Source organism: Saccoglossus kowalevskii, chromosome 4 (genome assembly GCF_978046115.1).
Source record: "Saccoglossus kowalevskii chromosome 4, keSacKowa6.1, whole genome shotgun sequence".
Lineage (NCBI taxonomy): Eukaryota > Metazoa > Hemichordata > Enteropneusta > Harrimaniidae > Saccoglossus > Saccoglossus kowalevskii.
The window spans coordinates 1,741,955-1,886,133 of NC_140644.1; the positions used below are offsets into that span (position 1 = coordinate 1,741,955).

Consider the following 144,179-nt stretch of genomic DNA (forward strand, 5'->3'; position numbering starts at 1 on the left):
ATGGTAAATCTGTAAGTTTTGATAGTTGTGTTGTGTCGATCAACTGGTATATTCACTGGCATTATGCAAATCAGTTATTTAATGACTGATATACAAATCAAAATTAATTAAATACATCTTTGTTGTCTGATGTTAAAATCAGGTTGCCACGCAATGGTGGTGGATTATGGTGTATTGTTTTTTTTATTTTGAAAAGCACTTGAATTTTGTTCTGCTGTATTTATCAGTCAGAATTTTCTCCCTAACACTGTGAGCGAGGACATGTTTGCAAATATTTGCTTACCAATGGAATTAAATGCTGGGATAACCAAATTGTAGGTGCTGTGATTACAACTTTCCTCTCAATTTTCATAAAGTATAGTAACATATGCCAATTCTATTTACACAACACAAAGATTTATTTAACATTTAAATACTAGTTGCATACTTTTTATAATATTTTTACATTTGTTTGCACTTATTCTATGTAAATCTTTTTACACATGGGCAATAAAGTTTTTATTATTATATTATGTAATAATTACAGAAACCTGTGACCTCACCCTGATGTGGTCATATTTTATGACATCACTCATGAAAATAACTTCTGTACCCCACAAATGTCAGGGCAAGGCCTTTAAGGTTCTGTCATGTTATTTTATGCATTTGTAAGCAAAAACAGACAGTTATTAATATTTGTAGCATGTATTATCAATTTTAAGCAGGTTTGGGTTAATTGGTCCAAAACTTCTGAAAAATTTGTGAATCAATCACAAAAAAAGTACTGTATATTTTTTTTACTCTAATCAGATTCATGCTGTGAGTTGTATCAGAATAAAACATTGCTAGAGGAATGCGTTTAGACTCTGTAATGATGTAAATTTACATCATGATGAATTACTAGTTTTGATTACTGAGATACGTAGTAATTCAGAAAAACCATACCTGTGTTATTACAGTAAGATTATCCTGTCTTTAATCTTTCCAAATTAATTGAAATTAATAACATATTTAATATTTACAAATTATCATATTTAAATCTGCAAAGTTCAGGGTTATCTTAATAGTCTTATTAATCTATGATTTATATAAATTACTAAAGGTTCAAAATTTTTAATATTTTTAGTAAGGTAATTTATTGGTAGAAAGATTACAAGATTAACCCGAATTCTAGGAGTTTAATCTGGTATTAATCATCATTAGCAAATGATTTCCTGAATTATTTAGAGAATTGACTCTGTAGGATCTGTCATGCATTGATTGTATTACGCACACAGATAAACTAAATATTGAACATTGCATAATTTAGGATTTGAATGACAAATATTAGTCTTTCAACAGGAAATCTCTAGCTGTAATACTACACATGATTTTACAGCCATTGTAAAGTAAATACATCATAAATGCAGAATGCCACCTTTCAAATCCTTGAAAATCTTTCATAAAATAAAGCCCTTCTAATCAAAACTAACAGTAGGGCTATTCATATTACAGACTGTCCATTGTCTACATTTTCTACTCCTTTTTACTATTACTTCACCTGCTGGAAGCCTCTACAGATAGCCAAAATGAATGGGAGAAAATACCATCGTTTGCTGTATGGGTTTCATACTTACTACAAATTTACCTTGATTTGTTCATTTTGTGATAACTTCAACTCTTCTATTTTTATTAAGTGAAAATTTTTGGTAAAAAAAATGCTACTTTCAACCTCTTCTTGAAATGAATTTCTTGATTGCTTTGTTATTTTATATGTAGATACCTTGGGCGGAACACTGTTGGATTTTTTCATTTCATAATCATCAATTCTCCATTTTTTACAAATAGTTTAATATTTGTTGGTAATATCACTGATATGATGTCATTAAAATCTAGCTTGACAAAACAAGTCGTGACATTTTATATTTTCTGAAGTAGTTCATCTGAATATTTGCCAGCATTTCTTACTTCCTGTTTGTGTATTACCGACAAGATAATTACTAGACGCTCTAGTGTGTTAGGGGCAACACCTGATAACACAAGACTGTTTCATATGATTTGAAAAATAATATATATATTTGATATAAATATTCCATATATCCAATCAATGCATATGGTGCGTTTTAATGATAATACATCTCAAATTTAGTTTTATCAGATTTGTTCTCATTTCGAAATGCACATAAACTTAAAAATTTCATTTAATAATCATGTCAAATTATTAAAATATTCAGTGAATTATTTTGACCATAGACACACCTCCATCATTTACATCATGTACTGCAATAAAACATGCTAATATTTCTTACATTTATTGTGAATATCTTTTCCATACTCCATAAATTGTTGCCACTACAGAGGTTCGTGTTGGCACTGGTTCATAATTCACATATATGTCAGTTGTTCATAAATTAGTCTGAATACCATTTACAATTTCTCTGATGCTACCAAATAATAATTACTGCTTATATTTCACTTCCATGGTTTTTCACAGTCGCATGATTCTATGGGCGTTCCCCAAGCTTGCATATAATTAGCAGTCGCTGATTTTCTAACAAACGGTTGATTTTCCTGACATGCACAGTGATGAAGATTTGTAGTCAAGTAAGAGGAGAAAATGGAAATGCAGGTGCTCCCAACAAAAATGGAAAGATTTGGGAGGCATTATTGATGGAGGCTTAAGTTCGGGTTACTGGGTATCATTTGTTGCTTATACTGAATGTTGGGATACATGAGAATGAGCCAAATATAAGCTGCAGTTACAGACATGTTGCAATTGGCATATATAGTGAGAAAAAAACCTTTGCAGTATCCAGGCTATTCGTAATTGAGAGATATTTTATGCTAAACACATGTACTTTTGACACCCACTGTATATTGTCATGAGAATTTATGTCATAGACTAATATAGAAAACAAACATGATAAATATGAGCTTGTCAATGACTTTTATGAAACAAGAGAATAAATGCACTTACATTACATTTCCCTTGACGCAAACACCTTATGTTACATATAGAACACCTTGACATGTTTTCCTACAATAAACCATTTCCCGTTCACTGCGAGATCCAGTGTTATGCGTGAAATTGAACGTGAAAACAGGACAAACAAAGATCATAGCGTTGTAGTGGCGACAAACATCGAATGGGATTCGACAAATGCGAAAGTAATTTGGGGGATATTTCCATGCTTAACAAGCCATGCATGTTTATAGTAATATAGCTGGAATATAACCATGTCAAGAATATGATTTTTTAACATTAAAATGATTGACATTTGTATCTGATCGTCAAACAAGTACTTGTCCATATAAAGAGATATTGCTCTGGAACAGCATTCAAAATCATCCATTTTGAATACATGTATATATATAACATGATGTATAACGAATATATAAAATTTGAATATAATCAGTCAAAGCATTAAAGAGATATGGCTCTAGAACCCCAATCATTAAAGCAAAATGGCCGTCAGTCAGCCATTTTGAATCCAATCTGAAAAATATAATGACGTGCATCAGGAACCAATGTATGTACCAAGTTTGAATGAAATCCATCCATAAATGCCAGAAATGCTTGATATATAATGATTTTTTAGCACAAAAATGACCACCATTTGGGCATTTTGAATAGGATCGTCAAACCAATACCGGGGTATATCTGTTTATCTATGACATGATGTATAATGAATATTTAAAATTTGAATATAATCAGTCAAAACAAGTCAGAGATATGGGTCTAGAAGCCCATTCATTAAAACAAAATGGCCGCCAGACAGCCATTTTGAATCCGATCTGAAAAATAAATGATGTGCATTAGGAACCTGTAATGTCTAATATGTGTACTAAGTTTGAACGAAATCCATCCATAAATGCCAGAAATGCTTGATATTCATTAAAACAAAATGGCCACCAGTCAGCTATTTTGAATCTTTTCTGAAAAACAAAATTATTTGCATCAAGGTCCCATAACGTCTAATGTATATACCAAGTTTGAACAAAATCCATCTGTAAGCGGCCGAGAAATGCTTGATTTTTAGGATTTTTTTAGCACAAAAATGGCCGCCATTTGGCCATCTTGAATCAGATCGTGAAACAAATTGATGTGCATATGTATAATATCATGTATGATGTGTGTGTGAAGTTTGATTGTGATTGGTCCAGGCATTTCAAAGATACAGGTCCGGACGCAGGCACAAACGCACACACGCACGCACACAAACACGCATGCACATACACACAGAGGTCAAAACATAAGTCCCCGTTTTCGGACTGCTTCCGAACGGGGACTAATAATGTGCTGTACACATTTGATGATGGTCAATTTCGAAGAAGTAAGGGTATTCAAACGAAATATTCTGTCAAAGATGGGCTTTTCGATGTGAGCTACGAAATAAAGAAATTCAAGTTCAAAATCAAAACAGTTTGATTTTTGCGACAGACGTTCACTGTGCATCTTTCACGCAACTCGCGAGATCACCTATTGTATCTAGTTGTATCTGTCTTTAAACTAATCTAATCCTCATTGATTCAAATATCATTCAATTATGACATATCAATTACATCAAAGTGGATTATCTGTGAAGCAATTTGTCTGCATGCTCCCCATTGGTTGTCTGGCTTCAACACCTAAACATTTAGCCAACCAGGAAACATTGTATTTGTTTGATGGCTTTGACATCCTGTCTAGATGTGTCCTGTAACTCACACTGCATCTCAATGGAAAGAGATTGAAAAATTACATTTTTTTCTTTGAAAAAATTTCTTTATTATTAACCTGTTTTTTTGGCAAAAGAAAGACATTTTTCAGTGTAAAATATTTACCTTAAATCTATGCAATTTTGGAACACAATTCAACTGCATTAATGTTTATTTTGGAATATAGCAAACATGATGTGTTATTATTAGAGACAAACTAAGCTCTCACAAATGAATTTCACCAAAACTTCCAATTTTAGTAGATCATCAACTGATTTGCATTGAAACATTGAAAGTGAAATGACCATTTGTCACATGCCAATAAATCAATCTTTTGAGAGTCACTACCTAACATAAGTCTGTTTTATTGATTATTGATAAAATCAACAAATGCATCAATAACAAGCATTCATAGCTAAAATTAAAATAACCCCCCCCCCCCCAAAAAAAAACTTATGAGTAATATTTATTACTTTTTCCTCAAAACTATTACTCTGTTGTCATGGTGCACAATTAACCACTCTTATGATATGCTGAGAAAAATATTAAAATGCTTGCAACAAAAAAATACATTGCTGGTTGCCATGGCAACAACATCGTTATCACTTTCATTGCTGGTCTGAATTTTAATTAACCAATGTGTGCTTAATGTAATGTTTTCAGAGATTAATGTGTCACACGACATAAAAAAATTCAATAGCGTATCCCTGTCCCTCTCACTATTAAATGGTGTATAAAGGTCGCTATGTTTTATTTTGTGCAACGATTATCAACAACATTCAATCATAAATTGTTAGAAATATTTACTTTGTATGTTTCTGTCAAAATTAAATTTTATTTTTAGCCTGTGTAAAATTTTTGTTCTACTTATAGTTATAACCTTTGACATTCCCTGATCAATTCATTGGTTCTAACAGGAGATACACCATAACATATTTGTAGGTCTGTACTGATGTGAGAATATCTGTAATGTATCATAGAACTGAATAAAAACTGTTGTGCTTAATAAGGGATTGACCATATAGTAATTGGAAGGGGCTAGATCAAATAGATCGAATTGACCAAATCTTGGTTACATTGACTTGGCTCCCCTCCTAATTATAGTTTTTCCAGGGACAAACGTTTTATATTATAGCAATTCTGAAAAAATAAACTGTAGTCTGGCCTCCACCACTCTTTGCATGGCATGGTTGTTCTCATTTGTGACATAGCTCAGTTTGTATTGAATGAGTGATATTAATACTGGCGTACTGCTGAACATTTTTTATGAAACAAATATTTGCTGTCAGCTATAGAATTTGTAATGGTTCAGTTTTCTAAAAAATGAAATTTTCAGGTTCAGTAGATGTGTTTAGGTTTCTAAAATGAAATTCTAGGTTACGTAGATGTGTTTAGGTTTCTAAAATGAAATTCCAGGTTACGTAGATGTGTTTAGGTTTCTAAAATGAAATTCCAGGTTACGTAGATGTGTTTAGGTTTCTAAAATGAAATTCCAGCTTTAGTAGATGTGTTCAAAAAATGGTAATGTTTTTGGTCATGGCTCACATCATTAAAAATGAACAGTTTTTTTCACCAGAATTTTAGGAAACTGATCTAAATTTTATGGACTATTTTAAGATTAAAGTATAAACCCAGCATGTGAATGAATTTTGGAAAGCAAATTGACCAGAAATGTTTTTATGTTATTTGCATCAATTGCCAGTTTATGAAGAAAAATATCTTTTTCTTATCATTTCTGGTATCCACAATACTATGCAATAACTTAATGAGAAAGATCTAGATTTTTGAGAAAATAAAATAAAAAGGGCATTCCCTAAAAAAAAAAAAATCTTGTTGATTCAGTCTGGCTGAGTAGGAGTCATTTGCTACAAGTTAAGTAAATATACATGCTTTGTTACATTGTAGATACAACTGTAACCGTTTCACCTTGCACAAAAGTGGACACACCCTAGGTGGCTGAAATTAGACACACTGGACAAATACAAAACACATGTAGCTAGCTTTTATATGTAATAAAAACTATTATGTAATAAAATTAGTGGTGTGTCATTTTGTTATTTAGACAAACTTATCTGCCTCGTAATGAAACAAAAACATGGTTGCATTATTGACAAAAGAGTAATTTTTTATTCAGTGAAATAGAACTGGAGCGTTTGTTCAGTGGCATGGGCGGCTGTTTAGCCCATTTGTTTCATTATTAACTTATTTTGAAGTGGTGTGAATAGCTCCCTCATCTTGCTTAATATTTGGTTGATTGCCTTTACAAGGTGTGCCCAAGGTGTGCACTGTAGCTAAGTAGCCACAGTGATATTCAGCACTGAGCTAGGGAGTCACATGAGTGGCAAAGTTCAGAGTGAGAAGTGACAGCCTTGGCATTCTATGACCTGTATTTTGTGCTGTGGTTGGCGGTGTAGTGGTGATTCCACAAAAGAGTGTAACTTTGCAGTCATCAGATCTCTTCATTATTCACTGATTACCATTGAGTGGAAATGACATAGCTGTGTAGCTTCCTTGTGTAGGCTTAATACATGAACCAGTGAGTGGGCACACTTTCCACAGCAGTGTGTGTGTGTGTGTGTGAATCATACAGGGTAGCAAACGTTGCTGTGCTGTTGGAATCGGTATGATCAAACCACAGCTGGAGTGGATCTCTATGCTAGGGAAATATGGATTATGATCACAGCAAGCAAAATTAACAGGTGGTGGCGCTGAACACAGAACTTGGTTTATTTCAATCATCGTGTGCCTTAAACGTTTGTTTTAATCAACATACCAATTCTAATGGAATGAGTTTAATTACCAAGCTGCCATTGTTCACAATTGTAAAGTAGAACCCACTGATGTAAGTAAGACCAGTGCAACTTTTCATACCAGCATATATTTTATATACCACTGTATTCGTTCGTGTCAACGGCATTATTTGTTGAATGCATCCCGTAGTCACATCGGTGTCAATCTCTGGACGGTGTTTAAAATGTTGGAGTTTCCACTCACACGTCAGATATGTAAACATCAACTGGCATTTTTGTGTTTGATGACCCCACTGATATCAATGGATGACCTCAGCGTGAGTGAGGGACTGCTGCTAGCTATGTTGTGTGACGGTGATATCGAACAAAACCCAGGACCATTCAAGTCAAAGCATAAGAAATCTGCCTCGGCCGAAGAATTGAACTCGCTTTCTGTCAGTATGTCGAAAGTGGTTGAAATGCTGCACACTGCCAATGAGAATATCGCTGAATTAAACAATAAGTTAGATGGTCAGCAGATTGACTTTGGTCAAATGCAAGATATACAAAAAACCATAGAAGCAGAGGTGTACCAATTAAAAAAAGAAAACGGAGAGTTGAAAAAAATGGTAAACGGCCAATCGGAGGTGTTAGATAGTTTATCACGCTGCAATAACGTTAGGATATTTGGAATCAATGAAGACGATCAAGAAGACGAACCCAAAGTGGCTAGCATACTCAGCCATCACCTTGGTATGGTGATTGGACCGAAAACAATCGAGTGTGTATACCGAGTTGGCAAACCAAAAGATGGATACACACGAGCTGTTATTGTCAAGTTTCACTCCTGGAAAGATAAAATGTTTGTCCTGCACAACAAACTGCGCTTTAGGGATACACAGTATTTTCTGGTTGATGATATGAACAATAAGTATGGGGAGCACAAGAAGCTGCCACAAGCCAGGCGGAATCGTCCTCCCTCATGGGCTAAAGGTATTGTTATATAATGTTTCTGTTGTACACAGTTTCATATTTCGTTTAAACTCCTGACATACTACGACATTGTCCAATGCCTTGTGTTATTCAATTACTTGCCATTTCAAACTAAAGAATGTTTCACTGCTGAGCAGTTTTGCATGCCAATCAGAAACCCAACATTGCTATAGGGGCATGTTATTAATGCCCCAGTGGTAATTTACGGTTTAAAAATAAATAACTATTCAGTGAGGCTGTCTTATTTACTGTGGTTTTTTAGCCAGTACTAGTAACGCAGCATGAGTTGTGTTTATTGTCGTACACTTAATATACAGTGCGAGTGTGTCGGGAAAAGTTCGCTGTAATTTTGAATACCATCAATTGCTTTCTTTAGAAAGATGGGGTGAATATATCTCACGCTTGATTCATCACACACAGTGTGTATGTTTAGAAGACTAGAATTCCCAAGTAGGGATACTGGGTACAAGAGCATACTGTTAACTTATTTACACAGGCGTGTCAAGTTTTAGGTGTTCACTAGTTTATTGTGGTGCCATTAATTGTTAATTCTTAGGTGATTAATCATTGAAGTAAGGTGCAGACTGTTGGATGTATATATGCACCTTGACTTGTTAGCCTACTAACTGATTGTAATTATGGCGGCTCTTTGTGTAATGTTACCCTGTGAAAATGTACCTTGTACACAATCTCATATTGTTCCATTACATGAAACTCAAGGTCATCGCTCTTTGAATACAGGGGTCATTGATTCAGCAGCTGACGCTGACAAAGACTCTGGTGGTAAATATTTGTGAAATAAATCCCCCAATACCGCAGCAATCCGGTCACCAATACAGGAAAGGTCAAAATTGTTTTCTGTTGCTGACTGCATGAAAGTTTTTTTTAACACAGCCGTGCAAAGTAGCAATTTGTGTTAAGATACAAACAATTTAGCACAGCTAGTTCAAGTTCATGGATGGCTGAACTCCTCTTTGTTATTTTACTCCAATTTGTAATTTGTATAACATGGATTGAATAGAGTGTAAATAGATAACAGCAAGCTGGTTAGAATTTATGGCATTGACTTTGTAATTAATCTATTCAGTGGTACATCTGTTACAACCATGACTATGCCAGTTCAAAATTCTACTTTTCCTTAGATTTAAATTACAAATTTCTGTACGGTAACATTTTTTTCCTTTTCATTTGAACATTGTCAGTTCTTCTTAGTTTCACAGGTGGTTGGTTGGTTGGCTAGCATGATGATAGTATTATGTATCTGCAAAAGATGTTAGTCTAACAATCTGTATTTATTAAACATCCTTTACGTGTAGGTATGTGTTGGTGCATGAGACAAAAAATCAGTATTTCTAACCAAAATTTTTTAAGTTGATCCTGATTCCTGATCAATGGTATATTTTTAAGTTGATCCTGATTCCTGATCAATGGTATATTTTTTTCAGAAATTCTTGTATTTAATTGCGAGCAACTTCTGTGGAGGTGTAACATTACACGCTTTGCTATTTATGAAATCCTATACTAAAAATAAATTCTGTAATCATAAATGTTGACGGATGTGTTGTAAACTGTTTATAAATACCAACTGTGGTTAGAGTGGCAATACATGCTGATTCTTGTTGACAGTTGGGCCCCCAAATTGGTTTTAAATTGACATAATCAGCATGAAATACACACTAAATTTGAATTTTAAACTACTTCCGATAAGTAAATGGGAAAGTGTTGCTATTATGTATGTTAACTTGGTTTGGTTGGTTTTTAAAACAACTCTGCTATTTAAAGTAAATCAATAGTTGCAAATTTTGTCAACTACTACATCACTAGACGCTACGTGTTTATATCAGTGAAGTGACTGTTGAACAGCTCCTGTTGGACATACTTACATATAGAATGTGTTTATCGAGTTGCTAGACCTGTGTATCTACCTAACATAATTACATTTTTTTCCCCAAGATTTTTTTAATTATCTACCGGTATGTATTGAATGTTTTCTGTGGAATTTCAATTTTCTGTGTTGAAAAAAACAAATACACAGTACAGTGTTCTGTCAAATTCAACCAGGAAATCCAATGCAAATTTTAGAAATTACACCCTAGAGACAAATGTTTGTATGACAATTCATAATATATAGAAATACAATCCATCTGCATTTGCATTAATTATTATCCAGTTCCATTGCTTCAAGTGACTAATGCTTCGTCTTGCTGCTGGGAATCTAGTTTGTTGGAATATGAAAACTTTTAATGTATATGATAAGATAGATTGTAAATTTCAGGATTGTAATATTCCCACCCTATTTAAATTTCTTACGTCACTTTCACAAAATCGTTCTGTGTGATATCAGCTGCATAATAATTAACTTTTTATTGAAGTAGGCAAGGGGATCTCCCCAAATGAGTTGTACTCTTCAGTTATTACTAGAACATAATCATCAAGTTACATATTTGAAAATGACATCTAACTTAGTTTTGTGATAGATTGCTGATTACTTTTCTACATTAAGTCATTTACCACATAAAAGAAAATATTAAAATGAAATAAAAAATTACAGCTTTATAGAAAGACAATAGTTGAATAATTTTTAGGTAATTTACATAAAACTGTTTGATTTCTATCTGAGTATGTAGGTAGGATTACCAAAAATACAGGATTTATTTTATTTGGCCTTAGGAAAGTGCAAATACCATCTGCCTGCCATGATTATTCCAGCTGTAAGTGGTAATATATGGTTTCAAGTGTTGTGTTCTGGAATCACAACAAAGATATTATGTTTCATTCATATGGTCTCACACTAGACAGTTTCATTTCACTGCAAAAAATCTTTCTCATATTGTTAATCTTGAAAGAATTATGAAAGTGAAATTTTAGCATGCCAAGAATCATTCCTCAAGTATGTATAAATGTTATATTTAAAATCTGTGAGGGTTTTACTGTCTACACAAAGATGTGTGTGCACGCTATAGTGTTTGATGTTCGTGACGTAGCTTCATCATCAAAACATCTGACATGTACTTCTGTATATCAACACGCTCTGACATGTATAGAAATGAATGTTGTCAAATATTTTTTTGTATATTTCAATTATTCTAAATAGGAAAAGGTTAAAAAACGTCTTAACTCTGGATTGCTTTCCACTCATCATCTGTCGCATGGTGACGTATTTGACAATTTTGATATGTCAGGCAACTATTTATTATTTAATAATTGTTCTATTAATTTCAGTCATTAATGAAAGACAAAATGATTGTTTTAAAATTAAAATGGTTATGCTACTAAAAAACTGTGAAAATTTAACTTCCATTTTAAGAAATACTGTAAACCATTTAAATTTCACTGCTGTAGTTTTCAGTATTCATGTCATTTGTGAAAGCAAAATTTCGCAAAAGTCACTGACAACACATGTCAAGAGACTCAGACATTTTCACTCCTACAAAATTTTGCAGTTTTCACTGACTGAAGATTTGTTTTTTGCGAAAAGTGGTTTACAGTATATTAAACATAAATTTAAGTTGAATAAAAAAAAATGGGATCGTGAATGTGGGAGAATTCATTAGCGGAGTAGATAGCTGCTGTGACATGTGGCCTATTTAGGAATTTTAATTATATAGGATGTAGTTAATTTAGTGGATGAATTAAAAGTTGACCTTATAGTGCGAGTTCACGAAACACTGTTGAATGTTGTCTATTGTCAGAGTGTTGGTGCTGGTAATCCATTGATGTATGTATATGTATGCTAGAATTATAGCAGGGCTTCATCACAGTATTGTCTGTCTGTTCGGGCTGGCTATTGAGTGACCATAGTTTCTATGAGTTGTACTTTTATTTATATCTCCTTGGAGGGTGTGGTATACTGATGAAAAACCCATTCACTGTGCTGTCAATGTTTGCCATAAGTATGTATTATGCATATTACCCTAGCCCAATTTCCTATATACAGGGTACTGCTGCAAGTCCAATCAAAATATACAGAATTTTGATACAAAATCTGCCATTAAAATTGTTTATGTTTACTCTTTAATTAACATGCTAGTAAAATGTTATAAATTAATGGTAAATATATTTTTTTTCAAGATGTTTTTTAATTGAACTTTTTCTAGTATAGATTTCAATCTAATCAGAGGTTTTTTTTTAGAATTGTTTGCGTTGTTGATGAAAAAAAAACATCTGTTGAATGCGTATATTTATAGAAGATTGAGTTTTCAGCCAAAAAAATGTATTTAATATTATTAATACCATATGGCAGGGTATTTATTTTATCGTCTACAAATACAGCATACTTGGCTTGGATTTGTCAAATAGTTTATGTTACCCTGTTCTCTTATATCAACACATCTTGTATTTGCTGTTTTAGTAGTGTATGTGCTTACATAATATAGTCAAGATAATTAAAGTCATATGTAAATGATACAATTTTTAGTTTATGTACATGTTTGAAAGAGAGAATTCTCTTGGAGAATAAAGTATTGAGTGTTTAGTTGAGTCATTGCTGAGTACATTTAAAAGTACTCACCTGGAAAGTTTCCGATATGCACTATAAGAAATATTGGTACTCTCATTATTAGTGCTGGTCTCTACGGAATTCTTCATGCTATTTAAACATTTTTGTTGCATGTTCAATATTTTATTAGGAGAAGAAGAAAAAAAAAAGTGAGTACCCTCAGCAAGTTCTCATTGACCTTTGACATTTTGTGCTACCGATGTGAGTCATCAGCTTCGAGCAGATGCAGTATGGCTTGGGGAGTTCTTCATGCCTGAAATCACACGTATTCACGGCACTTCATTTAGGTGAACATGCAAAACTAATGTTTTACGAGTCATCACCATGATAATTTCTAAACGCAGATTTACTGCTCTTATTTCCAATGCAAATATTGCCTGGAATCAGTAGCTTCAACTCAAGCAATCAGAGTCAGTTATTTAAACAATACAGTGTTGTACTAACGGTGAACTTAAATTGGTGCATATGAACTTGATCTGCAATGATGCAGTTATGTAGTGGTTGAATTTCATGGAGACATCAACAGCAACTGTCTAGCTGCTCTACTACTTTACCTTAGTAGCCTTCCAGAATACAGATACCGATACTCCCTATAATATTCCTATGTTCCTAAATTTTTTTTACAAAATTTGAACTAAAACCTGGGTGGCCTCTCAACTCCCTGGTTGTGATGATGGTTTGGAAGTATGATGGAAATTTGTCAATTTATTTCAGTTGTTAATACATATTTAAATCGATTTCACTGATTTCATTATAAAACAAGATTGGCTTTAATGACGGAAAAGTTTTTTTCAAATGTGACACATGGTAATAAAAATATACAGAGATGGTTTTGTCTTTGCCATTTTTCTCTAATAGTAGGATGTGTGCTTCTATAATGTCATTTTGTCTTTGAGAACACTTTGTAAATTGTGTGAAATAAATTTTACATTGACATTGGCTAGGAAGGAAAATAAAGTTTGTCACGTGCATTTTTCATGAAATAAACCCACATAGTGTTTTTGCAGATTTTGTTAATCAGAAAATGTTGCCAAGACCTCCATCAGTTTGAAAAGTACTTTTGTTTTCCACTGAGTCTCTGACAAATATTGAATAATTGATTAATATTGATTGATCTGATAAGTAAAGCTTGCGGTGTGTATTGGACTTTTGGCTTCTCATTTTGCGATCACCTTTGGGATTTGAATCTTTAAAACATCTGATGACATCTTTTCCTACCCATGTTCTAATACAGTGGGATGATATATCATGTCTGTAGACTAATTTTGAGTTCAAATGAAAGCTCATTCCTGTAGAGTTTACTCATAACTACATCATTTCAGTAGTAAAGAAAATGCATGATGTGTGACAATTTATAGTTTGTGGTTTTTTCCCAGTTGTTTTATGGATATGCAATCTTTCTGTAGTTACTGTTTAATATATGTAGTCTGTGGGAAATATACAATCAATGTTTGTATTTCAATGCTTTTCAGCAAGTTCAAACACTGGTCATTATTTCAACCTCCAATTTACTTGTGTGTTCAAACTTTATTTGCCAATTTTTTCCATCCATGTTCCAATGTGTGTGGGTTCACAATGATTTGTTTCTGCTCCAAATTACTTATTGGTCTCAGTATAAATGCAAAAAGAGGTAGAGCCACAATCTACTTTGGAATGTCTGCAGTTGAACTAAAGCAAATCACTCAGTCATGTAGATTAGTTAACCATTCGTTATGAATATTCATTATTTCAGACATCATGTGGTAAAATGGCTGCACAATGTGAGAAAGTAACATTTTGTACAAAAATGTAGCATCAACATTTAAGTGGCAAACCATGGGATGGGCTGAACTAATCTAATATCTAAATATAACAATGATGTAATCTTAATATTTCTATTGTAAACCATACATGTGTGAGTTCCAACAATATATCTTACTGAATCCTCATTTTGAATCACACAACTTCAAACATCTAATAATTCTCATCTAAGTCACAAGACCCTATTAAATGGTTTCAGACTAACTTTTTAAGGGCCTCATTGAAATTCATTATTATTTCATGATTCTTGGCTTCAATTTTGTGTTTAAAGTTAAATAGCATGTAATATTCATTCATACCATAAGATTTTATGTTAATCCAGACGGTATATTGACAATGTCTAAATTAGATAGACATTAAAGGTAGACGAATGATATCTTCCTACTCCTAGTGGCTTCATCTATACTTCCATCCAAATTTATTTTTCTCCATGTTTTATATGGTTTATAAAAAGCAGCGTCTTCAAAACTTAGAGTAAGCCCTTTTTGTTGATAAAGTTTTTTTGATTGTTCTATTGACAGATGATTCACTGTCAAAAAGTGCAGCCTATCCTGTTTTACAAATCTAACATCATGCCTCAATACCCACCCCAGCACCTCCCATTATGCTTTTCATATCTCACTAGACTTATCACAGCACTAAATTTTCCAAATCAGCTTAAAAATGAACATCACTTTTATGATAGAATATGATTGTTCCATCATGCATGTCAGGCAACATAAATCTCCCTTCTTGCTTTAAATCTCCCATCATGCTTCAAATTTCCCATCATGCTTTAAATCTCCCATCATGCTTTTACCTTCTCGACCATGGCAGTTTTAATAGTGTACACAGTCATTTCACAGCCTACAAAAAAAAAATGCTAGCATTAACAAATTACTGGATACACCCATGCATAGATATTGGGTGTAACAGCCATTCATGTGTTCTTAAACTAAGGTAGAAAAAAGTTGTGAACAAAATTTGGATCAATATTCAAAACCTCCAAATCTATTTTACCTCTCGACATCCTGCAGTCTGCACTGTTGTTCCTCATCCAGGAAGAAATTAGGAATTCATATAGTACCTGCTGTAGAATGTATTGTAAATTGAGGAGATGCAGTATATCACATTACATTAGTTGAAGTAGAGAGTAATTATGAAGTATAGATCCCCAGAGATGATAAAACATTAAGCATTCATTGTAGCCATGTTCCCAGTTATTACTAATTGCATTATTCACTGTCTATGCATTGATTCACTAACATGGAAATGTTTTCATTAAGTTATTAGCATTTCTGCTCACTTAATTTCCGCATGGAGAAAATAAAATTTTCTTATTTCTATATTCTTACTCTTCTTCAATCCTCTATTGATGATTTTGTATTTGTTTAGAATATTGTAAGTAATACCTTCTTAATAATGCCACAGGCATAAGTCTTGGTGCTTACAGTGCATCATTGATGAGTATATTAACTCAAGAATTTTGAGAAAATGATAATCTAATCTCTAAAATGTATTTCTGGTTCTCACTGATAGAATTTGGTTGAACTTTGGTTGTTACTAGTTAAGGCATTTGATATGGATTTCATGAAACTTATTCAACTCAGGTGGAATTTGGACATGAAATAAAAGGTTTTTACAGATTTAACAGATGTATTTAACAGATATTAAAATTAACAAAATTGTTAAAAATTATACCAGTGAAAATTAAAACAGTTTATATAGTCAGTCTTATTTCAATGATTTATATGCGCTGCCATTAGAAATGTACTACTAATAGAGCGAACAAATAAAGTTTGACTTCTTCTGTATACAAATTCCGGAAGTTGAGTATATTTGCAAAATGCACAAATAATGTAATTGCGTTGAGGAGCAATGAGTTCAATAATGCATAGCAGTTTCCTTTCACTAATGCGGATTTGGTATAGACTCAACAAAAATTCTGATGTTATAGAATAGATGTAGAAATAAATTAAGGAGTTGTTAATTGACAAGAGCACAAAAATTACCACTTGTTATTAAATAAAGATGTATGAGGTCATTCACAACGATGAAATTTTATGAAAGTTATTATTAGTCATATTTAGAAAATGCTTACTACCGGTACTACAAAATTTCCCCCTGTGATTCTTCCGGACTTGTACAATATAGAAACATCTGACCATAAACACACCTGAAGCCACTGAAACTCAATTTATGTCATCTGTGTATCTGTGTATGAATTGTCTGTGAAACTTAGCAGTAATGCCATCCATATGGCTATCATATAATCAGTATATAAAGGCTATTGCTCTCGAGCGTTATTAAATACTGTGCAAATTCTGAGACGGTAATCAACTAATGTACTGTCTCTTGATATGCTTCTACTGTTTACGTAATTTGAAATGATGGAGACGCATGTCGTCAATCGTGTTAGTTAATCGTGGTCATGTGACAGCTGCGGCATGCAAACCACAAAGTTCTAATCGTTCATTGTGACGTAAGCACCATGTAACCATGGTTACTGATTACTAAGATTGTCGTGAATGATCCAGGTCTAGACTGTAAACCCAGTGAACATTAACAATTTTCGAATTTTGAAAAATTGTCTGAAATGACGTACTTTGTCTTTGTCAATACATTTATTCTGTGACTATAATAACAGCTGTTCAAGATATAGGCATCTGTTTTTTGACAGCCTTTTGAATACAAAATTTAAAATATACTAGTACAAGAAAAATATTGTTGAAGATGCATGTATATTTAGTTTATATTTATTTAGTTCATTTATTTAGTAGTAATTCCTGTGTATTTTAACATGGCACAATAATATACCAGTAGTGTAATTAAGCAACTTTGCTTTTTCTGCTGTATTGGAAATGACTTAATGGTGAGGCCAAATAGAATAAATTCTGTGTTTCTGGTAAGACCTGCCTACCCATTTGGAGGGGGGGGGTCTACAGTTTTTTTTATGCAAATGACCTCAAGATTGTTCATTTTTATGCAAATTAGCACAGGGCATTTTATCAATGTTTTATTTTTGTATTTCATGTAACTACTCAATATACATAGTGAAAGACTAGCACATAGTTGTATTACAGAAATATATTCTAAAAAATTTATTTTTCACTTCTGTAGTTAAACCATGATTATGTTTTCATGAAAAAGGAAAACTTGAAAACAGGAAAAAATATCATTAAAAGATAAAATCCATGTTGTATTTGTTTTATATTCTTACCCGGAAATATCTGATTTGTTTTCTTTGGCCTGAGGCGGTTTGTACATGTTGTCTGCACATTTGTTCAATAGTGTATGCAGGTGTTGTCTGTTCATTCTCATCATGGACAATCACACAGATTCAGTTTATCAAAGTGTTAACCATGTTGAAATATATATTATTTTACTTGAAAGTTTGAAAGTAATCAAATCTAAGCTGTAACTTGTATCATCCAAGCTGAATTTTGTGTGTGTGTAGCAGACTCAAAGTGTAATGCATGTAACATTCAAATGCATGCTAAATTGTTTCCACCATACAAAATTTAATTATATGACATTCTTACAAATGTAAAATCTATTGAATATCTTACATGTGTTGTGTAAAAAATGCCATGTGTGCTTATTTTTGTTTCATGAGACGCCTGTTATGACACAGAATGGAACTTCATTATGACAAAGTATTGGTTTGTACATTCACATATAATGCCATGAGAAGCCATCCATTTTACAACCCAAACAACTAATTCCTCGCATGGGTTACTTGTCCGCATAATAGAGACACAGTTCATTGATCTAAGAGAGAAACTTTTGAAACTTTCTTGGCTTTATGTCAAAATACTTTGAAAACAAACAGTGGTTCAAGAAGTAGGACTTTCTGTGTTGTTGTTTTATCATCATCTGTTATCGTTAAAGTCTAACTGCCTTTTATACTGTACAGGTTTATTGTCCATTTTTAGTGAACTGCTGAAGAGTGAAATTCGTAATTTATTACCTTACTGAGTTGTGTTAGGTAAAACTGAACTTGCAATGCCTGTAGAACTACCTAGAACTCTCTTGTTTTTAGCTCCGCTGTCGACTTTGTCGAGCGGAGCTTATCATATGAGTGATTGTCCGTCGTCGTCGTCGTCCGTGTCAATGTTTTACTTTTTCGACTTCTTCTTGAAAACTACAAGCCTGAATGCTTTGATACTTGGTGTATATGTACCTTGGGTAGACCTCTCTCAGATTTGTTCATTTCATGATGATATCTTCAATTCTCTAATGTTGGTGAATATTTTTGTCATTTTTAGTAAAAAGTGATATTTTCAACTTCTTGTTGAAAACCGCAAGTCCAATTGCTTTGATATTACATATATAGGTACTACATGTGGACCTCTCTCAGATTTGTTCATTTTGTAATGATATCTTTAATTCTCTAATTTTGGTGAATATTTTTGTCATTTTTGGTAAAAAGTGATATTTTCGACTTCTTGTTGAAAACCGCAAGTCCAATTGCTTTGATATTACATATATAGGTACTACATGTGGACTTCTCTCAGATTTGTTTATTTTGTAATGATATCTTTAATTCTCTAATTTTGGTGAATATTTTTGTCATTTTTGGTAAAAAGTGATATTTTCGACTTCTTGTTGAAAACCGCAAGTCCAATTGCTTTGATATTACATATATAGGTACTACATGTGGACCTCTCTCAGATTTGTTCATTTCATGATGATATCTTCAATTCTCTAATTTATTGTCCATTTTTAGTGAACTGCTGAAGAGTGAAATTCGTAATTTATTACCTTACTGAGTTGTGTTAGGTAAAACTGAACTTGCAATGCCTGTAGAACTACCTAGAACTCTCCTGTTTTTTTTGGTTTTTTTGTGTTTTTTTATTCAGCAGACAAATATTCAAATTCTAATATACAACAATTATAAATAATAAATAATTCAAACTGTCGCACAATATCCACTATATATTGCTGATGGAAACAACACTTACTAGTTGAAGTCAACACTGTTTCATATTCAATGCCTACATAAATCTATTTCCATCTAAAAGGACTTTGATACTACTGTTTCGTTATAAGGGGTGGACCATTAAAAGCAACATTTTAAAATTTTTGACTTGATAGCATATTGTTGTTTACAAATAAGCGTCTACCCATAAGCCTTTGCGTTTTTAGCGTGCGTTGTTATCGGCCCTTAGAACTCAATTCATGTGTGCCCCTCTGCTTTAAAGGGCACACAATGTACTGTTAGTCATTAAGCTTTTTGTGTAAACTATTTATTTACTTGCATTTTTTGCGTCACATAAAGTTTGTCGTATAAGACCAATATTGAACACCTCACATCATGACAACCATTAAAAAAATATATTGTTCTTGTGAGTGAAAAATATTTTGCCTCATGATCCATTTTTCAAATGGGTCATCTCTCAGACATAACCCCAAGATTGTTACTATTCTCGATCAACCATTTTTAGATTGTCTGCATTCCACATTATCGTAGCTATAACCATCCATCCAGATCATTACAAAAGGGCTGTATAGAAATGTAATTTCTATGTCTGTGAATAATCAACTCAATTATTCATATTAAAGTGTTGTAACGCCATGGTCTGCTTGTTTTAGGAGACAAGATGGAATGTAGAATACTGCAAGTAATTTTATCACAAATTGAAAATAAAAATGGCGGTATCAGGTGTTCATTGTGCGATTAAAAACTTATCTTCAGTACTGCATCTATAGAGATGTTGATGGTGTCCCAGATTAGAATTCAGGTTAACATGGCATTTTGAATGCAAAATATTACATCTGGCTGTAAAGCTTTTCACATGTAAGAGTATGTGTACTTTAAAATAACAGTAAAAATCACACTTCTCATAAAAGCACACCTGTCCTCTTACTTTAATAGCATGTGTATTTATATGAACGTAACAAATACCGTATTTGTTCCAGTTGTAGTGTATATGCTTAGAAAAAATTACTAATATTTTAATGATTCAGAATACAGCTAATGCGTTTTTGGTTTATATATGTTTCTTTGCATATGTACTTCCAACAGAGTGAAAATTGTGAAGCTGCTACTTCATTGTTAAAGTTTTCTACACCAGATCCCTCTTTTCATCACAAATGCACAAAATACTCACGTTTATAGTCAGCACTTTCCTTAAGAAGATTGGGACAAAAATGGCCCAATATTTTGAGTGCAAACTGAAAATTGTCTCAAATTTTGTCTGTTGGCTCCAAAATTATGGTTCATTTACAGAATTATTGAAGAATATGAGAAAAAAGTGTCGAAAAATTTGAGCGTCTGGTGGTGAAAAAGTTAAAGTATATCATTTTATGCAGATTAAAGTCAGCTTTCGCAATCTTTCGCAAAATAATGCCCTATAATGTTGTCCATGTATTTTCAAAAAAATTAATTAATAATTGTTGAAAATTATCTCCATTTGGTTTAATAACAAAGAAATTTTGAAAAATGTATACAAAATGTCAGCACCCAAATTTTGTCCAGAAATGGGTAAGGGCATGTAATTGATGATTGGAATGGTTTTCAATTCATAAAATGTTCTATACACAGGTCATTAATTTCAGATCTGAAGTGAAAAGATAAATTATTCACTCCAAATATTAAATATTATGTGCATTGAAATATTATGTTGATTAAAGTTGTGGAACTGTTCATGGTATTACCGGTAATTGTTGCGAGTTAAAATAAATGCAGCGGTAAAATTCAAAGCAAGTGGAACTACTCAAGTTTCCAAGTACTGTGAGAAAAAATATATTCTCACATTTCACATGATTTATCTAACTCGGACTGCCTGATATAGCGTTTCACATTACTGTACATATGTGGTTCTTTCATCATGTGCAAAATATGTTCAGGAATTCATCAAGATATATATTATATACATGTATGTATTTCCAAACTAAGACAAACAGCTGTCTACACTAAAAACTCTTCATAAATCATATGACATGACACATGATAGAGTTATCGGTCAAAGTTCAAATTACATTTTGCATTATACAAAGAATAAAATTTATTGTTATTTAATGAGTTTCAAGTCCCAGATGAATTTTAGTACATGTTGAAAACATATATTTAATTACTAGCAACTAAATTATGATGAATCAGTCCATTAGACCAAAAATCTGTTATATATAATGTTTTTTTCCCTAAATGTCACTTGGTTTGAAGCTGGATTTCTGCTGCCAGATTTGTAAAAAGTAATTTGAATGAAAACAAAATTATTTTTAACAGTTTCCGATTTCACATCAAATCTCACTCAAAATTCTACACTGCATGTCTAAAATTGTTCAAAACCAAATACAATACCCAAACACTTGATTTGTTTCGTAGATGGCGATGGTGGAAATTTATTATCATGGAATGGTACTATTCAGACAAACTATATGTCTCTAGAAAAGTCGGTTGGTTGTGCTAAACCCTCAATACTTTATTCTGAGCTTGAAATTCACTGAGACCATGAGAAATGCCTCAAGGCCTTGCCCGATTGCCTTTTTGTTCTTAAATGTTTACTACCCATTTTCAATGAGACCTAGACATTTTCAAAATGTTTTGTCTTGAGAGTGCCCTCAGAAGTTCAAACTCTGTTATTACTTTAATAACATCTCTCATCAACCATTGAGTGTGCCACTTGATGACTAGGAACACGACTTGTGCAAAATGCACACATTACTTGCCAAAATAAAGAAGCCAATTGATCAGTATTGCGGCAAAGTTAATGACGCACTGATCCAGGATTTGTCATTTATGCAAATTTTAGGATGCGTTGTGTCCTGAGTCTGCTGCTAATCACTGATTAGTAAACAAAAGCCAAAATAAGCCACAAACATTCAAAATCTAATATTTTGTGAAACAAAACAAATGTGGGTTCAGCTAGTTTCATAATTTTCCAGTAATCTTGTGTATCACCAGCACTGCAAAACCAACTAGCTGTGATCTCTAGTGTAAGGAAGTCTGTTCATTGTATATCGATTGGATGAAAGCATGTAAAAGTGCAATCAATGATTGTGTTATAACTAAGGTTTATCACCATAACGAATCATCCATGTTGCATTTTCCTGAATCTGTTTCTTTGGAATCTACCATATGGTTTGTATCTATATAGATTTGATAGTCTGTGAAACAAATTGAACTATAACCATTAAACAATACACTGCTTTGACATAAAACATCACCGACTGTAACATTTTATTTTATACTGTGTTTTATACTTGTTTTTACATCACAGTTATTTTTTATCACAGAAAAAAGTATGCATTATTAAATAAACTAAGGAGAGACAGATTAGAGTCATCTATTATTTAAAGGTTTTAAGAGAATATTTTCTTTTGATGTGTATTGATTAATAACAAAAATGCATTTTTGTTTCACGCTCATTCATATTTGTTCACACCTCTGTTTAAAAGTAACATATCAATTAAACACATTTAACCTGACCTTCTGTAGGTGTGATTTGTACATACGTGTAAATTACGTATATCATAGATTTCACAATGTATTCCTTACATTTTGATATAATAGTAATGAGATTAATAATATAGTTTCGTGCCAGAAAGTTAAGCGGATGATATTTCAGATAAAGTAGTTCCACATCAATAAATGAGTTTCTTAGAAACCTGAGCTGATCACACACATGTACGTATTCAGTGTCTGTAATAGCAAATTGTACGTGATCATTGTACCAAAATGAGAGAATATATACCACTTATAATAAGAAAATTTTAGCACGTTCTTTTTTTTCATTTGGTTTTTGTGATATGCTGGTTACCTTGGTTACATCATGTTGGTATATCTTTATTGATTGCTCTGGAAATACTTTATTTCCGGAGTGTGTATTTTGAAGTTTTTTTTTTTACACGATTCGTGACTGATATCATTTTCTCACATTATTTGCCTAGATTGTTTGCCTTAAATGAGTACGCTTTTCATGTGTTCCTTAATATAATATCCACATGGAGTTGATATTACCTTGTCTTACCCAATTTGCAAAAATTTACCCCTTATGAATTTAAAGTGGTTTACACATGTACTAACACTCTGGAATACTGTCTTTTAAAATGCATAGTTGATAGTAAATGTTTTTATGGTATATTGAACAAAATTGGATGGGAACTCTGATAGACTTGTAATGGACCTTCTTATGACCATTACAATCACTAGTAGCATTCTTCTCTTCCAGAATGTGGAAATTATTAGCTCACTAAATTACACACTTGATTATAGCTTATTTGTGTTGTTAGCTGTAGTAATATTCCTGTCAGAATTCAGCAAAGTTGCTATTCTCCATACTGATTTTTGTTGACTACCGCAAACGTAAATTGACTGCATTTTTGATGATGGTACAGCAGTTTTTAGTTTTTGACAATTTGAAAATATGATTTTGATTCAAATACTGTAAAAACCATTTATTTTCACTGGCATTTAATTTCACTATTTTGATTTTTTGAGAAATTTCACTGGGTTTTAATTTAAATTCATGAACTTGGCTGGGAAACAATGAATTTCTTGTGTTATTTCACATGTTTAATGTCTTTTACAGTAGGTTCAAAAAGTCTTAAAGACGCAAGTCAGTCAACCCTATCTTTTAATCCTAGTACATTGATGATGCTTGTGTGTTTCCAGTTTGTAGATTTGACATTTTGTGGGCAAAATCACTATTATATCATACAATCACTATTATTCATAATCACGTTTGTCCAATTTAATTGGGACTGTGTAGTCACCTAAAAAATGATGAAAAACATCCTGTCGAGAGGTGTTTAGAACTGCTAGACTTGAACGGTTCTCTATTTATAAACCCTACTTCGTGCAGTGAATTGAATTTTGCAGAAAAAATAACAATGCTTATTGCACGTATTGTATACATTGGTACATGTACATCACATGAAACTTATATCAAACACGTGCACTGTAACAATTGTGCTATTTATAATGGAATATGTGTACATATTATGTGAAATAGAATGTGTGTACATTAATAAATGATAATACATGACATTTCATGGGGAAAAAAAGGGTAACAAAAGGATTTTCTCCATCTGTGCGAATGTTCAATCTGACGAAAGAAATATAAGTTGTTCAGAATACTGTGTTTTATTGCAATAATAGAAACGTTTTTAAGGAAAACAAAACCAGTGCAAGGCCTTTATTAGTCCCCGTTCGGATGAAGTCTGAAAAGGGGGACTTATAATTTGGTCTCCGTGCGTCCGTCCGTGCGTCCGTCCAGAGTCATATCTCAAAATACCTTGGACCGATTCTGTTCATTCTTTGCATGTGCCTAGTACTTTATGTGGGACATAAGCACATGCAGTGGTTTAACGATTCAATTCTAAATGGCCGACTGGCAGCCATCTTGTTTTTTGAAAATGTTGCATTTTGGACATGCTTTGTCAGTTGTCATTCAAACTTGGTACGTAGATTATACATGTTAGGATACATGTCCATGACGATTTATTTCGCAATTGGATCAAAGATGGTTGACTGGCAGGCATCTTGTTTTTGTTTATTTTATGCAGTATCTTGGACGTGCTCTGTCAGTTTTCATTCAAATTTGGCACATACAATGTACATGTACTTTATACATGTTAGGATGCATGTCCATGACAATTTGTTTCAAAATCTGGTCAAGGATGGCCGATTGACAGCCATCTGACTCTTCGGCCTTACTACTATATTTCCACAATTTATGTACCATTTTCATTCGTATTTGGCACATACATCATACATATCAGAGTGTTTCATAATCAGATCAAAGATGGCCGAATAACAGCTGCTTTTATTTTTGGCCATATTACTACTACACGGAACACGTGTTTTGATGTAAATAAACAATCTGTTTTATACGCCACTTGGAACTCAAGTTTCAAGGACACGCTCGCGACAACCCCTCCGCTTTAATATGACTAGCACAAAGAGAACTTTCAAAAATATAACGGGGACTGTGTCATTTTTGATGACTTGTTGATTCTTCATTTTAAATGAGAGAATTACAACTAGAATGCTCAGAATATAGTCGTGGGAACTGCAGATATGCTACTCAAAATCTATTGGACAGTTTAAACTGAAATTAGAAATTAATTAGAAACTTAAAGAGTTGATAAAAAAAATTTAATCACAGTATTCTTGTATATTAATTGTCATGAAAAACTGCTCACAAAAAAAAAAAAAAAACACACCAAAAATGAATGTGAAGCCAGAAACAATGTTCAGATTACCATCGGGTAATCCCTATGGCATATGTTCTACCATATTTGCCAATATCTAAGCTTTCAGATAATGTATAGGTTGTTATAGAAGCATACTTAGTAATCAATTTTTTCTCTTAATGTGCACCGAGTGTCATTATAATAATGGAAAACATTTTCAAGAAAGTCAAAACTAGTGTGAATCTTGTTGAGGGATATTAGAGTATCAAGATGCCTTATGAAGGATCAACAGATTAGCGAATAGATTCAAAGATTTCACTCAGACTGATGAACGCCCACATGAAGCTTCTATTATTTCGTATGTCTACTTTTAACCGTTAGAAAAAATACATTTCCTTTTTTAATGTGAGAAGATAAATAATTGTTTATACTAAGGTGTGAACATTTTTTTCAAATCAAATAAATGTTTTATAAATATGTGAAAGCAAGCAACTTGGACTAGTGATAATGCCATAGATGATGAGCACCATTGGTGCAGATTGCACAGCAGTCACTGCTTTATACATTTCTATCAAAAACACATGTAAGAAAACGTTTGTATGTGGTATATAGATATTATGTCTTTCATTATCATCATTTGGTTGTTGATAACCTTTGTCCTTTGCAGCATTGTAAGTTACCCATTGTTATGTTTTGCCTTGATTTTAAAGGATGATGGTTGTTGTGACTCAAAACTTGTACATTGTAACACTGCGCATTTGTAGAGTGGGTATTGGATTGCCGTTTCACTTCCACTATTAAACATCTTGAATTGCTGCTAAAATTTTGGTCAAATCCAGGGCATTGATTGGCGGATAAATTTAGCCTGCTATTAATCTGAATATGCTAATTTGTCAAACAATGGATGACAGTTGCACGTTTTCCCCACATGCATGTACATCAAGTGCTGGTTGTCATAGTGACAAATGTGTTGCCCTACTTTATGATGTTGCAATAAATTTACATGATTATTGAGCAAAGTTTTAGCAGTGTCTCCAGAAATTAGATGTCAAGTAGCTACATGTACAACATTTGTCCCAACTTGTGATATCTTAACTGGTATGATAATTTAATGGAGACTTGAATTAAAATCATTTATTTATAAATATTTCCATATTTTCCAATTCAAACTGAAATGAGAGATTTCTATCGGCCCATAACATTGGAACATTTTCAAATGATGTACTTATGCATGCACTCATCGATTGGCTAATTGGATTCAACTGCTATTGACATGCATAAAAACTTTTGTTGTGTCGAGAACAAGTAAAAAACTGTTACACATCACTTTGTACTGAACTTTGAAATACCTGTTTCATCAGACATGAAAAGCTTAATAATATATGTAAAAAGACTATAAAAATGTTTTCAATTTGGCCGCACAGACTACATGTATTTAAATGCTTGTTAATGCATATCGTTCGTAAATTTTTTTATTCACATAGCATCCTTGTTACATAGCGTCTCCAGACAGAACTAGCATGTCCTGTGTTATTTGAATCCCATTGATGTGGCTGAATATTGAAAATAGATTTCTTGTTAAATTGAATGTCACTGTATGTGCAATTAGCAAGTACCATTGCTGACATATAGTGCATTTTAACCATATTCCAGTTTGGGACTATGTTACAGGGCTGTGTGACCATCTTCCTAGACATAACAGCATTTAAATGCGTTAATATCCAGGTTTGGTCAAACATAATCACATGCAAACTTTAACCAAGGTTCCCATTCATTGAGTCTGTGACACACTCACCCAGAGTAGAAGGTCGATTCTTTTTAACCCAATATCAGATTGAACTCTGGTCTACCAATTATGAGTATGATGCAACAACCACCATGCCACCAGTAACCAGTATAATTTGTAATGTGACATCGATATTTGCTGCATGAAAACAGTACAGCGAGAGAGCAGTATACATTAATTAATACTACAACACGATACATGTTCAAAATTAATATTAATTATTTTGTTCTTTTGAATACATGCATTATATGTTTAATTGAATCGACAAAATATCCTTTAAAACAAAAAACAAACATTTTTGCATTTATTGTACATGTAATAATAAAATAATAATAATAATTTAGAAATACACACAAATCTATCAGTATTCAGTAACAAAGAATGAAATGCAATGAAACAAAAAAAATAAAATGAAATTAAAAAAATCAAAGACAATGTATGTGATATAAAAATCCCCCACAAAAAGTGAGTTTCAAGTTTCAAAAGGATGTGTGAAGACAAGAGGAAAAAAAATTTTTTTTTGGCTATTATACCTAATTGTAAACAGGAAATCCTTGAAGTTGATATCATGTTGCGGACCTAATTAACCTACATGTAAACTCCAATTATCAATATAGAAGTCATCAGCCTGCAGCCATTCAACTGTCAAGCTTACAAACAGGTGTATATATCTGACCGATACAAATAAGACCAAATAACAAAAAATACGTAAATGTAGATAAAAATGTTGGTAGGGTTTTTATTTTGTTGTTTTATTTTTACAATTTATGAACTGTACTTTCACTTGTTATTGCATAAACATACTTTTAAAGTAATGTATAAAATTACACATTGAGTTTGTTGTGATGATAGATTTGCACATCCACATACATGTACTGAATTAAAAGAAATTCAAAATGGACAAACTTATCATTGATGAAAATGATAGGTGAACACAAAATAGAAAAATTCATACACAAAAAAATGGGTTATTTTAGCAAAAAAATTAATAAATATTTTCCCCCTCAAATTTTGGTTAGGTATGGTTTACCAGCGAAACACTGTACAGTTGTCTTTGATCTCAAAAACTTACTTCTCCCCCAAGACAAATTAAATGAGCTGTCTATTTTAGATGTCTGTTAATACTTTTTGAAGTAAAGTGAAAATTTGTTGTTATTCTCTGCGGCAAACCAGTGAAATAGAAAACTAACTTGTTCAATTATGGTAAGTGTATGTTTTTAAAACAAATTGTCAAAGCCTGGAGCATGTTGATTATCAGATTGGTCAATAAATTTCATCCACCCTGCATATTATTTTCACTACCTGTGTGAGTTGATTATAAATGTCACCAAGTTGTCTTATTACTGTAATATGTTGTACTTTATGAGACCAAACATGCAGGTCAACTTGGCTATCATAACTTTTCATTTGCAACACTTTATTTAGTGATTTTGTGCATTTTTACTCGTTAACAGACAGTAAGAATAGTTGCTTTAAGCATATATCATCGTAATTAAGACATTTATTGTTAGATTATAGAGAGAAATGATTTGAACACAAAGCATAATAAATTATTGTTCATTTCGTTTTCATGTCTATTATTTTGCCGTTAATTGAATATTATTTTAAACCTGATGAACCTTGTTTATTGAATATTTAAAAAAAATTACATTTGTCAGCATACTTTGTCGAGGTCATTGACTTAATGTACATTGTACTTGGTAATGTACAGTGCCACAGTAAGAATTTGTTGATAACATAATCAGTATGTATTTCAGAAAGTTTACATTAAATGGAAAGGGTTTCTTTAGGCTTCCTCACCCCTAACTTGAACCCTAATCCTAAAACTCCATGTAATTCAATATGCCAAATAATTATAAATGACCCAAAGAGGGATATACATTCAATTGAAATTGGGTTTCCTTACCCTCCCCCACCCCATCCCAAACCTGAACCCTAATCCTAAAACTTTAGCCCCAATGTAATTCAATATGCCAAATAATTATAAATAACCCAAAAGGGGTATACATTCATTTGAAATTGGGTTTCCTTACCCTCAACCCACCCCATCCCAAACCTGAACCCTAATCCTAAAACTCTAGCCCCAATGTAATTCAATATGCCAAAAAATTATAAATAACCCAAAAAGGGGTATACATTCATTTGAAATTGGGTTTCCTTACCCTCCTCCACCCCATCCCAAACCTGAACCCTAATCCTAAAACTCTAGCCCCAATGTAATTCAATATGTCAAAAAATTATAAATAACCCAAAAAGGGGTATACATTCATTTGAAATTGGGTTTCCTTACCCTCCCCCACCCCATCCCAAACCTGAACCCTAATCCTAAAACTCTAGCCCCAATGTAATTCAATATGTCAAAAAATTATAAATAACCCAAAAAGGGGTATACATTCATTTGAAATTGGGTTTCCTTACCCTCCCCCACCCCATCCCAAACCTGAACCCTAATCCTAAAACTTTAGCCCCAATGTAATTCAATATGCCAAATAATTATAAATAACCCAAAAGGGGTATACATTCATTTGAAATTGGGTTTCCTTACCCTCAACCCACCCCATCCCAAACCTGAACCCTAATCCTAAAACTCTAGCCCCAATGTAATTCAATATGCCAAAAAATTATAAATAACCCAAAAAGGGGTATACATTCATTTGAAATTGGGTTTCCTTACCCTCCTCCACCCCATCCCAAACCTGAACCCTAATCCTAAAACTCTAGCCCCAATGTAATTCAATATGTCAAAAAATTATAAATAACCCAAAAAGGGGTATACATTCATTTGAAATTGGGTTTCCTTACCCTCCCCCACCCCATCCCAAACCTGAACCCTAATCCTAAAACTCTAGCCCCAATGTAATTCAATATGCCAAAAAATTATAAATAACCCAAAAAGGGGTATACATTCAATTGAAATTGGGTTTCCTTACCCTCCCCCACCCCATCCCAAACCTGAACCCTAATCCTAAAACTCTAGCCCCAATGTAATTCAATATGCCAAAAAATTATAAATAACCCAAAAAGGGGTATACATTCATTTGAAATTGGGTTTCCTTACCCTCCTCCACCCCATCCCAAACCTGAACCCTAATCCTAAAACTCTAGCCCCAATGTAATTCAATATGCCAAAAAATTATAAATAACCCAAAAAGGGGTATACATTCATTTGAAATTGGGTTTCCTTACCCTCCCCCACCCCATCCCAAACCTGAACCCTAATCCTAAAACTCTAGCCCCAATGTAATTCAATATGCCAAAAAATTATAAATAACCCAAAAAGGGGTATACATTCAATTGAAATTGGGTTTCCTTACCCTCCCCCACCCCATCCCAAACCTGAACCCTAATCCTAAAACTCTAGCCCCAATGTAATTCAATATGCCAAAAAATTATAAATAACCCAAAAAGGGGTGGCTGTATATACATTCAACTGAAATTGAGTTTCCTTACCCTCCAACACCCCACCCCTATAAACCTAATCACTCCACCACTCAATGTAACTCTTTTCCATTAAATACAATGAGAAGTTCTCTCCAATAATACATTGCATATATGTACAGTAACATGCTCAATAGTGCAAATTCTCCTTTTACATGTATAATTGTCTCTTATTGATATGGAAGTTACTTTAGACTTTCTCATATGATGTGGATCCTGGATACCCATACATGTATGTGACATTTTACATGCAACCTGTCAAGCTAATTGCCAATATCTAGACTGACATTTTAATATAAAATAACAGTTAATATGAAAATATCAATACAATGAGACACCAACCTTGTATCAAGCAGAGGTTAAAATTAAATTTGTCTATCTATTGGACAGGTTGGAGAATAGAACTGCCTGTTCAATTGATGATGTACATGTCTATATAGCAAGAAAATAAATACATTATTTGAAATAAAATTTTCATTTTTGTTGCATTATATTTATTTCCTGGGTACATATTTGGTTTTCCACATTTGACCAAAAACTTGATATCTTTATCTAACCACAGGGACAGCCAGTTTCTATAGTTACCTGTCCTTGCTAAAATCTGCCTGTCTGGGGACAGATGGACAGGCTGTAATTTTGACCTCTGACAAGACATCTATCTTCTGTCATCTATGGTAATAAATTATGCATGAAGCATGAGCTGATGTAATAGCTGATTATGTTATTTTACCAGTCACTAAAGTAGTTACAAAGATTGTGTTTATTTTTAAATTGTATTTCTAGCGCACAGTTGTACCAGACAAATCAAATTTATAAATTTGCATACATGTATATATATATATATATGTCTCTGTATGGAGATCCCATATATTAGTAACAGCAGGCACATTTTAACTGAATAGATGTGTAACAGTAAAGTGTAGACTCTATTATACAGTCATTCTATATAGTTTAAGGTACATGTGTCAATTAAATCTTGCATAGTTTGTGTATACTATTTGCCTTTGGACAGAGTTCTGTGTGACTAGTAAATCTTCAGTCAGAAAATGTACTTTCCGTATTTGTATAGAGAGCCGAAGGACCCACAAAATAATAAAGTAGTAGAGAAAATGTTAAAAGATGACACAGTTTAAATTAACAAGTCTTTACATGACTGAATAGAAAATTTGAATTGAATAAAACAGTGGCGTGTGTTTTCATATTTATTACCATTTATATCGCTGTGTGACATATGGTCTGGTACTTTGTGAGAATAGTAATATCATATTTCTACATCTTTATCTCACATCCCTTTATTTCCACCTTGTGCCAGATGGAACAAGTGGAATATTCTCCAGATGATGGTTCTGTTTTTCCTATCCTGTTAAAAAGTAAAAGGTTTCTGCACACGTGTCTTGTAGCGGGGTATGTTACTGAATAAGGAATCTTTATAACTATCTACCAATACTGTATTCGGTAGATGATAAGCGCTACGCAAATGTAACCATATCAGTATTCAAAACAGAGAATACGCTTTTATTCCGACAGTAACAATGGCTGCACAGCACAACTCAAAAATGGATGGAATAAAAAAAACAACCGAACTAGAGAATTCAAAACGTCAGCCTAAACTTCTGATTGACTGTTGCATAATGCCTCGCTCTGGCTAACACTCCATATTTGCAATTGGCTTAAAATAGCCGGACGATGGTAGTTTCTATCGTATCATAACGTAATTGCTATGATGGTAGAAATACACTACGCTAGCAACTTTGACAGTATAATAGAATAGAAACGTATAACGAATATTATCAACGATGATTCATACAAATAAAACATAACTCACAATGATAATTGCATGCAGCAAACAATGGAATAATTCCAATTGAAATAAGCATAATTACGAATCTGGTCATTAAATAACAACTATCTCATATTTGCACAAGGTGCAGCGGTATGTCTAATATGTCATACAGGTAGCTGTACTTCATCAAAAGTGACCATCATCAAATGTTTAAGAATAACCCACTATACTTTTGCAGTTGTCAAATCCTGCATGATGTTTTGTCAGCACTTTGGTGCTATGACCCTTGTCTTCTTTTTCTGTTCGATTTCACACATAATACAGGATCTTGAAGTGAATGGAAAATGGTCTATTTGTAGGATTGTCTCTATATTGTTATGCCAGATCAAAAATTGCAATGAGATTTTGTACGGCCTGTGTTTGACCCATATTCAAGAACATTTCCAGACATGTAGAAAATTTGAAACCTTGTGAGAATAGACCATTTTCCACTGCAAGGTCCATTTGATGGTCCATTTTGATGAAGTAATGGTATTCAATCGCAATATTTCCCTGTCAAAGATTGGCCTTTCATTGTGAGCTACGAAATAAAGCAATCTGAGTTCAAAATCAAATGGTTTGATTTTTCTGGCAGAAGTTCGATGTGCGTCTTTTGAGCAACTCGCAGTTGACTCATTATCATTCTACAAGACATCACAAATCATTTATAATTTCTAGAATTTACACTCATCTTGTGCCAAAGTATACAAAATTGGTCGAAGTTCAAAATGTACAACTGTTTATCTCACAAATGTTAATTCATAAGAAATATATTTGCTTAAAAAATTACTGAAAAGGTATTGTATTTTCTTGGTGCATTGGAAAAATATGAATCTAAATATATATATATATATATATATATATATATATATATATATATATATATATATATATATATATATTAAGATTAAAGTTTGGATTGTTATCTGGGTAACTTGTTTCATATTGCTTTTAGTGCAACAGATAAGGAACACTGTGTCCACTCAAAAGTTTGCAGACTTTCCATGATAAGAGAGACTATATAGACAGTCTGGTTAATGATTGATTCAACTTTAATTATTGACTGCAGTCTAAACTATTACATTTTAACAGTCTCAAATATGTAGTTAATTGAAATCCAAGCATATGCCCCTCCTAAGGTCACCTATAGTTATCTAGTGCAGGTAGAGACAATTGGGGGACTTGGAGAGAAGGTTAAAGTTAGGGTTAGGAGTGATGGGTACAAAAGTAACTGTTTCCCAAATCTCTACAGTGGATGAGGCACATCATGTTTGAGTTATGTAATACATGTACCAGTGAAACACATTTTTATGTTGTATGAAATTTAAAGAGGTTTAAGCCCATTTAAAGAGTCATCTTCGTCAAACTTTCATTATTGTGGTTCATATGATAAGGATATCGAAAATTGAAAAAAAAAAATAGGAGATACATGTACAAGATCAAAAGTCTGAAATGGTGAGATTATTTTTTCATATCTCAAAGTTGTGCATGGTGGCATGAGATGAAAACGTCATATAATAATATTTATATGAATTCTAATATTGTGAAAACATTTCATATAATAGATGTATAATTCAGTGAGTTTCCAGGGTGATAAGTTTTCCATTACCGGTATATACAATGGTAGGTTATTTCCCATAATGCCCTGCATATATCTGCAATAACATACTCAGCAGCAGCACATTTTAAATTGGCTGCACAGTGCACATCACTTTAACAATCTTCTCAGTCTGTATATGCTTAGCACTAAAATACAGCAATATTATGGGAGTTGATGTAATATTCCTGGATATAAATCCATGAATTTATAGCTGACAAAAGGTGTCAAAATTTATGTCGCTCCACTTGTCCCTTACAGGCTCTGACATTTTGTCTGGAACAGGTACAAATTGTCCATTTCTGTTGGCCAGATGAAAAAAGATTTATCAAGTTTTTAATAACTAACTTGAGGGAGCCTCAAACAAATCATTGCTTTCCAAGTTTACAAACTTGATAAACTAATATTGAAAATATTATTCCAAATAATGTTTTATTTTGCTAGGAATAGGTATATTATTGATGGGGACAAGCACTTGTATTCTCCAATCTATAGATTGTTAAATTTGTAATTTAATCCCCTGACAACAGAATTGCATCTTCCTTCATTATTTTTGCAGGAGCATCAGGATTATGTCAAGCTTTCAGCTTAGGAAATAAATTTATAATCATTTTCTTCGGTTTCTACCTTTTAGCCTTTTAACCACCAGACTTTCTCGCTCAAATTTGTCTGCACTTTTTTCTTATATTCTTCAATATTTCTGAAAAATAAACTTCTTATATATTCTGGAGTCAACAGACAAAATTAGAGTCAATTTTCTGATGAAAGTGCAGACTATAAACAGGAATATTTTGTGAATTTGTGATGACAAGAGGGAACTGGTGGTGGGTGATGAAAAGGTTAGGATTTACATAGTCGATAAGAATGATACTGTAAAACGTGACACCATAATTAATAGTAAAATATCAAAGGTGTGAGATAACAATCCTATTTATTCGTCACTAGATTTAGACCCATTAGGATAATGAATGAAGGTATACATTGCTACATTTACGGTCATTCTATTTAGAGAGTTAAAAAAAAGATGAGATTTTGGCCGGACTATATAACAAATATCAAAATATCACTTATCAAATCCGCCAATCAAGTTTTTTCTCAGATCTTGCTTGAAGTATAAAGTATGGAGATTACATTCAGTGTCATCAAGAGTTGGATGGCACACCTGTATTATACATTACATTTACAGTTAATATAAAGCTATATAAAACACTTTGCTCTGGTGTTGACAGTTTGGTTAAAATAAGATTAAGTAAGATGCGTTCACTTTGACTGCAATTTGCCAGTGTACACAAATACATCCAGAGATATTTCACAATTGCTGGCAACAGTGTCAGCCAAATAATGTGTTAAATGACTCCTATCTTGAAAACACAAGGAGTAAAAGGAAAAACATGTACAGTGGGCATCTCTTTATCCACACTCATAAAGTCTGTGTAGTTTTCTCATCACAATTTTGGTTGATGCTTTGTGATGTAGAATAAGCTGGTTACTTTTCTTGAAACTGACCTACTAATGTATCCTGAATCCTGTAATAAGCTGGCATACATATGTATGTGTATGTATGTGTGTGTGCATGCGTGTTGGCTATAACATTGAAATTCAGATCTGTCCTCATAATAACGACTTTGTTGCATTACCAAGACAATCAAACAATGTTTTTGTTGGATTGTTAACTTAATTTGTGCTGTAGCAGGAAATTTGTTCTGGTATATTTGACATCATGGCACCTTGTGATTGGAATAAGAATTGGTTTCAGCATTTGCTCAAAATTATAACAATTAAGGTTTCTATTTTTTAGTATGCAATTTTTAACTAAAATACAACACTGCATGTATATATAGTTTTCAAAACTTTTTCAACTAAAGTTTCATGGGCTGGTCATTAGGTCAAAATTATTTCAATAAATTTCAAAATAATCAGTGCATATTTATTATCTAATTTGCATGATAATTCATAATATTTCCGCTTTTTCACGGATATCTCAAGTTCTAATCACATTTGAATGAAACCTGGTACATTGATGGTCTTGTTTGAAAGACTAATTAATTATGAATATTTCTCCAATACTCTCAGCACACAGGAGTGCCTTCTAAGCTTTCTTTGATTTTATAAGTATAATTGCAAACACATCATCCATACAGTAGCTACGTTCTCACACGTTTAAAAAGCGCCGGTGTTAACACGTTTTTTTGTTGTGCAAATATTAGATAATCTGTTGAACTGTCTGCTCGCGTTCTCACTTAGTAAAAACACTGGTGTTTGAGGATAGAATGATAGAATGCAGGCCTTCCACCTAATATTTCGTGTAGTTCATCCCAAAATGGCATAGTTTTCAGATCTCTACCGCTTCTGTTGTTGTGCTCAGTCACTTCTCTGTACTTTATACGTAAAATGGTTATCTTCCGTTGACATTGTAATGACGTCCTTTCCAACCCCTTTTCAGCCGCTTTTTCTGCAATCACAGCATATACTCTAGCAGCCGTCCATCATTCTTGGAATATTCGATTCTCTCTATACAGATATCAGTAATCTTGTTTCTTTGTCTGACCAGTTCAACATTCGACCTATAACCTTTGACGCCATCTTGTGTAATGACAAGCATAAATAAGCCGGCGATAGAGGCGTTTGGCCGTCGTATTGTGTTCACACGGCACATTGCGTTGTGCAAGAGCCGGTATGACAACGGCATTTAGAATCCGGTCTACCCCTTTTACGATGGTGTCAAAAACGCAGACGCCACAACGACGTATTCTGTTCACACACACACATTTTAACAGAGTTCTCAAATAAAAGGCGTTATGGCAATGACTTATTTCGTCCAGTGAGAACACCACTGGTGTTGAATGTGTAATTAGACCCTGCCCAAGCATGTTAGCCATGGTTAGTTACCTCAGTGACTATCTGCTGTGAAGCAGTCATTTTTTTGCTTTTCAACATGTATACAGATAAGGGAATAAATTGTAATGTTTTTCAATTAAATATCTGGTGATTAACCTGTCAGAGTGTAATTCTGTTCTGTCTAGTTGACATAATTTATATTTTGAGCAGTTTATTAAATAGTCCAATGTAGATGATGATGTGGTTTTGTTTTTCTTATCAAAAATTCTTAAATTTCTGGTATATTTAGCTCCGCTGTCGACTTTGTCGAGCGGAGCTTATCATATGAGTGATTGTTCGTCGGCGTCCGTCGTTCGTGTCAATGTTTTACTTATTCGACTTCTTCTTGAAAACTACAAGCCTGAATGCTTTGATACTTGGTGTATATGTACCTTGGGTAGACCTCTCTCAGATTTGTTCATTTCATGATCATATCTTCAATTCTCTAATTTTGGTGAATATTTTTGTCATTTTTGGTAAAAAGTGATATTTTCGACTTCTTGTTAAAAACCGCAAGTCCAATTGCTTTGATATCACATATATAGGTACTACATGTGGATCTCTCTCAGATTTGTTCATTTTGTAATGATATCTTCAATTCTCTAATTTTGGTTTAAATTTTTTTGTCATTTTTGGTAAAAAGTGATATTTTCGACTTCTTGTTAAAAACCGCAAGTCCAATTGCATTGATATTACATATGTAGGTACTACATGTGGACCTCTCTCAGATTTGTTCATTTTGTAATGATATCTTTAATTCTCTAATTTTGGTGAATATTTTTGTAATTCTTGGTAAAAAGTGATATTTTCAACTTCTTGTTAAAAAACCCAAGTCCAATTGCTTTGATATTACATATATAGGTACTACATGTGGATCTCTCTCAGATTTGTTCATTTTGTAATGATATCTTCAATTCTCTAATTTGGTGAATATTTTTGTCATTTTTGGTAAAAAATGATATTTTCGACTTCTCGTTAAAAACCGCAAGTCCAATTGCTTTGATATTACATATATAGGTACTACATGTGGACTACTCTCAAATTTGTTCATTTCATGATGATATCTTTAATTTTCTAATTTTGGTGAATATTTTTGTCATTTTTGGTAAAAAGTGATATTTTCTTCTTGTTAAAAACCACAATCATTTATGGTGAAAAATGATATTTTTGAATTCTTGTTTAAAATAGCAAGTCCCATTGCATTGATACTATGCATATTGTTCATTTTCTAATATATCTTCTGTTCTTTAATTGAAATGTGCATTGCTAACAGCGGAGCTATCTCAGCCAAGAGGCTGCTTGTTTAAGAGATGCAATATTGGATATATTTTTTCTTTTGTTTATGGAAGGCATCACTCCCCATGGGAACTTTAAAAGCTTTCAAAAAATGTTAAATACCATTCATTATTTAAAATTTAACACTTTCTAGTGCTAAGTCTATGGGTGCATGTCATCCCCATATTAAAATCTGCTACTGGTAAGAGTGGTATGTACAAAGCATCTAACCCTAACCCAATATTTGTCCTTATTTATATTAACTAGTCCAATATATTATACATGTATTTGAGTTGATTGTTTGTTTGTCCAAATTAGTTTTCCATACTCACTAACATACTCTAGCTGCATCTTTCTGGTGAAGTATTGCTCTTCTCTCACACTCATTTTTACCATAATCATCATAGCATGATAACTGGTGTCTGTCACTATTATGGTCATTTGAGTTGTCATCAACTGTCATTACCGTGATTGACAGGCTGAATAAACACTTAAATGTATTTTAATAGCAGAAATTTTCCCCAGGTGAGTGTTAAATTGATCACTGAGGATGAATTCATGAGTGCACCTTATACCAGTCTTTTCATATTATATAGATGCTACTCATCAGTACAGCAATGTGTAGTTACTGTGAATAGATACAATCATAATAGCAGCCTCTATACCGTATGGCCCTTGCATTCATAGGCACATTCGATGATTTTTGCATCCTAATAGCATTCCTGGATTACTTGTGGTTAAAACACATCTAACACTAATGCACATATTGGTATAAATAATGTCCCCTCTACTTTCGCTGATTTTGATGTTATCTGTAGTTTTCTGATCTGTGGTTTTTTTAATTTATTGCTCTTTTCATTATATTTAGTTTCTTATATTGATTGTGTTCAAACCGTGTGTGTGCAAGTATCCTAATCAAGCTAATTATCACAGAAATGTAACATTTTTCCTTGATGTCTTATCCTGTTTTAACTTTATTAGAAGTTCATCTGTATATTCATCAGTTATATTTTACTGTACGTGGATCATTGAAATTTAACTTATTATTTTTACATTTCGCACCAAAAACTATAGAATTTGCCGTTCTGCAAAAAGTTCTAACAGCACTCATTTTAAAACGTATCAGCACTCACTTGAATCTTCAATTTTCCTTATATGAGTTAAATTACGTCACCAACGTTGATGCGTTCCAGGTTAGTGATGTCATATTCATACACTTCCTGTTTACATTGAACGCAGAAGCATTATATCACCAGCAGAAATAGAATCCTGTCAGTCGTGCAAACGTTCACACAGCGCAAAATATTTTATTGTTGTCATTTCAGCCTACAGTCTATTACTAGTAATAAATTGATAGTACAATCAGATTTCTAAGAAAACTACAAAATATGCACTCAGTCTGTTCAGTTGGCATCAACAGCCACTATACTCGGTCGATACGATTTCTGCCTTCATGCATACTTTGCTGAATTTTTGTGATAACCCCAAATTATGACCATAGCTACTAATAGAGCAAATACAGTCCCCTCAGATTTCATATATCTACCTGGTATGTGAAATAAAGGCATACTCGTACAATTATTCTTATACTGGAACATGGTACTACCCATTATTAGTCATGGCTGAATTGATGTCTTTTTCACCCTGGGTATTGATATGGTAACATTCTGGTATGGTAATGTCATCAACACTGCATCATTTTCTTCTGATACATCATTTTGTCATTTCTCTCGGGATTCATGCATGCACATATTTTATTTTGTTCCAAAATAAAAATGGGAAAAACATAAAATAATGTGACTTTGTCATGGTTGGAGTACTATAATAATCTTGATGCACTATCGCGCTGTCTAAACCTAATGGATGGGACATTCATCTATTTAGTAAATATAACATGATTTAAAAATCAAACTACAATTCACTACACAAAAATCGTAACATCTAAAATTGATGATTATTCCATCACTGTGTTCATATCCATGTAAGACCTGCTTAAGGTAAATCACTGCTTAGTAATTACTAGTTAAAGGGACATAGACTGGAATTGTTCAACCTTGTTCCTACTTTGATGTATAAGTACTAATCTGTAATTTCACTGCATGCACATCAATTTATCTTTGATGTGTTTTTCTATACTATTTGGCATCTGTTTCAGTCCTTTCTTCTAAAATTATCGCATATGTAGTTATGTATTGTAAGTGATTCAACAAGTAAATTAACATCAAATCTACATTTAAAATAAAACAGCACATATAAAATTCAGTGAAAACATATTTTGTATGATTCCTCAATCTGAAATATATTAAGATTTATTTTCATTATTAATCAAATACGCTAGCCTCGTTATAACAAACTTATGGTGGGGGGATACAATAAGTTTGTTATAGTGAAGCACATCATACACTGGGTTTGTTATGAGTGGGAGACATGTAATGTGTTTATTATATCAGGACATTTATTAAGGTGTTCATTATAATAAAGTTACAGTGCATCTCAAAAATGGAGTTCATTGTGATTTTACCAATGGCAAGGTTACAATAGTTTCACTATTTTATAAAAAAAAATTTCAAGCATACAGATAGTCACTTGTCAATCTCACTTTGTAGATTAATATCTTTAGATGGATACTTGTAACACCTGGTAGCTTTAGGAATCTTACGTTGCATGAAAACTCCTTATTTTGAGAGTCCCAAGCTTCATGAATAATCAATGCACTAAGATCAATTGTCTAAATAATTCAGTTTTTGATTAAATAAGTGTTTTTTTTTTTTTTTTTACATTAATGTTTTTTTTTTCGGGCTGGTAGTTAAAAGTTGAAAATTAAAACATATTGAATTTGCAAATTAAGTTTTAAATAATAGTGGAATCATACAGAGCATTGAACAGCAGTGTCAGTGTAATTAATGCAACAATATTCCCATAGTAGCATAGTGTGCTAGTAATAGTGTATACACTTTAATAAATGTCTCTATTATCAAATGATTTTAATAATCAAACATACATTTATGCATTTTTTTATATGTGTATGTCTATTGGAAATGCACTTGTAATATATTACATTAATTGGTAAATGTTTTTTTCATCATTAAGTTTGATCCAATTGAGTTATGCATCTTGTTAAATATTGAACACCAAACAAATCACTATATTTGTCTGAGCCAAATTATTAATAAAACAAATTCAACAAAATCTCCTATGTGTGATTTGATATGCTGTGTACAATATATGGCAATATCTAATGATGGTTCCTATACTGAATACTCACTAACCACCCACATCATGTCTCTGATTCCCATTGCTACAGTGATTGGTTGAAACCTTAAGAAAGCTTCAGTAATCCAATCTGTTGTTGATTGCTATGTATATATCTTGATTATTAGTTTGAAGACTGGCTAGTTATGTCTAGACTCTCAGTTACAGATTATTTTATAACAAAAATTATCAGAAGGGTTTCTGATTTGTTGTTTTTTCTGTAAATGATACAAATATAAAGAAATACAAGTCAAGTCAACAAACTTAGTGAAGGAAATCAATTTCATCCTCATGAATTTCAGGGCTTGAACTTAAAAGTTGATAGAACCTCCATATTCAAAGCAAAATTTGATAAAATTGTTTAAAATAAATAGGATAAGGAAAATCTATATTATTTTCAAAACGTGCCAAGACACAACGTTCTTGGGCATATTGAGGCTATTGCATTTTTTGCCTCTGTGTGTACACAAATTAATTCTGTTTATGTGAAGAACACTCACTAGAGCAACACATACAAAATCAAAGTTTTAATATAAGGTTTAATCTGGATAGAAATGTCTATGATTCGCACTGTTGAAGTCTGATCAGCCATCTAAATTTACCATCTCAGTACCTCCGGGGACTCTTCTAATATTTATGATATTTTCTCCTTACACCCTGTGACATTTAAAATCAGTTGGGGAAAAAAAAACTATTATGAATGTGCTGCTCGCCATAAATTTAATACTTCTATCCGTGAATGAATAAATACACAAACACTATGGGATATCTATCCCAGACATGCAGCACCACTTTGTTCGCAGTCCAAAAACGGGGACTTATGTTTTGACCTCCGTGTGTGCATCCGTGCGTGCATGCGTCCGAACCTGTATCTTAGAAATGCCTGGACCAATCACAATCAAACTTTACACATACATCATACATGAAATTATACATATGCACGTCAATTTGTTTCACGATCTGATTCAAGATGGCCGAATGGTGGTGGTTAATTTTTGTGCTGAAAATCATAGAAATCAAGCATTTTTCGGCTGTTTACATATGGATTTTGTTCAAAATTGGTATATTGATGCACATAATTTTGTTTTTCAAACAAGATTCAAAATAGCCGACTGGCAGCCATTTTGCTTTAATGAATATGGTTCTAGTGCCATATCTGACTTGCTTTGACTGATTATGTTCAAATTTTAAATATTCATTATAGATCATGTCATAGATATACAGATATATTGGTTTGACGATTCTATTAAAAATTGCAGTATGTATGTAAATGTGTCGAAATGGGCGTAGTGCGAGTGGTTAGTGCTAGTAGCACTAATCCGAAAAAGTACTAGATCTAGTGCTAAAATGGCACTAGATCTAGCGCTAAAATGGCACTAGATCTAGTGCTAAAATGTGCACAGTGCGAGTGGCATTGTTATCGCATTGTCAACGACGCCATGTATGTAAATGTGTTGAGATGGGCGTAGTGCGAGTGGTTAGTGCTAGTAGCACTAATCCGAAAAAGTACTAGATCTAGTGGTAAAAATGGCACTAGATCTAGCACAAAAATGGCACTAGATCTAGTGCTAAAATGTGCACAGTGCGAGTGGCATTGTTATCGCATTGTCAACGACGTCGAATAATAGGAGGGGCATCAACAACCACTTCATATGCAAACTACAAACAGTATAAAACATCGGCAATATCTGTGAGATATCCATAATAATACTTTCTTTATATAATACCGGATTTTGCTGTAAATTCGCTCATCAGAAAAATCGTCCTGGGGATTTCACGGCTGGTGGGCGCTTATTTGGGGTTCAAAATTTCAAAAAATAATCATCAAATATTTTTGGGGGACTTATTTTCATTGAAGTATCCAACTACACAGACTTTCAACGCCGTTAGTTGGGCCACCCAAGACGAAAGAAACTATTTCAGAATTAACAATAATTAATAATTCTTGCTGAATTAAAAAGTAGACTGCCTGAAATGTCATTACAGTGTCGCCCAGTGTCATTTTTCAAATACATTTGTTTTTATTTTATTGGTAACGAAAGAATATTTTAAACGAAGTTTCATATAAAAACAAACACAACTGCATTGCGTAGTAGCAAACGATCAGTTGCGTAATCCGATCATGCTGCGTTTGACAATTGTTGATTATTACTCAGTAGTGATTATAATAACGCACAAAAAATAAATTCGTTGAATTGTTATGAAATTCAAATAAAATTCAACTTAGTTTCATCGTAAGCAAATGATTCCGATCACATATAAACGCTCGATGCTGTATGGTATCCGCCATGTTTCTCTTGCATGAGTTGAGGTCAAATCGCTAATTAACCAATCAAAATGCTGAATGATGCCAACGTGTTCAAATCACCATAGCTCATTTAAATATGTTAATGTTATTGAACGCAACGCGGAGAGATTTACCGATGTTGTAGTACGATCTTTTGGCTTGGATTTTGATAGGGAAATGGCATGATTTTTTTTTTCAAATCTAAAAATAGTTGTTTTCAAAAGATGAACTGAGCATTAGAAAAATAATTTAACATTGTTTACAGTGATAACAGCTCTTTGTCCAAACGAGGCTTACCCATTCACACTAGTCACAATAAACACGCTCTTGAATAAAGCTGTGAAGGGTTAAAATACGCATTTCACAACCGGAAATTCAACAGACGAACTTGTTACTTCACAGATTTTACATGTTTTAATTATTAGCAACTGTAACAAGAACAAGATTTCGAGAGTCTACAGCAAAAAATCCTAAGGACTCCTTACAAATATCATTGCAGAGAAAGTGTCTAGACATATATTATATGGTCACGTTAAAAAATCGGCGAGGTATATCATATTCCGCTAACTGGTTACTTGTGTAAGCAATCGCAAACTATCATCGACATCAAAGATGAGCTAGACAATGTCCATATCAGGATTAACTTGTGTTGAAACAAAAGGAAATAAGCCAGGCTTTATAAATGGTCACTTGAGATGCGTCGTGGACCCTTTAGTACCTCCATGCTCCGAATATTACCGAATGCTTGAGATTAGCGTAATCCATTGTAAAAAGGGGCTAAGAGCTAACGAGACCAATGTTTGTGAACGAATATTGACAAACGATCACAGGGTAAAGCTAAAACAATAGCGTCGTGGCTTTTTCCCGTTAGTACCGCCATGGTACAATGTAACAACAGAATTGCATGAATCCACTTTTACCATTGGTTGATTATGTCCGCAAAGGTCAATGTCATGACAACCAGACAACGGTTCATTTTCTGTCTAGTTCCCAGCGGTACTGAGCAACATGTCCATTCACAGGTCGCCGTACACACAAAATCCGCCGAGCTTTACAGGGACCCGGGACTTAGACTAGCAGTATACACATTTTTTATTTAGTTCATATATGCCATCATAATTTCATTTACGAAGATCTATTTTCATTGAGTGTGGCGCCGACCAGAAATAAAACGGCACGTCAGCGATTTAAAAAAAAAATCAACGCTGAATTCCACCATTTACATACAAGTTACAAGTTTACATACGCCGAAGTTGAAAACACAAACTTCCACACAATACCATTTCATACAGTGTATCTATTCACAATTTGTAAAAATTGCGAAGTTCGACCTGCAGTTTCACTGACCATGGAGCTAGTTTCCCGGCCGATCGCGTTGTTTCAAAGGTCTATTAGTTACGATACACGTGGACAATGACATTCATGTACATACTCAGTTTTCCCACTGTAGCACATTTCCAATAAATGAAAGATACAACAACTTTACGTAAATATTAATTTATTTTCAGACAATTACGGGATGTCTCGACGTCGTTGACAACGCGATATCAATGCCACTCGCACTATGTACATTTTAGTACTAGATCTAGTGCCGTTTTAGCACTAGATCTAGTGCCATTTTAGTACTAGATCTAGTGCCATTTTAGCACTAGATCTAGTACTTTTTCGGATTAGTGCTACTAGCACTAACCACTCGCACTATGTCCATTTCGACACATTTACATACCTCAAAAAATCATCAAAATCAAGCTCTTCCCGGCTGTTTACAGATGAATTTTGTTCAAACTTGGTACTGTAAAGGGGGTAATTATTCACTGGGTTTTAATTTAGCTTATTTCGCTGACTGGAAAAATGCGCTAAATTAAAACACAGTGAATATGTAAAATTTAGCATAGAACACATTAAATGATGAAACCGTGAATTTAAAACCCACTGAATATGCCCGAAATGGTAAATCAGTGTAATTTAAACCCAGTGAAAATTAGTCATTTTACAGTATATATATTAGACATTATGGGACCTTCATGCAAATAATTTTGTTTTACAGATTAGATTGAAAATGGGTGACTGGCGGCCATTTTGTTTTAATGAATAGGTTTCCAGACCCATATGTCTGACTTGTTTTGACTGATTATGTTCAAATTTCAATATTCATTATACATCATTTCATAGATTCACAGATATATTGGTTTGACGATCCTTTTCAAAGTGGCCAAATGGTGGCTATTTTTGTGCTAAAAAAATCCTCAAATATCAAGCATTTCTTGCATTTATGTATGGATTTTGTTCAAACTTTATACAACATGCATTAGACATTACAGGTTCCTGATGCACGTCATTTTATTTTTCAGATTGAATTCAAAATGGCTGACTGACGGCCATTTTGTTTTAATGATTGGGCTTCTAGAGCCATATCTCTTAAATGCTTTGACTGATTATATTCAAATTTTATATATTCATTATACATCATGTTGTGTATATATATATATATATATATACATGTACATGTGTATATATATGTATATATATATACAATGTATATACATTGTATACATGTACTGTGGAATACTTTATTTTCGCTGGAATTAATTTTCGCTGAAAAGGCTTTTTTGGCGTTTTGTATGGAATTTATTTTCACTGATTTTTGATGAGTTTAATGTGAAATATAGAAAAAAAGTATATTCGCTGCATTTTATTTTCACGGAATCATTCTTTCAGCGAAAATAGCGAAAATATATTCCAAGCGAAAATAAATTATTCTACAGTATTCAAAATGACCGATTTTGAATGCTGTTCCAGAGCAATATCACTCAATATGGACAAGTACTTGTTTAACGATCAGATACATGTACAAATGTCAATTTTAATGTTAAAAAATCATATTCCTGACATGATTATATTCCAGCTATATTACTATAAACAAAACTATATATCTTAAAATTGATAACTAACGGGGACTGTGTCATGCATGGCTTATTTATTCATATCTTTAAAAGTTCATCCTTAAATATTTTATATATTTTAGGTATTATAATCGATTAGTGTATCTGAGTTGTTTCAGGGAACATCACTTGTCTATAAAATTTTATAGTATTTTCTAAACCAGGTAATATTATTATTTAAAGTGAATTTGTCCATGCACGTGTTCAGTTTACCATACTAATATAAATTAAGGCATTGGATAAAATGTCAATTCAATTTTAAAGTGTGAGGCTTAATGTATTGAGTGTGTATTTGTGCAGGGGTTTCGTTAAGAGGTGACTGTCAACTAAATAGCTGTCTTCTTGGCTAGCTCAATCGGCTAATTTGCATTTTCAAAACTTGCAACCTGTAGAAAGTCACATTTTGTTCTACTTTCTAAAATTAGCTGCATATCCCAAAACTTGGCAAAACCTCAGTTTATGTGGTTAGATCTGTACATAATGTGTGTCCTCATATGACAAGTTCCTTATCACGCAGAGCAGCTAGCAAAATAAAATCCCTAGGACATCAACCTCTGTATGAAGATGTCTCAGCTTGAATCTCATTTGGATTTATAACCTTGTGCTCCCTGCTCACATTTACCAACATATGAATCCACCAGGTGTATGTTTATATTATAAGCATGTTTCATCTGCCAGTTTTAGTTGTTTTAGCTTAAAGGATGGTGGTCATCACACCACACATGCATGCATACCAAGTATTTTTTTAGGTGATTGAAAGGGGTTAAAGGAGTCATCAGTGGTAACTAGTGCAAGCCGGGCCCTGGTCAAAACTTGTGATTTCATTAAAATAACGCATTGGATTGTGGGAAAATCAATGTCTATTAACACAAAATTGCACATGCATAGCATGATGACTACCACCCTTTAATTAAGCTATGGATAAAAATAGTGTTACCGGTATCCACTGTGGCTATGTGTTTTTTAGCCACCTTGCAATTAGCATTTCATATTCTTTTAGTAATTTTGCAACATACTACGTGTACACTAAACAATTTTTCTAATGTTTAATTTACCTTTCTGTGATGAAATATTTTTAGATGGTGTCTCATAGATTGAAAATATCCATTAGTGGTAAAGGTTATTTATGTTGTAGCCAAATCTAAATGTGATTGGTAACTAATAAATGGTTAGTGTAAACTCAGATTGTTTTTAGATTGTATATACAATGTACATGTATATGTTGTGAATTTTTTTTTGTAATTTGATTTCAGATAAGGATTATTTAATAAGACAAATTAATATTAATAATGTTTTATTTAAAAATAACATTTCTATGAGTATACAGCAATAAAGTGTTAAGATATAAAATAGTTTAAAATTAAAAAAACAGTCAGCTCATTCTCTCCTAATAGAAAAAATGTTATATAAATATTCTCCAATTTGTGTAGCCATGTTGTCTTCAGCTTTACACTTTAGGTACATATAAAATACACGACACAAACTTTACATAATTATTAAAAAGCACATATGTCTTTGTAAAATGTTAAGTACTTTTTTCACTTATCTTTGTTATGATTTACTCTTGCATGAAATGTACTCTCTGTATCCTTTCTCCGATTACGATTCCATATGGTGTACGTTTCCGTGGCGATATATTCATAAATTGTGCTTTGATGGGAGACTATATAGTTATGTAGTATTATTTGATTGTTTGATTTCGTACACTGCTACTGAATGACTCCTCTCACTGTGCTGTTGTAATATTGTTACACTGTATGATTGGTGACAGATTGTCTGATGATGGCGTCTGTTCTTATTCATAACTCTACTCTTGTGGTATTGTGTAACATGATTGATCATTCATTGTCTTGTCATGTTGTAAAGATTTATTGTAACAATCACTACATGTCATTTATCAGGCTTATGAGAACTCGTAAAGATGAGTTATGATTCAATGGAAGCGTTAAATTTGCTTATTTATATTATGATATCAAACTTGAGATGGTTCAGTATTACGTTTTCATTCTAATCGGATTCAAACTCTTTTTTTTTCACTGAGAGACAGTAAGATTCGTACTTGTTTATGTTTTGCATATGTGTGCACTGATTGGCAGAAGATGGCCTTTCGCATGATGTCGAAGTGTGATGAGGTTTTCAAGAAGCTAAACTAAAAGTCAAGTAGGCTTGGGTGTCTGACCCACTTAAACCATTCCAAGAATTTTGTATTGCTTATGTGATTGAATAAGGGTAAATAGTAAGCACAATTCAGTGAGCACTTGATAGAAAAGGAATCCTCACAAATATGGTGAGCAAAAATGTACCCTATGAAACTAGGGCCATACTTTGAACTACATGGGGGGGGGGGTGAATAATGCCTCAGAATCAGAGAGATAATGGTTTTGACTGTCATAATCAGCTGTTCACCTGAGTAGTGAGCCAAACTCATGGCATGCATTTGTTATTGAACACAGTTAGGGAAATGGCATCTAGTAAAAGGGCTCATGTGCTGTTTTTGTCATCAGTGCATTTAAAAAATGACAGCATACATGATCCTTGCCATGATGAGTAACAGATTAGTGTGAGATGACTAGAACTTACACTAACTTACCCTAAAAAATGCACAACTCCATTGAAAATCATAGTATGGTACTCAAATTGTAGGAAAATTAATGAGCAATTCTGATTAAATATGGTCAAATAATTAAATGTTATTTATAATAAGTAATATTTTTAAAACATGGTATAGAGTAAAAAAAGTAAAAAAAAAAAAGTGTTATACATGTGTTGCATTGTGTAAACAAAAAGGTTCCAAACTGTCACCTTTTTATTTGCAATAAACTTTCCTTTATAGAAACTTTTGCTCACAGTTTAACAAGAAGGTATCTTCATCTGATTTAGTGAGCAAATAATTACTCACCAAATTTTTCTCACCACTTATCCAACTAAACAGGATATTTTGAAACTACTTTATGCAGTAATAGTGATGTACTTTGCTACTGATGATCTAGACAGTGATTTATGAATCACCATTATCTATCTAGTGTGCCCATCATACCAAGAGAATAGGTCAAATACCTCAAAGGAAAATCTTATTCAGACTCTGTGTCTTGCCATTAATGTTTTTCAATCAAAATTGGTTTTACTTCAACTTGGGAGATTGGTGGAAACCTGTATGAGCTCTTCTTCCCCTTGAGGCAAATTGATTACTTTGAACAGTCCTCCCTTTGTTTTATCTCTTCAAGGCAATTTACTTAAGATAACTTAATCTGTTTGCTGCCACCAGGGGGGATTTTTTTCTGTTGAAGTACCTAATACTGTCTATTAATTTTTTAATAATTATTACCATAGTCTGAACCTCCTCTGGGAAAACAGCAAATTGATAAAAAATTTAGGAGACGGCGACTTATAAACGAATGAAAATCTAAACTTTCCAAGAGCAATAATTTATTCATTAAAAATTAGTAGATTAGAAATTTTTATTTCTTTTTATACTACCGGTACCAATCTTTTTGTACACACTGCTATATTTGGATGATGGTGAGGATTTCATTCTGAAATAAGTATTATCAAGGGTTTATTAGTGGCCAGGCTTGTTCTGTTTACCTGTACTTAATTCCAAGAGTGATATGTATGCAGCAACACACTCTTCAGAGACTGTCGCTAATTGAATAAGACCCATCAGATGTGTCTTGTATCTGATTCGTGATCACCACATTTTAGTCTTCGGATTTAATCTCCATTTCCTTGATCCGACATGCAGAGATTTTGAACTGTTATTTTTCTCTCTCTCTTAAGCTAAAGGGAATTGATTTTGATTACGACTTAAAATTACTGGAGTTGTAAAGATTGATAGGTATCGTATATTAGGTAGAGTGTAATAACATGCAATGGTGAGCATTTTATAATTTTAGGTAATACAGTTAGTGTTCTGTCTTTGCTAGAGATTCTGTAGATAATGCCATGTCTGAAACTTATTGACTCAAGCATAATTAGTCTATGCCCGAGAAGCGAATTGAAGATTTGACTACACTCTTGTGGGGGCCATCTCTGTATTAAAATCTGTCATTTTCCCAACAGCAGATATCATCTGCATGATATAGTTACTCATGAAACTAGAAACTGGAATTTTTAAATAAGTTGTTTTTTTGTGTAAATTTGTGAAAATCTGTAATTCTTTGCTTTATATGGTTTGACACGTACACTACTGAGGAACTAACACAAACTATATCAAAAAATGTTGAAGTTGATAATTCTACTGAACAATCCACATCATTCTTTCTGTGTGTCATGCTCATTGCATATCTACACATGCACATGTATTACAGTGGCTGTGTGTCACAGTTATTGCACAGTGTCTTCAACATTTCTATAATCAATGTACTGTATTTGCTCCATAGTATGTGTTCATTAAATGACACAGGTGTGTATATGGCCAATTTATTGAAGTTGTATACAATAAATGCAATTTTTGGTTTGAATACTCATGTACCGTACATATGTGCTTCTATTGAAGATGTGCTTTAATATGATAATAAAGCTAGGAATGTTGTTTATTGTCAGATTTTTACAGTACCGATAATATGCAAAGTTTATAATTTTGTTATCTTGACTGCATCTTGGCATTAAATGACAAATCTGACCAATTTCCGTGACAAATCTGTTGCATTTATACCGTATTCACAGATAATTTGCAATACAGAACACATTTATCTTTTTCCTAGAGCTCTTGACAAAAGACTGATATAAGCTTTTATTTGCTGACTTTATCAGTTTGTGGAAAATCAATTTGCTCATTAATATTAATAAGTGTGATATTGTATTCGTTTATTAATCCCGATAAGATGACAGCAACAATATTGCATTATTTCCTGTGAATTTCCTCTTTTAATAATTTATTTTTTTAATATTGAATTTTGATTGATCAGCTAAATTCTTATTGGAGTGTACAACATCAGAATCCTCCTGCACTGTAGCTTGTAGATATTGTTTACCATGCCTATATAAGAGTAAATAAATAAATAATTCTCTAATAGAAGTACATATAAACAGATAATTGCATTTGTTGTGTTAAATGAATCACTAAAATATTGCGTATTTTGACAATAGAAACACTACTAAATTTATGTTATGAGTTTAAATTTATGTAAAAGCATATACACCTACTAAAATAATAGCAAATCTGGTCTTTCGTATTATTTCAGCTATGGCGTAAATTGTTCTCAGTTTTAAAAATGAATGTATTTCTGATCATCTATATTTGCTTTATTAGTAGCACATGTGCTTATTACTGTGGACTAATTTAATTTTGATGGTGTTAATGTGCAAAATAAAATAATATTAAAAAGTCAGGATTTTGGTCATGTATGATTTATATTTTTAAATCTATCAAATGATTTGTGTTCAATCTTTCTTGGGTCGCTGAATTAACAGCGGTTTAATTCCACAGCATCCAGCCAGCATACACTTTGTTCTCTCCCATGAGAACTAACAGTAGTGTGGTGAACACTGCTTGATTGCTCTCTGTGAGTAGCTGTGTACTTTTATGGTCGAGTTGGTCACCCATCTGAAACAACTCCTTCAACAGTTTCTTGATGAACTGTTTCCTTTGAAGAAGTATAAAATTACTTTAAAGGTTGTCTTAATGTTTCTGCTATTCAAGCTTTACAACGCAATGAGATGAGACTGATCTTAATCCTCAGATTACAAAGAGCAATGCCCGCCTCTGTCCTTTTCTTAACCACATATGAATTTACAGAATTTGTAATATACCTAATAAACTGAGAAAAAGAACATAAAATATAAAATTAAAAAATTAAAAAATGTTAAAAAAAGTAATTTGAATAATTAAGCACTGATTAAAAACAAAAAAATAGTTTTGTTTTTTTCAAGAAATGTAACATGTGCCTCTGTAGAAAATACCTGGTGAACGACAATGTACAACCATCCCACCCCCTACCTGTATATAGTGCAAAGCAACGCATACGCTAGAAAGTTGTATATTTCGGCCTTGCTGAGAGCTTTTCTATAGTATACACTGTTATCATAGTTAACTTCAATGTTTTGCAATTCATCAAAGTTTTTGTCAAACATAAACGGCAAAGAAACTGAACACAACACGCTGTGTGATGAAGTCAGCAAGGTACTGATCTACCTTAATCTGAGATTCTTGCCAATCTGAAGATTATGAATTATATTTGATTTAAAAAGAAGATTTCAATATTGAGCGAGAGAGAGAGAGAGAGAGAGAGAGAGAGAGAGAGAGAGAGAGAGAGGGGGGGGGGGGTAAGAACAATGAGTCTGTCAGACCCTGACCTTAAATTGAACTCTCTCTGTCATACCCAAGTAATCAAATATTATACCATATCCCTTTAATAAGAAATATTGTTTACTTCATTATTATAGTGCAGCTTGGTACAATTTGAAATATCCGGCTTAGGGAAATTGATTTTATCTGATGATAGAATTATAGTGCTGGTATTTATTGATTATTAAATCTCAGAAGTAAATGTCAATGATTTTTTTTCTCTTCTTTGTCCATGGCAATATATTGAGTGCAATGTCAGTCTTAACATTATAATACTTCATTACTGTCAATTGATTGTAGTAGGTGTTTTATACAGTACCATATTAAACCATGGTTTCTTATTTCAGAATTTAATAACATTACTTTTTCATGAGTTTTTAAGACTTACAGCTTTTCTGTTTCTTTAGTATTGTTACCATGTAAGCAGCAAATTATTAGTTGTGTGTAATGTCATGTTGGTAATATGTATGGAATGTCAAATCTTATAATATCATTCATTGTGTTGTCTTCTTTTGCATGACATGGTGAGTTGGTTATTAAAGCCTTGTAAGTAGCATGGTTTAGAGTTTGAATCACTCCTACCACAGACAATATTTTACACTATTTTTTCGAATATGCTATGTTACTCGTAGTTGCGTATTTCATTTATTTATATATTTACCAGTACTATAAAAACACTTCATCAAGCTGAAAATCTGCAAATATGAGAAATAGCCATGAAAATGTACATGCCAAAGACAATGGCGTGTGAAATGTTCAGCTTGAAAAATGTGTGAATGAGATTAGAAATGTAATTCTATCGAAGCGACCTGAATATTCAGTTTGTTGTCTTTTTAAAATTTCGTAGAGACTGATTCAGCTTGTTCAGTTGATTCTCGAAGAATGGGTAATAACACATTTACTGCATTTGTATTTATAAAGAGGTTATGGGTTGGATTCTTATTTACCTGACTTCTCCACTCAGTTGTATAATTAGACTTTGATTATCCTGCCCTACCTACATGTACATGTATTGGGATTGGGGACTGGCTTTCCATTGAATGAGAATGATGAAATCTGACAGACACATGCTATTCTTCACTTTGTGTGCATACTAAAACACACTACCAACCTCAACAAGATTGTGAGTTCTATAACACATAAGCTGCTTTTCTGCTGTCAGCAAGCTAGGCTTTCAGTTCAAAAATCTTGGTTCTTACAGATGTTCTAAATATCTTAATGTAAGTTGGTCTTTTTTCAAAGGCTTCAGAAAAGTCTTGACAACTCAAAATTTGCAGCTGTGGATTACTTGCCTTCACTTCAGCAGATGCCTATCAATGATACTGAGTATGAATTAAAATGAATATTTTGATTGTCTAAATTAAAGGGGAAGTCAAGCCAAACAAATCCCCCCCCCCCCACCAAGAAAAAGCTCCACAAATATAGGAGAATGCAATTTACAGTTTTTCTCTAAATATCTTTAATGTAGCAATTTGTCTGACCATATAAGCAGCACTTTTTTAGTGCTAGGGTTGTTCTCTTAAATGAAACCAATAAATCCTAACATAGATAACAATTTAATAATATAACGTCATTAGTTTTCATTTAGTTGTGGAAACAATGCAGCTTGTTGGAAATAGAATTGTTAAAGTCACTGAATACAAACATACTATGGTTGCTCAGTGGCACTCACGTTATGTTTTCGCTGGCATTCCTAGCTGTGATTTCTCACTAAATGAACGCTACATGCAGGGAAACATATAGTAACTGTAAGGTTATCCCGAGAATAACCCAATTAAATTATGCACTCGTGCAGTGCAGGATCTTGTCAGCCCATACATGTAGAAACACTGTTCTGCTTTTGTTGCATACTTTGTAGTGTTCATGTATACCGACGTAGTACATGTATTATGATATATTGATGTTTTATTTGCATAAGTAGGATTCGAGACGAGCTCATCGTCTTTGTGAAGGTTAGACATTGATTCTATTTTATAATTCAATTGCCACATCACATTCCATATATACAAGGTATTGATTTATTGACGACTACATCGTCTTATTGTTTGTATTGATTATAAAAGTTATGTTGACTACTACCTCTTAAAATCTGCAACTAAAGTAGATAATACACAGGGGTATACACCTTTCCTAGTCATGAACAGTGCTCATTGAAATCATGCGTTGATGCAAACACACTATAATTATATAAAACTTGTGCATTCCATGTGTGTGTCAATCAAAGTTGCTCTAACACTGCATCTAACTAACTAGATACTTTAGTTTTACAAAAAATATGATGTGATCTGAGCCATCTTACTACTAATGTTTTAAATTTTTTTTTTTATTGAAATCAGTAATAATAAAATCTAGTAAAAATGCTATAATTTGCAATAAAAATGCTTTGGGAATCAGTAAAATGAAAATTATGAATTACCCTCTCTATTGTAGACAATAGCCGGTGAATTCTCCAATAAATCTTTGATGTTATATAAAGCATTTATACATTGTGTGAGGGCGCTGTTTCTTTATTGTCTTTTATACTACATGTACATGTGGTTTTAAAAATGGTGAATTCTGTGATGGTGGCCTACAATTATAAGAATGTTATCACCAACATGGATTTAGATGTCAAAATATCTAGTCCTGCAATCATATCAAATTTACTTATATGTGAATTGTCATGTACAGTAGTCATTTCAGTTTTACAGACACTTATCTCAAGGATCTCTGTAGCTGCTGCCAAGTGTATAATAAATGACAGTCAGTTTAATCCTGTATCTCCACTTCTAATTAAAGAATTGATTGTACACACATTAATGTACAAGTGTGTTCCATTATAACGTCACAATCCAACGCTGGTTGTGTACAATGTAGTCAATTTAATTTGTCGTATATCGAACAGAAAAGTCAATTTACGTCGGCAGAAGAACTGTAATTTGCCTGCATTGTGTGATCAATAAGCAAAAGGAAGAATGATCCATGGAAGAATGCGTTCATTGAAACTGCTATACAGACTTTCAGGTGTGTTTAAGTGGACAAAATTGCTTGTACTTTTGTTAGTTGTTATTGGGAGTGTATTATGGAATTGAAGTTGACATCTGAGATGTGATGAGTTCATTGTATAAAGTTGAAAGGTCCTGTTGTACTGTTTTTTTTAGAGGTGTATAACTGATGAGATATAAAATGCATTAAGAAGTTTTAGAAATTGTGAACATGAAATTGGGTATACCCAGAAAACACTGAAGTTCAACCCCTGCTAGCTTGTTTAAAATAATATATCATCTGATATTGCTTGGTTGTAGAGTAGGTTGATGATATAACCCAATAATTAGTGCATAAGATTTGTATTTATGTTAATTCACAGGGTGTGCAAATTCTTTTTGATGATCATCTTAATGTACAAATACATGTTCAGAATAAACTTTCAGACAACATACCCAGTACATGTAGTTATCAAAGTTAGCATAATTACATCACATGAGTCCTTGTTATTCTGTCTGTGAGGAATGCAGTATTGTTGCACAATTTTTTTTGTCTGCATGCCATTTGAACTCTGAAACGATGACGTATAATGTGAATATCATGATGTTGACCATACATACCATTGTCATTTCAGCTCTGATATTTACACAACTGTGAATGATATGCACCTTACACATGTTAATTAATAGTGATTCATTAGCGACTTTTGGAAACACATCGTATGGATATTAGTCCCCGTTCGGACGAAGTCCGAAAACGGGGACTTATAATTCGGTCTCCGTCCATGCGTCCGTCCGGAGTCATATCTCAGAATCCCTTGGACCGATTCCGTTCATTCTTTGCATGTGCCTAGTACTTTATGTGGTACATATGCACATGCAGTGGTTTAGCGATTCGATTCAAAATGGCCGACTGGCAGCCATCTTGTTTTTTGATAATGTTGTATTTTGGACATGTTTTGTCAGTTTTCGTTTAAACTTGGTACATAGATTATACATGTTAGGATACATGTCCATGATGATTTATTTCACAATTGGGTCAAAGATGGCCGACTCGCAGCCATCTTGTTTTTTGAAAATGTTGTATTTTGGACATGCTTTGTCAGTTTTCATTCAAATTTAGTACATAGATCATACATGTTAGGGTACATGTCCCCGACTATCCGTGAGTTCCTGAGTCTGTCCGTCCATCCGTGTGTCCGTCCGTCCATGCGTCAGTCTGTCCAGAGTCATATTTTAGAATCCTGTGGACCGATTCCATTCATTCTTTGCATGTGCCTAGTACCTTATGTGGGACATAAGCACATGCAGTGGTTTAGTGATTCGATTCAAAATGGCCAACTGGCAGCCATCTTGTTTTTTGAAAATGTTGTATTTTGGACATGCTTTGTTAGTTGTCATTCAAACTTGGTACATAGATTATACATGTTAGGATACATGTCCATGACGATTTATTTCGCAATTGGATCAAAGATGGTCGACTGGCAGGCATCTTTTTTTTTTCTTTTTTTTTATGCGGTATCTTGAAAGTGCTCTGTCAATTTTCATTCAAATTTGGCACATGTACTTTATACATGCTAGGATGCATGTCCATGACAATTTGTTTCAAAATCTGGTCAAGGATGGCTGATTGACAGCCATCTGACTTTTTGGCCTTACTACTATATTTCCACAATTTATGTACCATTTTCATAAATATCTGGCACATACATCATACATATCAGTGTGTTTCATAATCAGATCAAAGATGGCCGAATAACGGCTGTTCTTATTTTTGGCCATATTACTTCTACAAGGAACACGTGTTTTGATGTAAATAAACAATCTATTGTATACGCCACTTGGAACTCAAGTTTCAAGGACACGCTTGCGACAACCCCTCCGCTTTAATATGACAAGCACAAAGAGAACTTTCAAAAATTTGAAACGGGAACTGTGTCATTTTCAATGACTTGTTTCATACAATATAAGTTTGATTGGAATCTTGTATTAAATTCTTCACAAAGCTAGCATGACATTTTAACCTGTTTGTATTGTTGAGAATGATGTAAGAACTTAGTAAGAATTTATACATATAGTTTATATGCAGTGTCACTAGGGTTACTGATTTCAGTGATATGAGAATGCGATCAGTCTATTATAAATACCCAGAGACTGTCTTACTAGCATGTGTACAGTGTCATTATACAGCTTTGATATAAAGTGAGTGTAATATCCTTGCTGGAGACCCGCCAACTGGGAAATTATCAAGTCAATGTCGTAGTTGGCTACCTTGCAGCAATAGAAACTTAATAGAATTTATCCCAAGCTAGAGAACGAATGAAATTAAATTAGTTTCAAGTTCATTGAAGTCTTATTCATCTCAAAGGTTTTATCTTGTACTTATTTGGCGGAAGTGACCACAGGTCAAGCACTTTCATTTCTTTATTAGTGTGTACGTGATGGGGAATTGTTCTATCAGTGAGTCATCTGAGTTCAGCAAACCGTAAAAAGTGGGCTACATTTACAAGTGTTTATTTTCCCTTTATCATTGCTATGCTGCAATTCAAATGCATTTTCAAAATCAGTTGCTAGCCTTATAGTATAAAATATTTTTTTTAGTTTGATTGTATTGAACTTTAATAGCCTTATATTTTCTGTATTACAAGCACATCTCAAATAGAAGAGCATATAAACCATAAATTGCATTTGTTGTATTATTACTTATTTTGATCACAAAAACAACTCTGTAATTTACATGCATTTAATTCAAATATTTAATAAATTACATGTAATAGATCTGTCTGAGCCATGAAATATTTAATTTTTCAAAACAAGACACATTTTGTATCATTATTTCCCTTCCTCCATCATATCAGTAATGAGGAAAAAATTTAAATGTGTTATTCCAGATGATATAAAAGTTGCATTACAATAACATTGCAGAGTTCATTCATTCATTCTAGTACTTAAAAGCTGAACAAGTTTAACAGCGTAATCCAACGTATGTAGAGTAAATTTTTCTACTTGAAACCATGAAGCTGTAATTGCTGTACACTAATGTTGTTAGGCATTCTTTGTTGGTACCTGATAATCAGATTCTGTACAAACTCATACTGAGAGCTTTATTTTATTTCTTAATAATTACTCCGGTTTATGTCACGGAGATGAAAACTTGTATTAGTTTTACAAATGTGTGTCAGACAAATTGTAGCAATTTGGATGTTAATCAGACAAGTATCGTTTAATATGCATGGCATCAAACCAACTGTATGTCTGTGGCAATAAATTACTGAATATCTCGAATGAGGATTAGACCATGGTGAAACAATCCAATTGCTGAGATTGCTTTTCATCTTCTGCATGTACCAGCCAATATAATAAGAAATTTTTTTTTTTAATTTGAAAGAAAGGACACTTTAGTAATGAGTTATAGCTATATATCTGTTATACGTAACTCTCCTCCATCATGTTTGACTGGTGTAGTTTATTGAATTTGGATCCTGATTTCTGGTATACATATAAGTGATAGTTTTCTGGAAATTATGAGCTAATTATATTAGTAATAACTAAATAATGAGCATTTGCCACGCTTGTAAATTTTGATAGATCAACCGTTAAAGCACCACAGTTGTCTTGTTGTTTCATTTTCAATATGAGTCTTCTACAATGTACAGTTTAAAGTATACAGCACTAAAATATTTAGTCATGTTTGTTATGAATGTAATGCACACTGCAGTATTTACATAATATCTGATCTGATCATGCTTCTGCACATTATGTTAAATACTACTTTTAATTGTTTTAATTAATAGTATGTACCGGTATTTATCTGAAAGCTGTGAAAATCCATATTTAATATTGAATATACATTAAGTGCTCACAATGTCATTTTCAATTGCAGTATTGAAAGGTGTGCATTTAATGTCATCTATCGTTGTCTTATGAACATATGAACAGTTGATTAGTAAAATTGCATTCATTCTTTAGAGAGAATCTCAAGAGACTGAAAGAGGTTGCCCTGATGTCATCATCATTCGGGCAACTGGTCTTGATGATGGATTTTACACTTCAAATTCCATGGCTTGTGGATATTAATATAACCTGCATTATCTGTATAGACACTGCGAACTCATGGTTCAACAAGTGGAGTTTTATGGGTCTTTGACTCGAAATTCTCACTTTTATATATGCTGAAAAACATTCTGGTCACTTCATCACAAGTGCGCATCTCCAGATGGAACAGGTCAGGTTGCAAAGTCGTGAGTTTTACCCTAAAGTAATATGGCATTAAACCGCGTCAAATTCTCAGCATCGTCAAACTATCTGCCTTCAGTGTCACTGCATGTCAGTACTTTAAGTTGGCTGCTGCTGTTTGTAGATTGTATCGTTAAGAATTCCCAAATTGAGAACATATCCATAAGCTATGCTAGACTTGATTGTGTTGGGACAATCTAGGCATCTTTTATTTAACACCTCAGGAATAAATTATTGATCATACTCACAAAAACTACATATAGCTTTCAGTAGAACTACGGGAAACAATGCCATCGGGGAACATTCACAGGTGTTGTATTTACATCACAGAAACCGCTGATCATAAAGCGATTTTGACAATAATGTTGCTCCCACAGGCCTACATGTATATGTGATGTAGAAATATTGAGGCTGGAATGTCTAATCTTTGTCTTGTGTAGCTATCAGTAATTGCCATGTTTTCTGGATCAAAGGATTAATGTGTTTTAATATTAATTGTGAAATATTCAAGTCTTATTTTTAAATAATAATGACAATCATTTCAGGTTTTTCTTACATATGATTCAAATTGAAATGAGAAGTTGTGATTCACTGTTGCATCCAATTACAGTCCAGGAATTGTAGTGACTACAAATTTAGAATTTCTGTGAAAACAAAAACAACAACAACAATGAATGAATGAATGAATGAATAATGGATGAATGAATGATTTTTTGAACCAAGTTGTACAGGTACAAGTAAAACAATTTTGTAGCAGTTCCAAAAGCCAGATCCAAACCTGAATTTGACTGATCTTATAGCAAAACAAATATTGACTTTGACCTTTATAGGGTTACAATAAAGGCAAAAGATATTAGACAACTGTAATTTTACAACCAGTATTTCTAGACATTTTTTGTTTTTAATTTTGACCATTGTATTCATCAAATTGGGAAGCTGAAAAGATCTCCAATCTATGGCTGCAATGATTATTATTCATAATTGAATGTTTAGTTCATATATCACATAATTTGGACAAACTCAATTTGAACGCATCTTAACCCTTTCACGATATCATTGTCACTTTCCACAAATAGTTTGGTTCACATTATACATACTTTTAATCATTCAATCTCTATAGAGATGAGCAGTAGTACTGACGCTTTCTGTTGAATTTACAGATTATCAGTTAAAACTGCTCACATTTTGTTAAACACACTGCCTTTATCTGGCTAAATTCAACATACTTCCATGAGTGCTGGAACTGTTGCATTATGGGATACAAATTAATAGGCTGTAGTCACTATGCAGCGCATATTCAAATTTTATATAATTTGACATCAGAGTTACCTCGCATGGGACCCATACTAAACACAACTTGGCATGGCGACTATAACCCTATTTTTCAACTGATTATTGTAACTTATATTGAGATTTTATTTGTAGCCTGAAACTACTGTCAGTTTGGTCAAATTACTTTGATTCAATTTTGACTTGTGCTAGTAATTACTACTAGTCTAATTACTGATTCATTGATATGTTTATTATTTAATTATACAATCTAATATTGAAAATTATTGAACAGTCATACGCTGCAGGTTATATCGTCAGCATCTCTGTGACACAAATGATCCCAATTTCATTTGAGATTGAGGTTATGTTACTTTTTTGCTGTCTGTAATAGCACCGTCTGTGTTGTACGTGTGCTTTAACACATGCGTGTTTGTTGTTGTCATCTTTCAAATTCAATATGCAACTTTGAAATGTGATATACAATAAAACAAGTACTGCATTTTCTCCAAATTTAGAAGCACATCTTCAATTCTCGGGAGCAAAACCTTGGGTATTTTTAACGTCTGGCAACCATAATCGGTAAAAACGATGGGATAGTTGAACAGTGTAGCCAGATTATCCATATACAAAATGTACATGTATGTGAAACATATATAAATTTTGTTGTTCAGGATTGTCTTGTAGTTAAGTTTGTGCTGTTTTCTTGACTTTAGCTGTCTCTTCGACCCATGTTCCATAACTGCTTGCCCCGAGCTCATAGAAATACATGGTTCAGTGGTGAATGTCTGAGCAGCATATAACGTTCTATGACGTGATCCGTCCCCGAGAATAGAAGCATACCTAAACTAAAATTTGCATTTATTGTATTTTTATTGTACCCTATTAAAGTGAGTGTGTTTGGAGATCATTATTCGATCCAATTTAACTATGGGAGAACTTCAGGTAAGGTCCAAAAATCAACACCCAATTATTTGTTGCCGAAAATTCCCAATATTTATATGGTAGTACAATGTTTGTACTCGAAACATACAAAAAAGTCAGTATTAACTTGACATGGAATATTTTTGCTTCCAAAATATTTTTGTTGTTTCAATTCTGTTGCGCTTATTCAGTTGTCTTCTATGATATGAAAATGAATACATCCTGTGCATTGATAAATACATGATATGAAAATGAATACATCCTGTGCATTGATAAATACATGGTATGAAAATGAATACATCCTGTGCATTGATAATACATGATATGAAAATGAATACATCCTGTGCATTGATAAATACATGATATGAAAATGAATACATCCTGTGCATTGATAAATACATGATATGAAAATGAATACATCCTGTGCATTGATAAATACATGATATGAAAATGAATACATCCTGTGCATTGATAAATACATGATATGAAAATGAATACATCCTGTGCATTGATAAATACATGATATGAAAATGAATACATCCTGTGCATTGATAAATACATGATATGAAAATGAATACATCCTGTGCATTGATAAATACATGATATGAAAATGAATACATCCTGTGCATTGATAAATACATGATATGAAAATGAATACATCCTGTGCATTGATAAATACATGATATGAAAATGAATACATCCTGTGCATTGATAAATACATGATATGAAAATGAATACATCCTGTGCATTGATAAATACATGATATGAAAATGAATACATCCTGTGCATTGATAAATACATGATATGAAAATGAATACATCCTGTGCATTGATAAATACATGATATGAAAATGAATACATCCTGTGCATTGATAAATACATGATATGAAAATGAATACATCCTGTGCATTGATAAATACATGATATGAAAATGAATACATCCTGTGCATTGATAAATACATGATATGAAAATGAATACATCCTGTGCATTGATAAATACATGATACATCCCATTAGTATAATACTTATAAATACATTCGCTATGTAATTAGGAGAAAATACTTACAGCATCTCACAAATCAAGCCATATGTCATATAAGATACTCTTTAACCCAGTACTTATTCAACTATTTTGACTATTTGGTTTTTGTCATTAGGTCATTTATATAAACAAATTAATGCATAGGAATAGGATGAAGTTTATTATGGTATTTTGAAATTCTATGGGAAGCATTATTTCTATAGTTCACTGTGCAAGTTAGTTTCTTTTATAATTAGCGTATATACCACTAATAGTTGATACTGAAGCAGGGTAGGATTCATTAGGGGTTGCCATACCTCTTGCAATTTTGAAATTCAATACAGTGTATCTTGAATGATCATTTCAATACATACACGTACATACTGTATAATTGGTCTGTTAAAAGTGTATCTTCAATAGAAGAATACAATATACCGAAAATTGTAATTATTGTATACTGGATCATTAAAATATGACCTACTTTAACCATAGATACATCTCTGCAAATATGCAAATACAATAGACCAAATACCGTACCCACAATTCTTAGGCATGGGCAAGGCTAGACCAGTTGGATCACTATTTTTCTAATTTACAATGTATTATATTTTCAGTTATTAATGTACAAACCTAATGGATGTCATTGTTTTACAATTTTCCATAAGCCACTTTATTGAATAGTTAAAATGCAAATTGTAAAAGAATAATTTTCAGTTTGATAATCCCTGGTAACAGCTTGATTGCAAATGTTTGAAGTGCCATAGAGCACAGTGGTGAGCACATTAACTGTATTTATTTGCATGAATGTCTGCCTTATGTTAGTTTGCAATCCATTTTAACCATGGGGTGTGAAATATAATACAGATTAAATAGGATAGTCAGTGACATTAAATCAATGTTGTTTATGGGTACCAAGGTATTTCTTCTCAAAAGCTGTATTCAGTATCATGGATTGCAAGCCTGTTTTTCTACCCCCAAAAATACGATATGTTTTCTAGCTTTTATTTATAAGTGCATTTTGTATCTTTCATGTTAATTCAATAATCATTTTGTTTCAGTTTTATTCAATTCATTCTCTGGTTGATATATTAGATTTTTATATAATTGTGGGTAATTTTCAAAAAAAAATTCTATGTACATAGTGTTAGAATATTGAAATTAGTTTCTTTAGAAATTTTCAGAAGAAAAACAAAAGGATAGGTAGCAACAGGCGAGTTTAATTAAATATGAAATTATTTACATAGGACCTGGTATCATTTGTTCATACATGTATAAGGATGATGCAATGAGTCAACCATTGTTTTCAGTTGATAACCTCTAATGTCAAAACGACATGATCTTAAGGAATTACTCTTACGAATCATGGGCATTAATTAATTAGGTAAATTGTTTTAGTGTGTCAGTGATATTATTTTTCAAAATTTGTCAGTTATTGTCATTGTACAATGCGGTAATTGTTATTATCTAGCCTAGAATTCTTGTATCCTAACCCATACAGTATCGTATACTTGGGTTTTCATTGCACATTGTTCAAGCACACACAGACTGATGGCGTTCTAGCTTGTATATTAGCATGAATATTTATTACTAGGGTAATACTGATATTCCCTATTGTCATGTGAAAATACCCAGACTCTTGATATGCACCACTATCAATCAGCAAGTTTTAAAATGTTGTGAAAACAATGCATTAAGCACTGGTTGTTATACTTACATGGGACTATATTGGGTACAAGGACATCTTCCATAATATATTTAACTGATATTTGCCTTGTCAGTTTTATAATATTTGATATGACAGACATATTGGTCACTGTCCTGTATAAAGGGATGTGATATTGTTGAAAGCAACACAGAAAAGATGATATGAAAATTCAATGATTAAACAGCGCATTTAAGGATTAAAAAACACACTAAAGTGAAATGATTCACTTGTCACAGCTGCATTGTGGTACTTTAGTATTTGTGTTGATTGTCAAAACTTTATGTTGAGAGTCTTAATGCCATGTGCATTACCATTCATTTTGTACACATGTCTACTTATATTCGGTTCCTGTATTAAGTGATTCAAAGACTGCCAATGACAGCTGTCACTTGGAGTTATCCGTTGTATGCTGATAAAAGGCTACCATACTTGAGTTCAAATCTTGGTTGCCTTTAAGGCTGATTACTATTCATTGTTATGGTGTGTAATTGCATTTCAAATATTGTGTTAAATCTGCTGGTCTGTAGCAGTAATGCATTTAACTTGTCATTTAAACTATACAAGGTTATGTCTGACAATTGATCGAGAATTGTCATTAGAATTGCAAAAAAAAGTAGGATTATTCCAAAATATAGAAACGGCTTTTGCCTCGATATAGCTAGCTACATGATTTCCATAGTGGTGTAACTGTAATTTGGAATAAATACTGCCCTCTATTGACAGCTCTATACAGCTACCATTGAGGGTGCTGTTTATTCAAAGAATCCACTTTACTCATTTCTATGTTTTTGTTTTCTTACAGATATCCACCAAACTCACGATGGTAGTATTTTGGTTCACAATCCTTACGCTCCAAGTGGAGGCGGCGGTGGCACTGGGAGAGGAGGACCTTCTGGTAGCTTAATGTCTCCTCGTAGTTCTTGGTATGGTGGACAGTACGGTGCCAATGGTAACTTTTCTCGTGGTGGATGGAAGCGAATGAGTTTACCCAGTCCAGGCACACATCTTGGTGCTTACAATGCAGGACAGGTAGGCAGATCAAACTTTAATTAAACCGCAAGTCCAATTGCTTTGATATGACATATATAGGTACTACATGTGGACCTCTCTCAGTTTTGTTCATTTCGTGATGATATCCTCAATTCTCTAATTTTAGTGAATATTTTTGTAATTTTTGGTAAAAAAGTGATATTTTCCACTTCTTGTTGAAAACCGCAAGTCTGATTGCTTTGATACTATACATATTGTTCATTTTCCAATGATATCTTCTGTTCTTTAATTGAAATGTGCATTGCTAACAGCGGAGCTATCTCAGCCGAGAGGCTGCTTGTTTTTATATTTTTTGTCCACCAAAAAAAACATAAAAATTGCTAAAAAAAGAAACGATCAGATGTGCAAATTCAAAGGAATCAGAGTTTATGACACTGTATTTAGTGTGGAGAAATTTCAATGGAATATAATGGAAACATATTATTACAGAAATACACCTCATTTATGTTTTGCATTGGGTTAAACATGAGGTGCAACATTTCAGAATGTTGTTTGTTGATCAATTATTGATACAAATTCCAATGTTACAAATATTTGTCAATTATGTTGGTGTGATTAATGTGAACTTTCTATTTTGTAATTAGTTTTAGTCCACATACCATGTACTTATAAACCAATCGGTATTATGGATTTAGGTCACAATCCTCAAACTGGTTAGGTTTTACATTTTTTTTCCTGTGCATTGGCATTGACAAATCAGAGTTACTGAATTAAAATCATAGATCATTTTCAACATTCAAACTCTTGCCAATTTTCCATTTTGCTAAATTCCACTGCATAGTGGCAGATATTTGTCCCATGCTTTGTGTTTAATATGTCTAAAATGTGTGGTTTGTTTGCACAAAGATTTGAATTTGTACTCAGCAATGGCTGTGTCTTTATTTAAGCGCTTGTTTATTTGATTTATTCTGGTTTCTCTATAGCCACTGATTGGTAATGAACTTCTGAGTCCCACAAGTGAAAGTGGAACTGATGGGATGTCAATCAAAGATGTCTGTGACCGGCTTCTCACACTGGAAGGTATCGACCAACACATGATACCTAAATATCAAGCCAGAGTCGCTGAAAACAATATTAATGGGCATGTCTTACTTCAGTGTGACGTTGATGAACTCAAGAAGGTTCTGGGAATGACATTCGGCGATTGGCAACTATTCCGTGCAATGGTAATTAGGATACGGAACCAGGAAAGAATGAGATGCGGTGATTTCTGTGATGGAAGCGATATTGCTATGGCTGATATAGAAGGTCAGGAAGGTGGACATTTGAGAGTGCCTGGACCAGATAGCTTTTTAACACTGAGTTATGAAGAGTTAAGACCTATAAGTCTGTTAGCGTCCAACTCACCGAGGTCATCACCCAAGCTGGATGAGTCTCCTACAGCCAATCCACCAGATGGACCGTTCAGTCAGAGTCATGATGGAGTGTCGGAAAACTTGCACCATAACGTGAACGTACAGTTTGATAAACTGCAATGCAGGACGATACCGAACCATTCCAAAGAAGAGAAAAAGAAGCACGGGAAGTCTGTTGTGCTGAAGAATGTATCTGATGAAAACTTCGAACTGAATACTATTGTGATACATAGCAATGGGAGTAACTCGACCAACAACTCTGCAAAAGACCTCCTGGCTGCTAAAAAGGAGAAGGATGAAGATATGACAGAGAACACATTAGCAAAGACAGACCAAGAACCTGAACCAGTCAGGGGCAGACCACATATCAACAAACCTAAAGGAAAGCCCAGTAACATGGCATATACCATGTCATACATAAGCGATTTCTCAAGTGCTGAGAGCCTCCAGAATATTCAAGACAGAGCAAATGGTCAGGACCACCTCCTTGATCATCAGAAAGACGGTCAGTTCCTGGAGGAGCTGCAGAAATTGAAGAAAAAGATGTCCCTCAGCAAGGAGAGTCTGAGCAAGAAAGGGGAGGAGGCTGATAATGAGATGTCCCCTCTTTTAACTCCAGTGGAAAAAAGAAAAATTCCAAAAGGTCGTCCTAAGTTACTGCGAAGTCTTGAGAGTCTAGACTTTGATACTGAAGATATCCCATTGATAGATGACAATGATGTGGAGGATAGTTTTAGAGAAGAAAGGGCAGAAAGCGAAGAGGGACAATTGGATGAAAATGGGATTGATAATCGAAGAGACACCCTTGCTGATGATGTGAACGGTGAAGAGCTGCACATTGTGGAGGACGAAGTACCGCAGCAGACTGCCAGTGGAGATGCAAATACATTTCTAAATGTCAGACCCAGAGTACCATCTAATGGATCAAATTTCTCAAGCGTTGAGAGAAAAGGTAAAGAGGTTGATCATTTGTTTAAATTTCTGGATAACGAGGAGAATAATTTTGGCAGTTCACGGCAAGATGGGGGAAATATTTCAGAGATGTTAGAGGTTGACCGCAATGGGAGAGAAAGGAGTAGCAGTATGGATGCTACAGTTGGATCAAACAGTGAAAGACGTAGCTCAATAAGTAGTATTCCGCTGGCTACGTCCCCAGATGAGGCAGAAGATGATGAGAGTGATGCTAAAGGGGTGGAAAGTGATTCTTTATCTTTGCAGAGTAAACTGGAAGATGTAAATGAAGTATCACCTAGTCCATCGGAACCCACAGCTACGTCAACACCAGTGTCTCAGCTGGAGGCACAAGAAAGGAGGAAGCGTTTCAATAAACCCTCGCAGTCCATTCAGGGCTTTCCTGGTGAACAAGAAGCTGTGGCTGAAGCAAGACGACGCCCACCACTTAGAAGAAGTGCCTCTGCATCCAGTCCATACCGTCATTCAGACACTTCAGCCATGACGTACTGGGGAACACAGCGACCACGTCTTAAAACTCTGGAAGAAAGTTTTGAGGAATACATTAGTGTCACCACAGCAACTAACAAGAAAGTGCGGGATAAAGAACGTCTGACAACCAACACAAAGCCGTTTCATTTGTACAATGCACCGTTTCGTGGCAGTGGTTATGGGAGTCGTGCACGAGACAATCTCAAGCGTAGGTCTGCACCTCCAAACATGACCCAGCCGCTGGAATTGTCTATGCATGAGTTGTACATAGAAGCAAAGCCACCCAGCCCAGAAGACAAGGAAATTGAGACTATAACTTCCAAGATTACCCAAACCCAGAAGGAAGGAAGTCCTCGTCAAGATACCCATTGCTAATGGTGACCCAATATTATAGCTATACATAGTTGGCAATCTGTTAAAGGAAACATGCATGCATAGATCTCTGCTTGGGTTTGTGCTGTTGCGGCTCAGTGACTGCATGGGAGTGGTGTTCATAAAACACATTGGCAGCTTCTGGCATCTTAGCAGGCAATTGTCCCAATAGTTTGCAAACATGCATACTTTTTTTCAATTCGCTTCAGTAATGGCTACGTTTGAATTAATGCATTCCTTGTCAGAACTCTGTTGATAAACAGCAAAGCAATTTATGGGATCCTTGTTGCTTAAAATTATTTATATACATTTTCTGGTAAAAATAACATGTATATTTCCTGATAATAATATTTTCTATCAATTCATAGAAGAATTCCATAAATTGACTTTCCTCAATTTGGGGTGCACCTACGGAATGCAGTTGTCTTGTATATAAAACACAACAAACCTTTTTTTTTATATATAAATGCAGGCTCGTCATTTTTGCACGTTTTGCATTTTAGAATTTATTTTTAGTATATTAGAATAAAGCCTACGAGTAATTTCTGAGAGGAGGATGGTAGGGAACAATGTCAAACATACTTCAGGAAAACTTTCCTTGATTTGTCGTATACAGATAGATGACTTTTGTTATTAAATGCTATCTTGTACATTATACAATCTACTACTTAGGTAGTTGTGCAACAATCATGATAATATCTATCACACCACACATGGCAGATGAATTAGGAATTAACTTCGAATGAGTCTATGTGTTGCAGAATATTTTGCAAACCATTAACCCTGAATAATCTATTTTAACATTGTAGGTTTCAAATCAGATCAAAATAGAGGGTAGGGGTGGGGGGATTGAGCTGTATTCATTTTAATACAATCATGACAAAACAACCATTTTTCTGAAAAATGTAATAAATATCTTATGAAGGTTAAGTTTGACATCAAGGCTGAAATTAACTTTAGTATCAGATTTAAGACATATTTGTCACTACCATCCTTCTTTGAAGCTTATAGGAATAGGAACATAAATGATTTGTATTGGAATGGTGGAGAGTATAATTTTTGGGGCAGGATTATTGGAATGGTATATGAATGATGGGTTAAAAAGGCATGTGAGCTTTGACATGCATATGCCAATTAATTAATGGCCACCATGTGAATGAAGGGTTACTTGTCCAGAGGAATTTCAACTTCCTCTGTCTTCTTAACGCTGTGGTCTTGTTTCTACCCACAAGTCACTGTCAACCTACGATGCTTTGCACATATTGTTTAAGGCACTCTCTATGTTACCGACTTGCCTTATTTTTAGATATATGTACTGATCAAATATAGGTTAAAACAATGTATGATCCGGACGCATTTCTACGTACTTGGATATAAACACTGCTGAAAAGTACCGTCTTGGATTGCTGTAGTTCATCTAACTGATGAAAGCTAACCATTCCCTGGAAAAAATGGAAAACATGATTTTCATGTCCTAAAAACTTAGCTCATTGTGAAAAAGAGTTAAATAACTTAATTTCCTTGAGTGTGATGTAAATATTTTATTTGTTAATTTTGAAAATATGGACCGTTGATCAGCAAAACCTGATACAAGTACTGTGTACACATTTCTGTATATATCATAATTTAATGAAAAATCAGGATCGCAAAGACTTTGAAAAATTGTTTTATGATTTAGGTTTTATTTTAGATTCAGAGAGATGTAATGTGTAACATGATTATGTAATTTCATTCTTTATGGTATTCAAATTGTATGCAAATGATTTGACTTGTTTACCTAATTTTGATTGGCTGTATTTGATCACTGTATGTAAATATCTGACATGATTGCCTGTGCTGTCCTACTGCATCACAGTATTCAAATTGTATAGAAATGTTTACACATCAAATCTATCTGAAGTGATTGTCGTCACTGACAATCTTATTATCAGAATGTACATTTTTCAGTTAAAATTAGAATTTTTAATTATGTTGAATTCAACTTGAAAGATTTTAGTTTTTGAAATGAGAATGGAATGATGACCTGTAGCAGCTGCTTATGTTTGCTTTATTTCTAGTTGAGTGTCTGCTGCTCTGACATCTCGCATGTACCCATACACACTACTGAACTACAATGATATTGGCTTATTGAACCCATCACATTTCTCCCAATGAGGGCAGTACAAAATTACGAGAAAGATGTATTCTCGGGGGCGGAGCTAAATCACAAGATGTTCCACGTTGCTAAGATGCAAACCACTGTACCATGTATTTCTATGGGCTCTGCACGAGCTAGTGTGGAATGCCGGTCAAAGAGAAGGTGAAAATAGCTAAATTCAAGAAAACGGCACAAAATAAACTTTGAAGTAATCCTGGACAACCAAATTTATATATGTTGGACATGTGGGTGTGATCTTGTTACACTGTTCAGGGGAGTCTCAATAATCATCCCAAAGTACTGTTTTCTGAAAGTTTTCGTCCTTTTCACTGTGATGGTTGCCAGGCAGTGAAAATGTCTGCCCCCGAGAATAATGAAAAAAAAATAACCAATTGTAGAGGGCAGTATACAATATAAACTTTTTGTACAAGAGCATTGAAAATGACTAGAAATGAAGTTAATTTGTTATTATGGTGCTTAAGATTTTTTTTTGTCCATGCTGTAAATCAAAGATTACATGTTTGTTTTTTTAATCTGATTATTTTCAATTGTTGAACATTTGTAGAGTGATCACTTGTTAGTTAATTTAAGACACAAGAAAGTATATGTGGTATCTCTGTGATGTAATGGTGCAGTATAAATTTGAAAGCTGTTTCAATTTCATATGTGAAATGATTAACTATCTTCAATATCTGCATTACACTTACCGGTGTTGATATTTTTTATGAATCATTAGTTTCAGCATTTTATTTCATGTGCATATTGCCATGCTTTGAATTAGGATAATCTGTACTACAGATAAGAAATTCCATGTCTAGAGGTTTTCATGAGATATGCTTTTGGAATTTGTGAATTTGTATAGAAAACTTGCTCTGTGTAACAAAATGAAGGCTGAGTTAGTATTTTCTGAATTATTGTGCCATATCACACTCACTGCAGGCAGTCTGGCATAGTAAACTTTGTTGATAAATTCTACAACTATTTCAATACATAAAACAATGTATTTTGTATTTTGTAAATATACTTTTTAAGTTGTTTCATGATTGGTAGTTTTTATCAGCAGAAGTTTTATTTTAATAATAGTAATTGTAGTCTGAACATGAAAATATTCATAGTTCTAGCATGAGCTTTTATTACATTTTAAAAGAACAGAAGTTCATGTACATAATATTAGATTTGAATTTTAAGAATGATTATTGTTTTAATCAAAATTCTGTCAGTATTCGTTTACAGAGTTGACTGCTCGTAACTAGACGGGAAGCGTGTGGCACCAACAGCAAATATATCATACTCCATAATTTATGTGAGGTGTGCACAGGAACGCTGAAATACCATGAGGTATAAATTAATCCTGATTGGTTGGTTGCATTTTTAAAAATAACCAGTCAGAGTTATCTTTGAAATCACATGTCCCTCTTACTTGAGTGAGTTGAAAATACAGCAGTTATGGATATTACCCATAAGTACACTAAAATATTTGTATTCTGTATTTTAAGTTCAGCAATGTCAATATAAACTGAAAGATAAATGTAGCATATACATATGTATAGCAGCAGGGTTTTTAGACGGTCAGTCAATCAAAAGAAATGTGCTTTTTATTTTGGCAGATAATGAAGAATTATTTACCGGTCAAGAAATCGTGAAATAAGGAGTGCAGTGGAAACAATGATGCAGGGTAGAAGCGATTCAGACAGTGAGCTATACTTTTACTAGTAATGTAAACTTGTGTTGGTGTTTAATGTACTCAAAATCTGTCTTGCACCAAAGTCACCCTCTCTTAAGGTTCTGCTATTTGACAGCTAAAGCTATTTCTAATCAATCTTGTTTTATTACGTTTATATTCAAATTTGTACATCACACTTATATTTTAATGGTCAGAAGTAAATTTTCTTTGTGATTGGTTGAGTAGTACTATTTCATAAACACTGTCCATTAATTAATAATTATAATTTGAACTGACTGCATAAGATTATAATATTTAGTTTCTGCATCTACTGTTAAAAGTACATGTCTGTGATACTGTAAAATACATTATTTTAACTGGAATTAATTTTTACTGATTCTTGATGAATATAAAACATGAGATAAAAAAAAAAGGTATTTCACTGGATTTTATTTTCACTGATTCATCACTTCAGTGAAAACGGCCACAAAAAGTTCCAACTGAAAATAAGGTACTTTTACAGTATGTGAAATCCAGATCCTTTTGGGGGTGGTTTTGGTAATACAAGACTTCCAACATGTGAACCAGGCTGGTAGTTAACATATCTAACGGTAATTTGATTCAGCTTGGTTCCCCAAGATAAACACTCCCATAAAATGCATTATAAGCATAATATCATACTTACTGGTTGGTTGCCTTTGCTTTTAGAGTGTTGCATGTCAAATACTAACAGTTAGCCTGGTCAGAGAGAATTGAAAATTATGGTTTATTTCCAGAATGCGTTATATACATTTATAGTATAACTCCTATTCCTGTGTTGCTTTTATGTCAGTGCAAACTTCAGACATTACTTAGTTCCTTGGTTAACAGAATTGGAACAGCAATGCATGACGTGATTTATTGTAGTCAAGATAATAATATTTTAATTACTTTAGTCAATAAATGGTGAAATATGTCATCAGTATAGCTTACAACATATACCCTGCTTACAAACACCACATCGTTCAGATTCGATTTTTGGCCATGTTACTCGGAAAGGTTTTCAACTAAATGTTGCTGACAAAACAACTTCAAGCATGAAATCTTCTGATATGGTTATCATATACTGGTTGGACATAAGATAGTAGAAATAGTTATGTCGTCCCAAGTACATGTTTAAGACTTGGTAGCCATGCATGTGTAATACAGAAGTACGACTTACGGTATGGTAATATTTGGTCATGCAAATAGGTTTTATAATAGAAAACTGTTGCCATTCAATATTCTTTATCACATTCACTCTGAGGAATCAGCATGTCCTGTTTTTACTTGTTGATTATGATACTGATGTTGATAACTCTTGTGAGTAAGATGCATTATTGTCTTGATGGCGGTACTAATGGTAAAAATGAGATAAGTCTTAATGGTGAAAGCAGGAACTTTTGTTGTTTTTGTGATTGTGGTCCTGGTGTTAGATATGTCATTCTTGTGTCATAGTGGCTTTGTGTTAACTCATGGGTGCGAGACATGTCATCCTTGTGTTAACTCACGGATGCGAGACATGTCATCCTTGTGTTAACTCATTGTAGTGAGTTATGTCAACCTTGTGTTTACTCATTGTAGTGAGATATATCATCCTTGTGTTAACTCATTGTAGTGAGATATGTCAGCCTTGTGTTAAGTCATTGTAGTGAGTTATGTCAACCTTGTGTTTACTCATTGTAGTGAGATACATCATCCTTGTGTTAACTCATTGTAGTGAGATATGTCAACCTTGTGTTAACTCATTGTAGTGAGATATGTCATCCTTGTGTTAAGTCATTGTAGTGAGTTATGTCATCTTTGTGTTTAATAACTCATTGTAGTGAGACATGTCATCCTTGTGTTAACTCATTGTAGTGAGACATGTCATCCTTGTGTTAACTCATTGTAGTGAGATATGTCATCTTTGTGTTAACTCATTGTAGTGAGATATGTCAACCTTGTGTTAACTCATTGTAGTGAGATATATCATCCTTGTGTTAACTCATTGTAGTGAGATATGTCATCTTTGTGTTAACTCATTGTAGTGAGATATGTCAACCTTGTGTTAACTCATTGTAGTGAGATATATCATCCTTGTGTTAACTCATTGTAGTGAGATGTGTCATCCTTATGTTAACTCATTGTAGTGAGATATGTCATGGTGATGATGGTCTTACCATAAAGGTGAAAAGAGTAAACCCCCCCCCCCCCCCAAGCAGGATGTATATAATACCATGCTGTCTGTCTTTCTACTGGCAAAGGCAACTCCAGTACAATATGGTACATTCACTCACAGCTTTCCTTGAGTGCTGGCTGCTGTAGGCCCATTTTTTATTGTGAACTGCTCTTTGTTTATTTCTTGTTCAAATTAATTGAATTTACTGTTTGTAGTATTTTAGAGACTGTTATTTTGAATGGAATTCATTTAGTGTTTTAGAGACTGATGTTCTAAATAGGAATCATATAGTGTTTCCGAGATTGTTATCCAGAATAGGAATCATTTAGACTTATTGAAAATTCTGTTCTATTCAAATTTACAAGTATTGTATATTTTAAACTATAATTGTATATGTTATATACTATTTCAAGAACTGCTTCATATTAAGTTCACTGACTTTGTTTTGTTTGTATATTTTAGATTGCGTCATAATTTTTAAATTATTGTGTTTTTATTTCAAAATTATTCAACATTAATCCCATTGATTTAGGGAGTCTATAAGATTGATTTGCCATGCCCTGTCACATTGTTCATTTTATTACCCATAATTCTGTCTGGTTTGATTCATCACTCACCCTGACAAAAATACATTTATGTCATCGGGTCAGATTGACGTTGAATTATTTTTCTACGATGACATACTGCTTTCCAAAAATAATGAAATGTTTAGGAAAAATGTGGATATTTATTACATTTTACTCATTCCTGGAGCATTGACTATCCACCATCTTTGATGTTAACAGTACTAGAACACAATATTAGTTGATTAAGCATGATAATGCTAACCACACTTGTGTCTCATATAATGATATCAAAAATTCAAATGTTTGCAGGGGAGGTCGAAGACAATATAAAATGTTCAAAAAATCAAATTAAAATGGCAACCTGATGTTAAAATCTCACAGAATTATCGTCATTTCTTCATTCAAAACGCCCTCTATCACTGAAAATGGTTCTTTAGACTGTCACTGGCAAGTGTTGTTATGATGAATGAAGTGCTCTGTTGAAATCTGTGAAGGTGGCATTTGTTTTCACATTTCTTGACTACAAGGCGGTATTGTAGGTAATCAATAGTAGTGTACAATGGTTCAAATCATAATTTTACATTATTTTGCTGAAGGATGAAGTGCATTAAATTTGTGATGAAAATAATGCTATTATTTCTCAATTATATATATATTGTTGTTACTTTTGTTTTAATGAATATGAATGCAACAGTTTTCCACAATGCCTTTTGTCAAGTTGTCTTTATTCCACTAGAACTTTCAGACTTTTCATTGATATGTTTAATGGGATTGATTCTCTGTTAAGAGTGTATCCAGACACTATTATTATAGACGCATGTTTTGTCAAGCGTTGTTATAATTATTACACATGTTAGAAAATGTTATCAAGAAAGGTTTCTAGCTGAAGAAAAAAATGGAAATAAAAAAAAAATCTATTTTTCAAGCTAATGATTGTTCTTTTTGTATATTTATTTTATAGAATTGTTTATCCCTAACTATAGAAACCAAAAATCCATGTGGAATTCTCCTCGTTATAACTTGCTCCACAAATGCCTAGAATCTATGTAGTTTTCTACTCACTATACCTCAGTCCACTAATGCCTAGGTACAATGCTATTAATATCTTGTATGATGTCAGTTTAGAAGCTACACACACACATAATTAGTGATAACTATACTGATACAATCTCTGATGTTTGACTCGTGCTCACAATCAATCAAATTTATACAATCAATACCAGACCACAATTGTTAATTATGAGCAGTGTACCTAGGCATTTGTGCCGCAGAGGTCTTGTTTCTAAGCTTAACTATAGAGGGCACTCTTTATATGGGAATATAGTCGCCCCCAACATTGTACAAATATGGGTCAGTGGATACCCTGTTCACAACAATCTGTGATCCTGTCCATTACATTGTTGACTTGCAGTTTACAGTGAGTTATTCAAAATGGAAACTTACTTCATATACAAGACCAAAAAAGCATTTTTCTGTGCATAATTTAAAGTGACAAAAGCTATGATTTTGAACTTTAAATACAGCCACATAAAGATGACCAAATATTTGTTTAGAGACAATTGCATGGCTGAAGTGATCTTATAAACAAGGCTATGTCCCATAAAATAGGTGTTAAAACCAAGGTTAGAGTAGTTGCCATTTTGTTGAAATCAGTTATGTGATGAGATGACCACAAGGACAAATAAAATCATCAGAGAGGCTTAACTTATTTGACATTTTGCCAAGGGCCCCTGGAAAGTTGTCATTTAATGTAATCTCCGAGGTTTGCTTTATAAAATAGAGGGTGCCTGCCTTGGTGAGACCTTTTTATCTTTGCTGTCGACTTTTTGAGCAGAGCTTATCTTACAAGTGATGAATATTTTGGGTGAAAAGTGATATTTTCGACTATTATTGAAAACCGAGTGTCTGATGGCTTGGTATTGTGCATATAGATACTAAAGGTCAACCTCTCTGAGATTTGTTCATTTCATGATATCTCCAAAATTCCCTAATTTTGATGAATATTTTTGGTAAAAAGTTAAATTTTCGATTTCTTGTTGAAAAGTCTGATGGCTTTGATATCATGCATATAGATACTAAAGGTCGACCTCTCTGTGATTTGTTAATTTCTTCAAAATTCTTCAATTTTGATTTGTGACTTCAAGATAAAAACCGTAAATCCGATTGCTTTGATATCATACATATAGATATCTAAGATGGAACTTTCAGATATGTTCATTTCATGATATCTTTTCAAATTTTGATGAATATTTCTGGAAAGTGATATTTTCAACTTCTTGTTGAAAACTGTTTGATGACTTAATATACATATATTATACATATAGATACCTCAGGTGAGCAGATTAGTTTATTTTATGATAATATCTTCAATTCTCTAATTGATGTGTGCTAACCACAAAGCTATCTCAGCCAGAAGCTGCTTGTTTCACTTGCTAGTGATTTAATGTGCAACGTCAGTATATAGCGCATATCTTATGTTTTCAGTGTATATATTTTGCTAATTGCCTTTATAAATTGACATTAATGATATAGAAAATGTTTTATTGAAAAAATGATAGTTACAGTGCGTGCCACACTTTTTTTTCCAGAAATTTAATAAATGAAAAATAAAATCATAAATCTAATGCCAATCAGAATAAAAATTGACCTGAAGAGTAGTAGTACCGGTATTAGTCTCAAGACTAGGCTGTTTGACTATTTAAACATTAAGAGCCCGGATGCAAGTTTTGATTGCACAACCTGTATTGTACACATCCATGATTTGTTTACTGCATATAAAATGCAATAGATTATCCAGCTTTGAGAAGTATATTTTAAATTAAAAAAAAAAGCTTTACAAATTGCAATGCAAGAAAGCAATTTTTTGCAAAGAAAAGTAGTTTAGTAAACTACCCGTAGTTGCTATGAGATGACTAGCTGGAATGGTTATGCAAGTCATGAATAGGCAGCTCCTAATAAAATTGACACAAGATAAAAAGTTATCTGCTATAATTAAGAAATAAGTGATGCAATAACTTGAACATGTTGTCATGATGACCACCATCATTCAATATGGGTTCCATTCATTGTATGCAAGTTTGTTTACAGGAACAGATGTGCACATGTTTAAATTTCACACAAACAATGTATTTTACACATGTTGTATACAAGTTCCTGCATTGAACAGGAAATGGTGATGACTGTCACACTTTTACATAATATTTATACTTCAGTCAGCTTTTCTTGTGAAATTCTGATACTTTGATGGGGAACTTTACAATGAAAATAAACATTGTTAGCAGATTTCAGAATGCAAATCATATTTCATAGCAATATATCTGCTCGGAGTCCCCGTGGGGGGGTGTATGGATATTTTGAATCGAGTCTATGCAAATTTGGGTAGCAGCCTCCAGTCTGTTCAAATTCTTGTATGGTTTCAGTAAGTTTTTTTTTAACTCTTTGACATCTACCCATGTCACAAACATTTCACAAAATCAATCTGCATATTTGTTTTTAATATTTTTTTATCAGAACCTATAGACATTGTGGAATTATGTCTATTTGATCCAAGCCTGGTTTCCTTCCTATTTTTAGGTCCTTCAACCCTCTCCACACGAGTCTGCAATGTTGTCTTGATTTTGCTCTTACAATCAGTGGGTGATGTTGATTGGTTAAATATAGTATGCTAATATCCCAAACAGTAGATGACAGTTGTACTCCACTTACATTGTATCAACTTATAGTTGCCACAGGTGTGACTGTTCCTTCTTTCATCACATATGGTTAATGAGCAAATTTGAGACAATGTTTCCAAACCAGTATGAAGAAGACCTACGAAATAATCCATAATTAAGTGTACAAAATGACAGCGATCAACGAATAAATGTTATGCAGTTTCTCACTTTAGTACAATTTTATACAAGAACAAAAATATAGGAATAATCAACCATTAAATTCTGGAGTTGTCAATGCGAGTTGTAGCAATAAAGACAAATAAACTTTGTTCATAAATTTTGACATCTCACTTTAATTTTTGGTCATAAGACACTATTGTAGGGTGTCTGGTCAAAACTTTCTATTCTGTATATAAATTGTTTACTTTTATTATATACATTTATTGTATTTTCAACTAAGATCCCACTTCGGGATACGGTTTCAATAAAGATTATTATTATTACATGAATGCCCATGTTTATATTTATGTAACTGTTGTTTACACTTCATTGACTTGAAATACACACAAGTGGATCTGTTGAGCCATTTGACTCCCATTATCAACAATTGTTACAACACTAAAGCTGTAATTCAAAAGCAGCAAGGAGTATCATATTCCAAATTACATGCCTATAATTTTAGAAATATTTGCAGCAATATTTTGGCAGGAAATAATGTTGCTATTAAACTCTGTGATAAAACAGAAAAAAAAAATTGCCATCAAAATCATGCATTGATTTCATGAAAATTTATAGTTAACACAAAAGTGTATTTAACTTTGTGTCAAGCAGATAAGAGGTAGTAGGATTGGCGTGAATATAGAATACTGAACAACGTGTCATTGCCACTAAACTCAACTGTATATTCTTGGTATACATTTTGTTGAACCCAATCTAATTACAGTGAATGCATGAATTATTCACTGGTTTTTAATTTTACTATTTCTGTTGATAAGAGAAATCCACTAAAATAAATCCATGTATACATACAAAATAACAATAGAACTCATTGTAACCCAGTGAAATTGCTCAAAACATCAAAATAGTAAAAATAAATGGTTTTACAGTACTTCATGAATAATAAATTTGGACATTTTTATATGATAGTGATACAATTATATTTCGCATTTACGAATATAATTCAGTAAATAAACTGAACATTATCATAGAAGAGAATGGCCACACATGGCCTCAAAATAAACCTTTCTATATTTGGTTCATTTTGCAGCTTTTCAGCACATACCGTAAAACACATTGGAATCGGGTGTAATTGCAGAAAATTATTTAGTGTTTATAATGTTCAATGTAATGGTAAGTTCTCATGACAGACATTGTCATGGTCCACTAAGTCCCATTGTCACAGTTGGATCAGACATGATATTCTCAGTGTGTGTGGTTGATGTTCCTTGGCTCTGACATCGTCTGCCGTCTGGCACCGTACCAGAATATCGTAAATAGTAGTAAATTGCACACATGAAGAGAATAAAACCAGACACAAAGAAAAACTTGAGTAGTTTAAGTATACTTGATAAGCTCTCTTTAATTCTCTCGTTATGGTCTACAAGTTTTTCCAGCTGAAAAGAATTAAACAAGGTCATTCATTAACTCATTAGAGGTATGAATCATAATACTTGCTTAGGTGTCAATCATCATGCAGCACTCATTCAAATTTCATTAAAACTAACAATGTATGTTACACATGTTGTAGACATCGTATGGGAGCCATATCGAACATGATGTGGTGCAATGACTATGGCACTGTCATTGGGACAACATTTTCCAAATTTTCTATAATTTCTGTTTTAATTTTAAACCAAATAGATTTTCATGTTGTATGCAGGTCCGGATTAAGTTTTTGGAAAGAATAAGAAAAACTTTTTGTGGGTTTATTTTGTGAGAGGAGTAAAATGGTTAGAGGAGAAATTATATTAATACTTTGATATTTACGTGGCGATGATATACAAGGTAAATTTCAATGGTTAAGTGAATCAAAGCATATTGAAAAGAAGACATTAGTTCACTGTCTGTCATACTTGGTGATGGATACCATTATGCATATATTTATGATATGTTGATATTCCATAAAAATAAATAAGTAGTCTGGATAAAACAGTAAACTAAGACTTGATCGCTGCGATAACCAGCTGGTCACCTTGTTAGCAAGCACCATATCATCTCTATCAAATGAACACTATTCTAAGTCAGGTGTCTATTTAACGATTTACTTTACAAAAATAAAAGATTTTATTCACCTTCGAGGAAAGTTTTGTCACTTGTTGCTGTAAAGTCTCAACCTCTGTTTGTTTTTTCATGGCTATTTTATTGTCTATGGGCACCACTCGAAAAGAACAACGCAACCTGTATGGAAGAATGAAGAGGAAAAAAATCAAGCCCTCTAGTTGTGAATTGCTGTAAACTTGCACATGTGATATTGTGCTTACTGGTGTACCAATCAATGTGACAATAAGAGTCCCTTTTACCAAATATCAACAGGCGGACAATGCCCAATGAAAAAGGCAGGCATTGTGCTTGCACCCTAGTCTTAGTACTTCCGGAAAAGTGGTGAAAGAATAGATGGTGGCAAGGAGGCGCCCTCTAGTGATAAATTACTGTTTAGAATAGATGCGTAAAAATAAGGTGCCCTCTAGTGGCGAGTTGTTATTCTGAATAGATGGATGAAAGGAAATCCATTCTAAATATAGAGTAAAATATCCTGTAATTAAATAGATTAGTAGTGTAACCTGGTAAGTCATGTGACAAAGACATGTTATTCTTCAATATTCTGGATTACCTGTGTTCTACCATACTTGAAGATGGTATTTTTTTCCATAGTGACTGCAATTCACTTTGTGTTTTTGGAGAGTTCTGTACTTGAGTTGATAAAATTAAAAACTTTTCTCTACGAACCGTATACTCATGACCTGTGAAAAACAAAAGAGCATTAATTACGTCATGATGCATGATGCCACAGTGACATGTGAAACCTTTATTGATATTTACATAATGTGCTGTATAGAAGGTTATTACAATATGTTTCCTTGCAATGTTTGTGCAACCTAAAACCCAGTGAAATTGCTCAAAAGATAAATAAATGGTTTTACATAAAATGTTGATACATTGTAATATTGTAACTTTGGGAGATACAATGACAGATACATAATAATAACTAATACTCCTTCTTGCATTTCCTTGGGTATTGCATGCATTTAGCTTCTTGAATAGTAGCAAACATCATCTTACAAACATCAATAATGTTATATTTGTATTGTAGTAAACAAGTCATGATGTCACCAGTATCACCTCATTGTCTACCATTGATGGATGGTAATTTGTCTCACTCCACCCTACTAATATTCTACTAAAATTCGATACTAATATGTTGCTTAGATGCACACTACTGTACATTCTATTTCTATGGACTGTGCACAAACTGCTGTGAAAAGCTGAAGTCAACACAAACTCAACTTTGAAGTAATCCTGAACAACCAAATTGATATGTATTACACATGTAGGGGTAATCTTGTTACACTGTTCAGGAGAGTCTCAACAACTAGCCCAAAATATCATTTCCTGAAAGTTTTCAGTTATATTGATGGTTGCCAGGTAGTGAAAATGCCCGGATGGCTGCCCCAAGAGTAGACTGAACATTATCAAACTATGTGTGTGTGTGTGTTTTACCTGACTGAAGACTGACATGCACATCATTAGATTTTCCAGGTGCTATAGTGCCTGCACTGGGTTTCACTCGGAATACCTCAGGGGCTGTCGTCTTCACCTGAAAACAATCTCAGCAATTAGAATCAATAATATAATCTGTATGGGAGTTTTATTTCATGGAGAAATTACGAGTGTGTGAAAAACATGTTTGAAATAAATTGACAATACTTTACATTAATTAATTAAGGTACACAAATATTTCAACAATCATTCTGTCTCTGTTACTGAGACTGAGATTTTACACTATTTGCAGTCGACTTATTCAACTATGTTGAGTTTATACAAACCTTGAATGCAACAAGTCCTTGTGTGTTATTACATAAAGATATAACAGAGTGGGCTTCCTTGTTGTGTTCGGTAGCAATGAACTCTAAATCTTCTGCAGGGCTGTGATCAAGAAATCAAATATAAACAAATCATGAAAGCATGAAATTTATTAAATATTTATAATTAATTAATACAGATGACCCTCATGGTTCGTTCAAATCTTAAGATGAAAGTTTCATTGGCTATAGAAGATATTTGGTTAAGTCTATTACCCGGGAGACGTTATGGGATTCCTTCAATTATTGGTTGATTTAATACTCAGTATGTTACAAATATTGTATATGTGCCATGTGCAGCTGTTTAGACAAGTTTGTAAGTTGACATCTAAACATTTATCCATTAACTTATCCTATGTATGAATTGATAAAATACACATTATTTGTAATCAAATGTCAGTAAGAAACATCAAATATTGGAAAACCATATCTTTGATTTGCACCAATTTACTAGCATGCACACAAAAGATACTATATACATGCAGAATGCAAAGGCTGGGACATTGTTATTCAGCAGGTTGTATTCAACCGTATTTTGAAATTGATAAAACATTAATAATAAATATTTTATACATGTATATTAAACAAGCCATGCATGGCACAGTCCCTGTTAGTTATCAAATTTAAGATATAAAGTTTTGTTTATAGTAATATAGCTGGAATATAAACATGTCAGGATCTGATCGTCAAACAAGTATCGAGAGATATTGCTCTGGAACAGCATTAATTAAAACAAAATCAGCCATTTTGAATACATCATGGTTACTAAAAGAGACGGTTAGGAAATGCTTTTGTTAAAAGGTGTGAATCTGCCTAATCCCTCAAGGATGCGTGTCGCGCTGTGTACGCCATTGCTTGAGATTTCAAGGCCCACCATTTTGTTTGACTTGATGTCCCGCGAATTTGAAATTTTCAGCTTGTTTTTGATATAATATCCATGTTTAGTGCTCAAGCTCTACGAAAAAATACACGTACATTTCGAATGAGTACTCTTTGTGACTGTGATAACATTCTGAATCGAGAATCGTCATTTATCGTTTTCACTGGGTCGCGGAAGAAAAAGTGACAAAAATTCTAACCCCTAAGTCATTATTTTAAAATACATTATATTATAAAAAATACAACCAAATGAATTTTTAGTATACTACTGTGTGTACTTATGACGGTTGTATGCGATTTAGGGGCTTATTAGAGTACATTTTGCTTTCGCGTCACTGTATCCGCCATTTTGTTTAAAGTCTTAACACTTTTTTTGTAGACGCCGTAGAAATCGTTTAAAAGGTATTCAACATTTTCCGCCAGTTTCATAAAATGCCTGTTGAATTGTTCTTGTCTGTCCTTGTTTCAATTTTTTGTCAAATTTTTCATGTTGCAATATTCAGCGTGCCGTTATATGCGGTTTTAGTCAACGTTACAATTTTTTAACATATTGAACTGTCGGTACAACTTTCTAGCAGTCTCTTCGCCAAATCAATTTTTCAAACCCTTTTTAACCGTTCTTAATTTCATTGGAACTGCCTGTTGTTGCATATTTGGTCTGCTTACATGCATTTTGTTGAGCATGGGCGGGTTATCTTATCGCATATTTTGTTTATTTCCAACAAAATGTATGTGGTATCATTGCTCATGGCTGAAAAATAAACACTTGTATGGTTTCTTTGACGTCTTTTTTTCTGATCATGTTTTGTTGGTTTTTTTATTTCAGTTTTCTGTTGATCTTGCTCTTTAGAAACGAAAATGCCATACACGACAGGCAAATGTGTAATGAGTTCAAACTGAGCGACAGGTTTTGTCAGGATTCACTGGAACAACTTACATTTAGTATTACTGAAAGTATCGACACAGACACAATAAAATGGCGTGCAGTTGTTGAACTCATAAAAAATGATGTAATATTTTATGTTAATGATTTATCACAGATTAGTACGTCTTTTGTTTAAAATGTTTACCCGCGACACGCATCCAATTAAAAGAACATGGTTTGTTTCCTAACCGTCTTTTTTAGTAACCGTGAATACATGTATAATGAATATATAAAATTTGAACATAGTCAGTCAAAGCATGTCAGAGATATGGCTCTAGAAGCCTATTCATTAAAACAAAATGGCCACTAGTCAGTCATTCTGAATCTGATCTAAAAAATAAAATAACGTGCATCAGGAACCCATAATGTTTAATGTATGTACCAAGTTTGAACAAAATTCATTCATAAATGACAGAAATGCTTGATATTTGATGATTTTTTAGCACAAAAATGACCACTATTCAACAATTTTTAATAGGATGACATGATGTATAATGAATATTTAAAATTTGAACAGCAAGTCAGAGATATGACACTAGAACCACATTCATTAACACAAAATCAGGATTTTTTAGGGGTGGGCGCTTACCCGAGCACCCCCCTTGGAAAAGAGTGCAACTGATAATTTTAATTCACCTAGTGACAGATGGAGGGGGATATTACGTCTTTGAAAGTTTGAGGGAAAATATAATTACGAAATTAGGTGCATCGTCATTGACTCTTACACTGAAGAAACAGAAATGGTCAAATATGCACATTTTATTACAATATTAATTACGTACCACCCAAATTTACGAGATTAAAAATATTTGAGTCTGTTGGAACACAAAGTCCAAATCTTCATCATTATCCCCACTGACGAATGTGTCGGATCGTACGCAAACTCCCGATGTAAAGCACTTTCCGCCATGATGTATTTGCATTTGACCTGCATCAACGTTCTGACCTAATGAGTCAAGTCTGTTATTATCCAATCAAAATGCTGTGTAGTACTGAAGCAATTCTTCAGACATTCTCAAAGACACTTGGGTAACGCAATGCGGAAGTGAATAATCGATGTCAAAGTACGATCTGTTGGAATTAATTTCGGCGAATAAACGACATGGTTTTTTTTAAAAAATGGCAACAAGCAATTTTTATTCGTAAACTGAATATGGCATGAAATATTTACCGCATTTCACTTTTATTAACAGGTCGAAGCATTAGTTTATGCACGGTTACCATGGTCTACACATTCACAACATATTCACAGCGGTCGATATCCTGACTGTATCATGATATAAAAACGACTACCAGTATTCGTTAAGCAATGATCAAAGACCAAGTTTTAAATTAGTGGCATTTTGAAGGGGTGGGCGCTTTGCCGAATGTGACCCCAAATATAAAAATTATGCAAAAGTAGGGGGTGGGCGCTTCACCGGGCATGGGCGCTAACGCGGTCGAGTACGGTACCAAGTTTGAACAAAATCCATCTGTAAACAGCAGAGAAATGCTTGATTTTGATGATTTTTCAGTACAAAAATGACCGCCATTCGGCCATCTGGAATCAGATCGTGGAACAAATTGATGTACATATGTATAATATTATGTTTGATGCATGTGTGAAGTTTGATTGTGATTGGTCCAGGCATGTCTAAGATGCACAAGGGTCAAAACATAAGTCCCCGTTTTCAGACTGCGTTCGAACAGGGACTAAAAAATACATTCATGCCTTCATTGTATTCACTGTAACACCATCTGCCTTGCATCATGTTACTAAATAAAATGACAATACCATGACAAAATCCAGACAGGTACTGTTCCAATGGTTACCATGACAAAATCCAGACAGGTACTGTCCCAATGGTTACCATGACAAAATCCACACAGACACTTTCCCAATGGTTACCATGACAAAATCCACACAGACACTGTCCCAATGGTTACCATGACAAAATCTACACAGACACTGTCCCAATGGTTACCATGACAAAATCCACACAGACACTGTCCCAATGGTTACCATGAAAAAAACCACAGACACTGTCCCAATGGTTACCATGACAAAATCCACACAGACACTGTCCCAATGGTTACCATGACAAAATCCACACAGACACTGTCCCAATGGTTACCATGACAAAATCCACACAGACACTGTCCCAATGGTTACCATGACAAAATCCACACAGACACTGTCCCAATGGTTACCATGACAAAATCTACACAGACACTGTCCCAATGGTTACCATGACAAAATCCACACAGACACTGTCCCAATGGTTACCATGACAAAATCCACACAGACACTGTCCCAATGATTACCATGACAAAATCCACACAGACACTGTCCCAATGGTTACCATGACAAAATCCACACAGACACTGACCCAATGGTTACCATGACAACATCCACACAGACACTGTCCCAATGGTTACCATGACAACATCCACACAGACACTGTCCCAATGGTTACCATGACAAAATCCACACAGACACTGTCCCAATGGTTACCATGAAAAAAACCACAGACACTGTCCCAATGGTTACCATGACAAAATCTTTGCATCTAATTTTCAAATTTATTATACTACAAATTGATTTAATTTTTGTGAAATTTTCATGAATCTGTGAAAATTGATAAATGGTACATGTATAGCAGTGAAAATTTCTCTGAGGTTCTAGAAGTGAAAATAAATGGTTTACATTATATGCATCGCCTATAAAAGAGGGTGGATCATGCATTTACCTTATCGTAAGATGTGCCCCCTTAGCACTGTCACCAACTCTTTTAGATCGCCTGGTTTTCAAAGGACTGGCAATATGGTGATTTAAGGCCTGCAAAAAAAATACCATAACATGTGGAACAATTGGTGATTATCCAGTTATCACATTGTCATCAGAAAATCACTTTCGTTATAGGAAAATCAAAAATGAAAACTGGTCACATTGTTCAATAAAATATTATCATAGTACCTACAGTTCCCATGAAGAAATAAAGTTTTTAAAAAATAGTGTTAGCAGATACACATGTATTTGAAAAGCCAGTCCTATCAAAAACTACTCAGGTTTATTTGCTGACTTTAGATTTCAAACTTGTTTTTGTGTGGACAAATAATTATTCAAACCACCAAAGCTTATTAACTTCATGGAGGCATCAAAGACCATTGCCTTGATGACCAATTAGTATGCCTTGGTGCTCTTTGAGATTCTCTCTATAAATCTTGTGTGCCCTGAAATTGGGTGTCTTTTCAACTCCAAAGTTCAAGCTTTGAGACCTCTGATATTACAATGTATTATGTCTGATATTAAGAGCTTCAGTGATAGGCATGTATAGGTGGACATCTAGTAGACAATCCAGGTCATTCGCTAGTTCTAGTTTTATGTCAAATTATGTACGTTGTATTAAGGAAAGAAGATTGGCCTTATCCAATGTAACCTAAAGACTGATACAAAATCACTTACCAAGATAGCTTTCCTAGTCAGTGAGAAAGTAGAGAGGTGTTTGGTACCTTTTCACCACCAGATTTCCTTGTCCAAATTTGTCTGCACTTTTTTGCTAATATGCTTCAATATTTCTGTAAGTAAACCCTAATTTTTGAGCCAATAGAAAAAATTTGAGTCAATTTCCAGTTTTTACTGAAAAAAATTGGCTATTTTTGTCCCAATCTTCTGAAGGACTATTTTGTGAATTTGTGATGAAAGAGGGAACTGGTGGTAAAAAGGTTAATGCTAAATACAAACGTATACTCACTTCTTTAGTGTTAGAAGGTGAAGAAGATAAGACTTCTATATTATCAGCACTTTGACTTTTCACTATTGGTGGCCTCTCAGAATCCTCAGCAAAATGAACCTGAAATAGTTTTACCATGTCAAGTACATGTGATGGCAGTAGAATACATGCTACCATGAAAAAAAATGTTTTAATTAAACTTTGATGAATAGTATTATTGGCACATAGCTCATACACTGTGAAGTACTTTATTTCAGCAAGAATTAAATTACCCTAAAAGGATTTTTTGCACGTTTTGTATGCTGTTTATTTTCACTGATGAGTTGAATATATAATCATAGAGAAAAAGGTATATTCGTTAAATTTTATTTTCACTGAATCATCCTTTCAATTAAAATAGCCAAAATTTATTCCAAGCAAACATTTTACAGTACGAAATTTTCTCTGTCAGCATGCACTTACATACAATTTCTATGCTTAAATAAGTCATACCAATATTTTAGACAACGAAGATGATTTGGGGTTATATGCACTTCTAATATAGCAAATACAATATCAGGAATCTCTGGGGACAAATTGTGGCTGCTTAGAGAGTATACTAAAACAACTTTACTTCTCTCTGCAAACTGAGAAATTTTCTCAGCCCCACCTGCTATATATAGGCTTGATTCAATATTGACCACATGGTCTTTTAGGATTTCAGTAGAAAACAACGGACAAATCCAAATTGTACACAATGCGAGAATTACGCAAATACCTCTTTCCCATGCATGTATTCTGATATAATATATCTGTCACTAGTTTTTCTATTCTACAATGATTCTAGCATATATGATTACCACTCACCCTTCTCCTGACTGTCATCTCACCATTCATTCCACTCTCATTTCCTATGTGTGCTTCTGTAATTTTATTGGATATAACCGTTGTCTCTCCATCTTCTGTAGACTCTATTTCAGTTTCATCTTCATCAAATATTTCCATCATCTCTTGGTATTCTTTGGGTGGTGTGGGTACATACTTCCATTCAAATGTATCCTTCAATGACATTCACATACATATATTAGTAAGCTGCATAGTTATTATATTCATGCCTTCATGATCAGTTCAACACATGTATGAAAAACACATTACACATTTCCAACACATAAACCCAATATACCAGCATTATATGCTTATTATAGTAAAGACTTCACTATCAACAAGCCATAAGTTAATATCTTATTGAGAGATATTGGTCAAGAACATCATTAATTAAAACAAAATGGCCACCAGTCGGCCACTTTGAATCAGATCCTAGACCAATACATCTGTATATCTATGACATGATGTATAATGATTATATAAAATTTTAACATAATCAGTCGATCAAACATGTCAGATATATGGTAATAGAACCACACTCATTAAAGCAAAATTGACGCCAGCTGGCCATTTTTAATCTGATCTGAAAAATAAAAAGACAAGCATCAAGGTCCCATAATGTCCAATGTGTGTACCAAGTTTGAACAAAATCCATTTGTAAACAGCGAAGAAATGCTTGATTTTGATGTACAAAAATGGCCGCCATTCGGCCATTTAGAATCAGATCGTGAAACAAATTGATGTGCATATGTATAATATTATGTATAATGTATGTGTGAAGTTTGAATGTAAGCGGTCAAGGCATGAACAAGATACAGGTTCAGACACATACATGCATGCACAGATGCACGCACAGAGGTCAATCCATAAGTCTCCATTTTCGGACTGCGTTCGAACAGGGACTAACAAACTAATTGTGTTTCCCCTGTAGAGTTAATTATAACAAGGTTACAGTGTACATGTTTGGAATGAAAACATTTCTATGCAGTCAAATAAATCGTAACTCCATCCATACGTATCACTGATGTATCATGTATTCGTTTAACCAGTTGTTCATGATTGTGACCATCACCTATTTAGTTTGACTGGATTTTCTTAACCAATGATGTTGCTGATAGTCTCAGAGATTAAATTTCATACATGTATATTGAATAAAAAGGTTTCCTGCCATTGGGTAACTTTAACTTCAAACCCACCTAGTTCCACTCAACCAATCAGAATGCTCCATTGCATACCGTATATACAGTAAATCTCCCGACTCTGAGTCAAATCTCTTTGTGCTCATAAATTGTCCTATGACTTTTTATACCGATCACTTGACATCAAAGCTGAAACACTGACCAAGTTGTACTATGCAAAGCAGAAACCATAAAAGATTGATTCAAACTCAGCACTCGCTCAACAGGCAATGTGATAGATATACTGCCCATTGGCTATCTGGAACAATGGTGTTAGTCACTGGCTTTCAGACTGTATGTTTTAAGTTAAATCATAATTAAGTTGATCATTATGCAGATCTTGGCAGAGCTTTGTCACAAGACGTTCCACGCTGCTGAGGTGCGCATCACTCTACCATGTATTTCTGAGGGCTCTGTGCGAGCTGCTGTGGAACACCGGTCAAAGAGCCGGTGAAAATAGCTAAATTCGAGAAAACAACACAAACTCAACTTTGAAGTAATCCTAAACAATTTATATATGTTGCACACACAGGAGTAATCTTGTTACACTGTTCGAGTCTCAAAGTACCGTTTTCTGAGAGTTTTCTTCCTTTGTATTTTCACTGTGATGGTTGCCAGGCGATGTAAATACCTGAATGTCTGCCCCCCCCCCCAATATTGCCCATAAATAAATGCTTGGTGCAAACCCATGCATAGATGTTTTTTTCTTTTACAAAAAACAGCCATTCATATTGACCTTATCACCACCAGACTTACTTGCCCAAATTTTTCTGCACTTTTTTCTCATATTATTCATTAATTCTGGAAACGAACCCTAATTTTGGAGCCAACAGACAGAATTCAAGTCAATTTTCAGTTTTTACACAACAAATTTGGCTACTTTTGTTCCAGTCTTCTAAAGGAAAGTGCAGACTATAAACTGGTGGTAAAAAAGTATTAAATCAGGTCTGTTGTTTATTTTGGACACCTACATGTGTGCGCCAAGTTGATATTTGATGAGTGGTCATTGAGATGTGTATAACAAGTAAATATTGGCTTATTTATGCATAATAGGCAATTATTTTTCGTAGATTTTAAGCAGGAATCAACAAGATATGTTAATTGTACCAGATCACTGACTTACCAAGTTTTGATATTCATAGATATCAATGGGAAAGCATCATTCTGTCTAATTATCATGCAAATTAGATACTTGATATACATGGAAGTAATCCAAAACTAATCAAGTCAAGTGGTATTTATCACAATCAACTTACATTTCCTCCCATGTATGGTGGCAAGATATCAGCAAGTGTTATTTATCACAATCAACTTACATTTCCTCCCATGTATGGTGGCAAGATATCAGCTCCTACTTGTTGCTGTATAGTGCTTTTATTTCGCAAGATAACTTTCTTTCTAGCTTCCTCTGATAACCACGACTGGATTATCTTCCACGCAGCTGTCAATCATATTAGAAATAATTAACATAATCAATCAGGATTGTACATGTATATTCCTTTAAATAAAAATTATCTTTGTTACATCACTCTTAAATAGGATGAGATCACTACTGTAAAATACTTTACTTTAGGTGGAATTTATTTTCACTGAATGGACTTTTTGGTGTTTTGTTTGGAATTTATTTTCACCAATTTTTGACGAGTTGAATGTAAAATATAGAAAAAAAGGTATTTTCACTGAATTTTATTTTAACTGAATCATTCCTTCAGTGGAAATTAATTCCAAGCGAAAAAAAAAATGTATTTTACAGTACTCAACTTCAAGTTTTTATTACCCTCAAAAATTTGAATACATTATTAAACTCACCATTCAGAATCCAGGGCAATTCATACACTAGCATAACACCTAAAATACAATCAATACACATATTTCAGCTCAGAGTAACACGTTTCCTTATACATTTGAAGCATGGCGATTATTTAACAATAATTATTCCCCTTGCCATGTCTGTGGGGAAGTACAAACAAGTTGTAACACAGAACTACATCATTTAATTCTTACCTAACATATTGGGGTAGTAAAATTTGAAACATGTGATTATGAACTTGACCATCTCCAAATCCTGAAATGCAAACATTTGTAAAATAGATAATCAGCGTACCTCTTATTCAAGCAGGAAATTGCGTGAAATTATGAGAGATGTTGTCTCCGCCATAATTGAAATGAGAGGTTACTCGAAGAAAACGATTGAGGGCGTGATTTCATCTCCGATAGTTGGGCCCGATGCGTTTACATGATTTGAGCCATGTCAGGACTCAACCCTATCGAAGTACAACCTGAGGGTTTAGTGGAGCCAAACTTGGCCGTTGGGCTCCGATAAAATGCTGTCGTGTGAACATAGCAATTGACTACAAAGAAATAATTTCTAAAAAAACAAACAGATTTTTATGCTTTATATTGAATCAAGCTTAGTAAGAACTCCTATGTGCTGAGAGTATTGGAAATTTAAGATTTGCATTTCAAACGAGAAGCTTAGCAACTAATATTTGTCTGCTATTTGCGATGCACAACATGAAAACAGTGCGATTTACATTTATAATACATACAGAAAATAAATTTGATTTTTCATCCATGCTTTTTAGTCAAATTAATTATTTAGAGTTCCTCTGTGATAAAATCTAATTAATTCTGCTTTTTAAGATATCGTGAATAGGCTAATAATAGATAAACAATATGCATGTGTGTAACAACATTAAACTAATCACATCTGTGGACTACCTCAATGAACCATTATACAAATTAATCAATTATTATGCATAGATTTAGGTCTGTATATTGTTTCAGGGCGCACATGTACAGTTTCATTACAATGTGATGATCAATCCTAACTAAATTAGTGGAAAGCTGAAAAGTAAATTATTATGCAAATTAGGTAATTATTATAGATGTATATGAACCTAAAACTAATTAGATCATCACATTATGTTAGAGTGTATATGTAGTTGAAAATTGGCTAATTATGCAAATTAGGTAATTAATATGCACTGATTTTAACCCAAAACTAATCACTTCTGTGCATTGTCCTAGAACATCTATGTACCAGGATTCATTAAAATGGGATTAGTACTTGCGATATCAGTTTAAAAGCTGAAAATTAACTAATTATGCAAATTGGTTGATTAATATGATCACATTTTTACCCAAAAGTAATCAGGTCTCTGCATTGTTCTAGAAAATCTATGTACCAAGCAAGTTTCATTGAAAATAATGAAGTGATAGTATTTGAAATATCAAAAGCTGAAAATTGATTAATTATGCAAATTAGGTAATTAATAATACACATATCTGTCTGTGCATTGTTTTATGTATATATTTAAGTTTCATTGAAATGTGATGATAAGTACCTGAGATATCAGTGGAAAAGCAGAAAATTGATTAATCATTATGCAGGTTAATTATATGAATGGATTTTTACCCAAAGCTAATTAAATTTGTGTATTAGTCCTGGGCATCTATGTACAACGTTTCATCAAAATCCAAAGAATGGCTCTTTAGATATTGGTGGCATAGTCATGAAACAGCTAAAAATCAGCTAATTATCATGCCAATTAGGTTAATTATATGCATGGATTTTTACCCAAACTAATCAAATCTGTACATTAGTCCAGAGCATCATCTATGTACCAAGTTTCATCAAAATCCAATGAATGGCTCTTTAGAGCTTGCACACGGCACTCAAAAACCGTCTGTGTTGGCAGTGACCTGCTAGTTTAATATGAACATATGAGTAATTAACACTTCAAATCAAGTGTGTAAAAATCAAATTAGTTTTTTATGATTTAAATTCTCTTACTGTCACATGCTACTTTGTTCTCATGTTCCTTGTAAACAAAGATGTCTAAAGCTATTATAAACACTTTTAACATTGGTACAGGTTATTATCAACTGGTTAATTGTATGTATTATGCAAATTAGTTTGTATAAATTATGCTAATCCTATGCAAATTAGCACTAGATGAAATTTACATACCATATTCTGTAGTCCAGTTTGTGTTGCATCCTGAATGACAGTGACTTTTTCACCTGGATGTTCAATACTTATCTTCTCAAGCCAATACACTATTATTTTCTTGGTAAGCAGCTGTTTTTGTGCATCCCCTTTTTTAAACTTTCTTCCTAAAAACCACACTGTTGACAAGAATATGAAAGAATTTAGCAATGTCATATATACTGATTCATAAGTTAGAAACTTATGAGGTACTCATAATCCTAGTAAAAATTGTCTGAAAATAAATCATTTTAACATTTAACAAACATTTTCAGTTAATATTCTACCAATTTTTCTGTAATTTCTTTGTTAACAATGGTAATATTGTGCAATTAGCTTGATGTCTCAATAAACATTTTTGATAAAATACAGTTAATCAACTATGTGGGTTTAATTTTTGTTCAAGTTTGAATTTGCAAAGTTGCATTTCCACTTTGTATTATAAACCACCCCTTGATTATTCTGATTAACATGAAAAGTGATAAGTCTGTTGGCATGGCAACCCATCCTCAAATCCGTAGGACACAATGAAAAAAATATTCCAAAATATTCCTAGAACAAAATCACACATAATGTAACCATGCATTAATAAACTCACAGAGGTGGTTGCCACTCAGGTCTTTGCCATGTACATATAATCCACCGATTTCCCATAATTCCAAGGGAAAGCTATCTTCAGTGATATCTGTTGAAAGATGATACAAATGATAAAATATACAATGGCAGTATGCTATCCTATATACCAGTATTTCTAGAAGTCGCACATAAAATGTGACGTAGTCTTTCACATTTATAATTCAATTTATGTGTTATTTATGTAAAGCCAAAATATTCAATGCTAAAAAACTGAGGTGATTGAACTTACACAATTTTGCATATGTCACTTAAACTTTTTGTCTTAAAGGGCAGCACCACACAATGAGAGTTTTGATCTAGTCACGTTGTGCACAAAATACCGACTTTGACTTCTTAGAGTCACTCAGTGTTTTCCTACCATGCCAGGAATTGCCTAGTTTTGTTTTGTGCATGAGTGTTGATATGCACCACAATAAAAGTCATTAATTTTAGACCAACATCTGGTGCATGTGTGGCACAACAACTACTGTATCCTTTAACCATTTGAGTGCTAAAGTCAACTTGAGACACCATCCACAAAATAGTTCCATTTATAGTTTGTACCTTTTCAAATGAAATGTTGAGAAAATGTTTAAGTTTTTGATCAAAAATTAGAAGCAATGTCAAATTTTATCGTCTGTTTGGTCAAAATTTAAGATTGAATTCAGTGCAAATTACAAAAAATACACCAAAATTTAATGAAAATAAATGTGGCGCTCAAAAGGTTAAAGACCACAGTTAGATTGCTCAAAAGGTTAAAGGTTAGATTGCTCAAAAGGTTAAAGGTTAGATTGCACACAAATAAAAGTTGTTTAAAGTATTGCAGTAATAAAATCGATGTGAATAGACTTTAAAGTCACCATTACAATTACACTTTTATTTTGATTTTTCATGAAGAATTTTAAGAATTAAAACTTAAAAACAATGCTGTAATGTTCACAATTTTAATTACCCCAGTAAGATGCACAATGATCAGAAGTTTTATAAACAACAAGTTATAATCCCTAGAAAAGATTGATCTAAGCCAGATTTTTCACATACACATAGGTTTACAGTGATAACAACTGCAAAGAATTTCCTATTGTACTAACTACATGTACTACAAGATTGCATTACTATTTATATATAATTCAAAACTGTAATATACTGTGGAATACTTTATTTTTCGCTTGGAATAAATTTTCGCTATTTTCGCTGTAGGAATGATTCAGTGAAAATAAAATCCAGCTAATATACCTTTTTTCCTATATTTTACATTCAACTTGTCAAGTATCAGTGAAAATAAATTCCATACAAAACACCTAAAAAGTCTATTCAGCGAAAATTAAATCCAGCTAAAATAAAGTATTTTACAGTAGATGTGAAACAACATTTATCACGACTGACTCACCGTAAACCCCAAAGTCCTTTCTGAACTTTAAACTGCTATGAATCACTTCAAGAGCAAAATCATAGCTTCCTTTTGAATGGAGAAGAAAAAGCTTGACATAGAAGTCATCAGATCGTACTTTTTGTACATCTCTCTGATCATAGGCACCATTGGCAATATCATCTTGCGAAAAAAAAAGAAAAGTTAATATCGATATTTCCTTCACATCTCAACATAATTACTGTGTTCATCTAATTGGTTTTATTTATGCATAATTTTTCAGCAGCATTGACTGTAGCAGATGTCCAATCAACAATACATTTCATAACCGGCTGGTACATGCATTCATATCTTCTCGCTTAGACAGCTGTAATTCATTATTGTCTGGTCTCCCTGTAACTAAGATAAAACCTCTTATTCGTGTACAAAATGCAGCAGCCCGCCTTGTCACTCGTGCTCGAAAATATGACCACATTACAGACATTTTTATTAAACTTCATTGGTTACCAGTTGTACAAAGAATCAATTTCAAATTACTTTTACTAGTGTATAAATCTTTGTATGGTTTTGCCCCAAATTATCTATGTGAATTAATCGAATTTTATGTACCTAGTCGTAGTTTAAGATCTGAATCAAAGTTTCTTATTAAAACTCGTCAGGTGTGTAGTAAAAAGTCCAAGGTGTTATACAAAGACCGTGCTTTTGAAAATTTAGGTCCTAAACTTTTTAATGAATTACCTCTGTCTGTTCGTTCTAGTCCTTCAGTAGACATTTTTAAATCCAGACTGAAAACGCACTTATTTAAATGTGCTTTTAATATTTGACTGATTGTTTATTGTATCAGCGCCTTTGATCTTCATATGTTGGAATTGTTGCGCTTAATTAAATAAAGTTATTATTATTATTATTATTATTACCTCATACTCTGTCGCATTATATAAAAGATGTATTCTTCTACCTGATTTAACACTCTACTCACCGGCGTGTTTCTCTAAAAATTCATTTCTCAGTTCTTGAAACCTTGCCGTGTATGCCTAGAAGAAGTAATAAATACAAGTGGAATGATGTTACCATGGCTAAGACATTCTGATTTGACATTTTTCATTTTTGAAGTAGAGTTTCAAAAATGTAAATTTTTAAGAAGTACCTCTCAAGATTGAATGTGGTTCCAAACATGTCTAATATGACTGAAACGCCAAACTTTAAAATTTTCTCAGCTTGAATTTTTTTATTTTATCATAGTCTGGTCCTTTAAAGGGCAAGTCAGTTGGAATTTACGGTAGAATCGTGTATATAAACTGCCGCCACCATTTTTGTTTTGTTTCAACCTAAATACATGTATATTAAATAAATTTACAAAACTGCTAACTTAAATATTCGCCAGAACTCGCAATAACAATTTTGATCACGATTCAGAATATCTTTCCGACATTCCTTAATATTATACTGTTAATTCAATTAATATAAAAAAATAGAAAACAATAGAATATAGTTAACCCTCACTGGTGCTGACAAAAATATTAAAAAAGCGACAGCCTCTCCAACTCACAACAAACCATTAATTATCGTGGTTATTTTATCCGTACAAGTTATATTAGTGCTCGCTACCCAAACTATTACCAGTTGACATCATAACTGTTTCGCAGTTTGTAAAATCACCAATCGCGATAATAAAATCACCATATAATCAATGAATAAACAAGAGCAAGTAATTTGTCTGTTTACGAATATTTCTCACCTCCGTTTCCGCCATTTTACATGTTACCTATACGATATAGGTCGTCGGCAGGGGGCGCTCATTTAATTAATCACCTGATTTGAGGTCACGACTTCCAGCATGAGAGTCGCGGGAAATTTCATTGTTTCCAAAGATGATAAGTAATATAAGCCTGGATGAAAATAAGCTAGTCCGATTTTTACATTTTCAGGTAACGTAAAACGGTGATGTTTGATTTCCTTCGTGTTATCATTTTACGTGGTTAGATCGACTTGCTTTCTAATAATGTGACGAGGTCTGTGATCAAAGTATATCCCAGCTTGAAATTCACACAGCTATAAATAGCCTAAAAAATGGTAAGTCTCCAGGTGTAGATTAATGAAATGATAAAGGCAGGCAGACACATACTAATCAGTCCATTACAAAAGCTATTCAATTTAATTCTAACTACTGGCCATTTTCCAGATTGCTGGAATCTAGGTATAATAACACCCATATTTAAAAAAGGAGATAAATGTGACCCCGGAAACTACAGGGGAATAACTTTAATTAATACATTAAGCAAGCTTTTCACTGCAATTTTAAAAAATAGACTAATAAGTCATATGAAAGATAATAACACGTTAGTCAAGGAACAAATTGGTTTTATGCCAAAATTCAGCACTAGAGATCACATATTTGTACTAAAACAATTATTGACAAAATATCTGACGAATGGGAAAAACCTATTTGCATGTTTTATTGATTTCAGGAAAGCCTTCGATTCCATCTGGCATCTTGGCTTACTGTACAAACTCAGAAAACATGACATTTCAGGAAAATTCTATAAAATAATAAAATCCATTTATCTAAACTCAGTGGGTTGTGTTAAATTAAAACATGGAACAACCAAGAAATTCCCTGTAAAAAGAGGTATAAGACAAGGCGACGGACTAAGTCCATTACTATTCAACCTCTACATAAATGACATCAAACATCATATAGACTCATCTGACAATGACCCACCTACCTTACTAAACAATCACCTTTCATGCCTACTCTATGCTGATGATTTATTAATTCTCTCACAGACAAAACAGGGCCTACAGAATGCTTTAAATGCACTATCTACATACTGCCATAAATGGAAATTAGAGATAAATATAACAAAATCAAAAGTAATCATATTCAATAAATCTGGCAAACTATTTAAAAAAATTAAATTTCATGTAAAAAACCAGAAACTAGAAATAGTATCAAATTATGCTTATCTTGGAATTAAACTACATTCAACTGGAAAACTTGACATGGCACAAATAGATTTAAAAAACAGGGCTATGAAATCAAGTTTCAAAATTAAACAATTACTGATTTCTGAAAACAATTTCCCTATAAAAATATATTTGAAAATGTTTGATTCAATCATCAAACCCATTCTTTTGTATTGCAGTGAGATATGGACATCCAACTTCATCAATTCAAAGAAATTTATGTTAGACACCTCTTCTCCAATGGAGAAACTTCATGTGAAGTTTTGTAAATTCCTATTTAAGGTAAACTGCAAAGCAACAAACTTGGCATGCATGCTAGAATTGGGCAGATACCCTCTGATTCTCTCTAGCATAAAGCAAATGCTAAAATATTGGCTTAAAATAAATAAAATGCCCCATAACACACTGGTGGCAGAAGCATTCAGTCATGGAAACCATTTAGATAGTCAGAATACCCAAAATTGGGTCACCGGCGTTAAAAACATTTTCAATCTACTTGATGTAGATGCCAATGATGACAATATCATAAGCACAGTGTCTGACAAATTAAAAGTATGTACACTGAACTTGCTAAAAATGAAATGCATGATGACATACTTGCAAAATTAACTTGGTCCCGAACCCATGACGGTATTAATTTTATTCACTATTCACTAAGCCTGCCACATAATCTCCACACAATCTTCACATAATCTCCTGCTCCAACTTATTTCAATTCATGATCACCATTATTTTCGCAATTACCCCCCCCCCCCCCAATACAAACCATTATCATCCAGGCGTAAACATGTTTACTACTAACATTGTAGGTATCATATTAGAAATTACTACTAGTATATTACTCCCAGAAATTAATACTATATGAAGTAGTTATCCAGGGTGGTTATCACTACGTTGCATCTCCACAAAATACAAGTAGGTAGGATTACCGGAAAATGTATTACATTTAGTGAATTTGACCACAAAATATTAGATATAATTGATAACAATTTTATTGATCCTTTTTTTTTATTTTTTTTTTTCAGTAGGTTATGCTTCTTAGTTTGTTATGGCTTGTGCGGCAATAACAGAAAGACCAAAGTCACAATTTATTTCTCATGATAATAGCGTGATTAAACTTACATCACGTAAGCAAGGTGGATTAGAGGCCGAATTCTATCATTTAGATGAAGGTAGTAGAGCATTCACTGAAAACAGTGACAACAGGATTGTATGGGCACCAAGGAATTTTAAACTACACATGGTAACTGCAAAATGTGTTGCAGAAAGACGAACTGGACTTCATTTACCATGTATACTGGTTAGCCGAGCCAAAAAAAATAAAAACTTCGTAAATTATTTTGTGTTTTTGTCTCATGAAAAAAAGGAATTTTTAGCTGTTGGCAAGTTTAGGACTTCCTATGACCTTGAGATGGTTGATTGTGTGTGTCTTTGTGATGGGCCACTTGCGTGTTGGAGAAAAGGACATGATTGGTATTACACGTCCTTATATGGCATTGATGAATGGATGGATGTGCAGAAAGCGCCATCATTGATTGGTATCCATACTCTCTTGCATTTGAAAATGGTTGAGAACTATGTAGTTGCCATGGGAACAAGGCGGACTATTCAGGATGACGCCGCCAACAGCAAGTTTTGGGATAATGAATGTGTGCTGGTGGCTTTTGACCCAAAGGGTCAGCGAGGTCAAGGAGATTCAGACATGCATCTTGAGAGTGACTTGTTTATTCCTCATGCATATGCAAATATTGTGACTTGCGTTTACGTCAGCGGCCCTATTCGTTTGCCTGTTTCTTCAAAATCTGGTGGCAATCATAAAATGGATGAAAAAGGAAATAATCTGATTTTTGTTGGAACGTCTCAAGGACAGTTACTGGAGTTTAGAGATGGAAAAATTACTAAATGTTGTGGTCTTGGATTTTCTGATCTCGGCAACATTTCGGTTGCCACAGTAACAGGAGGAAATGACGTTATTATTGTCAGGTCTGTCAACAGAGGTCAAGCATGTGCAGTACTCATGGAAAACTTCTTGGTATGTCATATTAGTGAATAATTAAAGATATTATTTATTTATTTATGTGAAAATAATATAAACTAAATGAATTATTTCATGTTTGTCATAAAAATTTCAATAAAATACACAATTATTAATCTTGTTAGACTACAATGTGTATACAAATTCTGGTTTCTATCTCAATTAGTTGTATGCTATATCTGAAATATTGATTGAGATTAGATTCAGATTTCTGAATTAAATTTTAAACAAAGTACAGTAGTTGAAATAAATGTCCACCTAATTAAAAAGTCCCTAAAGAATTGCCTACTAGTACACAGTGTGTATTAAAATCCCTGTGAACTCAACTCAGTTTTTCCAGGGTTTCTTAAAATGTTTCATTTTTATGTTCGTGACATGCAATATGCCAACTTATGAACAGAGCTTGATATTTTTGAGTGTGGACTTCTTTATCCAAATGTGTAAAATTAAAGAATAGATCATGAATTTCAAGGATTATGGTTTGAAAATTCATGAAAAAGTCTTAAATTTCACATGCTGTGACCAGTTGGAACCTAAGGCTTGTTTAGTTTATACAGTTTTTTACTGTAAATTCTGTTGTTGAAATCAGACATCTCTAGCATGGCTGACCTCAGATTTTTCCCACAGATTATGAAATCATGGGAAACAGTGTGTGATGTGTTTGTTGATGATTTCCTCCAGTGTGGCTGTGATCAGATATTACTATTGCATAGAGAAGAATCTCTGATAGGATACACCTTGACTGATCTGCAGACGGATATCTCTGATGACGTAAGTTCTTGAAGTAGATAATATACTTCTATATGGTCCAATTCCTTCAATCCAAATTAAACTGAACATTATGTGCAGAACAGCGGTGCAGAGTTTATATATATCACCAATTTAAATATGACCACGAAAATTGATTTTTGATGAAACGTAACCAAGACCTTTACCTTCATATGCCTTACCATCTCACAACACTAACTCTAATTTCTCTTACAGAGCTTTATAAACCTGGCATATAGTTTGTAATTGTGTCCAACATAATTCAAATTTATGCGTCCTGAGATTACAGCAATGCCATAAACTCTAATGGCTGTTTACTACTGTCTGTGACTTCTGTAAAGCATTTTTTAGTACATCATTGTAAATATATTTTTGTGATTTCATATATGATACATCTATGAAAACGTGTGCTCTTTGATATCGATTTATTAGCAATTTAGTCAACATGAGTTATCAAATTTAAAAGAAAAAAAACAGAAGTTTAATTTTATAAATCTCACAATTGTTTTCACTCGATATCTTATCTCAGGCAAATCTTGGTGATTACGCTACATGCAATGAAGGTGATTCTTCAAGTCTGTCTAAGGCAGTCATAGCTCTAGAATCAAGGTTGCAGGTATATACCATTTTTAACTAATGATAATGATTGTTGACATAATCATTATTCCATTATTCCATATTTATTAAATATGCATGAAATTTGTCACAGTGTACATTGTCACACTATACTAGCGTATACTAGCGTTATACAACATATCAAGTTCTTAGCTCCGCTGACAATGGAGCTTATCATATGAGTGATTGTCTGTCGTCGTCCGTGTCAATGTTTTACTTTTTCGACATTTCTTTTTGAAAACTACAAGCCTGAGTGCTTTGATGTATATGTAGACCTCTCTTAGATTTGTTTATTTCATGGTGATATCTTCAATTCTCTAAGTTTGGTGAATATTTTTGTCATTTTTGGTGAAAAGTGATATTTTTGAATTCTTGTTGAAAACAGCAAGTCCTGTTGCTTTGATACTATACATATTGTTCATTTTCTAATGATATCTTCAGTTCTTAATTGAAATGTGCATGGCTGCTTGTTTAATATCCCTGTCATAGTATTATGTACATAAATTGTAACATTGGAGTTGTGTGTTTATATTCAAGGTAAGCCTTGCTTCACTACGAGATGCAGAGACTCTGTATGACACAAAGTTTGATGTTTTGAGACAAAGTTGCAAATCATTGTATTCTATGGCCTCAGGAAAAGAAGGGAATGGTGTACAGGATAAGGTATGTAGTGTAAACCGTTTTTATTTCATTAGAAATAAACAGGGAATTCTGAACTATTGCAGCAGTGAACAATTTCACTGAGGGTCTTAAAATGAATCACAGTGAATTTATCAAAATTTTGTTAGCGGAAAAAATATATTTGGTTTACAGTTTAATTGTTAAAACGACTCAGAATTATACATTCTTCATACTAAAACATGGAGGTGTGTCCATTGAAAAAATTAACCAGTGTTGTGTGAGCTCATTAGTAGTATTTTGGGAATTTACAAAGAAATAACAGACATCTCAATGTACAATTGCCATATTTAGTGGAGCAAACATTCAAAGATCAATGCTCAATCAAAACACATATGATAATATAGATGACACATGACATACATGTTTGAATACTGTGTTTATCGACACCCGTCCTTGAATTAAATAAGTACCTCAGTGAATTGTACATGAATGAAAACTGGCACCTCAATTGTAAAAATATTTGCACCAAATTGCATGCTCTGGGACAATGCACAGGCCTGATTATTTTGGGGTTGAAGTCCATGCATAATGATTACCTAATTTGCATAATATTTCATAAAATTACTAATCATCACATTTCAATGAAACGTGGTACATAAATGTTATGTGCGATTGTGCAGATTTGTTTAGTTTTATGTTAAAATCTGTACATAATAATATTATCTAATTTGCTTAATAATTAACCATTTTTCAACCTATATCTAAAAATAATCATTGCCTTTCAATAAGACTAGGTATTCGAGTGTCGAGAGACAATGCTACAGACCCGATGAGTTTTGGATTACAATTTTGAGCAAACTATTGCATAATATATATATTCATAACATTTCAATGAAATTCGGTACATAAATGCCATGGTGCATTCTCCACATATGTGATTAGTTTAATGTAGCAAACCATGCATATCTAATTTCTATTAGCCAATTTCTGATATCTCAAAAAATTGGATTTAAAATTTAATTTGTGATAAAGGTACTCTGGTATAAATTAGACTGAAAACCACAGATGTACAATCAAAATTATTTTCTGCAAATATTATAAACTTTAATACTATGAATCACATTGTTTTCATGTTGTGCATCTCAAATTATTAGTCACCAGGCTTCTTGTTTGAAAGGCTAATTTTAAACTTAATTTTGAATTAATTTTAAAAATGCCTTTATGGGGGTTCTTTCTAAGCTTTTTTTTTATATTCTCAGCCTTGTCTTGTTTGTCTTTATATTCACAGCCTTGTCTTGTTTGTCTTTATATTCACAGCCTTGTCTTGTTTGTCTTTATATTCACATCCTTGTCTTGTTTGTCTTTATATTCACAGCCTTGTCTTGTTTGTCTTTATATTCACATCCTTGTCTTGTTTGTCTTTATATTCACATCCTTGTCTTGTTTGTCTTTATATTCACAGCCTTGTCTTGTTTGTCTTTATATTCACAGCCTTGTCTTGTTTGTCTTTATATTCACAGCCTTGTCTTGTTTGTCTTTATATTCACAGCCTTGTCTTGTTTGTCTTTATATTCACAGCCTTGTTTTGTTTGTCTTTATATTCACAGCCTTGTCTTGTTTGTCTTTATATTCACATCCTTGTCTTGTTTGTCTTTATATTCACAGCCTTGTCTTGTTTGTCTTTATATTCACAGCCTTGTCTTGTTTGTCTTTATATTCACAGCCTTGTCTTGTTTGTCTTTATATTCACAGCCTTGTCTTGTTTGTCTTTATGATGGGTGTGAGCAACAAGAAACAGAACCATACCAGTATGCAAAATCAAAGGTCAGATGTCAAATGTCTTATTCTGTGTCACAAGATGAAGTAGAAACGAGCAGGGCATGGCAATACACTGTGAATGGAAAATGGGTTATTGGTGTGAAAGTTGAAAACAAAAAAAATCAGTAAGTCTAGTTTTCAACTTTTTTTCACATCAAATGAGTTAAAGGCAGGGAGATGTGTTACACAACAATAAAATAGGTTATGTTTATTTTTATGCAAATTTTACTCTATTATTTATCCAACAATGTATCGCAAGGAGCCCCTACATGGGGAGAACTCTGACTGATGTGCCAGTTTTATTCAGTGTACCTGTATGTCTTGCATACAGACAACTGATGATGGTTTGCATGACATGGTAGGAAACACTGGCTACTATGTGTATTTTTGGTACAACTATTGTGACCTATTAAAAATTAAAAACATTTTAGGACACTCACAAATACTGACAAAAATGCATCAATTGTATCATTCTAACCTGTTTTGGCACATAACATGGTGTACTGATACATAACATATGGTAGTACATTGGTACATTGCATGCAATATTCAACACCTAACATGGTATTTTAACATATACCATGATATATTAATATTAGTATTTTAGTAATTTTGGCATATAATACTTTGTATGATATTAATTTCTTACACAGGAGTATTTGTAATTTGTGTTTGTCACTGGTTCCTATCACCGGCGTGATGAGCGATAATGTTGTCAGTACGTCAACCTGCAAGTTACCATTGATAACAAAATTTGACCACAACTGTGATTTCTATTCTAAGAGACAGGGTAATCCTCCTCCTAGAAAAAAACATAAAAATGCACCTGACAAGTGTCACAAAGCCACTTTACAACCCGGTAGCCAACTGGATGTGATTGCTGTGACAACACTGCCTCACTTTTCTGACAAAGGGGTTTGCCAATGTTCGTTGGTACTTCAGTGGCGAGAGAAGTCTGGGATGAAAGGTGTAAAGCAATGCGAAAGTAATTTACAGAAAAGTCTCTGTATTGGAATGGCATTGTTAACTGCGGCTGACGTTGCTTTTGGTAAATATGATGTCGTTCAGTTCATTTCAGGTGAGAGTCAAAGTGATAAACAAACATATTGAGTCAGAACTTTAGCGTCAGAGTCATATTCGTAAATCTAGATAGGCCTTTAGCACAATATTCATTGTTTAACACGGCGTAAACAAACAATGCCTTTTACATGTGTGCTGTGTACAACTACTTTGGTCATTTAATAAACAAATACGATGAATACTTCAATATTTTCTATGAACTTTCTAAGCTTTTGCAAATACATTTCTACTGTGAACAGGATTGGCAAAATATTGAGATGTACTAAAACATTAAAATTGAATGTTTTAAAAGACTACAATGGAACAAAGAAGAACAATGCAAATCAAGAAGTAACATTAAGATAGTTTGGTTGCAATTGGTAGAAGGGTGCAACTAATGGAAGAATTACAGTGATTTAACTGTGACTTCATAAATAACTTGGTCCTGCAGTCCAATCTGATTTTAGAAACAAGTGTTTGTATGTTATGCACAACATGCACCCAACATTCATTGCATGAGTGTTCATTAAAACACTGCTATATAGTTTGAGTTGTAGATTTTTTTTAATGTGGATTTACTATTTTGTCTCATTTATTGGTCTCGCATTAAATAACATTGAAAATTTTGGTTGAAATTAACATATTTCATATATATATGTAAATTTGTTTTTTAGACAAAAAAACCCAAAGTTCATTGCACCAATTGTTGGCTATGGGAGCTGCTCACTGCATCACAGATCTGACACTGTCTTCAAAGTATACAAACCTGATGGTTATACCCCATATACTGCAAAGCATTATGGGATTTGACCAACTCCCTGAAGATGATTGGTACATCAGCCGTAATGGGGCTCTGACTGGAGTAATAATAAACCTGGCTGGACTAGAGACTCATGGTATAACTGTGAATGTGGGTACAAGGTAAGAAATTACCGGGGTACATTGTTTTGACATGTTGCTATGTGTAACCAAGCAAAGACTAATAGGTGTGATTCTGATTACTTTGAATACATGGCAAGATGATCATAGAATATTGACTACCAGTCAATAGTCAAATCTATTGACCTCATTATACATTTATAACTTACATAATTATGTCTTGAATTGTTCGTGCCATGTTACTTTGATTCGATTCATGTCAGATTCAATTCAAAATGGCTGACTGGGGACCAGCTCTTCAAAATAGAGCATTTTCGCCATTCCAAAACTGGAAAATTGCTGACTGGTTTCAGTTTTATTGTTGTCTGATACAGGCTGTGTCTTGTAAATTACCTGTTTGTGTACATGTAGTGTTATCCTCTGTGTATGGATTTAGGTACATGGCAATTCAATTTGACTGCTAGTATTTGAGTGTTATCCTCTGTGTATGGATTTAGGTACATGGCAATTCAATTTGACTGCTAGTATTTGAGTGTTATCCTCTGTGTATGGATTTAGGTACATGGCAATTCAATTTGACTGCTAGTATTTGAGTGTTATCCTCTGTGTATGGATTTAGGTACATGGCAATTCAATTTGACTGCTAGTATTTGAGTGTTATCCTCTGTGTATGGATTTAGGTACATGGCAATTCAATTTGACTGCTAGTATTTGAGTGTTATCCTCTGTGTATGGATTTAGGTACATGACAATTCAATTTGACTGCTAGTATTTGAGTGTTATCCTCTGTGTATGGATTTAGGTACATGGCAATTCAATTTGACTGCTAGTATTTGAGTGTTATCCTCTGTGTATGGATTTAGGTACATGGCAATTCAATTTGACTGCTAGTATTTGAGTGTTATCCTCTGTGTATGGATTTAGGTACATGGCAATTCAATTTGACTGCTAGTATTTGAGTGTTATCCTCTGTGTATGGATTTAGGTACATGACAATTCAATTTGACTGCTAGTATTTGAGTGTTATCCTCTGTGTATGGATTTAGGTACATGACAATTCAATTTGACTGCTAGTATTTGAGTGTTATCCTCTGTGTATGGATTTAGGTACATGGCAATTCAATTTGACTGCTAGTATTTGAGTGTTATCCTCTGTGTATGGATTTAGGTACATGGCAATTCAATTTGACTGCTAGTATTTGAGTGTTATCCTCTGTGTATGGATTTAGGTACATGACAATTCAATTTGACTGCTAGTATTTGAGTGTTATCCTCTGTGTATGGATTTAGGTACATGGCAATTCAATTTGACTGCTAGTATTTGAGTGTTATCCTCTGTGTATGGATTTAGGTACATGACAATTCAATTTGACTGCTAGTATTTGAGTGTTATCCTCTGTGTATGGATTTAGGTACATGACAATTCAATTTTACTGCTAGTATTTGAGTGTTATCCTCTGTGTATGGATTTAGGTACATGGCAATTCAATTTGACTGCTAGTATTTGAGTGTTATCCTCTGTGTATGGATTTAGGTACATGGCAATTCAATTTGACTGCTAGTATTTGAGTGTTATCCTCTGTGTATGGATTTAGGTACATGGCAATTCAATTTGACTGCTAGTATTTGAGTGTTATCCTCTGTGTATGGATTTAGGTACATGGCAATTCAATTTGACTGCTAGTATTTGAGTGTTATCCTCTGTGTATGGATTTAGGTACATGGCAATTCAATTTGACTGCTAGTATTTGAGTGTTATCCTCTGTGTATGGATTTAGGTACATGACAATTCAATTTGACTGCTAGTATTTGAGTGTTATCCTCTGTGTATGGATTTAGGTACATGGCAATTCAATTTGACTGCTAGTATTTGAGTATTATCCTCTGTGTATGGATTTAGGTACATGGCAATTCAATTTGACTGCTAGTATTTGAGTGTTATCCTCTGTGTATGGATTTAGGTACATGGCAATTCAATTTGACTGCTAGTATTTGAGTGTTATCCTCTGTGTATGGATTTAGGTACATGACAATTCAATTTGACTGCTAGTATTTGAGTGTTATCCTCTGTGTATGGATTTAGGTACATGACAATTCAATTTGACTGCTAGTATTTGAGTGTTATCCTCTGTGTATGGATTTAGGTACATGGCAATTCAATTTGACTGCTAGTATTTGAGTGTTATCCTCTGTGTATGGATTTAGGTACATGGCAATTCAATTTGACTGCTAGTATTTGAGTGTTATCCTCTGTGTATGGATTTAGGTACATGGCAATTCAATTTGACTGCTAGTATTTGAGTGTTATCCTCTGTGTATGGATTTAGGTACATGACAATTCAATTTGACTGCTAGTATTTGAGTGTTATCCTCTGTGTATGGATTTAGGTACATGGCAATTCAATTTGACTGCTAGTATTTGAGTATTATCCTCTGTGTATGGATTTAGGTACATGGCAATTCAATTTGACTGCTAGTATTTGAGTGTTATCCTCTGTGTATGGATTTAGGTACATGGCAATTCAATTTGACTGCTAGTATTTATCCATATTTAGATATAACCATAACCAATATGTTGGTTAAATACTTTTGATGCTGACTTTTTTTCTAATTTTGTTCATAGTGATGTTAAGCAGTTGCTTATGTTAATACATGTACTTTATGAAAAGTTACCCCAAGATGTCAGAATTGACAAGACGCCAAATGAAATGAACAAGACCATCAAGATGGTTCTTGAAAGTATTGGTAATGAACTTCACAAAACATCAAACATATATCAAACTGTGTTGAAGAAAACTCAAACCATGGTGGAAAGTAGCATTGCGGGAAAGAGCAATTGGGACAGGAATATGGTGGAGGAGGTTGCTAGGAAACCGCTGGAAATAGAAAATGAGAGAATGGCATTTGAATTTGAGAAGGATATTTACAAGATGGCACCTGAGAAAATGGTTGATAGAGAAGAGATTAAAGGAGTGATTGATGAGTTTGTTGATTTGATGTTAAATACAGACAAAGATGTGATTAATTTGGCTTTATTATAAATCACAATATTGTAATCCAATGCTGATTATGTTTTACAAAACAAAATGAATATTGTCTGATGTTTACTCTATAAATCTTAATACAGTATTATTAGCATTACCGTACCAATTGCATATAAAAACATAAATACAATAAAATAATAGGAATAATAATACAAACTTTATGATTGTTAACTTTTCAAATACTAGTAAACTTTCCTGAAGTTGGTTATGTGGGTAAACTTCATATTAAGTCTATGAAGCTCAGCGTATACATGAATAGTCACGAATGTGAGTTATCAATTCTACAATACACCAGTGTAAATTGCACAAAAATCACACTCAAGAATAAACATTGATGTACATACAAATGCTAATAGGTATATCATACTAGAATAATAAGCAAACACAAAAAAAAAACGTGTGTATTATATTAAACTACAGAATACAGAGACTGATAAATGAGGTATTATGTTTCAAAGGACTTCACTGAACATAAACCTTTTCACCCGGGGTGGGGGTACTCGCATTGAAGTGCTTTATGTATATGTGCAGCCAAAAGGGGTCCTAGTTCACCACGTCTGTCTGAAAAAGGATACGTTATTTTACCCTGTCTGTCTGAAAAAGGGTATCCTTTTTTTCCTAATTTCTGTCTGAAAAGGGGTCCATATTTTCCAAAGACTGTCTCTAGAGCTTGAGTGATCCAACAATCAGGAGAATGAAGCTGATTTTTTCTTTCTGTAACTTCATTTCAATCGTCAAAGTCCATCCCCGGGAGTCCACTTGTTTTACTCTTGGTACCATTTATGCTTACTGTCTGGAAAGGGGTGTCAAATATTCACAGTTTGTCTGGAAAGGGGTGTCAAATATCCACAGTTTGTCTGAAAAGGGGTGTCAAATATCCACAGTTTGTCTGAAAAGGGGTGTCAAATATCCACAGTTTGTCTGAAAAGGAGTGTCAAATATTCAGTTTGTCTGAAAAGGGGTGTCAAATATTCACAGTTTGTCTGAAAAGGGGTGTCAAATATCCACAGTTTGTCTGAAAAGGGGTGTCAAATATCCACAGTTTGTCTGAAAAGGGGTGTCAAATATCCACAGTTTGTCTGAAAAGGGGTGTCAAATATCCACAGTTTGTCTGAAAAGGGGTGTCAAATATCCAGTTTGTCTGAAAAGGGGTGTCAAATATCCACAGTTTGTCTGAAAAGGGGTGTCAAATATCCACAGTTTGTCTGAAAAGGGGTGTCAAATATCCACAGTTTGTCTGAAAAGGGGTGTCAAATATCCACAGTTTGTCTGAAAAGGGGTGTCAAATATCCACAGTTTGTCTGGAAAGGGGTGTCAAATATTCACAGTTTGTCTGGAAAGGGGTGTCAAATATCCACAGTTTGTCTGGAAAGGGGTGTCAAATATCCACAGTTTGTCTGAAAAGGGGTGTCAAATATCCACAGTTTGTCTGAAAAGGGGTGTCAAATATCCACAGTTTGTCTGAAAAGGGGTGTCAAATATCCACAGTTTGTCTGAAAAGGGGTGTCAAATATCCACAGTTTGTCTGAAAAGGGGTGTCAAATATCCACAGTTTGTCTGAAAAGGGGTGTCAAATATCCACAGTTTGTCTGAAAAGGGGTGTCAAATATCCACAGTTTGTCTGAAAAGGGGTGTCAAATATCCACAGTTTGTCTGAAAAGGGGTGTCAAATATCCACAGTTTGTCTGAAAAGGGGTGTCAAATATCCACAGTTTGTCTGGAAAGGGGTGTCAAATATTCACAGTTTGTCTGGAAAGGGGTGTCAAATATCCACAGTTTGTCTGGAAAGGGGTGTCAAATATCCACAGTTTGTCTGAAAAGGGGTGTCAAATATTCACAGTTTGTCTGAAAAGGGGTGTCAAATATCCACAGTTTGTCTGAAAAGGGGTGTCAAATATCCACAGTTTGTCTGAAAAGGGGTGTCAAATATCCACAGTTTGTCTGAAAAGGGGTGTCAAATATCCACAGTTTGTCTGAAAAGGGGTGTCAAATATTCACAGTTAGTCTGAAAAGGGGTGTCAAATATCCACAGTTTGTCTGAAAAGGGGTGTCAAATATCCACAGTTTGTCTGAAAAGGGGTGTCAAATATCCACAGTTTGTCTGAAAAGGGGTGTCAAATATCCACAGTTTGTCTGAAAAGGGGTGTCAAATATCCACAGTTTGTCTGAAAAGGGGTGTCAAATATCCACAGTTTGTCTGAAAAGGGGTGTCAAATATCCACAGTTTGTCTGAAAAGGGGTGTCAAATATCCACAGTTTGTCTGAAAAGGGGTGTCAAATATCCACAGTTTGTCTGAAAAGGGGTGTCAAATATCCACAGTTTGTCTGAAAAGGGGTGTCAAATATCCACAGTTTGTCTGAAAAGGGGTGTCAAATATCCACAGTTTGTCTGAAAAGGGGTGTCAAATATCCACAGTTTGTCTGAAAAGGGGTGTCAAATATCCACAGTTTGTCTGAAAAGGGGTGTCAAATATCCACAGTTTGTCTGAAAAGGGGTGTCAAATATCCACAGTTTGTCTGGAAAGGGGTGTCAAATATCCACAGTTTGTCTGGAAAGGGGTGTCAAATATCCACAGTTTGTCTGGAAAGGGGTGTCAAATATCCACAGTTTGTCTGGAAAGGGGTGTCAAATATCCACAGTTTGTCTGGAAAGGGGTGTCAAATATCCACAGTTTGTCTGGAAAGGGGTGTCAAATATCCAGTTTGTCTGGAAAGGGGTGTCAAATATCCACAGTTTGTCTGGAAAGGGGTGTCAAATATCCACAGTTTGTCTGAAAAGGGGTGTCAAATATCCACAGTTTGTCTGAAAAGGGGTGTCAAATATCCACAGTTTGTCTGAAAAGGGGTGTCAAATATCCACAGTTTGTCTGAAAAGGGGTGTCAAATATCCACAGTTTGTCTGAAAAGGGGTGTCAAATATCCACAGTTTGTCTGAAAAGGGGTGTCAAATATCCACAGTTTGTCTGAAAAGGGGTGTCAAATATCCACAGTTTGTCTGAAAAGGGGTGTCAAATATCCACAGTTTGTCTGAAAAGGGGTGTCAAATATCCACAGTTTGTCTGAAAAGGGGTGTCAAATATCCACAGTTTGTCTGAAAAGGGGTGTCAAATATCCACAGTTTGTCTGAAAAGGGGTGTCAAATATCCACAGTTTGTCTGAAAAGGGGTGTCAAATATCCACAGTTTGTCTGAAAAGGGGTGTCAAATATCCACAGTTTGTCTGAAAAGGGGTGTCAAATATCCACAGTTTGTCTGAAAAGGGGTGTCAAATATCCACAGTTTGTCTGAAAAGGGGTGTCAAATATCCACAGTTTGTCTGAAAAGGGGTGTCAAATATCCACAGTTTGTCTGAAAAGGGGTGTCAAATATCCACAGTTTGTCTGAAAAGGGGTGTCAAATATCCACAGTTTGTCTGAAAAGGGGTGTCAAATATCCACAGTTTGTCTGAAAAGGGGTGTCAAATATCCACAGTTTGTCTGAAAAGGGGTGTCAAATATCCACAGTTTGTCTGAAAAGGGGTGTCAAATATCCACAGTTTGTCTGAAAAGGGGTGTCAAATATCCACAGTTTGTCTGAAAAGGGGTGTCAAATATCCACAGTTTGTCTGGAAAGGGGTGTCAAATATCCACAGTTTGTCTGGAAAGGGGTGTCAAATATCCACAGTTTGTCTGGAAAGGGGTGTCAAATATCCACAGTTTGTCTGGAAAGGGGTGTCAAATATCCACAGTTTGTCTGGAAAGGGGTGTCAAATATCCACAGTTTGTCTGGAAAGGGGTGTCAAATATCCACAGTTTGTCTGGAAAGGGGTGTCAAATATCCACAGTTTGTCTGGAAAGGGGTGTCAAATATCCACAGTTTGTCTGGAAAGGGGTGTCAAATATCCACAGTTTGTCTGGAAAGGGGTGTCAAATATCCACAGTTTGTCTGGAAAGGGGTGTCAAATATCCACAGTTTGTCTGAAAAGGGGTGTCAAATATCCACAGTTTGTCTGAAAAGGGGTGTCAAATATCCACAGTTTGTCTGAAAAGGGGTGTCAAATATCCACAGTTTGTCTGAAAAGGGGTGTCAAATATCCACAGTTTGTCTGAAAAGGGGTAAGCAATTTGAGTTTGTTTCCTTCTGATAAGAGTTAGGGGTTTCAAACAACGAGCTACACACCCCTGTCAGTATTTTTCACAAGTACCCCCCCTTTTCACCACTATACTTTCTTGCCCAAATTTTTATGCACCCTTTTCTAATATTCTTAAATATTTCGGCAGACATATTTATAATTGTCACTTTTATATTGAAATAATTTTTCAAGGGCTTCTGACAGCTGGGGATAAAAACAATTTTTCGTCCGAGCATGTTTCCTCGTGTGCTGTACCACGTTCTATGATGACTCGTAATCATAACTCTATTCAAATATGCGAAAAACATATTCTAATTAACTTCTTATTTAGTGTCGTATCAATTGGGAGATATTTTCTACAACACAAATGTCGCACATGCGCGGCGCGATGACCACTTGGTTTACAAAAACACCTTACAAGATTTTTTTGATATTCCTGTCCAATTTTCAAATAATTTTCGACTTTTTACTCATCTTTGCTGATATGAGACCCATATTTCGCACATGCGTGGCGCAACGACCACCGCGCTTTAAAGATTGAATTTAGGGTGTGTAAAATTCTGTCTTTATATTCTATAAAAATACATACAATTTTGATCAAAACTCAACAGAATTGCCTGTTCAGTTGAAGCTGTAAGCTGGTTATTCGAAAGGTTTGAGTAGAAAGTCAACAAAGTTTTCAAAAAGTTCCACAAGTTAGAAGAAAAAATGAGTGGAAAGTCGGAAAATTGGGCACAAACAGCCATTGAGTGACCACATTCAACCAGCTATATGGTACAACTTTTTTAAGAACACGTTAAATGGCGGTAGTCGTTGTGTCACGTCACGCCACGCACGCACGAGATATATTGGTCTCATATAAACAAAGATGGCGACTTCCACTGTTGCGAAGATCAACGAATACAAACTGAGACGATTCCAAGCTTTAGTTTAGATCATTTTCATGTGATTGGAAGGTATCGAAGGAGTCACCTGCGGTAATCAGTGCGTCGCGTCCAGGTCAAAATTCGTACTCGTGATATCCATTTGAAGAGCACACTGGATTGTAGAAAAATCATTGTTTATCAACGACGACCACCGTGCTTTAAATAATGAAAACACCTCAACAGAAAAAGGCTTGAATAATTATGTTAAAACTTAAAAAAGTCAGAGCAATGAAATCTTAAATGGAGCTATCGCACTTTAAAAAGGAAATATCAAAAAATCATCTGGTGAAGGTAAACTTTGATTAACTCAAAAAGCGTTACATTTTTTTTTTTACAGATTTTTGATATTATAAATATCATCCTGACTCGTTGGAGAATAAGTTGAATGATTCCAATTCTTGAATCTGGTTCAAAATCAAACCCATCCAACTACAGGGATATTGACATCTTAAACTGCCTGGGAAATCTATTCAATAGAATTTCAATAGTCTGGTAACGTATATTGAAAATAAAAAAATGTCGAAAACAAATAATAAAATGTTCAACATAATTGAGAACATGTATAGAAATATCAAATATAAAGGTAATTTAATTATTATTCCTGAGTAGTCCCAAGAACGAAGGAGATAATATTATCCCTGAGTAGTCCCAAGAACGAAGGAGATATTATTATCCCTGAATGGTCTCAAGAAAAGAAGAAACAATATTATCCAGAGTGGTCCCAACAACAAGGGAGATAATATTATTCCTTAGTGGTCCTAAAATCAAGAAGAATAATATTATCCAATTTGCCCAAAGAACGAAGAAGATAATAATATCCCTGAGTGGTCCCAGTAACAGAGATAGTACGGTAATACGAGTTATGTAGTGATTTTTAAAATGTTGGTATTTTTGGTCAAATTGTGCTGTTTTGATTATTATTGCATTTTCTGCTGGTGAAATGGTCATGATCATAATAATTTCATACTGTTTAAAACTAACACAAGATTAAACAATTGATATTTTATTAACAACCGGTGTCAAACAAGTTTGGAATTTAAGTTTAAATCTATGCAATTTATTCATATAAACAACATGTCTCATAGTGTTTATGTTGACACTTATAATTCAATAATTCAAGTATGCCAATTTAAATATCTCTGCCTAAATCAAAAAATCGAGGAAGGGTTAAAATCACTGAAGAAAAAGGCCTAATGCAATTGGCTGAAATAAAAAAAATCATTTTTTTATTATGACTATTCATCGACAATTGTCACTTTTTGACAAACTCATTCAACCAACCATTGTCTACGGATGTGACGTATGAGTAACAAAGTTCATTGCCCAAAACACAGTATACCCTCTAGCCACTTAATGGGGGGATACGTGTTTTACAGCGGTGAGTGTAAATCATTCAGATCATTATCAACAAAAATAATTAGGGTTAACCCATTTGAAATAGGGGGCTGAACGATTTTAGAATCAAAACTTTACGTACATGTAGGCTGAAATCATGAACAACCAAAAATTAATAGTAGGAAAGGAAATGCTCTCAACAAAAGTCCAAAAATGCAGTATACAGTTTGCAATTGACCAATTCCCTCTAGCCATATCCCTGATTCCAAATGGCTCACCACCAAACGAAGGGGACAGTAGAACAATTCTCGTCCTCGCAATAGATTTGTATTTCAACTATCAGGAGCATGTCTTGTGGTAAATATAATGTGCCCGCTATGTTGGGCAATGTCTATTATAGAGCGTGCTTACATCGCGCGTTAAAATTTGCATATAACATTAGCGCGTAACAAAGTTGTGATAAAGGAAAGAGTGGTATAAACAAGAATCAGTGATTACTAGTACTTGAAATCGATACCAGGAAGGGGGGAAAGAAAAGTTATATAACAATTTATTATTTAATAATTTATTAAAATACATAAGTTTATCCAACTCCCTGTGGTAAAACTAAAAATTGCGAAGTTGACAGTTTTTATTCCGCTATGAAAACAGGAACAGGAAACAGAAAAGAGTCAATTTTCGCTACAAGGAAACAAAACTGCCTATTAAAAGTAAACAATGATCTGTCATTATAACAAGTGGATTTTTCATCATATTTAGAACCGATATAGCATAGTGTACCTGTTATACACTGACAATGAAATGTGAATATTGGCACAGCATAACTTATCAAACATATTAAAAAGCGCAAAAAGGTAACAACTAAAACTGTTTCAGATGTATAAATCTATTAAGTATATGCATTAATAGGTTCTTTATCTTTACAACCCACGTTGCACCTCATAATATTATAGTAGTATATAGTCTATAGTAATCTGAGTTTACACACAGGAAGTTAGATTTTATTTTGTCACTGTAGAAGTTGCATGTTCCTGGTTTTTAAGGTCTATGATAAATATTGATTTCACCCACAATCCAATGCGCACACATTTTGACCCGGGCGTAGCGTGCACTAATTAACGTTGTTGACTGCTTCGATGCCTTGGTCTGCACATACGCCCATGATCTGCACAACAGTCAAAATCGCCATCTTTGTTCATAGGAAACCCATATCTCGTGCATGCGTGGCGCAACGACCACCGCTCTTTAAGCTGGGCTGATCGCGACCGAGTGCATTCGTCCTAAACATGATAATATCATGAATTTTTGTTTTTAGTTCCATTTTTGAATGTTTAATATGAGATACAAATTGTCTTTGGTTCTTTGGTACAAAGTCAGTTAATGACTTTATGAGCATCACAGTCCCTCTATCATATAGATAGATATATGACAGAGGGACTGTGTGAGCATGTTGGGGGTGTACACTGACAGAAGGTTCAGCATTGAATGACTTGTTTGTTTGTTCATGGTATTATAATGCTGGACGTTGCCTTTAAACCAAAGAAGGAATCGCCCGTGAGGGCGCCCTTCTTTCAACGGAGTACCGATTACGTCGTGTTGGGAGTAAAATCCGGTCCACAGCTAGTGCATTGTTTGAACACGCACATCTGTCCCACTTCCTGTATGCACAGCGTTACTGGCGTTTTTCTCGATTTAAAGCCTGATTTAAACCACGGTTACTAAAAAAAGACCGTGTTTAAACTGAGAGCGTAGTTGTATTTCCCATCTCAAAGCGCACGCCAAATATGGTTGTAGACTCGATTTAGCTTCTCGATTGCCCGTCCATTCATTTCCAAAAAAACACCGGTGAAGGCCTCGATCATTACTAAAAGCTACCCAGAATTCTAACTTATTCTCTATACTAGTACAGTCTATTTTCAGTATGACCAGGGTCAGTAGCAATCAACGTGTACAGAGGTCAACCAGTGATTTTGAACAATACACAGTCGCCCATTGTCATCTTTATGATCATATACGATTCTGACAAATATGCATATGTGGCGTATCCAAAATACTTTGGATAAGCATATCTAGTTTCAACATGGACAGCCTATGATTTGACTTGACCCCCTGCCCTTCTAAAAAAGAGCAAAGAGTGTCCCCCCCGTAATTGTTGTGATTAGTGCACACACCCACGTTGCTGCATGTTTATCTCAGAGAGACCTTGTGGATGTCGATATCGGCATGTATGCATCGATGTATTTTCTGCTATATGACCCTATACTTATTTTTTCACAAAGTCAGGGTCCTGTACAGTTGATATCGATAATCCAGTGTTACTGTAGCGATAGATTTCCTGGAGCCGGTTAGGTCGTCTGTTTTTAACATATATTTATTAACACATACTCACTCCCTGATGAGAGAGTGGCAATGGTTACAGATAACAGAGTGGCAATGGTTACAGATAACAGAGTGGCAATTGTTACAGATAACAGAGTGGCAATGGTTACAGATAATAGTAAAAGACTGTTGTTAAGTTTACAATGAGGCTATTTTTATGGAAAGTACCATTAGCAGCACCGGATAGCCGGTCGTGTCTAACGACACTCCATAATTCCTGTCCAGGCGTTCGCAATTTATTCACGCCTATTACGTTTATACACACTATTTATTAATAATAACAGACTAATGTTAGGTACGACCGACTGTCGACAGTCTACTTATCGGCTTACACCAAGTACATGTTTATGCCACAGTCCCTCTATAGAGGGACTGTGTTTATGCTAATCCACGAAAGTACATCATAATGACGGCCAAGCGAACAGCGTATATACAGTATCCAGAGGAGGCGGCACGAAATTTTGCATGGGAGAGGGTGAGATCTGCTCACCACCCATCGCACATTTTTTTAGCCCCCCCCCCTTTTTTTGTTTAGCTCCGTTGTCGACTTTGTTCAGCGGAGCTTATATTATCATATGAGTGATTGTCCGTCGTCCATGTCAACTTTTTACTTTTGACTTCTTCTTGAAAACTACATGCTTTGATATTTGGTGTATCTTGTTCCTAAGGTAGACCTCCCTTAGATTTGTTCATTTCGTGACGATTTCTGTAATTCTCTAGTTTTGATGAATATTTTTTTGTCATTTTTGATAAAAAGTGATATTTTCGATTGCATTGATGATGTACATTCCTCAGTGAAATGGCGGAGCATATGTATCGTCAGTGTCTCACCATCTATATGTTGACTCGTTTGCGATCTTGTCTTTCTATCATTATTGTTACACTCAGTTCCCACAATTTAAAAAAAAATCCAAATACCGAACACTCAATTCCTGCCTGAATTCATTCAGGAATTCGTTCAGTCTGTGACTTTGGGTAGAGGGGTTGATACAAGCGTGGTGATACAGTGAGGAGCTATGGCATACTGTACAAACTGATTAGACTTGTTCCTGAAGCACAAACTGTGGATTCACGGTAATAAGTTCTCTGACATCATGCCAGCGAGTTGGAATATCTATTTGATAAAGAAATTACAACTATACATACTAGTACATTTGTTAAATTCTTTCATTTCACTTACTACTATATCACGTTACGGGATCTCGGCACGTGCCGAAATTTTTAATCAGTTGTGTTTGCAGAGGGATTACAGCAGTTGTGTTCACGTTATTCAGGACCCATTTAGGACCGACTGGGCTCGTGCCGAAATCACGCTCTCATTCGTCGATCTGTTGGCCCAAACGATACGCATATGATGATAATAATAATTGTTATAGTGAAATTATATCCATTTGTTGCAATGGTGTTTATTACGAGCCATCGTGCACATGAACGGCAAAGAAGATTCGAAACACAATTATTTTTTTCACATCAATGTAAAATGTGCAAGAAAAATAGAGGTTGTAGCAGCACATTATGATAAATATGCGTCGCTGATGACGGTTTGCATTCATTACTACAGCATCCGACCATCTACTAGTATATCCGAATTTCCTGTCATCGTCATTTCATGCTAGTATCAATCAACTTATGTTTTTCTTAAATTTACCAACGAGGGCGTGATTTCGGATCGTGCCGAGCGTTCAGGCAGCAAATCTCGACACGTGCCGAGTTTCGGTCCCAAGCATCCATCGCATCGGGACCGAGATCGAGTTCTTTTCGGCACGTGCCGACCGTTCACACACAATTTTCGGCACGTGCCGACTCGGTCCCGAGTCTCAGCACGTGCCGAGATCTCTAACGTGAACGCCACTACTGTTCATTAATAGTTGATGTGAAGTTTATCTTATCGGATTATGCAAATTGTAATTATTGATTACGTACTGTGGATGACCTATGTAGACAAACACAATTATTTTGAGTCGGGATTTGTAAATATGTAAGGTAAACATTGAGTGAACTGTTGATAAAGAGATTTGGTTACGTAAGAGTGATAAGAGGAGGGTGAAAAGATAAATGTCTTCATCATTGGGGCTCGAGCCAGCACAAATGATCATGTATACGCGTTCGGCTCGAGCCATGGAGGTATGTAAGGGTGCATAAATACGTCAGTTGCGAGTGGTGAGTTGCGAGTCGCAAGTAGCAAAATGTGTCAGTTGCGAGCGCTCGAAAGTGGCAGTTGCTAGCGCTCGAAAATGGCAGTTGCTAGCGCTAAAAATAGCAGTTGCTAGTGGCGATTTGTATGTAGTTGCGAGTGCTAGCTACATCGGCATTGTGTGAAATAAAATTAAGTCCGATGTCCTAGCCACTTGTTTTCAAGTTACATGTACATGTGTTGAAATGAATTTCTGCATGTCTACGATGCTATTTGTGCGTGTGTGGTACGTACACTAAACTACCGTCCCTCCTGTGTTGAGGGACGGTGACTAAACGTAGCAGTTGCGAGCGAGTCGGGCCGCTAGAACTGTGTGAATAATAAAAATAAGTCCTCGCCTCCGATGTCTTAGCGGCATATTTTCTTGTTGCGAGGATTTAAAGCGGACTTGTACTCTCGTTCCCGTAATCGCCGTTTTTTAACCGAGAAAAATACAAAATCACTGTAAACAGCGTCATGTCGTCGGTTCATTCGAAATATCAAATTGACCTTTGAGTTTTATGTACAGCGGACGGTACAATGCTCTGATTTTAGGTAACAGTGATATTTGTTAATAGTACATCCATGTTCTCACTAAGTCTTATTTTGCGTTAAAGTGACTGTTATTGAATGTCATTTTTATGTCAGAAACGAATCATTGGAATGCAATTTTAGGGCGGCCCTGTTACACATTCAGAACGTACAGGTAGGTGTCATGTTCGGGAAAATATAACGGATAAAACTGATCCCATGTGAGTCCCTTGGTGTGGTATTAATCGCATTGTGGTCTGAGGTCGCGAAACGACGAGACCGTCGGCATTTTATCTTGGACCAGCATGCACATTATTGATGAAGCCGCTACGACTATGAGTCTTTATTGTTTGTCAACAGTTGACGCCTTCACAAAAGGTTAAAGTGGCAATCGGTTAAATCACAGTCCCTCTATAGATAGAGGGACTGTGGTTAAATGCTGAAAAAAGCTAATTCTAAACAGCACAACAACAAACGCGATGTGCTGTCAATCTCCGCCCGCGCTTCGCCTGCAAAATGTTGCATGAAGTTACTGACGACTCATCAAACTTTAGGAATAAACATTAAACTCCAATTGTTGCAGTAAAAATAACGCGAGATGTTTTTGAATACAATTTATATACATGCATATTTATCACACATAATTTTGCTGTTGGGAGTGACCCTACCACAACGGGAAACAATCGTTCCACATTGCGTTTTTTTATGTATGCCCTTTTTGTAATGAAATGCCTTGTTTTGCCAGAGCCCGATTAGTACACAAAGAATATTATTTTGACACACTTGAAGTAAAACGTCAAAAAGCGACATACTCTAAACAACGGGTGGGTGACTTGCGTTCAATATATATTTTTCGCCGGTCATTGTATTCAATCATGGTCCTACATATTTTTGTGACAACATTATTGTATCCAGTCGATAATTATTCTCTTTCAACAACTGAAGCCGCCCACGCCCCATTGTATTTATTCGACAAGTGATTTCTGTCAACAAGTGTGTATTCTCACACACTTATTAAATGCTTTAAAGTTTCCATTAAACCACGGAAAAAAACACGCATTATTTCATTGATATTACTGTCATCCTACCGACGACCCACTTGGACTTGGCAACATCGACGCAAATCGCAAGGACTAAACGCATTTATTTATTATTCATTGTCTGTTTCTGTCCTATAGACACTGGCGCCACGACTTGGCGATCAGGTCTTGGGACTGCTATCTCTATTCTCCGTTTGCTGACTTCGCTATAGTTATTTTTTTTCTTGTCGTCTCAAGATTGTTGCGAGTTTACAATTACCAAAGCGCTTACATTGTTGGTTTAACCATTTAGCTCCATGGTACAACCGGATGCGTGTCACACAAGTCTCGATGAATGGAGACACCGGGATTTCACACCTGGAGTCGGCTTTACCTCCATCCCAACCGACCTCGTGATTTAGACGAAACATATTGACTCAGTTCAAGTAGGAATTACATACAATTCCCTCACTTTAATACTTGAAGACGCAATTCAGAATTTCCATGTAATCGCCTGACCATGAATAAAGGCAATCGATTTATAGCATGTCGGGGCTATCGGCGATTTCGGGTACTGGACATCTCAACCCCCCAAAAATCTCGACCCATTTTTCGTTGGACATCTCGACCCACCTACACCTATAGCCAAAACAAAGGTAGCGTGAACATTCAGTTGTGATACATGTCAAAACAATCGCTGCCAGTGATATATTTCGCGAATAAAAAAAACAAAATAAATGCAATCAAAGGCGCCGACCACGGGCGTTAGAAATATATAGAACACGTTGTGACACAGTCTCACCAGCGTCTTTCGCTCATTGAAACGGACAGACACACGTGCTATTTTCGTATATTGAATATGATGGCAAGAGAGAAGAAACACCGGAAAAGACAAGTTGTGTATGTGTATTTATCAATCATCAAACTAAACATTCAATGTTATATAGTATAGTAAATTTTATTTGACTCAAATTAATAAATTGGAAATACATTAACCATGGTCAATAATCATACACACAAAAAAATCAATAACAAGAAACACAGATAGGGTCGCGTCGATGCGAAGGGTCGAGATGTCTAGAAATCGGCGATTTCAATGAATAGAGATTTAGAATACCAATACATGTCAACACTCGCAACAAGAAAATGTGCCGCTAAGACATCGGGGGCGAGGACTTATTTTTATTATTTCACATAGTTCCGATTGATCTAGCGGCATGACTCGCTCGCAACTGCTACGTTAGTACGTCCATGGCTCAGTGTAGCCTCGTAGACATCCAAAATTTCGCTACATTTCAACACATGTAACTTGAAAACAAGTGGCTAGGACATCGGACTTAATTTTATTTCACACAATGCCGATGTAGCTAGCACTCGCAACTACATACAAATCGCCACTAGCAACTGCTATTTTTAGCGCTAGCAACTGCCATTTTCGAGCGCTAGCAACTGCCACTTTCGAGCGCTCGCAACTGACACATTTTGCTACTTGCTACTCGCAACCCACCACTCGCAACTGGCGTATTTATGCACCCTTACATACCTCCATGTTCGGCTTCACTAAACCCTCGAGGTTGAACTCCGATAGGGTTGAGCTCCGACCATGTATACGCATCGTGGCCCAAATATCGGAGTCGAAATCACGCCCTCAATCAAGTATCCTCTCATTTCAATTATGACGGAGACAACATCGTTGGTAATTTCACGCAATTTCCGGATTGACGAAGAGGTAGGCACCCTAATATTTATTTGACAGAGTAAAGAAATGCTGCGATAGATTGATAGCTCAACGGGAAACAGAAAAATGGCGTACGAAAATATGCGACAAAAACTTGAAAGAACGACTGAACAGATCCAATGAAAATTGAAGAAAATTTTTAAAGACACCAAAGATAAAAAACATATCACAACAATTGAACAATTACAAAATGGTAATTTTGCATGACAATAGCTTGAGCGAATATACATTTTTGCTGACGTGTTTCCTGTTTATTCGAGATACTAGTACACAAGTGCATTGTCTTTTCTATCTCCATGCTCAGACTCGTATATATTGCATATGTAGGGGTAATCTTGTTACACTGTTCAGTAGTTAGTCTCGACAACTATCCCAAAGTACCGTCTTCGGGAAGTTTCAGGCCTCTGTTATCACCGTGATGGTTGCCAGGCGTTGAAAAATTTACTATCGGAGTACAGTCTATTTTCAATGTTCTTTGACTTTGCAGGAAATTGGTCGGTTGAAAAATAACCTTGGTCTTGTACGTGTATAGAGGTCAAGTAGTTATTTTAAACAATGCATTATCAGATACAAATTGATTGCAGTACGATTCGAACAAATATGCATAAGTGGCGTGGCCGAAATGTTTTGGATAAGCATATCTAGTTCGAATATGGACAATCTATGATTTGACTTGTCCCCCCTCCAAAAAACGCAAGGAGTGGTTCCCCCGTAATTGTCGTGTTCACTTCACACACCCCACGTTGCTGCATGTTTATCTTAGAGAGACCTTGTGGATGTCATTATCGGCATGTATGTGCCGATGTATTTTCAGCAATATGACCCTATAATTATTGTTTCACTAAGTCCGAGTCCTGTACAGTTGACATCGATGATCCGACGTTGCGATAGATTTCCTGGAGCCGGCCGGATAAGTCTGTTATTCCATGGAGGTAAAAACAATCTCTTTTTACATCAATGGTTATTCTAATTACAATGGACATATACCTAAACAACGTAAACATTCCAACGCTAAATTTGAGGAAGTGCATGTTTTACAGCAGTGTACTCATCTGGATAACACTATTTTCAAGGACACTAAATTTCGCTAAACATAGTTATTTTAGTGATGTTTATCCTATCGGCTTACACCAAGTACATGTTTATGCTTATCCACGAAAGTATATGACGGCCAAGCGAACAGCGTATATACATTATCTGAGATTCAAGGATTTGAGTTTGTTTCAGTTTGTGGTCACCTGCATTGTAAAAATTCGAAATATATATTTATCAAACAGCGCCAGCAATCGCTTGCTGGGGGTCTTATTGACAATTATATTTAATGAAGGGAACACTTCTTACTATTTTGTGTGGGCACAGTTTTGTATACAGGTCTAAACATATTTTAATGAATGTTTAATTCTATATTTAAGTTTATTCCCCAACACATTGTGCGAAATATTAAAATTTAACTTGACTGTGTTACATCAAATATAATCACATGTCTTGACGAGTAGTGCTTGACATAGCTTGCAAGTCAATAAACTAAAACAAACTTTTCATCACTTAATTGAATTGAGTTTATCTCTCAAGTACTTCGGCTGATAAGTTACTCAGAAAATTTGAAATATGTAACTTGTGTTTTTTTAATGTTCAACTTCGTTAGAATATTATGTAATAGTGTATAAAAAAAAGGTTGATCAGTATTTTTGGATGAACGGTTATCCCTAACTCTTTCTTCTTATCACCATTTTCTACCGCGTCACTTCTTTTCTTTAGATATGATAGTCTTGTTGGCTGGTGACTATTTTACTCCTGAAAAATACGTGCCATACGGGTAGTATGTAAACATACTAGGAATATTATCTGTATGGAATTCGGGAATATAAATAAAGTACACGTAATGATCACTCTATGGCACATAACTGACATTCTTTCACGGTTCTTTACAAACAAACTTGAAAACGGCTGGACGGGATGCCGATGTTTATCTATAATATCACCTTGTCGTGTTGGATGTATATAAACGGTCATAGGCACACGCCTATTTGCATTCTGGCATAGTTTTGTTGAGATTCACCGTCAGTTAATATATACATCGTGCAGTCCAAGTTATCATGTCGTTTCCATGGCTATGCATAATACTGGCGTAATTGTTTTCGGCTGCCTTCACCCATCCAATATGACTTTACACAGCTGTTTAAGCAAGTAAATGAGATGACAACGGGGGTACGAATTATTGCCTTATGTTACCGACTAGTACACTGTATACTATACGTGGATAGGAGTGCGCCGGATTCACTCTATTCGCAGACGCGCCTTTATCCAGTCGGTATGTAAACAACACTGACTTTGTCATATCATAGACCTCTTTTCTAAGGTCTATGGTTATATATATCATGGAACTATTATAGTTCCATGTATATATGTACCACGGCGTTCTGTGGTTATAACACCAACAACTGTTCACTGTCTGATGACGTATATTGTTTTCATGTCTGCCGGATTCCATGTGGCAACTTCCGGGGTCTGATATTAATTAGATGGGTCGTGAGTTCACATCGCGATTGACCTCATTTGCTGCGTTGGCACAACAGCTTTTTATCGGAGCCCCATGGCTCAGGGCAGCAAAAATGGCTGTGTATATGCGTTCGACTCGAGCAGGCGCTAATGACTCCCTGTTTCGATTTTGAGGTCGTGGTTACTTAAACGGAACCGTGAGATAGATATTTGTTTCTTGAATTCTCTGTATGTCCCCTATATGTTATCTGAATTTGATTCTATGTTTCAATGAGTGATGAATATTTTTTCAACTTTTCATTTGTTAATTGTTGTTGTTTAGTGCCTGTATCGCCTGTGTCGGGAATACATTTACTAGAGAAAAATTTGGAAACAATAACTTAAGCGAATAGACTGTAACACATTTGTCATATATCCTATTTATTCATAAACGTAGAAAACGATACGCATATGATGATAATAATAATTGCTATATTGAGTTTATATCCATTTGCTATTGTGGTATTTATTACGAGTTACCTTGCACATGAACGGCAAAAAAATGCGAAAAAAACAAACAATTATTTGTTCACGTCGATGTAGCATTGCAATAACAAATTGGTTCAGCAGTACATAAATATGCGTCGTCACTTCCCTCCATCGTCATGCCATGGTAGTATGAATCGGTTCTTCTAAATTCACCACCAAGGGTGTGATTTCGGTTTGTGCAGAGCGTTCAGGTAGCAAATGTCGGCACGGACCGAGTTTCGGTCCCAAGCATCTATCGGGACCGAGATCGATCGCACGCACAGGAATTGAGTTTCAACTCGAAATAAACACGTGAAGCATAAAACAAACTGTTTCGAGTCATTGAAAAATAGGGGACAAAACCATTATTGACTTTTGAGGGGAATGGAAATGACTCTATTTGAGGGTTACACAATAAGCGAGGGAGCAAGTTTTTATGCAACGAAAAAGTGGAGACCTTGAACGTACTTTATGTATTTTAGTACAACGTCATTTTTTATTTGATTACCTGGCGCTTTATGTTCGTGTGCACCACAGTCAGCTGGCGCACACGTGATAATAAAATAATCTTGGTACGTCTATGATAAAACTGAATAAGAGAGAAGTTGTGAAACGCGTTTTTCAGATTCCTGCAAATCAGGACAAAAATGCCAATCTTTCACGATCCGTTGGGGGTAATATTAAGCCAATCGATAACAAAATTCGGCTAAATTCGTAGTTTCTGTGTGGAAAAATCCCTTAAATACGAACACCCAATTACACGAAGAACATAGAACACTTTCCTGGGGTATTTAAAATCAAAAATTGTCATTCCAGCTCAGCAGCCAATCAGCGACAGCCTTACATTTAGATGTCAATTTCGGTTTCAAATACCCCGGCTTAGTTTTCTAGGGTGGAGATCATAAACATATATCACAGGAATGTTATAAATAGATTGTTTACTTATTGTATTTAGTAGTGGCAACTTTGCAACGTGAGACACATCCTTGGTAATCACGTGGTCGTGCCAACGATTGCAGCGATTGGCTGGTCGCATGGTTGCTCTGCCACACCTTAGGGATTTTACTTTTAATATAGGGTTTGTAAACTTTGGAAGGTACTAATTTAAGAGAGATCATGGAGAGATGGAGAGATATAGAGAACGAGAGAACGGTGCAGCAAGGGGTTACCTCGGCTTACTGTTTGTGTGAATAAAGCTGGACTATCTGTAATGAGCCAGGGAGCTCCCTGAATGAACTAATGTGTATTCATTTGGGTCGAATCTGGTACCTCTAGGTGTAAGTGACATCAGCCAAGCGAGAAGAAGTTCCTGATCCCCGAACACAACGCTAGTGTTCATGACACCAAACTCACTGCGAAAGCTACTCACGAAAGGCATTCACCGCTAAAGCCACTCACCGCGAAGCTACTAGTATACAATATATATCATTATTATATTCATATTATTTTCACGCACATTATATACATAATTTTCGTCAAATATTTTATTTACTGTTATTTACAAACTATTTTTGCTCACCGGCTCAAACATATTGCCAGTAACGATTCTGGTTGTGTGGTGTAACTATATGTTAAGGATTAAATGCTGTATTTCACGTTATTTGAGCCAAATTTGCATGACGCATGGAGCTAAAAAAAGAAGGAGACTGAACTGGTTTTAATCCTACTTGAGTCTTTTGTGTCTACGCGCCTTTCATGTCGATGACTTTTGCCGGCTGCCGTCACACTGATTATTCAGCCGTCACCGCCTTCCTGAGGTGTGACGATCATTTTTGTTCTGCGCAGTTGACGTCACAGGTCGCTGAACATGCGCGTAGCGGTAATTACGATAGTGTGTTGTCAGTTCTACAGGTCTGCGTTTGAGTCGTAGAAATCGGACGGGTTTTCAGCAAGTTATTACAATTTTTTTTAGCTCTATGCACGACGTGACTCAGTTGAGTTGACTTTTAACCTGTTATGTCACCACATGACTCACTATCTCAGGATATACAGCACTCTCCACACATAATGTGTGTCGGAAAAAATATGACAATGATTTATCGTCTGCAATTAACGAGAAGGAAAACAACTCTCCCTCATCCAATTTAATTTGTGATAATTTGCAAACAAAATACAATGTAATTTTGCGGGAGGTAATTTTACGGTAAAATAGCACCGCCTTTCAGCGTACTTACGTAACAATTTTGTGATATTTAATATATTGGAAGCAAAATTGTATATGCATAAGAACTATATTTTATCATATACAAATAAGTTAAATAATAAACTTCATTTGTACCACAATTGTATGTAAATATAATTTGCTTGTATATCAATTAATGCTCTGAATCTCAAGTGCAGCTTTCAACGTAGACTTGCTTACTAGTTATTATTTTCTTTAGAAATGCGATAAAATACTATATGTTGTGTTTCAAAATGATGTGAATGATGTTTTAGTGTTTTCACACAATTTGCATACTAGTAATTCATTATATAGCTCGCACATCATATACTGATTATTTAATTGAATATCTCATTCTAACTAATTAAGATGTCTGACCATCAATTAAATTATAAATTATAGATCTCAATTATATCGCATCTTTTTTATATTTACAGTTAAACGTAACTATGGTGACGGGGAACGATGGTGAAGATGTGGTTATATCCACTTCAAGAGTATGTCTGTCGACCGGGAATCTAAAATTACCAGACCTGAATATTCGGTGTCGTCAGGTGGTATTTCATGTTCATTCCTGTCTTCTCCGCCGACGAAGTGTATATTTTGAAAGAAGATTGTCCAATCCTTGGTCCGCAGTTGGAAGTCTGAATGAGGTGGTTTTCACCACAACGCCACCAACGCTGACTGGGCTGAAGTTGACGTTAAGATACCTCTACGGCGAATCTTTGCAAGTGCCGAATGTGAAAGAACTCGTGGAGTTCATGGAAGCAGCCGATTTCTTACAAGTTTTTTTGGAATGGAGATATTTCGTAAACTGCATCACCAGAAGAAACTGTTTTGTTTTATTGGATGCTTCGTATAAATTCAACCACCACTCTATAGTTGACTGTATGTACGAATATATCGCTGAACATTTCTACTTTCTAGCAAAGACACAGAGCTACAGGGACACGAGTCACTATCACAAAACTAAAATAGCAACTAAACTTAAATCCGAACGGAGTCGATTTAAGAAATCCGTTATAGTATGCACTTCAGCCTACACAACAATAGATACGAACGGCGTGAAGCGTAACTTGGAATACTTCTACGATGACGTCACCAATCAATGGTACAATTTACCGTTAACATATTACATCACGCCATGTGATGAGAAATATTCGCCCTTTCCCCACGATGACATCATATGTGAATGCTATGGCAAAGAATACAGTTACAACGTCTACAAATATATTGACAAAAACGGGATTGTCATGTTTATTGCCAGAAACAACAGCCGTGATAAACAATGGACGGAATATTTCCTGCCTCTCCCAATAACAACGGTGTCGGCGCTGTCTTGTCTCTCAGTTCAACATTTGAAAGAAATCGGAGGCTGCATCTTTATGGTCATCGAAAATCATCAACCACGATTGCAGAATGTTCTCAAAATTCAGATTCAAACTCAGGATGATGAACACACGTTCAAATGCAACTACATGTTACCATGGCAACTTGCCGCGGTGCACCTGCTCCAAGAAGACCCCAATGTCTTTCTCTTAACCCAATCTTCTGACAACAGCTTGCGTCTCTATAGAAACGAGTCTGGTTGCGGTCAAATACAAGAGATTTGCGAAACGACATTGCCTGCCACAACCACACTGACATCTGACCGTATCACGATAGCCAACAACAAAATATATTTACTGGACAGCAACAACTCTGAGGCCGTCCTGTATTTTAATATTTCAAGTACCCCCTGTTGGGGATGTGTAAAGTATCCCCCTAGTGTTGAAAAAGCGAAATATATGACGTCACTAAGGCAAGAACGCATTGCACGAGACAGTGTCGACTATTCGCGCACTGCACGGAAGTATTCCTTCTCTGAACAGCACATGGACAGTAAACCTGCATTACTAAAGTGCTTGCTTCGAATAGTAAGACTAATAATTGGTCAATTGGCTCATTCCAATTTGTGACAAATATTCGAAATATGCAGTGCATCGTGACCAGAATAACTCAAGTAATTCAATCGAATTTTTCAACTTCTATGCTATGAGACATGATTTTAAAATTACTATCACCAATTTTCCACATCGTTGCAGCATTATACCACTTTTCTTTAACAAATATCTTTTCCATTTTCACAAGATCTTTTTCATTGAGACTTTGAAATCTTTAGAATGCGTAAATTTGACAAAAATACTTATAAAATCTCTACAAAAAGAGAGCAAATGCCCTCTTCTTGAAAACTGTTAACTTTATTGCTTTTAAACTTGTTACTTATGTTCCGTAGATGACCCTCTATTAGATTTGATAATTTCTAGATAATTTCTATTTTTAATGAATATTTTAATTTTCAACTTTTCTTAAAAATCTCTGCTCTGATTAGTTTCATACTTAGTATAAGTTTGGTAGAACTCTATTGAATATGAATATTTCATGACGATATAATAAATTCCGTAGTGTTTGTTATTTTGGTCAAAAACGTTATTTGACATCTTGATAAAAGCTGGTTCAATTGATTTAATACTTAGATCTATTAGATCTTGTGACATAAGGGGAACACTCGACTAATTCACATACATATCTTATAACTGGAGTTGATGAATTTAAAATTTAGGTACAATCAAACCTATCCTTATCATTGATATAACCTAAAAAGGGAGTTGAAATACTAGTACTTAAATGGTGGTAGTCGAGCGCCACGCATGCGCGAGATGTACGGGTCTCATAAACAAAGACGGCGATTTGGACTGTTGCGCAGAATAACGAGTGCAAATTGCGACGTTACCAAGCTTATATTAGGTATTTTTAGGTGACTAGAAGGTATCGAAAAAGTCACCGGCTGTAATTAGTGTAAGTCGCGCCTAGGTAAAACCTCATACATTAGAAGAGCGCATTGGATTGTGGGAAAATCAATGTTTAGCAACACAAATGGCACACGTGCGCAGCGCGACGACCACCGCCCTTTAAATAGAATGCAAACAAAGGTTTGTTATGCAACTATGCATGCACTTATTATTGAAAGACTGTGTGCTGTTGAAACAACAAAGCTATTTCAACCAACATATTTTACATGTTAGGTTTGGCCATGGTAGTGCGTGAATCCGCTCACTGTGTATCTGTACAATCCTCACCTGGATACTTGTCCAATGATAGGAAAGTCCAGTATGCCCTTAAAGGCAGCATCTGGGGCACATAGCACTTACTATCGGGAATATGTACGTGTATAATTAAATGCGCATAACGATTGGTTACAAATCCTACCTCTGAGTTGTAGCTGTTTAAACTGTGATAATAAGTACATCTCTCGTGTACAACACGCAATTAGTTTCGTATAATTACAATCCGGGCACCTTGTGACTTACCCCCATGTTAAAATGTAACCATATCATAAAAGATGACATTATGGTTCAAACAATACAATCAGTGTTGTCATGGAAATCTGCAAATATCAATTACAGTCAGTTTTCTTGTATTTGATCATATATTGTTTAGCTGCTATACTGACACCTTCGGATTTCTGCCAAAAATAACCTACTCCTAGATTATGGTATCCTTTGTACTGATTATTCGATAGGAAAATGATTTGAAAATGTATAGTCTATCATATAATCCGTATATTAGAAAATTTATCAATTTTACAAAACGATAAAAGATAACGTTGGTGGTTGGTCTCAATCCCAAATTGACGAAGGTACAGATAGGACTCAAACGTTTTCATTCCCCCAAACTATGGCAAGACATTTCTTTTAAATTACCACATTCATTTGAACAAAGTCCGTTTTGCCTCGGTGGTCAATGATATTCGCCGAAACCCTTTAAGTCAAGTAATTATCATCAGCCAGCTGTGTAACCCAAACTCCCAGGTCCGACTTAGGATTGTGAGAGCGATGAGATGCATATAAAATCAAAGTTCATCAGCAGAATTGTTGAACAATAATGTAAATCAGACTGTTTGATGATTGCTACTTCCTTTATCTCACATCATCTTATGTTGCAAATGTGTCATTTCTATTTCATGGCAACTGGTGTCTGGTATTTGGTATGTCAGTGGTAAGTTCAGGGCTCAGATGTACATCTTGAATGGTTTATTACTTTCACAAGTGAACTAATTCTATCAAATCACAATTGAGGTGTTCTGAACCCTCTATGCCATTGTCAGTAAGTGAACTTTCAATCAAATCGATTTCATAAATCAAATTTATATGTATTCTTAATTTCTGGTTTGGTGATCTGTTTCTTTAATAACTCCAGCAAGAGGGTCATTAGATCTCTCAAGGTGACAGCTCGAATAGAGAAAACCTAAGCTGGCATGCAGAGCCAGTCTTAAATGACACTCTCTCCACTTTCACAGGAGCCATTTGTTTTAGGGTGATATGACATTGTAATGAACCGATTAATTGACAAAAGTCTGCCAAACTCCTGCATGATATCACCAACAAACTGACGATATTGGTCAGTGAGTACCTGTTTGGGTATACCAATGCGACTATAACTAGTCACCAGAGCCTCAGATTAGCTACTATCTCCGTTGTGATTTTTTGAGAGGCAAAGCTTCAGGGTAGCGTGTTCATAATCAACCACTGTAAGCGCTGTATGCACCCACTGACGGATCTACTCACGCAGTGGCGGCGGCACCCTTGAATACGAACACCTAATCACACGAAGAACGTAGAACACTTTCCTAGGGTATTTGAAACCTGATTTGAAACCAACAATTTTCATTCGAACTCAGCAATCGACAGAATTTTCGCGGTTTACTTAATATTACCCCCAACGGATCATTTGACTGTGAAATATTTGTATTTTTTTTCTGAAAAAGTCTGAAAACGCGTTTCACAACTTGTCTATTTATTTTCATGCAAGATGGCGGCCCCATATAGTAAACATCGCATTTATTTTATTGTGCGCCAGCTGACTGTGCTTTCACTTTATTCGTTCATCCTTTAATTTCGACTTTTTAGATAATCCGTTGAAACCAAAATAAATATTATAATCCCTAATTTAATAATTTCATCCTTTAACCCTACGGCATTTCTTTTGGAGAAGTATCTTGCAAGAATAATTCCAAAATGCTGTTCCTTAATTTGTTATTTTGCGAATTCTCTGTTAAAATGGCTGCTTTAAATAATCAAGGGTCAGATACATCCGGGCATTTTTGTTGTTCACCAGTAAATATACTCATATTGATTTTTTCTACTGGTATTAAAGAATTAATGGATTATTTAGTGGGTCACAGACCAGTCTCTCGTATTAAACACAACAAACCATACCAATACACACAGAAGCATTATCTTGTCCATATTCAACCTTCCTTCCACATTCATACCTTCCAAGGTTATTCATGTATTAATCAAGAACCAGAACCTGACGAAAAACTGGTTTTGTTGAACAACACATACCAGATTAAAAATAACATTCTGTTATAAAAATGGATCTGTGATATTTTTAGATACCATGGACAGTTGTTTTGTAACACTCATTTTACAACTAATCTGGGCTATTACTGCTACTACCGAGTATTGTATTTATTCATGCGCCATTGTGTAAATATATGACATATTACTTATGAAATTGAATACAGATGACTTTAAAAACAATCTCCCCAAATAATCAATTATTGAACAGTGTATATCCGTTTCTCTACATGCCTATGTGTCTCTGTATGCATTCTATATGTTAGAATGTACAGTATAGCAACCAAGGTAGCTAACAATATGGCATTTTATAAAAGCATTTGTACAATTCATTCACATTTTGAAAATTCATTTTTACCTTGCCCGTACTATCAAAGATGGAAGGGAAAAGTATATTAAAGGAAAAATGTTCGTCCGGCGTTGTCGTCGTCGTTGTCGTCGTCATTGTCGTCGTTAATAATTGTTATTGTGTGCACAATAACTTTACTAATTCTATTGCAAACTTCATCAAACTTGGTCACCATATTCATCAGTATTAAGTCTTCCATGAGTTTGAACAACATATGTCCTGTATTGAATATATCATGCAAAAAATGAGAAAATCTGAATATTTTGACTACTGTTTCTACTTGACTGATCACTGGTGATACGCATCAAAGGTCACTGACCTCAGTGAAAATATGCATTGTTGTATGTGTTCAATGAAGCAAATCATTTATCTTGTAATAATATTCTTGGCAATGTATCTCCTAAATCCCACGGGGAGACTATTGACTGGGTTTCAAAACTAACTCATGGGGAGTTTTTTTGCACAGTATGATACACATTTGCAATCCTACCAATACAATCTTTACAGAAAACAGCACTCCAATGAACTGGGTGCCAAACTTTGATCAAGAGTTGAGGCTAATAGAACATCTGTTTAGTTCAAAGTTATCGAATCAAAAACAATACATAAAAAGCAAAACGTTGCATCCACATTTTGAAAAGAAAATTGTACTAAAATATATGTATTCTGTATTTGACAAACAGTTCATTTGACAAATGAAAATTCACAGGAATAGAGCTTTTATAATATTATATAGAAGATAATATTTGGTAATCGTAGTCCTAAATAACTATTAAAAATAGCTAGACGTTTCGAGCAACGGCTCTTTATCGATAGCATAGAAGAAAGTGTAATAACGTACAGGTAGAACATAGGAACGTAAGAACGCGCATGAACTATAAGTTAGAATCACAAAAAATTCCACAATAGAACAAATAACGCGCCTTAGGTAGTGAGATCAACAAATGATCCTTTAAATCCTTTAATCATCCTTTAAATGTCAGGATTAGAAACATTATGTACAAACATTTTCACATTTTACAGACCAGCGAGGAGCTAAGTTCTACGTTTCCACTAATGCCTACTACTGCCTGGCGCCGTGACACTAATTTAAGGAGGTTATTGGTGCATACGGGTGAAAGGGGAGACCCTGAGAAATATGGTTCTGTCCCGTGTAATCGTCCTAGGTGTAATACTTGTCCTTTTATTACAGACTCTAATCGTATATTTGGTCCCAAGGGAGATGTTACGGTCAAATATCCGTTCAGTTGTATCACTATCACGGGGGTAAATCTCTTCTCTCGGGGTTCTCCACACTTGTCAGGGGGGAATCTCGTCTCGTCTCTCTATCTCGTCCCCTTGAGGTACGGGATCAGGAAAGTCACTTTAACTTTACAGTCAAATAAGACACACACAACGAAATACGTTTCAGCTCTTGTCTTAGTCGATCTTTTGGAGCACTCTATAAGACACAGCGCCCTGGGGAAAAGTCCCCAAGACTCTCACAAGGCTGAACCAAGACTCGCCCAAGACTGGACTGCCTCAAGGCTCGCCCCTGGACTGGACTCTCGACTGCCCAGGACTGCACTCTCTCTACTGCGTCTATCGTGCTGTGTTCGTCAAGACCAACTCAAACTCTCTTTATTCATTTTCACAACTCTAACCAATTACAAAGCAGTAAAAGACTCTAGGGCGTAACCTTCAATCATAAAGCCAATCACACTAAGTACTGAATACGTCATATCTTTTGATTAATCGTTCACTACATTAATAACTACGGATGTCAGAATAGCGACGGTATCTTGTAATTAGTTCCAAACCACTGAGCCAAGTTCCGTCCAAAACTTCAAATAGGCCTACATGATGACAGACATAACACAGCAATTCGCTAATAATCAGTTAATTAAGTTGGTCAACAGATACGCAAAAACAAATTCATGACACATCCCTTCACCCAAACTGAGATATGCCTCTCGGCATTGCACGTTCACAAATCAAAGATACCGTCAGCCACTCATCGTCATACGGGTTAAATACAATACTAATAATAATAATAAAAGGAATAAATCAAAAAGAGTAAAACACACTAATTAAGTACAATGATTATAAAGTCTAAATACAATGGTTATAAAGTCACAAATATCAACGGTTATAAATCAAAAACAAGGGAAAGGCTACCAATCGACTCACTTTTCTCAAAACGGTTCGCTGAGGGTAACCCTTCGCTGCACTGTCTCCGTTACTAAGGTTACAAACTCTATATCAAAAGGTCAAAAAACTAAGGCGTGGCGGTGTAACCAAGCGATCAGCCAATCGCTGGAGTCGACAGCATGATCACGTGATTACCAGGGATGCGTCTCTCGGTTAAAGCATTGCAAAGCGGTAACTAATAAACAATGAATAGAAAGCTATTAATCAAACTCCTGTCATATACGCCTATAAACTTCAACTGAACTCACAAGTCGTTAATCTAAACAAAAGTCATACGGCATGGAAACAGAATGCAAAGACAAAGCTATCATAACACATTACTCCTCTGGCAAATAAGACGGGGAAAAGCGAAATGATAGAAACTACTAAGTTACATATAAACCTGTCAATCGTGAACAAAAGCTTGCGTTATCAAACAATACGTATATAAGCGCACCAAACTCCCATCTCAAAAAAGACATTAAAAAACGTTACAAAGGTACTATCAACTCAAAAAAGCGTCAGAAGTATTCCGGAAACAACACATAAACAAAAACAACTCTTAAAACGTCGGTATCTCTGTACATCGACAATTCTCAAAACTCTGAAAACTCATTGGGGCATTACTTTTCCCATCATAATCCGTACTCATAAACTCATAAAAACTCCATAAAACATCACAAAACTCAAAACACTGTGTTGCAAATACTCGTCCACTGAGGCGCGCTTAAATCGTTATAAAGAACCTTGCACGTCACTAAATATCAGTTCAAAACAAAAATCTGGGCGCTTACATACATACAATTCAACATCACAAAAAAAAACGGTAAAAAAAAACGATAGGAAAAGCAAGCAATACATTACATTACTGAGCAATAGGGTTAGGGTTGTGGAAAAGAGTTCAATGTCTTGAGTTACAGTGTCAGTTACAGTGTCCAGCGAGCAGTTCTCTAAGCAATACACAGATAGCTAAAGTCAAAGTCTATAAGCGTCTCTTCTCTTGTCGCGTTAGTCCGGGACGTTCTTTATCATCTTCTTGTCTTTAATGTCGCTCAATTCTTAATTATACAGTCCTATACGATACTCATCCTTCATAAGGGGTTCTGAAATCTTCATCTCTTCAGCGTCGTTCATCTGTGCCGTTCGGGTAAAGCCGTTAGTCGTCAAGCGCAGTTTCTGAGTCGTCTCTGTCATCGAGCCAGTTAGTTCGGTTCGCAAGAAAGACGCACCTTCGCCATTCACTTTTCTTCACAGGATGTCAATGTGCGTAAGACGCAATGCTCGGATTCTCCACCACGTATCACAGGGGTAAATCTCTTCTCTCGGGGTTCTCCACACTTGTCAGGGGGGAGTCTCGTCTCGTCTCTCTATCTCGTCGCCTTGAGGTACGGGATCGGGAAAGTCACTTTAACTTTACAGTCAAATAAGACACACACAACGAAATACGTTTCAGCTCTCATCTTAGTCGATCTTTTGGAGCACTCTATAAGACACTGCGCCCTGGGGAAAAGTCCCCAAGACTCTCACAAGTCTGAACCAAGACTCGCCCAAGACTGGACTGCCTCAAGGCTCGCCCCTGGACTGGACTCTCGACTGCCCAGGACTGCACTCTCTCTACTGCGTCTATCGTGCTGTGTTCGTCAAGACCAACTCAAACTCTCTTTATTCATTTTCACAACTCTAACCAATTACAAAGCAGTAAAAGACTCTAGGGCGTAACCTTCAATCATAAAGCCAATCACACTAAGTACTGAATACGTCATATCTTTTGATTAATCGTTCACTACATTAATAACTATGGATGTCAGAATAGCGACGGTATCTTGTAATTAGTTCCAAACCACTGAGCCAAGTTCCGTCCAAAACTTCAAATAGGCCTACACGATGACAGACATAACACAGCAATTCGCTAATAATCAGTTAATTAAGTCGGTCAACAGATACACAAAAACAAATTCATGACATCACTATGAATGTTGTATATTGCATTTCATGTATTAAATGCGGGAAACTTTACATTGGTTCTACAGTTCGTCGACTGGGTGATCGGTTTGCTGAGCATCTACGGCAAACTAGACAGAAAAATCGTTATTATCCGGTTTCATTTCATTTTAATTCTAGTGGACATAATATTACAGATATGTCTATTTCTGGTGTATGTGTTGTCAATGGCAACGAAAATCAGCTCAGGCGTGTCGAGGAGGAAACTATATTCCGCCTTGGAACTAAAGAACCCCATGGTATTAACAAACAGTTCAACTCATTTGTTGAGCTCACTACCTAAGGCGCGTTATTTGTTCTATTGTGGAATTTTTTGTGATTCTAACTTATAGTTCATGCGCGTTCTTACGTTCCTATGTTCTACCTGTACGTTATTACACTTTCTTCTATGCTATCGATAAAGAGCCATTGCTCGAAACGTCTAGCTATTTTTAATAGTTATTTAGGACTACGATTACCAAATATTATCTTCTATATATCATATTTATCAGTCCGAGCAGCATGTATTTATTTATAAACTTTTATAATACTAATTTAAAAACGCACTTCATAAGATTGCAGTGTTTGAAGATGTAGATTCTCAGGAGGCAACAGTACTTTTGACTTCTCTCTTCACTGGACACCAACTAACTATTTAAGTTGATTTGCACACAAAGCAGAGCTTGCAACATGATAGCTATTCGTAGAGGGTGTTTTTTTATTTTCGTATAATTCAGTCGTCACACAATGAATATAATAAGGCAGTTCATATTTGTCTCAGTGAATCATTAATTTTTGACACACACCTGTACAAAATACTTGTTTTATGAATCTATTCACGTCTAGATGCAGCATTTTTTTTTGCGATGAAGCATTTGTTTTTATACTAAAATATCTAAATTACTTGGAATAAAGCTGAAAATTATGTCCCTTAAAATAATTTAAACAAATTAGGCATCAATGTTTTTGTGAGATATTTACACCTATCAGGGATATCCGGTAGACTGATTCCCCACTGTTGGTTCAACCCCAAAACTTGTTTGCATTCAAAATTAATTATGACAATGCATATTGATATTGAATAATAAGGTCACCAGAGTTCAACAATGTTTATTTTATGATCCGTTTTTAATAACCATTTTCTGAGATCCGTTTTTGTTTTAAAAATTTTTGTTTTCAAAATCCATTTTAGTTCTTAAAATCCGTTTTCATAATAAAATCCATTTCCGATTTCACAATCCATTTATGCTTTTGAAATCAATTTTTATTTTTAAAATTGACTTTGAAAATAAAAACGGATTTTGAAAAAGAAAATGGATTTTGAAAACGAAAATGATTTTAAAAACGAAAACGGACTTTAGAAACGAAAATGAATTTTAAAAACGAAATTGGATTTAAACAAATACTTGACATTTGTAATGAGTGAGATGCTATTCCATTTTGATGCACTCTGTGTATATTAGCATGGTTAATATAAAATAACATGAGGTTGCACCACTATAGGAAGATTGGCAAGAAATTACCAGTAGATAAGCGGAGGAGTAACGACCCCACGTGCAGGCGTCGTTACCATATGATATTGAAACCGTTGAAAGTAGACCAGATTCCGATCACCAGTCATTGTCATTCGCCATTTACTTTAATACTAAATCTGTCATGTAGTAGTGCAACAATCTAACTGTGTTATATATCTATTTTTAATTATTTGGCAATTACTCTAAGCATAAAGGACAAATTCAAAGAAGCGAAATCTTTTAAATCTTCAACTTCTCATTGTTTATTGCCAGAAACAACAGTCGTGATAAACAATGGACGGAATATTTCCTGCCTCTCCATTGAACAACGGTGTCGGCACTGTCTTGTCTCTCAGTTCAACATTAGACAGAAATCGGAGGTTGCATCTTTATGGTCATCGAAAATCAACCACGATTGCAGAATGTTCTCAAAATTTAGATTCAAAATCAGGATGATGAACACACGTTCAAATGCAACTACATGTTACCGTGGCAACGTGCCGCGGTGCACCTGCTCCAAGAAGACCCCAATGTCCTTCTCTTAACCCAATCTTCTGGCAACAGCTTGCGTCTCTATAGAAACGAGTCTGGTTGCGGTCAAATACAAGAGATTTGCGAAACGACATTGCCTGCCACAACCACACTGACGTCTGACCGTATCACGATAGCCAACAACAAAATATATTTACTGGACAGCAACAACTCTGATGGCGTTCTGTACTTTAATATCTCAAGTACACCCTGTTGGGGATGTGTAAAGTATCCCCCTAGTGTTGAAAAAGCGAAATATATGACGTCACTAAGGCAAGAACGCATCGCACGAGACAGTGTCGACTATTCTCGCACAACACAGAAGTATTCCTTCTCTGAAAAGCACGTGGACAGTAAACCTGCTTAACTGAAGTGCTTTCTTCGAATAGTAAGACTGATAATTGGCCAATTGGCTCATTCCAATTTGTGACAAATATTCGAAATATGCAGTGCATCGTGACCAGAGTAATTTTAATCGGATCATCTAATCGTTTTTTTCTACTTATATGCTATGAGACATGATTTTAAATTTACTATCACCAATTTTCCACATCGTTGCAGCATTATACCACTTTTCTTTAGAAAATATCATTTCCATTTTCACCAGATTTTTACAATGCGTAAATTTGACAAAAAACAGATATAAAATCACTGAAAAAAGAGAGGAAATGCCTTCTCCTCGAAAACTGTTAGCTTTAATGCTTTTATACTTGGCACTTATGTTCTGTAGATGACCCTATATGAGATTTGATCATTTCTAGATGATATCATCAATTCCCTATTTTTAATGAATATTTTCGTAATGTTTGATCAAAAATGTTATTTTCAACTTTTTTTGAAAAATTCTGCTCTGATTAAGGTCATACTAAGTGTGGTAGATTAGATTAGATATGAATATTTCATGACGATATATTAAATTCCGTAATGTTTGTTATTTTGGTCAAAAATGTTATTTGACATCTTGATAAAAGCTGGTTCAATTGATTTAATACTTAGATCTCGTTACATAAGGGGAACACTCTACTAATTCCCATACATATCTAATAACTGGAGTAGATGAATTTACAATTTAGGTACAATTAAACATATCATTATGCTTGATATAATCTAAACGAGGGAGTAGAAATACTAGTACTTAAGGTAGATTTGCAGGTTCGTGGGCACTTGGGAGTGCATTGTTTTTTTATTTTTATTATCCAAACAGTCTTGGCTATAGACTGTTAAAATTTTGTAGATTTGTGAATAGTGGAACATACTCAAAAACGATTTTAAAATATAGATAACAGGTGCAAACATTCTCTCTTTTGAATGCTTAGCAAGATTTAGCAAGGTTGTATATAAATAATAAAAAAGAAACATGGTGAAACAAAGAAATGACGGGATCTCCATATTATGCACTACATTTAACTTTTAACAAAACGATAATACATTTAAATTTGAAACTGTTACAGCCATTTTAATTATGAGCATTAGCAAACTTCTTACTCAGTGAATTATTATGCAAATTAGCAATTATCTCAGTTTCTTTTTAGTACACATCCCA

The 144,179-nt window shown here is 34.4% G+C and overlaps 4 protein-coding genes across 7 annotated transcripts; 3 read left to right on the top strand and 1 right to left on the bottom strand.

Moving 5' to 3' along the window:
• Positions 1–6,979: 6,979 nt before the first annotated feature.
• On the top strand, positions 6,980–77,171 carry LOC146746174 (uncharacterized). 3 transcript variants are annotated; one of them, XR_014929071.1, is made up of 4 exons: positions 6,980–8,378; positions 66,279–66,505; positions 67,450–73,171; positions 73,441–77,171. XR_014929071.1 is itself a non-coding variant. In XM_085497632.1 (4 exons), exons 1-4 carry the CDS (start codon positions 7,631–7,633, stop codon positions 73,479–73,481), a joined length of 2,400 nt encoding a protein of 799 aa, XP_085353758.1. In that variant the 5' UTR covers positions 6,983–7,630; the 3' UTR covers positions 73,482–77,171. The 3 variants fall into 3 exon arrangements, 2 of the variants coding, with proteins under 2 accessions (XP_085353757.1, XP_085353758.1); XM_085497632.1 differs by having other exon boundaries at positions 6,983–8,378; positions 67,450–68,833; XM_085497631.1 differs by having other exon boundaries at positions 67,450–77,171.
• Positions 77,172–80,104: 2,933 nt separating this feature from the next.
• LOC100373427 (motile sperm domain-containing protein 2-like) lies at positions 80,105–99,313 on the bottom strand. The gene is made up of 16 exons (XM_002737786.3): positions 99,246–99,313; positions 98,487–98,541; positions 97,529–97,690; positions 96,122–96,208; positions 95,506–95,663; positions 93,537–93,597; positions 93,342–93,380; positions 92,849–92,973; positions 90,337–90,528; positions 89,512–89,610; positions 88,507–88,595; positions 83,938–84,037; positions 83,612–83,708; positions 82,725–82,854; positions 82,186–82,291; positions 80,105–81,507 (listed from the first exon to the last, which is right to left on the bottom strand). Exons 1-16 carry the CDS (start codon positions 99,258–99,260, stop codon positions 81,268–81,270), a joined length of 1,755 nt encoding a protein of 584 aa, XP_002737832.1. The 5' UTR covers positions 99,261–99,313; the 3' UTR covers positions 80,105–81,267.
• Positions 99,314–99,327: 14 nt separating this feature from the next.
• LOC144357825 (Fanconi anemia group B protein-like) lies at positions 99,328–111,660 on the top strand. Its single transcript, XM_078011852.2, has 9 exons — positions 99,328–99,435; positions 101,500–102,506; positions 103,137–103,280; positions 103,807–103,893; positions 104,430–104,555; positions 106,266–106,456; positions 106,985–107,409; positions 108,065–108,311; positions 110,893–111,660. The coding sequence occupies exons 2-9, from the start codon at positions 101,523–101,525 to the stop codon at positions 111,308–111,310; spliced, it is 2,622 nt and encodes an 873-aa protein (XP_077867978.2). The 5' UTR covers positions 99,328–99,435; positions 101,500–101,522; the 3' UTR covers positions 111,311–111,660.
• Positions 111,661–126,423: 14,763 nt separating this feature from the next.
• On the top strand, positions 126,424–133,145 carry LOC146746175 (uncharacterized). Of its 2 annotated transcripts, none has more exons than XM_085498444.1 (2): positions 126,424–126,456; positions 131,129–133,145. In XM_085498444.1, the coding sequence occupies exons 1-2, from the start codon at positions 126,451–126,453 to the stop codon at positions 132,647–132,649; spliced, it is 1,527 nt and encodes a 508-aa protein (XP_085354570.1). In that variant the 5' UTR covers positions 126,424–126,450; the 3' UTR covers positions 132,650–133,145. The 2 variants fall into 2 exon arrangements, 1 of the variants encoding a protein (XP_085354570.1); XR_014929124.1 differs by lacking the exon at positions 126,424–126,456 and adding an exon at positions 127,714–127,835 and having other exon boundaries at positions 131,129–131,261.
• The last annotated feature ends 11,034 nt before the right edge of the window (positions 133,146–144,179 follow it).

Coding starts and splice junctions, on each gene's coding strand:
- LOC146746174 (XM_085497631.1), top strand. CDS start 7,631: ATGTTGGAGTTTCCACTCACACGTCAGATATGTAAACATCAACTGGCA. Junction 8,379..66,278: donor TCCTCCCTCATGGGCTAAAG/GTATTGTTATAT, acceptor GTTTTCTTACAG/ATATCCACCAAACTCACGAT. Junction 66,506..67,449: donor GTGCTTACAATGCAGGACAG/GTAGGCAGATCA, acceptor GTTTCTCTATAG/CCACTGATTGGTAATGAACT.
- LOC100373427 (XM_002737786.3), bottom strand. Junction 93,598..95,505: donor AAACTGGACTACAGAATATG/GTATGTAAATTT, acceptor TTTGCATTTCAG/GATTTGGAGATGGTCAAGTT. Junction 81,508..82,185: donor TGACAAAACTTTCCTCGAAG/GTGAATAAAATC, acceptor AATTCTTTTCAG/CTGGAAAAACTTGTAGACCA.
- LOC144357825 (XM_078011852.2), top strand. CDS start 101,523: ATGGCTTGTGCGGCAATAACAGAAAGACCAAAGTCACAATTTATTTCT. Junction 103,894..104,429: donor CTCTAGAATCAAGGTTGCAG/GTATATACCATT, acceptor TTTATATTCAAG/GTAAGCCTTGCTTCACTACG. Junction 106,457..106,984: donor GTTGAAAACAAAAAAAATCA/GTAAGTCTAGTT, acceptor TTTCTTACACAG/GAGTATTTGTAATTTGTGTT.